At 38.2% G+C, this 144,179-nt stretch overlaps 2 protein-coding genes across 4 annotated transcripts; one reads left to right on the top strand and one right to left on the bottom strand.

Annotated features, from left to right (window-relative positions):
- Nucleotides 1-61,276: 61,276 nt before the first annotated feature.
- Nucleotides 61,277-114,102, bottom strand: UCHL3 (ubiquitin C-terminal hydrolase L3; the record flags this gene model as incomplete). The annotated part of the gene is made up of 9 exons (XM_084234478.1): nt 61,277-61,531; nt 62,142-62,200; nt 71,291-71,366; nt 96,672-96,719; nt 98,494-98,579; nt 98,934-99,090; nt 103,357-103,485; nt 113,938-113,949; nt 114,061-114,102. The coding sequence occupies 9 exons, from the start codon at nt 114,100-114,102 to the stop codon at nt 61,448-61,450; spliced, it is 693 nt and encodes a 230-aa protein (XP_084090604.1). The 3' UTR covers nt 61,277-61,447.
- Nucleotides 114,103-121,104: 7,002 nt separating this feature from the next.
- Nucleotides 121,105-134,083, top strand: COMMD6 (COMM domain containing 6; the record flags this gene model as incomplete). Of its 3 annotated transcripts, none has more annotated exons than XM_084235243.1 (4): nt 121,105-121,146; nt 121,235-121,246; nt 130,664-130,816; nt 134,033-134,083. In XM_084235243.1, 4 exons carry the CDS (start codon nt 121,105-121,107, stop codon nt 134,081-134,083), a joined length of 258 nt encoding a protein of 85 aa, XP_084091369.1. The 3 variants fall into 3 exon arrangements, with proteins under 3 accessions (XP_084091369.1, XP_084091367.1, XP_084091368.1); XM_084235241.1 differs by having other exon boundaries at nt 130,664-130,855; XM_084235242.1 differs by lacking the exon at nt 121,235-121,246.
- Between the last annotated feature and the right edge of the window lie 10,096 nt (nt 134,084-144,179).

Below are 144,179 nucleotides of genomic sequence, written 5' to 3'. Positions count from 1 at the left end.
CTGCCTGTTCTGTTCCCCGCTCTGGCTCTGGTGAATTCTCTCACCCTCCCACGCTTCTGACTGTACCCAGTGCTTGTATAAATATATAAATAAATCTTAAAAAAAAAAAATCTCAAGCCACCATCAGCCTTCCTCACCATGCTTTATTCCAGACAAAATTTAGGCCATTCTCCTTGGTGGGTTGCTTCTATTTACTATGTTAGCAATAAACCTTTTTTCACAACCATTGGTACTTCTGAGTTCCAACACCCGTAAGTTCTTGGGGGAGGTAAGTGAAGGCTGTTGCCACATGTACAGGGATGGATTCTAGGTCCTCAAACACTCAGTCATTAGGAAAGTGCAGATTAAAACCAGCATGTGGTGCTATGGTGTACCTACAACATGCTACTACTGTATTTCTGAATGGCTAAAATTTTGACAACTCCCAAATAGGAAGTGTGGACAGGGATGTAAAAGAACATTCGCACATTGCTGGTAGGAATACAAAATGGTGTGGCCAATGTGGACAGTCTGCCAATTTTTGATATAGTTAAAAACACAGTAAGAGCCAGCAACCCTACTCCTGAGCATTCACTTGGGAATGCACAGGGAAATTAAAAGCCCGTGCATGAATTCATAGTGGCTTCCTAACTGCCAAAAACTAGAAACCACCCATATGTCTTTCAAATGGGAATCTATAAATGGGTATATCCACCCCAGGAATATTACTGAGCTGTAAAAAGAAATGAAGTACTAACACATACCACAACATGGAAAAGTCTGGAATGCATTGAGCTAAGTAAAAGAAGTCAGAATCAAAGCCTATAAATTAACACGATTCCATTTATAAAGCATTCTCAAAGTGACAAAACCACAAGGACCTTTAAGCATGGCAGACACATCAGTGGTTGGTAAGGATGGGAGAGGAGAGAAGGTCACTACAAAATGATACACAGGAAACTGGAGGGAGGTGATGAAACTGCTGTATCTTAAGATGGCAGTTAAACAACTGTATGCATTTGTCAGAATTCAGTAACTAAAGGGGTGAATTTTACTGTAAGTAATACCTCCATAAAAAAGTATTGAGCAATATTAAGCAGTGATCAGAAATACTAATATCTGAGCCAATATTAACAGATTTAGTACAGTAATAAACTTTTACTGAGAAGTAAGAATTACCAAGACAATTTATTATACTTCAGATTCTCCCAGTAGGTCAAGGGTAGGAGCTAGGAATCTATACTTTTTTTAATGTATTTTTTTAAGACCTATTTATTTATCTATATAAGCACTGGGTAAAGTCAGAAGTGCGGGAGGGTGAGAGAATCCATCAGAGCCAGAGCGGGGAGCAGAACAGGCAGAAGGACCGAAGTACACTGCTGAGGGGAGCAGCGGGTGCAGCAGGATGGGTCTGTGTACCATATGGGACCCTCAGTGGGGGCCGGGGATCAAACCGGCGCTGCAGAGGCCATGAGCAGCCTCACAGCCCAGCACTCAACCACTGCGCCACCGGGGAGGCCCTGGGAATCTATACTTTTAACAAGCATTCTAGATTGTTCTGATGCTGATGGCTCAAAGAAATGCCTTGAGACTGTTACACAGCATTATCGTGGCCAAAGGTGACACAAATACCTTTCCACCATTTCTTCATCTGTATAAATCTTATATTTGCCCTGGGCTCAGAACTCTAGCTGCTCAAGGCAGAGAACAATATGTGACAAAGGCAAAAATAGCTGTAAACAGAAGAGAACCTGCAGGAAGTGGAGGCAATAAACATGACCAAATACCAGGGGCTGTACAGGTCTTTCCCAAACTTCCAATTCCAAGAGAACTATGAATTTCAGATAACCATCTGTTCAGTGTCCAAAACAATTTTAGTAAGCTGGAAAGTCAAGAAAGAAATTGAATTCATAGATGAACCTTGAATAACTTGACAACAAAATTTGGTCATGGATCATCTAAACCACTGTTTAAGGCAAATTACAAACAGAAAAAAATAACCATTTTCTTACATTCATCTACTCTATGTACAGACTAGAGTAGAATGCTTATCTTGTAAGAAGCGCTAAGTTGAATTCCCAGGTGTGAACTGTTAAGAGGATAGTTGGCAGAGGGACATGAGAGGAATAAGAAGGAAGGTGCAGAAGATCCAGAATTTCACTTAAAAGCCTTTCACGCTACAAATGGTGTCCCAACCCCATCTCCCAAGGGTCACATGTTAGAGATTAATACACAGCCATCTAGTAGGATACATAAGAAATCTAGCAAATTTTCATAGTAAGATTATCTGCAAGTTCAATAAATGTGGCTAAATTATATAATAAGTTTAAGACTTTTGAGTTATTCTGTCTATGTGTCTGATTTCTTTATTAATATATCCCAAACACCTAGAAAAGTCACTGGCCCATAGTTGGCTGAAAGTCAGAACAGAAAGCAGCTATGCAGAAATCTGATGCCTGCAGATAAACCAACATTTCAGCCTCCACTAAAGACCCAGGAGCCAGTTAAAGAAGCTTTTAACAATAGGTACCTAACCTTTGGGTCTCCACAATGCATTCTTTAGAGTCCAGAAAAATGATTAGCCCCAGCATCTGCCCTCCTCTACATATAGATAACATCAATATTTCTTTAGGTCAAACTAACTTAGGGAATAGAAAGATCTAAACTTATAGAAACCAGAAGCCCCCTGTCAAGAATAAGTATATATATATATATATATATATTTTACAATCAATGATTTACTATTACACATACTATTACACAAATTTACTTCTGTTATACATATGCTACTCTGTAACAAGGTATGTGAACTAAATTCAAACTTGTGATTGTTGGAGGAATTCTCACAGTGAACAATCTGCCCAACTCTCCAAGAGTAAAATCTGTTTATTTTCAGGATTTTCAGCCTCACTTTATCTAATAAACTCTTTGTCTAACTATCTTTTAGACTTTTATTCCAGTTAACATATTTAAATATTTATTGAATAATTAAATCTCTAGGCATAATAAAGCTAAAAAACAATACACAAAACATGCCCAGTTTATTCAAAATCTGATTACAGATACTGAAAGGAATTAAATAACATAGGCTAATGATCAGAAAGAATAATTGCAATTTTAAAAACCCACTAGGTATGTAAGTCTCTAACTAGTCAAAATTATTAGAGAAGATTTTTAGAGAGAGGAATTTCCATGGCCTGTATCTCCTGCCAACAGCCATACATTGCTCCAAATAGGCCAGTCTTTATGAGTACTCGATGTGCTTAGTAATAGCTTTGTCTCTTTTGAATTAAACAAAATGCTGAAAAATGATTCCAGGAAAAAGATATTTGGATTCAGTCTATACCATAAATCAGGTCTTTAAAGTTTTGTTTTCTAAAAAGAAAGTTAAGTCGGTCTTATCTCAGGCACAAAAATAAAGTTGTACTACAAGGATTTGATCCAAAAGTAAAACTTCATAACTTTTACATTAGAAGCTTCAATTATAAGACCAAGTTACAATTTTAAACATTGAATAGGTAAAAAGCCCTTTAAGAAAGTGTGCAATCATCTAAGAATAACCATCTTATTACAGAAAAGTACTACCTCTGAATAGTTGTTTTTGTTTTTAAAATAATGGTGGGGGGAGAAGTATTTACCCAGCACCACTCTTGGTAGCTAAAAGCTTTAATAATGCAGTGCCTTCTCATCTTTGTTAGCTAGTGAAACAAGATTTGAGTTTCACATTCAATTGGTGGCTGCTGTGGAATGCATTAAATAAGGAATGTTTTATCCAGAACAGAACAAACCTAATCTTCAGGTGTGGATTGATACAAAGAGAAAGACATTCACAGAATTCAAAAGAGACTCAACACCTAACAAATTCCTGCTCCCCAGCCCTGGTGTTACATTACCTGCTACAGTGCTTGGGGTTCATTTCCCTCTGTAGTCACAGACACGTAGAAGGCATTCCTGTTAATGTAAATAAGCCAGCTTGGGGTGCTTGGTTTCTTTGTGGATAACTTTGACACTGAAGGGTATGATCTAAAAAATCTTTTTCTATTAGCAATAATTACACTAACAATCACAGAGATGAATGAGCAGCAACAGTCAGTGTGTCATTAAGTCAGTCAAATATCCAGTCTGGAGAAAAATCACTTACATGGAAATTAATATTCTATATCTGACAACATAATTTTATTCATCCACCCAACACTTCCATAGTATCTGCTATGCTCCAGGCAGGATGCTAAGGGCACTATTAACAGGAATGTGCCTACATCTGACAGCACATATATCTCTATTGATGTTGCATATATGATGTCTTTCACAAATTTGTTCAATTTTAGGGGAAACTTTGTAAAGTTTCCCACAAATTCCAGCTATTTATTTTTTCTGAGAGGCACAATTTAAATGACTGTGTGTGTGTGTGTGTGTGTGTGTTTGTGTGCACGCGCACATGCTCCCTTTAAGAAATTTACAAATAGGAAGGCCAATTTATAAAATGTTCATCAATTTTATATTACAAACATCATGTCTCCTTGAACACCTTCTCCAACTAAATTAATAGCTCATTCTTTGTCTGTTTAAAGAATAGCATTCCAGGAATGAATAGTTGGGTAACAATTAGATATAGAGCTCTTGCTCAGAAAGTTCACCTACCACCTCCCAGCTTGTCCCTAGCAACAAAGATGCCCTAAGATGTCTTACTGGTTCAAAATCCCACCAATAGCATAGAGGAGAGAGTATCTTCCACAATATTATGCTTGACTTAATTTTGGAACTGAAAGGAAATCTTGAAATTAGGATGGGGGAAAGGGCTGTATATATGTGGGGGGGGGAGGGAAAGGCCTCATTTCCTACACAAGTTAATTTAAATATTACTCCATGAAAATATTTGTTTTACTAATCAAAGGACCTAGCTTAAATTTGACTTACAGAAGACTTTATAACTGAAAGGAAATATAGGGTATGGATATGTTTAAGCATTCTTCTCATTTAGCCTGAAGATAAAATTATAATTACAGAGAAAGGGTGTATTGCAATTGACTCTGAAACCATAGGTGAACTACAAACTATTTTCAGTTGCTGGCAGATTTAATACAAAATGTCAATCAATTATTACTTCATGTTCTTTACCATTATCTCTTTAGTTTTTATTTATTTCTTTTTAAGAATTTGTCCTTTTTTTTTTAAAGATATTATTTACTTATACAAGCACTGGGTACAGTCAGAAGCGCGGGAGGGTGAGAGAATTCACCAGAGCCAGAGCAGGGAACAGAACAGGCAGACTGACGAAACACACTGCTGAGGGAAGCAGCGGGCGTGGCAGGAGAGGTCTGTCACTCCATGTGGGACCCTCGCTGGTGGCTGGGGATCGAACCGGCAACTGCAGAGGCTGTGGGCAGCTTCACAGCCCAACGCTCAACCACTGCGCCACCAGGGGAGGCCCTCTCTTTAGTTTTTAGAGACTGGCGACTGGCTACTACCTAGCCCCATTACTCTAACCAGGATATTTTCCTTATGCTGAAACCAGACGGATCATTTCTTTTGAGCAAGTTTTCTTTGTCTTTCAAAAACTAAGCTAAAACCCAATGAGATAAAACCAACAATTATGGTTTGAGATGTCATTAAATTTCAGTTTAGTTTTGTGTACTCCCCAATTCTCAAGCACAATTTGGGGAAGGCCGACACATTAGGAATAAAAACTAAGAATTCGGCCTTCCATGTCACTGCATTCTTCCACTGCACTAACACCTCTGTTTTGAGATTGCAGCTATGTGCACAAAGACGCACTGACCTCTGCTGCTGGAGATTGGAACTTTTCCATCAGGGTTTTAACTTCAGTTATGTTTTTCTAGTCGTTCACAGCAGCATGGAAATGTTTCTCTAAGTACAATCCACAATTACTTCCTGGATAGCTCAGAAATGCTGGAAACATGCCCTTCCCCCCTCATTCAAGTAGGAAAAGCAGCAAAGGGCAACTCCCTCTGTAGTAGCAAGGCATGGCCATCCTCAGGTCTCCTGGCCTGCAATCCTCAGCACAAGAGAGTCTTGAGTAGAGAAATCTTTTCATCTGGATGGACTAACATTCTTGTAAATATCAGGCTCAGTTGGTGGAGAGGGAAGAATGGATATTAGCTGGACAGCTTATGTCTGCACAGGTAGATGAAGTTAAAAAAATTTTTTATGGTGAATCCTCTCACAACCCACGCCTCTGGCCTGTACCCCAGTTATTCTATGCATAAATAAATAAATCTTTTTTAAAAATGTTTAAAGGTGAATTCAATAGAATAGCCTTCTGGAGAGACAATGAAATTAGATTTCTAGTTCATGTCTTACATGTAAGTTAATTAGAAGTAGAACAATGGGCCTCCCCTGGTGGCGCAGCAGTTGAGCGCTGGGCTGCAAATCTGCCCACAGCCTCTGCAGCGCTGGTTTGATCCCTGGCCGCTGGCAAGGGTCCCACATGGTGCCCAGAGCTCTCCTGCCCACTGCCGCTCCCCTCAGCAGTGTATTTCCTCGGTCTGCCTGTTCTGTTTCCCGCTCTGGCTCTGGTGAATTCTCTCACCCTCCCGCGCTTCTTTTGACTGTACCCAGTGCTTGCATAAATAAATAAATAAATCTTTAAAAAAAAAAAAAAAGAAGAAGAAGTAGAACAACGATTTGACAGCACAAAAGGGGAATCCATAAAATGACCTAAAGAAACTGGGAGAAATTTTACACTCTAAGAATGAGAAAGGTCTCTGTGACACAAAACTCATGAACCACATGGATTCATAAACTCAACAACAGGCAAAAAATAATTTCTTAACAGAAAAAGGCAATCAAAATACAAGCCAAAACACATCTACTCACATCATAGACAAAGAGGCAATACCCCAAATAAATAAAAAACTCTAACATAAAGGAGGAATATGAAGCGTTAACAGAAAAAAAAACCACAAATTGCTTTTAAACATAGTAAGAGATGATCAATCTCACTTATCAGATAAATACAAAATCAAAATGACAAAACCTTCATGTTTCTGACAAAGAATAAGAGCAGGACTAATAGAGTCTCTCTACATGGCTGGTGGGAGCATAAACTGGCAGGCCCTCTAGAAAGGGAACAATATTCAGCAGCGGGTAGTTATCCTATACCTGTAAATACACAGGCACAAAATAAACTGTGCCCAGTGTTACTCATGGAAGTGTTGGTTATAATTACAAATATCACTGGCGTCTTTTGAAATTTAGAGAAAACTTAAAAGGCTGAATAAATTCAGTTGCTTCGTTCAGTGAAATACAACAATTATAAATATTAGATTTCACAAGTATAAAAAGGGCATTCAACAGATTACTATGTAGATTAGTGTGTATACTTTGATCTATTTGCATATTTTAAAAGTATGCAATGTGTGAATATGCAGGTTAGCTAAAGGATTCCAGTTTCTCAGAAACCATTTGAATTTGTTTCACTTATGACACTCAGCTAAAAGGCATCTCCCATCAAGCAGTGACACCCAAGGTAAAGCAGGGCTTTCCCCCAGAGGTGAGCCTGGCTGCAGGCTGGCCATGGGACCAGAACACCAAAGCTGACTGATATATTTTATTCTTTGGCAAAGAGTCTGAGTAGGGTCAAAAATGTTTTTGTCACAAGTTTAACCAATGACAAATTCATCTTATAACAAGTTTCTCTTCTAATAATTGACTGTTGATGGAGAATTCACTCTCATTTAATCTGTAATCATATGTTTTCACCACTGCCTATATTGTAAGCACACTGACACTCGACAGCTTCACTAGGGCTAGAAGGAATAATAATTTGCACTAAGTGCTCTGGCGCCAATGAAAGGAGAACACTGGGAAACAGAAAAATATCTCCCTCTCTGAGTCAGAACATAAAAGGAATCTAAAAATGAGCCACATTGGCTATTTTGCAAGTTTCCTTTAAATTAAGGATATGGGGATGAATTCATAAAGCTACGATGTCTCAATTTCTGACTTCATCTATTGTTCTGATTCCCTCATTAGTTCAGCCCGTGTCTTCCATCTAATCACGAATCTCTACATTAAGAAAAGAGGACCCAAAGGGCCAAGGAATGGCACATATGCCTTTCATACACCCCTGATTCTTCTGGGTAACATTTTAAGGTTTTTCCCTGCTCGAACGGCTTATAATGGATAAACTTTAAGAAGCCAAGTGTACAGAAAATGGCGATCCCCCCAGGGAACTGATAATTTCCAGATAAGGCTGAGAGGGAAACCTTGCACCAGACATGTTCTCTATACCCTTGGCTCTGGGATCACTGTTTCCACCAGACTGTGGTCCTATCCCATATCCTGAAACCTCTGCCAGTGAGCTACATTAAGTCTTAACTACAATGCGGAGTATAATCAAAGCTACAATAGGAAAAGAATACCCAAAAGTAAGAGGAAAATAAATCCTTGCTGTCATAGAGAGCTCATAACCAACTTGGGATCAAATGCTATGAATGCATGTGTGCCAGCCCACACAAGTAATCTCTAGAGTTTTACAACAGAGTAGCTTTCACAAAAAAAAAAAAAAAAAAGAAAGAAAGAAAGAAATCCTCAGTACATTAGCACAAGAAGGATAGTATGGTAAGTAGGCTGTGACAGATGAGAGATGAGGCCAGGAAGGCGGGCTCTGCTGGACTTTCTTAATCTTATTCCTCTCTATCATGTGATCTCACCTCACCTTATCATCCAGAATTCCTGAAAGAGAATTCTATACCCCCTATCCTTACCTCTGCATCTCCAATTTATTTCTCAGTGTCCTCTAATTTGTCTTCAACCTTCTCTCTGAATTCACTCTCAGTCACTAGTGGGTTCAAAATTTGTAGAGTAAGTAGAACTTTGTCATTTTTTTCCCCGGAACTTTAATTTGGTACTGTTTATTTCTGTGTTTAAATATTTGTAAGTCAAAAATCTTTCTGGAACTCTGATAAATGCTATGAACCCTCTCCCCCCCAAAAATCATACATATACATAAATGCAGAGGGTCCAGAAATGCCCTAAAACTCAATCCTGGACCAACTAAGTCAATAGATCCCAAGTTAAGAACTGCTGAATACTTGCCTGGATGCTATAATAACATTCCCATACATGGCACTCCATTACATTTTCCATTACTTCTTCCCCAGTTCTTCCCAGATTCCTCTTTCTATGCCTCTATCTTAAATATCACTCTCCCCCAGGGTTATGAATTCAGGTCAAACCTCTTGTTGAAAATATTCCTCCTGGTTTTACTTGTGAGCTGCACTGAACCTTTAAAGAGGAACTAATATCTATCCTCTAATACTTCCCAAAAATTACTTAAAAACCTAACAGGATATCCCACCCAAGGATAAGAGAATGAAAACAAATTTAAAAGTATTATGAAGCATTTAGTATAACTCATACCAGCCATTTCCTCAAAAACAAACACTACAAAAAAAAAAAAAAAGATAGTATCATATACACATACCTGCTTCTCATATCACAATGCTAATTTAAGCTATGTAGTACTAAGCATGCTTTTTACCAGTCTTTGAGGCCCTCCAAGATGATTGTATTGAATAAGTCTTGCCGGATTAGCTGCAGAAATACTATCCTATGGGGCCTCCCTGGTGGCACAAGGGTTAAGCATCACACTATGAAGCAATCCACAGCCTCTGCAGCATGAGTTCAATCCCTGGCCTGGCCAGAGAGAAACCCACAGATCTCTCCTGTCTCATCCACTGCTCCCCTCAGCAGTGTGTTTCAGTCAGGCTGCCTGTTCTGTTCTCCGCTCTGTTTCTGGTGAATCCTCTTACCCACCCCCATCTCTGGCCTGTACGCCACCTCTTGTATGCATAAATAAATAAATCATAAAAAAAAGAAACACTATCCTACATTATTCTATATTACAAATGCAGAATGTGTAAAAGATGGGGATTATGAGGTATGGAAATACAGATCCATATAACATATGTCTAAATCTCTGAGTACATCTAGATGGCATTCAAGAGCTAGAAAACTTTTCTTTGCATCTCTGTGATGTGCAAGAAGCGAACCTGAGAGGAAGTCCCATTCCTATGTCTTCTTAGGCAACCAGAAAAGAAAAATGAAATATAGGCAACTTTTGAGTTAAAAAGCAGCATTCATTGGTAGACTTCTTATATTCATCTTCCTCAATCCCATTTACTGAATAGAAAAATTTAAAAAATCTGAGGCACCCCTGGAGAACAGTGAGAAAAATCACAGAAAACAACACCAAAAAAAGAATCTTGGCACAGTAAAGAGCTTCAAGAGAATTTCAAGGAAGAAATTTAGTTTAAAAGAATATCTAGAAGTAGCTATCCTAAAGAATCCTAAAGAATAGATACATGTGTTCGAAGTGGATAAACTATTTTCCACTATCGGTGTGTCTAATGTGGAGAGTACTATTTCATTGTCAATGTATCTAACATGACAAGAATTAAAAGTCATAAATTACTTTTTAGATGTTCATAACAACTAAACACAATTGAGGCACTTGCATGAATTTTTAATTAAAACCAGTATTTTTCAGTTATCAACCTCAACTGTAAAACAATTTTCCAAAATAAATAATAATAGAAACACATATAATATGTCCATTGCCTTGCAAGATACTTAAAAATATTCTTTCAGGGACCAGAACTTATCTAAATTAAAATCAACCTGGTTATTGGATTCCAGATGTATCATACTGAGTTTGTTTTTAAAAAGCCACAATTTTTCATTTGGCAAATGTTAAAGTTCTAGACATGAATACATGAGAACAAAGACATTTAATTTTCCCTAATCACTATGTTACTTGATTTATATAAAAATGCATGAGTATATCTATTTGTGTAAATTTTTCTAAAATTATGAGAAGTGATAGGTGTTTTATATCTTAAATTTTTGACATAAAGATCAGAAGTGACCCCAGAACTAAAATTTACCAGAATTCATCATTATTACTGATACATCACAGGATTTTTTAACTTAAAAGACTTTACTTGAACATTTACAGGTCCTATTTTGATTCTTAAAGACAAAGTAAGCAACGTGCATTGCAATAAATTTCAGGTCACTTTTTCCATTACAACTTAGGAAGGAGAATTGTGTTGTTAGAATTAGCGTGGTACTGGTTTTACCTTTCAATAATGTGCAGTATCTTTATCCCGTGCCTTCAGCATAGCAATTTGTAAATGATTAGCTTAAAGACAATTAAAGGCCTATCCAAAGCCATTTTATCTTAAACCCAATGATGCTAAGACTGGTAGGATTAGAACCACCAAAATATTAACCAAAGGAGATAAATAAAAATATCAACACTATATTTCAGTAAATTCAAGATTACTATATTCACGATTTTAAATTCTGACAGTTTGATACATACTAAACTCCAAATTTCAATTCAAGACTGTACTTTAAAATATACTAAAGATGTAATCTAAAAAGAATAAAAATTATGCCTGAACTTTGAAAAATGTCTGACCCAACATTTTAAATCCAAACTAAAAATATAGATATTGCAGAGAAAATCCATAGCTATCTAAGTCTTCCATTCAGCAAGTAGAACACATTTAGTATATTCACTATGATCAAGTAAATGAGTCTGACAGTCATGACGGGCATTTCAAAAGCTCACTGGCAATCCGAAATAATCTTGTCCCCTACATAAATTAGTCATCTCAGTTCCAGGAAAAGCTAATGAAAATCTCAGTGTTTTGTTCACTGGAAAGACATTGTTTAACCAGAAGATGTTACAAGTGCTCCTTTAAACTTTCAGCATAATCAAAGTCAGAAAACTTCCAAAGGGGGAAAAGGGTTGTGGAGTAATTAAAGTGAAAAAGAGGTGACTCTTTTGAATTGGGTCAAGGGTTGGATTTATCCCCCAAAGTGAGCTGGTTTCTTCACAGGGATTATTTCTTCTTTCTCCTAGGCATATACCAGAATATCAATGACCACTGAGTTAAACTGAATATTAAAAAAAAGGTTAGTTTTTGTAATTAACTATTAGGGCAAGCCAAAGGAAAATAAATTCAATTTATAATGTCATTAGGATTAAAATCAGCAGTCCTCAATTCCATCATTTTGAAATGTATAGAAATCCTTTAAGTGGAGTTTGGTTTCCTCATCCGTAAAATGGGAACTTTTCCTGTCACTCCAAAGGAGAAGGAGGTCAGATGAGAACACTTTATAAGCCTAAAAGAAGTAATAGCAATATGAAATGTGAACCTGGGACAGTTAAATCAACAAATCCTCTTCCAAATATTAATAATTTTCTCCTTACTAGTTAGGTTTACCAGGGAATTATAAATATCAGTGCAATATTTCAAGAATGTAAAGATACACAAAAAACCACAAATTTTTTTAAAAGTTGAATTATTTATAGCCCCTATTACATGATCACTTTCTAAAAATTCCATGAGTACAACATAAAAGAACTTTTAGAACTTCATTTAGTTCAACACATGATTAAGGGTGAGTCAGGGTCAGGCCTGAATTAAAACGAGTCACTATTACTTAACACTAAAAAGGCAATTAAAAATTTAAAAATCTTAAGCTATAAATTCTCTATACAAACCTTTATAATTTATGATTTCTAGCAGCAGAAAAGCACACCCTTTTTTACAGTATTCAACTGTAGAAGTAACTTTAATAATTAGGACAATGTGGGAGATGCTGGAGAGTCTGTACTCAGGCACAGGATTTTACCAGCTATAAAGTATATGGCAATAAAGTTGCTAAAATGTGAAAATCAAACTAAAGCATGGCAGGAGACAGGGAACACCTGCTTCAGTGCAGATGTGCTCAGAATGTCAGCGGTCCTGGTACAGGGACATTCTCCAGCCTCCTGTTTCCTGCCAGCAAGAAAGAGGGAAACTAGAAACAGGGGATGGAAATCTTGTATTAGTCACTGGTCATTCCTTAGTGCACACCCACAGGGTCTTAGCTACCTTTTCTGGAATTTGACCCTTTTCCTTACTTCTGGTGTCCACATCTTCTGCATTCCTTCATTGCTCCAATTAAAACTGCTTTTTACTTGCTGGATCTCATCCTCCAAACTCCATGAAGCAGGTTTTACTACCATTTTGCAATAACAAAACAACGTAGCTAAGTTCAGGAACTCACTCAAGGTCACACGAATTTACAAACATTTATTCTTGTGACTTTTATTCTCGGTTGTCCAATGTCAAGAGGCTACTTTTTCTGTCTAAAATTAGTAGTATTAGTAGTATTAGTACAGTATTTGGTGTAGCGAACCTCAGCCCCATGAAGCTGGACACTTTTACATATTTGCAGGGTGCTGTGTCCCCACCATCTATATTGCCTGGGATACAGTGAGTGCCCAATAAATATTTTTCTCAGAGAATATACAAAGTTTTTTTTTTTACAAGAATATTGTAAACTACTAACTATAATTTAAAAATCTAAATAGAATAGCTAGATTTCTGGAGTCATAAGAAATGCCAACATAAATACAGGGAGAAATGGATTGTTAATCAATCTTAAGCGTTTTTACACATGACAGAATAAGAGAGGAAGCAACACAATTCATTTTTATGAGGCTAATAAAATCTCGGCTGCAAATCTAACGAATGTCCAGAAGGAAAAATACAAGGCTAATTCACTTAAGAATATAAATGAGAAAAATCTTAGAAAAATATGTAACAAAAGCTAACAGCATTTTTAAAATCATTGTTACAAAGAATTTATTCCAAGAAAACAAGAGTAACTTTTATTTTTTAAAAGTTTCAAACATCCTTGTTTATTTTTTTTTCACAATATAGGATTTCTCCCCTCAGGTATGGTCACAATAGTTTTCCCACCACCAAAGCACCCACAGTTCCTCCACCATAGTCCATTATGCTCTGCCCTTCCTCGCCCCCCATCACTTTCTACTTTTCCCTCCTCCCTGCGCCTCCCCTCCTGAATGTCTCAGATCTATGGTCTGCTTTCAAGTGTTGGCCTTATAGTTTGTCTTTGTCTGATCCTGTGTTTGGTTGCTCTAGACACCACACATAAGTGAAACCATCCAGTATTTCTCTTTCTCCTTCTCGCTCACTTCACTTAGAATAATCCCTTCCAGTTCTATCCATGTTGGCATAAATGGCTTGAGTTTATCTTTTTGACTGAGATGAGCCACATCTTCTTGATCCACTCATCTGTTATGGGGCATTTAGGTTATTTCCATATCTTGTCTATTATAAATAGTGCTGCTATAAACATAGAAGTGCAGGTTTCCTTTCTGTTTTTGTGTTCTTTGGATAGATAACTAGAAGTGGTATTGGTGGGTCATATGACAGATCCATTTTAGTCCTTTTGAGGAATCTCCACACTGCTTTCCACAGGGGCTAGACCAGGCCACATTCCCATCACTAGTGTAATAGTGTTCCTTTTTCTCCAAAGAGTAGCTTAGTATTAGAACATTTATTAGTATATTTTAACAAATGGATGGATTAGAAGTGGAGAAATTGGGCCTCCCCGGTGGTGCAGCGGTTGAGCGCTGGGTTGCGAAGTTGCCCGCAGCCTCTGTGACGCCGGTTCGATCCCCGGCTGCTCCCCGGCCACCGGAGGAAGGTCCCACATGGCACGCAGACCTCTCCTGCCGCCCGCTGCTCCCCTCAGCAGTGTACTTCGGTCCTTCTGCCTGCTCTGTTGCCCGCTCTGGCTCTGGTGAATTCTCTCACCCTCCCGCGCTTCTGACTGTACCCAGTGCATGTATAAACAAAACAAACAAAACAAACAAATAAAGAAAGAAAGAAAACATGCCTCTATAAATAAATAAATAAATAAATAAATAAATAAATAGAGATAAAAATACATGCCTCTTTACAAAAAAAAAAAATTAAAAATAGCTAAGTCAATTCTGAAAAACTTGACAAAGAAGAGATTCCCATAGCTGATAACTGACATGCCTCAAAGTGAATAAAAAAGTGATACTGGTGAAGTGATGAACAGACAAATCATTGAGAACTCAAACACAGAACCTTATATCTTTGTATATAACTTTTCAAGGAAGCAAAAAGAAGAAAGACAGATTATTCTATATATAGTGTTAGGAAAACTGGAAGAAAAAAAATTGGGAGAGGTTGGCTACTAACCTCATACCATGTGCAAATAAAATCCAAATGGATTGATTATCTAAATGTGAATAGAAAAGTATAAAGGTATCAGAAGGATATAAAAAAGAATATCTTTAAGGAATCACAAAATTTTAAACTATATAACAAGACTGGATGAATATGACATCAAAGTAAAGAATTTCTGCTCAAGAATGTTTATCACAAAAGAAGAAATTAAAAAATTCTTTGAATTGAATGACAAGGAGGACACCAATTTCCTAAATGTATGGGATGCAGCAAAAGCAGTAATAAGAGGAAAATATATAGCAATAGATGCTCACATCAAGAAACAAGAAAGAACTCAAAGAAACAACCTAATCTCTAAGCTCAAAGATCTAGAAAAAGAACAACAAAAAAACCCCAAAACCAGTACAAGAAAAGAAATAATAAAAACCAAAGCAGAAATAAATGAAATCGAAACTAAAAAAACAATCCAAAAGATCAATGAAACCAAGAGCTGGTTCTTCGAAAAAATAAATAAAATAGATAAACCCTTAGCCAGGCTCACAAGGGCAAAAAGGGAGAAAGCACAAATAAATAGGATAATAAATGAAAGAGGAGAAATCACAACGGACACAGCAGAAATCAAAAGAATAATTAATAACTACTATGAACAGTTATATGGAAACAAGTTCAACAATCTAGAGGAGATGGACAAATTCCTACAACTCTGCAATCACCCAAAGCTAGACAAAGAAGAAATAGAACACCTAAACAGACCAATTACAATTAGCGAAATTGAAATGGTAATCAAAAACCTCCCCAAAAACAAAAGCCCAGGACCTGATGGATTTACAAATGAATTCTACCAAACATTCAGAGACGAATTGGTGCCTATCCTTCACAAACTCTTCCAAAAAATTGAGAAGGAAGGTATAATACCTAACACGTTCTATGAAGCCAACATTACACTAATACCAAAACCGAACAAGGACAACACAAAACAAGAAAACTATAGGCCAATCTCCCTAATGAACACTGATGCAAAAATCCTCAATAAAATTTTAGCTATCAGAATCCAACAGTGTATCCATAAGATAATTCACCACGACCAAGTAGGATTCATTCCAGGGACACAAGGATGGTTCAACATCCGAAAATCAATCAACGTTATCCAACACATCAACAAAAAGAAATATAAAAACGATATGATAATATCAATAGATGCCGAGAAAGCTTTCGACAAAGTGCAACACCCATTCATGATAAAAGCCCTTGAAATTCTTGGGATACAAGGAACATACCTCAACATCATAAAGGCCATCTATGAGAAGCCAACAGCCAGTATCATTCTCAATGGTGAAAAGCTGAAAGCATTTCCATTAAGATCTGGAACAAGACAAGGATGTCCACTCTCACCACTGCTTTTCAATATAATACTGGAAGTCCTAGCCAGAGAAATAAGACAAGAGAAAGACATCCAAGGAATCCAAATAGGAAAAGAAGAAGTCAAACTATCACTATTTGCAGATGATATGATAATATACATAGAGAACCCCAAAAACTCCATAGAAAAACTAATTGAATTCATCAATCAGTTCAGCAAAGTGGCAGGATACAAAATCAACATGCAAAAGTCAGAAGCCTTCCTATACACAAACAATAAATCTGAAGAAGAAGAAATGAAAAAAACCATCCCCTTTATTATCGAAACAAAAAAAAATCAAATACTTGGGAATAAATCTAACAAAAGAGGTAAAGGACCTTTACAAAGAAAACTATAAAACACTGTTAAAAGAAGTAGAAGAAGACACAAAGAAATGGAAAGACATCCCCTGCTCATGGATTGGAAGAATAAACATTATTAAAATGGCCATCCTACCAAAAGCAATATACCGATTCAATGCTATTCCAATAAAAATTTCAATGTTATTCTTCAAAGAAATAGAACAATTATTGATGAAATTCATATGGAATCACCAAAAACCCCGAATAGCCAAAGCTCTCCTGAAAAAAAAAGAAGGGAATGGAGGCATCACACTCCCAGATTTCAGGCTATACTACAAAGCCATAATCATCAAAAGTGCATGGTATTGGAACAAGAACAGACACACAGACCAATGGAATCGAATAGAAAATCCAGAAATAAACCCACAGATTTATGGTCAACTAATCTTTGACAAAGGAGCAAAGAATATGCATTGGAGCAAAGAAAGTCTGTTCAATAAATGGTACTGGGAAAACTGGGTCGCTACATGCAAAAGAATGAAGCTTGACCACTACCTCACACCATACAAAAAAATCAACTCAAAATGGATTAAAGAACTAGACATAAGACCTGAAACCATAAAATACATAGAAGGAAATATAGGTGAAACACTACGGGATATGCACATCAAAGACATCTTTACAGACACATCACCCAAAGCAGTGATAGTGAAGGCAAAGATAAACAGCTGGGACTACATCAAATTAAAGAGCTTCTGCACAGCAAAAGAGACAATAACAAAAACAAAGAGAAACCCCACCAACTGGGAGAACATTTTTGCACCCAACACTAATGATAAAGGACTGATCACAAAAATCTGCAAAGAGCTGATGAGACTCAACAACAACAAAGAAAATAATCCAGTCAAAAAATGGGCAGAAGAGCTAAAAAGAAACTTCTCTGAAGAGGAAATGCAAATGGCCAACAGGCATATGAAACAATGTTCAACATCACTTGTAATCAGGGAAATGCAAATCAAAACTACCATGAGATACCATCTCACACCAGTGAGAATCGCACATATTAAAAAAACTAGCAACAACAAATGTTGGCGAGGGTGTGGAGAAAAAGGAACTCTTCTGCACTGTTGGTGGGAATGCAAACTGGTCCAACCACTATGGAGAGCTGTGTGGAGATTTCTGGACCTACTAAACATAGAGCTTCCATATGATCCAGCAATTCCACTCCTAGGTATTTACCCAAAGGACACAGAAACATCAATTCCAAAGAACACCTGCACCCCTATGTTTATAGCAGCACTGTTTACAATAGCTAAGCTTTGGAAACAACCCAAATGCCCAAAAATAGATGACTGGATCAAGAAGATGTGGTACATATATATCATGGAATATTACTCAGCATTCAAAAAAGATAAACACAGGCAATTTGCAGCAACATGGATGGCGCTGGAAGGGATCATGCTCAGCGAAATAAGCCAGAAAGAAAAAGAAAAATACCGGATGGTCTCACTCATAGCAGGAATCTAGAAAACTTAAATAAGGGACCAGGAAAATGAATAACTATAAGAAAGTGAAAATCAAAATCAACAAAAATCTATGAACCAGAGACACTTTTGGAGGGGTGGGTGGCGGGAGGGGAGGGATTGGGGTCAGAATGGGGGGGTTGAAATTGTATGGGGAATATAAAAATAAAATTTATTATTAAAAAAATAACTTACAGAACTAAACTCTAGCAATTAACAAGTTAAAGTTAATCTGTTAAGGGAAAATATATACACTCCTCAAATCTATTAACTGTCCCTAGATGTTTCAGTTTATAAGATGCTTGTATTCTAGGCGGCCCCCGTTTGGGGGGTTGAATAGAATTTTCTTGGAATGTTTGAGGTTGGAAAGATAGCAGACTAATAAAAAGATGATCGATCCTTGAAAAAAAAAAAAAAGAATGTTTATCACAGAACAAAACAAATAGATGAAGGCCTTAGAGAAGATATTTGGAACATCTACATATAATATGAGATTGTATCTAAAAATATACAAAGAAGGGGCCTCCCCTGGTGGCGCAGGTGGTTGAGCGCCACCCTGTGAAGCTGTCCACAGCCTCTGCAGTGCAGGTTCGATCCTGGCCAACCAGCAAGGGTCCCACATGGCTGGCAGACCTCTCCTGTCTCCCCTGCTGCTCCCCTCACCAGTGTATTTCAGTCAGCCTGCCTGTTCTGTTCCCTGCTCTGTCTCTGGTGAATCCTCTCACCCTCCCACGCATCTGGCCTGTACCCCGGTTCTTGTATAAAATAAATAAATAAATCTTTTTTTTAAAAAATGTACAAAGAGGGCCTCCCCGGTGGCTCAGAGGGTTGAGCGCAGCACTGTGAAGCTGTCCGCAGCCTCTGCAGCGCCGGTTCAATTCCCGGACAGCCAGGGAGAATCCCACATGGCGAGGCAGACCTCTCCTGCCTCGCCCATTGCTCCCCTCAGCAGTGCTTTCGGTCCGTCTGTCTGTTCTGCTCCCCGCTCTGTCTCTGGTGAATCCTCTTACTCTCCCACGACTCTGGCCTGTACCCCAGTGGTTGTATAAATAAAAATAAATCTTTAAAAAATAAATAAATAAATAAATAAAATTTTCAAAGAACTTCTAAATATCAGTAACAATAAAAAAACCCAGTAACCAATGAAAAAATTATGTGAGAAGGCCATTTATTGAAGAGGAAACCCAGTAGGTATAAGAAAAGATGTTTAACCTTACTTTTATTTTATTTTTGGTTTTTTTTAAATTTTTTTTTTATAAGAATTCATTCATTCATACAAGTACTGGGGTCCAGGCCAGAGGCGCGGGAGGCAGAGAGAATTCACGAGAGACAGAGCAGGGAGTAGAACAGGCAGAAGGACTGAAAGCACTGTTGAGGAGAGCAGCAGGCAAGACAGGAGAGGTCTGCCGCTCCATGTGGGAATCTCCCTGGCCTGCTGGGAATCAAACCGGAGCTGCAGAGGCTGCGGACAGCTTCACAGCACCATGCCCAACCTGCTGAGCCTCTGGGGAAGCCCTTACCTTACTTTTAATGAAAGCAATGCATATTAAATCAACATGGGGTAGTGTTTAAGGATTGCTATGTCAACCTTAAGGAAAACCACATTCACTGTGTAGGTTAAAAATTCTTTGCTCTCTTTTACTCAGCAGGAATCTGGATTATAATATCTGAGAATTTTATAATCCAGGTCTTTCAGAGTTTTGTTTCCAATGTTCCTTTGACTGAAAGTATCACCAACACACACATACACCCACACATACACAAAGCTGAAGTTCACTGACCCTTATTTCTAAAGGATATTTAATAAATCAAGGTACACTGTGAGTGATAAAAACTTTGGTAATAATTTCTTTCCCCAATGAGGCATGTCTGGCCTCTACTCAATAGAAGCCAGTAGCACTTTCTGACAATCAAAAAGGTCTCCAGGCATTCCCAAAAGTCACCAAGGGGACAAAATCACTCCTAGTTAAAAACAAATACTTCAGAAGATAAGATATCATTTTTGTTCGAAATTTACAAAGAGCAGTGTTAATAATAAAGAGTGATGCCTTGGACTGTTTTGAGTCAAGAAAAGAAGGGAAAAGCAGGATCCTAAAGTCTAATCTTCACAGGCAGGTCCTCAGAAAGGACCCACTGTGCCAGTCCTTGATGAAGGTTTTTCATAGCCAACAGAATTCACATAACCTTTCCAAGAGCCACATTTTACATCCAAATGAAACTTGCTGGCTAGGATTTCTCTCCACTGACTATAAACATTCTATAGTCTACTAACCACCGGCTAAACACAGCATCTGAGAACCCATAACTATGACAACCCCTGCAGTGTACAAAATATGCCTGCATTTCTTCCCAAGTTAGAATTTAAGAGAAAATATTGCCATTTGGGATGAGAACAGGTAGGGATGTGTCTCCTCCACACTACAGGAAAAGAGCAGAAAGCAAAGTAGGAACAGAGAAGTTTCCTGCTAGTGTCCCAAGAAGGAATAGAGATGAACTGCCCTTCCACACAGACAGTTGAGCACATTCCCATCAGGCAAGGCAGACCAGCCTCTGGACCTGAGCTGCAATAAGGCAGAAATATAGCGAGAATAACCCCATATCTGGGGGGGAGGGGTCCAGCAAATCAAGAAAATAAACAGGAACAATCTTGCTTCCTCCTACTGAATTAGAAAATACTAGAGGACTCAGGAGACGACTTGAGAAAAAAAAACAACTAAAGTTATTTAAGGCATTAACCCCCCAAAATGCCTTTTGAACATATAATATATATAGACATACGTATGTGTGTGTGTATATATATATATATGTATATTTAATACATGAACTAAAATGTATTAGCAGATGAACTGAAGCATCACCACTACCACCATCACAGAGCTCTCAAAGATAAATCAATCACAGGACAAAACTGCAATGAGCTAGAAGTCATGAAAAGACTTTGCGGGGAGCTGTAGGAGACCTAAAACAAAGAGAGTTGCAAAAACATGTGATTATTAAACAAATGCAATAAAATTTGAGTCAGAAAATTTTCCATTTTCCCATTGAAAAAAAATACAAGAAAAAAATGTAACTCGATTCTAGATGAGAACAGGTTACAATCAACTTGTCCTCTCCAACAGTGGAAATGAGAAGACTGAGGGATAATGCTACAACATTTAGAGGAATTAAGTCTTCAGTCTATAAATTCCATGGCCAGACAAGCAATCATTCACATATCGGGTAAGAGAAAGACATTTTCAGATATGCAAGGAATCAGTTTTTAACCCAAAACACAATGTACAGAAAATATTTGAGAATTATATAAAATTAAGCATGTATGAGAGGTTTTGAGATCAAAGATGAAGAAGAAACATTGGCAGACCAAGATTTTGAGTAAAGAGAATGGGATATATAAAAATATTGAATAAGGACTCTTAAGATTCAAGATCCTACAAGGAAAATCCTCAGTCCAGACCTAAAGTTGGACTGCAGGGAAAGAGAGGGTGGGAATAAATGTATTCTAAGCTAGTGAGTTCATCTGCTCTCTCCCCCAACCCCATCTATTCTCTGATTTTCCCCAGATGCACTTACACTCCTCCCTATACCAAAGGAGACTGGCCCCTAAGGACTGCATCATCTTAGCAATTTTGTCAATTAAATTTCAAGTGGGTTTGGCCAATGGATGTGTCTGATGGAGATGAGAAAGAATAACAAGGGAATCAGGATATTTCTTCCCAACCCCTCCTATTGCCTTTCAGGAAAATTCCCAACTAAAATTTCCATCTGTCTGCCCTTCTCCAAGGCATCAGATTTGTTTTACCAGTTTTCAGTAACAGTAGCTCTTTCTCTAACCTCAGTGACTTGGGAAGATGCCTTCCCATGTAGCTAACTTCTGAGACTTGACATGAGAGTTGTGATATTTCTTCTGCAACCTAATATATATTCCAAATTTCTTATTTGTTTGAGGACTGTGTAGCAATCATGAAGACAAGAAGTATGCATTTTGTATGAAAAAAGTCATCCAGTGTTGTCCTATAATTTGTTATATATTCTCCACATAGAACAACTATAGTTGAAAGAGAAAGACAAATCACAATTTTTTTACTAACTTTAAGATCACTGTGAGTAGTACAATCTTACCTAAGTTTAAAGTTGAGTAACATCTCTAATATTTTAATGTCAAATTTGTGAATTATCTATTGACAAATGGTGCCTGACTGCAAGTCTAAAGTAACTAAGATAACAAAAAACATTCATTGTAATTTGACATCAAAGTAGTCTCTCTCTAGCCACAAAATACCAAAACCATTAGAATGTTTCCAGTACTGATGGCTTTGCTGCCCTTACTGAACATTTCTTCCCTCCAGAAACCACAAGTCTAAGTTACTGTGAAGCCTCAACTATGAGGGGGGCTGCTGGATAACCAGATAGTTGGATAACCAGAGATGGGTAGAAAATCCAGGGAGTGGTTAGAGAAGTATCATCAAAAACTTCAAATTTAAAAGAAACCAAAGTCAAAGACAGAACAAAACTTGAAAGAAACAGAGACAATGCAGGAGAAAAAAAAAAAAGGGAAAAAATACAAAAATACAATAAAATATCTTCAGAGATCTAAGCCCCTAGCCTGCAGTCACACCTAAGCAAGCTCTATGAGAAAGGATCAGAAAATAAGTGTGGTCTGACTTCATTGTCAAGACTACATAGTCAAGACTGTCCTCCTTAGTAATAGAACACCCTATTGTTGGAATCAGTAATATACCCTGCTAAAAACATTTCCCAGAACCCCTTGCAGATAAGAATGACCAATGAAAAGTAAGTAGAAATATTTGAGTGGGCTTCCAAGGAAATGACACTATGACACTTAATGACTTTATGACACTAACATATTTCCTTCTGGGTCTTAAACTTGAGATACTTGACAATTTTGAAGTGCCAGATCATGCCAAATGCTGAGGTATAGACATAAACCTCTACCCCAGAATGGCCCAACCAAAATGCAATTTCTCCCCAAAATACTTTAGTTTTATGAAGTATTTTAACATCATGTTGCCCACTATAAGCACAAAGAAGGTTGCTATAATGAAACTAAATAATGAATCCTGAATTCTAAAAGACTTGGTAATAATCAAGGAGCCAGTAACTCATCTGGAATTTATTAAGCCAAGTAGATTCACTTCCTCACACAAAAAAGGATTACTGTAAATTGCAGTATGGCTGTCAAACCACATTCTTTGACTAGAAATAAAGCCAAATTTCAAAAGTATCAGTTATTTGGCAAGGTATACCTTTCAGAACTTACAAGCATTTTCCATGTCTAAATATGTTTTCAAATCGACTGAAAAGCAAGCAGTTGTATAAACTTTATCCTTTGAATAAAAACACCTTTCTTCATGGAAACTACAAAGACCTCTTTTTCCTAAAATAGCTCATTAGGCTCATTTTGAGCGAGGCATCATAAGATGTCCTTGCAAAGCTCTTACAATCGCCTCTTCCAAACTGAATAGGAAAGCTAAATTAATAAGATGACTCAAGGAAACACACATTAAAAAAAACCCAAAATATGAAAATAATTAAATGCATAACTAGATGCACAAGGAAGAAGGCATGTAAGTTATTGGTCATGTATAAATATTTGAGAAAAAAATGTGTGAAGAAACTTACCACAGGGATTCCACATCACCTACTCCCTAATCTGAACCTTCAAATAGTAGCTAGACAGAAGGGAGTAGTGAACTACAAGAACATATGGCAGGGTTTTCAACAGTGCTATAAAAATGGAATTTTTTTCCTTCAATTTAATAGGCCTCCAGCAAGTGAACTAGACTTAGATTTATACTGTAAATCTACTGACAAGAAAGATTCAATAGCAGGGAAGTGCTAAAACAAGCCTGATCCCCAGAGATAAGCAGATGCTAGAAGTCCTATCAGAAGCCAGAACCCTTTACTCTTTAAGCATTTGTTCATTACAACCTTGATTTCTCATAGATAAAAGGATTTTTGTCACAGCCTAAGAACAATATCAAAGGGACTTAACAAAACCCGTTATTTACAAATCAGAGGTCAAAGTCAACAGTAAGCATAAGTCCATTGTGACAGTCACACATACACACACATCCTTAAAAATTAGCCATCTAGGGGCCTCCCTGGTGGCGCAAGGGGTTAAGCACAGCACTAGGAAGCTGTCCCCAGCCTCTGTAGCATGAGTTCGATCCCCAGACAGGGAGCTGCCCACATGGTGCAGCAGACTTCTCATGTCTTGCCCACTGCTCCCTTCAGCAGTGTATTTCAGCCAGTCTGCCTGTTCTGCTCCCCACTCTGTCTCTGGTGAATCCTCTTACCCCCCTCCTCTGGCTTGTACCCCAATTCTTGTATGCATAAATAATCTTTTAAAAAATTAGCAAGTCTAGAAAAGACAAGAAAAAGATACTTAATAATCTCTAATTCCATATGGTCATAAAAAGAATAACAGCAATATTATGGACATTTACCATTTGTTGCTTACCTACATATATTTCACCCTTTTTCTTTTCTAAAACTGTCATTATACCTCACAATCCTCATTTCACAGATATGGGAACCAAGATTAAGGATGCTTGTTTATCCATTCACTGTGCCAGGGATGAGCTATGCTATGCAGTGTCACTCCAAACATTGCCATTCTTGTCACTACACCCTACTAGAACAGGAAAGAATAAAAGACAAACTACACACTTTTATAGCAACTATGTGTATTTCTATGTATAAGTTAGAAATGCTTTATTTCCTTTATTATCATGTTTTCAGATTAATATGGTTTTACACTTCTTTGAGTCACTAAATCAAAATTATTGAAATCCTTTTATTCTAAACATTAAAAACAAAATATCTTCACCAAAGTTTTCTGGTTAAAAACCCTGGGGATGGAAAGACATCTTCCCTGTTTCTGAAAGAAGGAATTAAATTCAGAAGATTAAAGTGACTTCCAGGTGATCTGTAACATATCAAGGTCACAGATTTATAAAACAGAGCAGTGTGCTTCACTCTGAGTGCTTTAAAAAAATGTGTTTATTTATTTATGCATACAAGAACTGGGATACAGGCCAGAGGTGTGGGGGGGCTGCCAGAGACAGACTGGGGAGCAGAACAGGAAGACTGACTGAAATACACTGCTGAGGGGAGCAGCAGACGAGACAGGAGAGGTCGGCTGAGCCACGTGGGTTGCTCCCTGGCCAGGGATCAAACTCATGGTGCAGAGGCAACGGACAGCTTCATAGTGCTATGCTTACCCCCTTGCACCACCAGAGAGGCCCACCCTTGGTGCTTTACATGGCAGATTTGTAGTCCTGGAGCAAACTTCCCTTATATGTGAAGGTTGTAACCTCTGACATATCCAAAAATGTAGGCTGGAGGGAAGGGAGGAGTAGGCGATGATTTTGCCGACACAAATACATAGTGTGTTGGAGAGAAAGCTGATTTTATTTTTTATAGCTCTTCCTACCTCTTCTTGCATGGCATGCCTATCCCCCTATACTAAGAGTTTCCAGAAAGATTTTCTGAAGGTTGGCTTGGCTCCCACACCAACACTCCACAGCAGTCCTTTCAACAAGTGAGACACTACTCTCTTGCCAGTTCAATGGGCTTGTTTCCATTTGGTTCCCTTGGTCACTTCTAGTCTTGAACACTGTGGAAAATCCTCTTCATTTCTGTGTTTCATGGAATCAATGCTTCTTTAGGATCCCTAAGGTAGTCCTAGTTTTCTGTCTGTCTTTTTGACTGCAATCTCCCCTTCCATCTTCTAATCTCTAAAGATATTTCCCAAGACTCAGTGCTGTATTTTTTTTAAGATTTATTTATTTATGCATACAAGAACTGGGGTACAGGCCAGAGGTGTGGGGGTGAGAGGATTCACCACAGATAGAGTGGAGAACAGAACAGGCAGATTGACCGAAACACACTGCTGAGGGGAGCAGCGGGCGAGACAGGAGATGTCTGCTGTGCCATGTGGGTCACCTCCCTGGCTGGGGATCGAACTCATGCTGCAGTGGCTGTGAATAGCTTCACAGGCTGCGTCTTAACCCCTTGCACGATCAGTGAGGCCCACTTTCCTGTGCTTTTTAACTTGGCTCCAATTGTGAAAACTGAAGAACCAAGAGAAACATGGAGCAGCTCAACAGCACAACGAGGTGTGTAGGAGCCTGTCAGCAGGTACAGTTAAAAAAGAGGGAGTGGAATAGAGGAGAGGAATGGATTGAGCTTGAGGTTTTTGTTAGATCTAATTCAAATGTTGGCTCTGCCAGTATGGGCTGTTTGGTATCAGGAAAGAAATTCCTCTATACTTTTCTCATCTGTAAAAAAAATATTTTATAAAATGAACAACATTACTCAGTTCATATGGCAATGAGGGATGGGGGGGGAAGTTTGCATAAAAATAGACAAGGAGTTTCCAGCTTTCTTTTCTCTCATTTTGAACAAAGACCTTTGAAAAGTCTCCACGCCTCAGGTTTTTGGGACATTTCAGAACAATTCTGAAAAAAAAAAAAAAAAAACTTGTATAAAATGCAGCATTTTGAAAGCATGAGGCGGGAGGCCTTGGTTGATTGGAGCAGAAGGGAATAATATTCTTGTTCTCAATTTTTTAATTGCTTTCTCTTAATTATAAACAGGATAAAACTATTTTTTGCTTCTCTGTCTCTCATTTCCTGATCTCATCCATGCAAAAGGTAGAGAACACTGATGAGTGAGTTGGGAGATCTTATTCATGACCTATACCTCCAAATTTCTCGATAACACACTGCCCCCATTGCTGGGCATTCAGCTAAGAAGGTTCATCCCCAAATTTTCATTAACATCTATTTAAACTTACAGTCTTGCTTGCCTTTGGGCATCTTTACAATTGTTTGATCAAAGTCAATATCACATAGCTGCCTTTTTAAAGACATGCTTTGAACTGGCTTGATCTAGATCTGAACTTTCAAAAAATCAAAACAAACCAAAAAAAAAAAAAAAAACCTAATACAACACGCCCAACTTCTCTTGTTGAGTGAAGCACTGTCAGAAAGCCAGTGATGTCACAAAGTTTAAAAGATTTCAAGTATAAAGAATTGACTTTTTTTTTAATTCCTCCATTTATTTACTCAATGACTATCTATTGACTGCCTGCTAAATGCCCAGTACTATTCAAGGGTTTGAAAGCAAATTAAGCCCTGGCCCATAAGACACTTACATTCTAGTGGAAATAGCAACCAAAGCAAAATATCTATATAAGCAAGTGATGATAAGTGCTTTAAATATAAGTGTGGAGTAACAGGAAAGATTGTGAAGAGAAGGAGAGGAGAATGATGAAGCTTCACTTAAGCTGAGCCCTGAATAAGTGAGGGACACATATTCATGCAGAAGAAATGGCAACACAATGCCCTAAAACAAAAACCTTGGTTTCATTTTAGAGGACCAGCAGGAAGACTTTATGATGGCAGCACAGCAAGCAAGATGAAAGCATGAGAACAGAGAGGGAGTGGGCATGCGGCAAACAGATGTTTGGGAGCCCATAGACCATGGTTTCACAATTCATAATTTATTTTAAATGTGATGGATAGCTCTTGGTGGAGGAGCAGGCAGAGTTGAATGTGTAATTCCTGGTTTACATTTTAAACAGGAATCTGGCTATAGCTTTGAAAGCAGAGAGCTAATAGTGGTTATGGCAAGAAGTGACAGATTCTAGATATGTATTGGAAGATTTAATCAAGTGAATTTCTTGAAAGATTGGATGTGGGGTATGATAATAACAAAAGTCAATAATGACTTCAAAGTTAGGGACCTAAGCAACTGGGTAAACAATGGGACCATTTTACTACGATGGGAACATCTCAGAGATCACTGGTTAGGTGGTAGGAAGGGAGGAGCAAGGAGTTTAGTTTTGAAGATAATGTCATGTGCCTATTTCACCTATAACTGGAAATCTTGAGTAGGCAAACAGATATAGAGACAGATATCAATCTAGAAGAAAGTTTAAAGACAGTATCAGGGTAAGGAATATAAATATGAAAGTTATTTGCATGTAGCAGTATATAAAGTTATGGATTTTATAATGTCTAGGGAAAGATGACAGAAAAGAAGACATGTATTGATGAACCAGGGACGCTAACATCGACTGATCAAAATAATTAGGAGGATTCAGCAAAGGGCAGTCAAAAACAATAAGTTAAATGGGAGAAAAATTCGGAGGGCAATTGAAGGAAATGTTTCAAGAAGGAAGGTGGAATCACCTGCATCTGTTGTTGCCAACAGAAGAACAGTATTTTCTTCAAACAACAGAGTAAGTCCGAATGGGTTAGACACAGCCCAAGAAGGCAAAATGTGTGCTTGCCTATTTTCTCCTCCCTTGGATAGAATTAAAGATTTCAGATTCTAAAGAATTCCAGAATCAAAGTTCATAATGAGTTGGCAATGACTGCCCTTCCTTTGACTGTTATGGAAGGGTGGTATAAAAAATAATTCAGATGTTCCCTTGTCAGCTCAGACATCTAGGTCAAATCTCAATTTAGTCAAGAAGGCACAATCATTGATCATGATCTTTGCTTCAGAATTTACAAGTTAAAAATACTAATTAGAAATTATCCTCATCAAAAATATTGCCTATTTCTCTGAACAAGTTTTGGTATGCCAGGACTACGGAAATGTAGGTCATGTAAGCAAGTAAACTGAAACTTTCATAAACTGTCTTATAGAAGAAATTAGTTAGATATAATTATCTCCTACTCTAGTTCAAAGTATAACTTAGTGTCATCTCGTAAATGTTTCCCTTTTGTAATACTTAAGTGGTTTATTCAGCACAAGCCATTCACTTAGATATACCAGAGCATATCAAAATAAAGTCTGCAACTGCTCCAGTATCTACCAGCAATTCTGCAGCTTATGTAATATTTGATTATCATGAGCTCTCCAGGCACTAACATTACGAGCTAGAACCTGTTCTGGAGTGCAGGACTTGTTATGAACAGAAAACAGCTAACTATACAGATTTACCTGGAATAAGGGCTCTTATTCATTCTCTTCCTCATTCATAAATCGTTTACTATGATTTACTGACCAGTATCACTCGCCAGCAGTAGCGTGTAATGACTTAGAGGTGAGGCTGTAGAATCAATTGCCTAGATTGCAAGCCCTGACTACAGGTGACAGGTGAGTGGGGGTGGAGGGGAGCAGTGTTATCTCCAGATAGTGTCCACACTGAGTCAAATGCAGGACACTCAATTGGCATCAGAGAATTGTTTGGTGTTGTGGAAAACCCCTCCACACCCTTGAGATGGACATTCAGAATCTTTCACTCCTTATGACACAGTGTCTAGCACTATGCACCCTCCTCTAAATGTACCCAGGCATCAAACATGGCATCCAGAAATCAGAACCCGTCTCAGAGCACCTATCAGGGAGATTTTACAATCTTTGCAAAGCTGTTTGTGGGCTGTTGTGATCCATACGTAGAATTAACTAATGCCCATCTCCTTAGAGCAAAGTGGCAGGCTGAGTTAAACCTCTGTTTTGAAAGTGGTACATATATGAAAGCAATTATCCTTATTAAGAGCTTTGAGTACATCAAACATGTTTTTAAAGAAACACACCCAATAATTACCTTCGCAAACTAAAGACTAAACACAGGTATGCATAATTTATCATTTCCTCAGGCTCAAATACATTTCTCAGAGTAAGACAGCCTTAAGGAGATCTGCAAACATCAATTAAATAAGCCAACCTTTTAATTGCACACAAAATATCATTCCTTCAACAAGCACTTGGAAATGTTCTTGTCAGGGACCGCAGGACACAGGAACAATATAAACAAGTCCCTCTGCAGATGATAACAGATAAAGAGCTCACCTACAAAGTGTATTTTCTCGGAACTAAAAGAGTTGGGCAAATCTGTTGCTGTTGCTTTGTTTTATTAATTAGCATTCTCAAAGCCAGTGCTTTTCCATAACTCAAATACTGTTATATGGACATAAGTTTAAAAAGGAATGGGGGTGCATGTAAAAGGGGCAAGCTGGTGTCAACAGTAGTTCTTTCCCAGCCCAAGCACCCTTGGGAGGGAGAGGGAGGTGGTAGAAGGGGAGAAGAGAGAGAAAGTGGGAGGACAAGAACCAAACAAGTCTGCACAGTCCCTGCCACACTCAAGACAGAACTCTCAGGAGAAGCTTAAGGATTACCGTGTTTTACCAACGGCTAAAGAAACATCAAGGTACTCTATTACCTCAAAATGGCCAAGTGTTCATTCTTCATCTCCTCATTTTATAGCAAACTCTGTCTCCAAACAACCCCAAAGCAAATGACAACTCAGGAAGACACTTCCTTCATGGTCCTGCCCTGCTTGAGACTTTGGAGGCCCGCCTCACTGGCTTAGGACCACTCTGAGCCTTTTGTGGCTTCACTTAGCAGAGCAGAATCCTTGTTTCAGCATTTATTAAAGGATCAGAATTTCTATTCTCACAAATAATGGGATGATTTCACTCATATGGGCTATAGAGAAGCAAAACAAACCCTAAAAACAGGACTGCGGAATTGTAGCTACTAGAGGAGGAACAATGTTTCAGCTGCATCCTTCCCGCCTAGAGGAAACCCATGAGACTCCTGTTACATAAAGGTCTAACATCATTAGTAATCTGAGAAAAAAGTAGAACATGCACCTTTTACCTTTTTTATTTAAAAGAAAAATACAAATGACAATTTCCAGTTCTGGGCAAAATATGGAGAAGCTGGGGCCCTCAGTCCATGCCCAAGTTTGAAGATAAGCCCAAAACTTTGAGAGAGCAACTTGGTGATGAGCACCAACCAAGAAGCAAAAAGCTTTCATTCCCTTTGGTCAAGTGTGTCCACTTCTCTAATGGTTCGAGAACACTCTGTTTTATTAGAGGTGCACATTCTTGGCATTTGCCTCCACTTTAACAGGAGTTCCATTTCTAGCTTCCCATGCCCATTGGAAGGTTCCCGGATGACTGACACTGTGCTGGAACCCTCCCAGTTCCTCAGGAAATACCCTGACCTATTTGTTTACACTTCCTGAATAAGGTTATTCTAATGGCCTCCCTGCCCTGATTCCTATTTGTGTGAATCACTTCCTTTCCAAGGAAATTTTGTGAACGCCCTCCTCTCATGCCTATAGTAGGGGTGGAGTGCCCTTCTAGAAGGGAACTCTTGAGTGACAAAAATATTCCATAGCTCTTGGTGTATGTGATTAAAAAAAAATCAGTAGCTGCTTTTTTAACTGAGGTAACACTGATTTACAACACGGTATATGATTCAGATCCACACCACACCCATCACCAAAGCACCCCTGGTCCTTTACCCCAGACCACTGTGACCCTCCCCTTCTGTTTCCACCCCTACCATTCTGCCCCTCTAGTAGCTGCAATTCTACAGTCATGTTTTCAGGGTTTGTTTTGTTTCTCTATAGTCCATATGAGTGAAATCATCCCATTATTTGTGAGAATAGAAATTCTGATCCTTAAATAAATGCAGAAGACTTATTATTCAAAACATATTAGGGTAATTTGCTTTTAACTGGTGTGTACACCTGACCATGTAGGATTGCACTGAAGAAAACATTAGTTCAGATGATTAACTCAAACAGTAACCCCACTGATGAGAATCACTGCTTTGGGATATTCTTGTTATCTTATTTGAAATTTCTTTAACTTATGGTTATTCAAGTGCCACTGTTCCATATCCTTGCCAGAGTTTTGATAGTATGAATATCCCCTCTCGGGTACAGTCACCATAGCACTCCCACCACCTAAGCACACACAGTCTTCCACCAAAGTCCACTGTGTGCTCCTCTACTCCCATGCCCACTAGTCACCCTTCCCTCTCCTCCTCTGAAAACCAGCTTTCAGGAGTTAGCTTTACAGTTTGTCTTTGACCCTTTGTTTGTTTTTTTCTTTTTTTTAAGATTATTTATTTATTTGTTTGCTTATTTATTTATTTATACAAGCACTGGGTACAGTCAGAAGCGCGGGAGGGTGAGAGAATTCACCAGAGCCAGAGCAGGGAGCAGAGCAGGCAGAAGGACCGAAGTACACTGCTGAGGGGAGCAGCGGGCAGCAGGAGAGGTCTGCGCGCCATGTGGGACCCTCCTCCGGTGGCCGGGGAGCAGCCAGGGATCGAACCAGTGCTGCAGAGGCTGCGGGCAGCTTTGCAACCCAGCATTCAACCGCTGTGCCACCGGGGAGGCCCCTTTGTTTGCTTTTTCTATACTCCACATATAAGTGAAACCATCCAGTATTCAAATTTCTCTTTCTGGCTTGTTTGACTTAACATAATCCCTTCCAACTCCATCCATGTTGCCACAAATGGCATGAGTTTATCCTTTTTGATCACTGAGTAGTATTCCATTGTGTATATATACTACATCTTCTTGATCTACTCATCTGTTCTGAGACATTTCGGTTGTTTCCCTATCTTGCCTATTGTAAACAATGTTGTTATAAACATAGACGTGCAGGTTTCCTTTCAAATTAGTGTTTTTGTATTGAAGGGGGTAGATATCTATGTAGAATTGCTGGGTCCTATGACAGACCCATTTTCAGTCTTTTGAGAAACCTCCACACTGTTTTCTCTAGGGGCTGGACCAGTCTGCATTCCCACCAAAAGTAAGACAGTTCCTTTTTCTCTCCACACCCTCACCAGCATTTGTTATTTCTGGTCTTTTTGATAATGGGCCATTCTCACATGGGTGAAGTAATGTCTCATTTTGGTTTTGATTTGCATTTCCCTGATAAATGATGATAACCTTTTTTTTTTTTTTTCATATGACTGTTGTCTATCTGCATGGCTTCTTTGGAGAAGTACCTATTTAGCTCTTCTGCCCATTTTTTGAGTAGGTTATTTTTCTTTTTGTTGAGATATATGAGCTCTTTAGAGATCTTTGATATCAGTCCCTTGTCAGATTTATGGTATGCAAGATATTTTCTCTCACTCAGCTTTAGTTACAGTCACTTTTGCTGTGCAGAATCTTTTTAGTTTGATGCATTCACAGTTGTTTAAACTCTTGTTTTTCTTGCTGCTGGAGACAAATCTGCAATGATATCTCTGAAGCTTATGACATGGAGTGTTTTGTCTGTTTTCTTCAATGTATTTTATGTATTCAGGTCTTACATCCAAGTTCTTTGTCAACTTTTAGTTGATTTTTGTGTTTGGTGTGAGACGTGGTCTAATTTCATCTTTTATATGTGACCATCCAACTTTTACCCTATATCTTGACTGGGGTACTGGCTACAGGGGGTATGCATGTTTGACAAAACCCCCTCCGAGTGTAAAATAAAATTCATGCATTTCATTACGTGTGCACATTACCTAAACAAAAATAAACTATTCTAAGCAATGCCTAAAGGTTGTGCTGTATGCAACTTCAAGATCTCACAAGGACTCAAGTCACAATGCCCTAGCCCTGTGCACATATGTGTTAGCCAGAGCCTCGGCTCACCCGCTTCCTCTCTTGTGAGCTGCCCCACCCCTTGGGCACACTCAGGCTGCTCTTCAATGCCACACATGGTGCATTGTGCCAACTTCCACTGCAGCCATTATCTGCAGATGCTGTTGGGTTTCTTTGCATGTCTGTTCTTCAGAGGGTCATGCTTCTGTCTGGAGATCCAGGAAAAAGGCTAAGAATTTGGCAGGTGAAGCATTAAGGTCAGCCAGTACCTCCTGAAACAGAGTAGGTACATAATAGCCACTTTTGGATAACAAAAGGACTGAATGCAAATCCCCCTGAGGGAAGCCATTAATTTGAAAACCAGGTAGGATGGCATGATTCAGGAACAAGGTTGGTGCAGAAGAGGAAATGTTAGATAGAGGAGCAATCACTGTCACCCAAGATGAAGAACATTCTAGTAGTTGGTCCCCACCAAACAACTACCCAACCAAGGACTCAGGGTTACACACTGCAGCAAGTTTCCTCTGGAAGAAGGACGTTATTGTCTTTAAAATCTCATCTTTAAATTTTGTTAGAACTATAGTCTTCAGATAGTACTTTCATTCAAAATGCACTTGCCAAGCACCATGCAATCCTCAGACAAAAGATACTTTTCCTGCCCTCAGTTCATCGTCTAATATGGAAAAATGGCTTAAATTTTACCACAAGTGCAGGAAAAGGAGAGCTACAGGGAGCAATAGAGGAGAGAAAGAAATGGATGGGACTTTGGAAGTTCAGAGACAATTTCACATAAAGGTTGATAGGGTCACAAAAAGGTTAGTCCGAGTACGGAGGAATGAAGTGGAGTAACAGCTATTAGGCAAACAAGGAATAACGAGTATTTCATCCACAACAGCCCAGAGGTGAACAGCACAGCAGTCTGTGCACTGAGAGACACCAGCAATTATATGGGAACACTAATTACTTCATATTCAATCTCTCATTTAACTGGCATAACCACAATGCAAGGGGCAAAGAAGAAAACTGAAACCTACAGAATTTAATTAGCAGAGTCAGGACTTGAACAATTATTTGATTCCAAACTGCTTTATATATATATATATATATATATATATATATATATATATATATATATATTTAAAGATTTATTTATTTATTTATACAAGCACTGGGTATAGTCAAAAGTGCGGGAGGGTGAGAGAATTTGCCAGAGACAGAGGGGGGAACAGAACAGGCAGATTGAAAAGGAAAAAGAAAATGTCCTAAAATAAAGATGTGAGTGTGGATAGTCAGAGAGATAGACAGACAGACACCTGGTTATAGAGGGCTCTGAATGCTGTGCCTCAATGTATTTAGGTATTGTTGCCTTTCAAATCTTTTCAGAACTCTCCACAAAGGAACTAATAAAAATTAGGTTTAGATTTTAGAAAGCTAATTTGGCTTCAACAATTAGCATAAGAATTGCTTTCTAAACATCAAATTCTTAACCAATTTTTATCATCATAGTACTTTCAAGTTAAAAATCTGTTCACTGAAATTATATGCAAATACTGGAAATGCTTCTATGACCAAAGTAACATTTTCAAATGAATGTTCATGTCATTCCACATACACGTGAAAAACAACAGTACAAATCCATGAGAACTTCACTTAGTCTACCGACAAATATTTAATTTTTTATACCTAAGAGTTGCCTGTTTTTGTGTTTGAGTCATTTAAAATCCTTTTAGTAAATAAATGAAATACCAATGAGACTGAAAACTGGATATGACGTTCATTGCATTGGATGGCCACCAGTTTCCAGTTACCAGTTTATAAGTGAACGTGTGCAAAACAACAGTACAAATCCATGAGACCTTCATTTAGTTTACAGATGACACTGGTATGCACCAAGGATTCAAGTGCCCCCAGCAAACCCTTTCAGACCAGAGCACAGCTGTGGAATGATGTATTTTACAGGGAAAGAAGAAACCATTTAGGAGCATTTTACCTAAATCAATGGGGACCCACAGAATGCAATTCTTTAAATATCTAGCACCAACAGTGAACAAAGGTGGTAACCAACATGTCCCTAAGGATAAAATTGAAGCAGGTGGAAAAAAGATCAACTAGCTGGAGGTAACTAAGAAAGGAACCACATTCTGGTGGCTGGTTTGTCAAGGAGCTCAATTTGGCATCCCACTGGTTGTTCTGCAGGGCTATAGTAACACTGAAAAACTTCCACCAAAAGGTAACAGGAAGGGCAGGTGAGCAGGAAGGTGGTGAATTAAGTGAGCCTGTCCTGCTCTGATCACAAAACTACCACTGTACCTAAACGCAACTAGAGAGCAACGTTCACTTACAAACTGGTAACTGGACACTGGTGACCATCCAATGCAATGAACGTTATATCCGTTTTCATTGGTATTTCGTTTATTTACTAAAAGGATTTTAAATGCCCCAAACACAAAAAAAAACAGGCAACTATTAGGTAGAGAAAATTAAAACGTGTTGCATAAAAGGACTAAAATTAGAGGATCCAGGCTGCATTTTCTACCATTACATCACTGACTCCATGACCTTGCTAGAATCAAGCTCCCCCCTGCCTGTGCCTTCAAATCATTACATTATTTGGTTTAAATAAGTGTTTAATCATAAAGCTACACTGCTACATTATTAATATTCATGCAGCATTTGCAAAAAGATCAGAATCTAATATCACCATGGTGAATTGCCTTAAAAGGTAGCATTTCTAGTTGCTTTGAACTGAACTAACGAGAAGTATATATACTCTTTAGTGTCAAAGCACAAGGTGAAGTAAAAATATCTTGAATGATAATAATTGGCAGAATAACAACAACTAGTCCTCATCTCTCCATTCTCTTTCCCTTAACCCTCCCACCCAAAAAATAAAAATCTTTAATTTTTGGTTTGGGAATAATACAGCAGCTCTTTAAAATCACAGATGAAGAATGGAAACAGCAAGGACATATTGACATAGACTCTGTCATCAAAGTTTTACAAGGTCACTGAGTTTCTTGACCTTGAGTTATCTGAAGCTGCAGCTGAAAATAAAGGTAGATTATATTACATATATTATATGTGTCATGTTATATAACACTATACATATACATAGGTGTATGAATGACCTGCCAATGATTCAATATATGTAGAAGAAGTATAATACTTGGGGGAAATGGACCAAGAATATTAATAAGCAGGGAAAAGATTTACATGATCATCTTCCACAATTTTCAAAATATTTATAAAATGCATTTTGAAATCAATATTTTATCTTCAGGGGTTGTCAGAGTTAATCATTTGCAGCATTGAGAGAATCATTCATTCTGCTTCTTTTGGCAAGATTAATTATTTTAAAATATTCACTTTGGTTGTGCATATTTGGTAAAGATAGATTTGGACACTAGCTAGAGAAAATAAACCTTACAGTGAACACACAGCTGTGACTTCAAATACTGAGTGTTCCCAAAGGATATGTGAATATGTAAGTTGTCTTCAATGGTATTCTCCATGGGGCAGCTACAGGGGGAGAAAAATCACCTAATTTCATTAACTATATTAAAATATGGCAATGTCACTAGAAAGACTCAGCACTCTACTAGAATTGAACAAAACAGTTTACAGGGTTGCCAAATCATTGCTGAAAACTCCTTTTAGATGGTGTGGATGGCAGTGGAAAGATGCATATATATATATATCATCATATATATCATATATCAACATATATCAAGCTCTATCATTATATCACAGCCCACCTCCCCTAGGCTTAGTAGATACAAACTCCCTGCCCCAAAGATCTTGCACAATCAAGGAATTTTCAGGTTTCAACAATCTCCATAATAAAAGAGAAAAAGGGTATAGAATCCAACGTAGTCACAGATTTCCTGAAGCAAATCTACAGCAAGGAGACACACACTCCACACAGGAGACCTGTATGACTGAAAGTTGTCCCATTTCTTCCCTTCTTCTTCCCTCTATACCCAAACTCCCTCTCTACAAAAAGGCAACTTTAATTTCTTTTCTAAAATTACACAGAATTAAACATTACCAATGGAAAATTACCTCCAGAAGCCTTCACTTCAAAGTTTATGAATGAGGGAAGTTATTTCTCTTAACCACATTGCTGAGATTTTTCCATTCTCATTTCAATTCAAATATGTGTTTATTCCTCTCTCGACCTCCCTATACACCTAAGTCACCTTCAGACTAGGGCAAAGTTTCAGTTCAAAAATGATACCAAAAGCTAGTTTCTTAGACACCCGCTCCCCACTATCTAGTGGGTAACAATACACTCGTTTCATTCCTTTTAGTGTAAGAACTATAACATTGAAAGTGTATTCTCTATTTTTTCTACGCATAATCATTCATTTCCTTAGGACAAATGAATTCTTTTGAAATGTTTGCTTTGGGATTACTGAATATCTTGTTTTTCCTGTGGAATATCTTTAAACCTAATTTGAATTTTTAAATATGTTGCACGTGACATCAATAGCTTCCAAATGACTGCCAGGCTGCTGCTGGTAACAGTCGTCTGGCAAGCAGTTGTTCCTGTTTCACTTCTGCTGGAAAGACTACTTTTGCCTCATTTTAAAAGTCACTGTAATTTGATTTATAATCATGCACACCGGAAATCTATATAATGTTATAATGCAATATTACTCCGATTTAAAAAAAAAATGATAAGTCATTTTTTCATCCAATAGAACAAAGGCCAGAACTCCTAGTATTAACCTTCTGCAGATAAGTGTAACCCTGAGACGTGGATGAAGACGCCTTTAAGAGAACTTCTTTTCTGTGCCAAGGAAGGGAATGGGAGAAATCCTTTTCTCACTTAGAGCTAGGAAATTAGCAACCCCTCAATGAGACCTTAGTCCGGTGCTTTCGAATAGTACAAACCCTGCCTCCACCCCCGGGGCGGCGGGAAGAGCATCCGTCCTGGTGCCGCAGGTGTCTAACCTCCTCCTCGCGCCCCGCACACCGCGCGCGCTTCCTACGCAGGTACCGGCAGGCACGTGCCGGCATCTGCTGTCCCAGCCGCTGCAAAGAAACGCACCCGAGGACCCGGGGCCAGCTCTGCGCGGCAGAGAGCCATCGCCGGCGTCCCGGTGCCAACGTGGACGGGTCCCCGGAGACACTCGGTCCCGGAACTCGCCAGAGCGAGACCGTCGGGGGAAGGGCCGCGCTAAACTTAACTGGAAAAGACAGGAGAAGCCGAGCTTGCAAAATCCCCCCAGCCCCTGCCCCTGCACTCCCGGGGGAAAAAAAAAAAAAAAAAAAAGCATCAGCAAACCAGACCCCGGCAGCTGCGCAGCCGCCGGGATCTGGAAAACTGGTAGGAGCGCCGAGCGCCGGGGGCCGCTCTCACCGCGCTCCGCCCGCCCCAGGGTGCAAAGTCGTGCGCAGAAGTGGGGGTGCAGGCACTCACCTCCACCCATCGCTGGGCCTCCGCGAAGGCGACGGCGCAGTCGGTCTCTGCCTCCTCCATCCCTTCCAGGTCTAGAGCGAGAGCGGGAGAGAGAGGCGAGTGGCGCGCGGAGGGGCCCGGGGTCCCGCGCGCGTCTCCGCCCGCCGCCCCGGCCTCTGCTCCGGCTGCGAGACGCCGGGGCTCGGGGTCCCTTTGTGGCGCCCTGCAGCTAGGAAGGTTTCGAACCCACGAGGATTGAAGACGCGGCTTTCTTTAAAACTCCTGAAATCCACCCCAGCTCTGCGAGGACCGGCGCAGGGCGGCGCGGCACCCGCCCCACCAACCCAAGACTTCAAAAGTCGCAGCGCGGCCGCCGCCCTCCGGGAGCGGCCCCGCCCCGGCCCACCCCCGCGCCCACCCCCGCGCGCACCCCGGGACCGCAGAGGCGCCGCTTCCGTCCGCCCCCCGCCTCCCGGGGCTCCCGGCCGCCGCCGCCCTGCGGTCGGACTGTCTGGGCCAGGGGATGCCACCGGCCACCACGAGGCCGTGGCCCGCGCCGCGCTCGCGCACCCGCCGCCAGGACCGCGGCCCCGCCGGGAGGGGGTGCGCCCCCGCGCCCGCATCCCGCCCGCCTCCGCCCGCCTGGCCGCCTCCCCTCTCCCGGGGCCCCTGGAAGCGGCGCCCCCCCGGCTGGTGGCCGCCCGGCCCGCCTGACATACCAGGAATAGCTGCACACAATTGCACCTTTCCCGGCCAAGAAACTTCCCCCGCGGGGGAGCGCGGGCGGCGGAGACTCGCGAACGCCGAGCCTGACCAGCCGCGCTCACCTGCGGCCGCAGCGGGCAGCACCGGCTTCTGTTCCCGCCAGCCCGCCCCGCCAGGTGCGCGGCCGCCCCGGCCCACACTCTCCGCCCCCTGCGGCCGCCCGGGCCCTCCTGGCGGCAGGTGAGGGTAGTGGCCTTGGCACGTGCCGCCCAAGGCCCGGCCCGCCCACTCCTGAGTGCGGGGGGTGGTAGGTACCTGCCCCTCCACCCGGTCTCCCCGCAAAGGGTTGGAGCGAAGGAGAGCACAGTTGCTCGCCCTCCTCTCCCTCGTTCCATTCAGTCTGGTCATTTCACCGCGCGCCCCCTTTAGCGTCAGGCTGGCCACCCCTGCTGGTTTGGAGGCACCCAGGCGGCACTGAGATGATCCAGGGTTTGGGGATTATCCATTATCTGCCCTGGGTAGGTGTGCTGGACCCACGGCCGGAAGCTCCTGGGTTGCCTTATTCACACACAAATCAGTTCATCTGCTGAAGTCTACACTCTAGAAGAGTCAATAAATTCCAATCCAGCCTAGGCTCCCTGGGACCTCACTCCAAGACCTGGAAGCTCTAGCCAAGACGCCCATGGCGACACCTTGGAGGAAGATAAACATCGATTCTTACTCCTGTTCGTGAAGTAACCCTCATCTTTCCCCTGATTGACTGTATACGTTGCGTGATGAAAAACTACGTCAAACATGGAGCAGACACTCGTATTATGAATAGTTAAACCCTAGCGCCTAGATTTAATACTTGTTTTTTACATCTTGGTATATTTACTGCAACTTTTCTCCTGAGTTTTAAATATAGATATTATATTTCACTTCTAAATATTACAAATGTACATCTCTTTTTTTTTTAAGATTTATTTATGCGTACAAGAGCTGGGGTACAGGCCAGAAGTGCAGAAGGGGGTGTTGAGAGGATTCACCAGAAGCAGAATGGGGGAACAGAACAGGGACATTGACTGAAACACACTGCTGAGGGGAGCAGCAGGCGAGACAGGAGAGGTCTGCTGTGCCAAGTGGGCTGCTCCCCGGCCGGCGGGGGATCGAACTTGGGCTTCAGAGGCTGCAGACAGCTTCACAGGCTGTGTCTCAACCCCTTGCGCCACCAGAGAGGCCCCATCTCGTTTTAAAAGGGACTTTCCTATATAAGCAGATTACCATTTTCACAAAGCTAATAATAACCTAGTATTAATTTATACTCAATCCAGACTCACCTTCCTCCTACTGATCCGAAAATGTCTTTTCTAGCAGACTTGGGTTCCAAACAATAACCATGCATTGTATTTGCTTACAATTTTAAACCTAAAATAGCAACCTCTCCACCCCTTTCTTCAACGCCATTGTCTTGTTAAAGAAACAGGCCTCCTGGATTTGTCTTGTGGCTTCCTCTTGGTATCTTCAACATATTTCTCTTTTCCCCTGTATTTCTTGATACCTGGAAGTTAGATCCAAAGTGTGAATTAGAATTTATTTACTCTTTTGAGTAAGGACTTCCCCTACTTTTTCCACATTCAAGTGACTCGTAGAGAATGGTTCTTATTTGCTAGACTTACTTCCCTTCATCCCGTTTTTCCACAGCACTGTCTGTAGTCCAGCTCACAGATGTTCCTGCTCAAGTGGAAGGCCACTGACTGGACCATCTCTTTTCCTCCAGGCTACATATGATCAGGCCAAACCCACAATGAGCATAAAAAGATAAAACAGGAGGCTTCCGTGATGGCCAAGAGGTTAAGTCTCAGCACTACCACCGCCTAGGCCTGAGTTTGATCCCCAGCCAGGGAGCTACACACATGGCGCTGTAGACCTCTCCTGTCTTACCCACTACTCCTCTCAGCAGTGTATTCCAATAAATCTGTCTGTTCTGCTCCCTGCTCTGTCTCTGATGAATCCTCTCACCCTTCCTGCTTCTGACTATACCCCAGTTCTTACATGCATAAATAAATAAATAAATAAAATCTTTGAAAAAATAAAAAAAGATAAAAGAAATTGGGACAGTTTTTTTCTCCTTTGGTTATTCAATAGTTCTTAAGTATTTAGTGAGCATAAAGTGTGAGGTATCATAAGTGATACAAAGGAAAAAATATTTCCACAGCCTTCAATATATGGAAATGAATCCCACTTTCCATCCAGTGAAAGCACTGACATTCCCCAAGGTTTATGTGAGTCACAGTGACTATATATGTACATAATATGTTTAAAGGTACAGAAGTGTGAATTGACTTACAGCTTGGGAGACAGCAGCTCAGTAGGGTAAGAAGTTCACAGGCTTGGGAATGTGAATGATTTAGATTACCAAGTTACGAAATTCTGTGCTTCAATTTCTTCATCTGAAAAAATGTAATAATTTTAATTGCTTCAAAGAGTCGTTATAGGAATTAAACATAATCTTGTATGTAAAAACCCAGAGCATTACTTGGCATAGAGTAGGCACTCAATAAATGATCGTTATTTTTCATTAGTCTCTCCCTAACAGTAGTGTGTCAACTATGGATTACTTCTAATAAATGGGAATTTCATTTATTTGCTCAAATACTCAAATGGAAAAAAGCTGTGGGGCATTACAAAACACGTTTCAAGTCAGCTCAGACCATTTCTGTCTCTTTAATTATGTTGCCAATTTGCAACTCTGAGACCAAAGTCCAATTCTTTGCCCCTCAGCGTGTATCATTACTGTTTTAATATTCCAGAGAGATTTATACAGTTCTCTAAAGATAGGTAAACTGCCTTAGGAGCTTACAATTAAATTTTCAAAATGGCAAAACATCAAGAATATTATTTACTTTCAAAAAATTAAGGTACCTTTCAATATTTTAAAAAATTACAATTGCCATGTCCTTAAATACTAGTGATGAGATGAAATGTTGGTGGGAGAAAGTGGTATAATCTTTCAGGAAGGTGATTTGGCAATAAAGATGTGCTGTACTATTTACAATAGCTAAGCTATGGAAACAAACCAAATACCCAAAAATAGATGACTAGATCAAGAAGATGTGGTTCATATACACAATGGAATATTACTCAGCAATCAAAAAGGATGAACTCATGCCATTTGCAGCAACATGGATGGAGATGGAAGGGATTATGCTCAATGAAATAAGCCAGAACGAAAAAAAATATCTGATGGTTTCACTTATAGGAGGAATGTAGAGGAACCAAATAAGGGATGAGGGGGGAAAAAACATAATAAAGTAAAAATCAAAATCAACAGGCAATTATAGACCAGAGACATTCAGGACAAGGGTGGGGGGAGCACAAGGGACTATGGTGATGGTGCAAGGGTGAATAGGTGGTGGGAATTTCATGGGAAATCATATATTGCACAAAAATGAAGGATGATGTAATAAATATATTACAAGTTGCTCCAATTCCAACTTGTAGGAATTTGTCCTATGTATGTGAGCAAAGATAATAACATGAGCATTTGCAGTGGACACAGAGATGTGCTACCGAACTTCCTTTAGAGGAGGGATGTGGTCTGCAGACTGTTGCCAGGTGTTTCTAGCAGTACAGAATCCTGGGAAATAAGGAGTTAACACCACGTATTGTCAACTCTCAGCAAGACAGGATGTACAGCTGATTTATTGATAGCTATATTATTTGACTAATTCATGATAAAGAGACTCCATAAGGGCTGTTCAAGTCCCCATCTGGTTTTCTCAACAACTATAATGTCTCTGACTAAGCCTCCCCCATTTGATTTACGAAATGTCTAACCAAAACAATTAAATTTGATGACCAGGTCTCAACCGTTCCTATCCAATTTGAACTACCCAAAGGGTCACAAAAAATCCAAACCATACATACTTGCTTCCTTTGTGACCTGAAGTTCACATCAGCCTCATTATCATACAGTAAAATCTGCTTAGAGGAGGAGTTGAGTGGCCATTTTCCGAACATTCAATGTACGTGGAATCATGAAATACCTCTGAACAAACTCAGATGACAGCAGGTCCCAGCACCACCCAACACCTCCAACACCTGTCACTAAAAGCCCCTTTGTCTCCTACTTGCCTTCCTTTTCCTTTAAAACCCCTCCCAGGTTCTCCCCTGGTGACGCAGCGGGTTGAGCTTAGCACTGTGAAGCTGTCTGCAGCCTTTGCAGCATGGGTTCAATCCCGGCCAGCTGGCGAGAATCCCACATGGCGTAGCAGACTTCTGTCTTGCCCACTGCTCCCCTCAGCAGTGTATTTCATCAGTCTGCCTGTTCTGTTCTCCACTCTGTCTCTAGTGAATCCTGTCACCCCCCCCACACACACACACACGTCTGACCTGTACCCTAGTTCTTGTATGTATGAATAAATAAATCTTTAAAAAAAAATAAAAATAAAAAATAAATAAAACCCCTCCCAGTCATTACCCTGGGAGGCAGTCTGTGGGAATTTACATTCTGTGCCTCCACTATCTGCACAGGTAATAAGTTTCTCTACCTGTGACAAAACTTGTGTCTGATCTATCGAGGGCATGTGCAAGCAAGGAAACTATTGGGTTCATTAACACCATCTCTATCAACCTCTTTGAGGTTGGCCCCAGCTGCAGAGATAAGCCTCACCTCGGGTCAGGCTCCTTCCACTGTGGCCACCACCTGAAAATTGAATGACTTAATTTTAGAAAAGTTGTTCATTTCCAAGCAAACAGGCACAGCTCTGATGGGCTCTTTCCATATACACAGGGTCAATTGAAACTGCAGGCCTGTGTCACAGCTCAACTTCTGCCTTCCCTGATCTTGTTTCTTTGCTTCTCAGGGGTCAATTCCTAATGAATAGTTTGTACTTCAAATGCCATTTCTGTTAGCTTCTGGACTTGACCTCTGATGACATCAAAATGAGTTTGTTAAAAATGAGAATCCCAATGCAATCTAAACCTCCACTAGGGATGGTGGGGTAAATTATGGTTGTTCAATAGAGTGAGGTAACGCAGTCATTAAAAATGTAAAAGGACATTCACTGATATGGGAAGATGTTTAAAAATATATTGCAAAGGAAAAAAGCAATGTATAAAACACTGTAATTTGTCATTGTATTTTTAAATATGTAATTTTTCTATACAGAACATCTGGGGTGGTATATTTCAACCAAAATTTAATACTGGCTATTTCTACATGAGGACATTATACATCTCTCTTTTGCAGCTTGTTTTTGTACGAGTTATGTATATAATATTACCTTTATAAATGAGAAAATGTATATGATACAAAAATATATTCACATACCTTTTTTGACATTCTTTCTCATCCCACATACATCAACTTTCTCCTGCCTTCACTCACTTGTTCAACGGTACTATGCCTAAAATTGGGGTTCAGGGGAGTTATGCTGGTTTTGTCTCTCAATTCTATGTCCACCCCATTCCCAATCCTGTATATATCTCTCCAATTGGCCCCTCATCTCCATTCCTATTTCCACTAATTTAGGTCAGACCCTCATTCGCTCTAAGCTAGATTTTAGAAATTATATGACGTTAAGTCAAGACCATAGGACTTGACTGGTTGCCAACACACTAGGTGTGTTGATTGACTGGTTGATTGATTAATTGATTGACTGGTTGCCAACACGCTAGGTGGCATCTTCCAGAGTGGCTCTAGTCCACTTCTCTAAGCACATTTTTCTTCACCACCACCCCTTACACCACTTTGACCCTTTCTTCCTGTATCTCCTTTTTAATCTCAAAAGTCTCACTTCATTTTTAGTGTCCACTAGTTTTTATAAGTAATTTGTTTTATTGATTCATCAGCTGTGCATTTGTGCATTATTTGTCTTTGTCATTTTGACTTGTTTTATTGCACCTAATTCTTTCCAACTCCTTCCATTTTGCTGTAAATGGCAACATTTTGTCTTTTTATCACTGAATAATATTCCATTGTGTGGATATTTCTCATCTTCTTCATCCAGTCCTCTATCAGTGGCAATTAGATCGTTTTCATGTCCTAGCTATTGTAAATACTCCTGTAATAAACTTTGTAGAGCATATCATTTTTTTGAGTTGATAGTTTCATCTTCTTCAGACAGATACCCAAGAGCAGGGCTGCCAGGTCATAGAGTATTTCCTTTTTAAATTTTTTAAAATAAATCCAGTTGTCTTTCCAGAATGGATGTACCAGTTTACACTCCCACGATGTAGTAGGGTTCCACTTTCTTCACATCCTCTCTAGCACTTGTGCCTTTTTTTTCTTTTTTTTAAGATTTATTTATTTATGCATATAAGATCTGGGGTACAGGCCAGAGATGCAAGGGGGTGAGAGGATTCACCAGAGACAGAGTGGGGGAACAGAACAGGCAGACTGACTGAAATACACTGCTGAGGGGAGCAGCGGGCAAGACTAGAGAGGTCTACTGTGCCATGTGGGTTGCTCCCTGACCAGCTGAGGATCGAACTCATGCTGCAGAGGCTAAGGATTGCTTCATAGTGTGTTGCTTAACCCCTTGCACCACCAGGGAGCCCCCTGTGCCATTTTTAACCTTTGACATTCTCACAGGTGTGAGGTGATAGCTCATTGTACTTTTGTGTCTCCCTTACTAAAAGTGATGATGAACAATTTTGCACATGTCTATTGGCCTTCTGGATATCTTCTTTGGTGAATTGTCTGTTCAGATATGCTGTCTATTTATTATTATTGAATTGTTAGTTTTTTATTGTTAAATTGAATTTTTTTTGTATATTTAGGATATTAACCCCTTGTTGGTAGTGTAATGTTGAATATTTTCTCCAATTCAGTAGGATGTCTTTTTAGTCTCCTTATATTTCCTTTTGCTATATAAAGGCTTTTTAAATTGAGGTAATCACAATTGTTTATTTTTGCTTTAACTTCCCTTACCTAGGAGTCAAGTCTCCCAAAATAGCTTTATCCCAGCTGTCATGAGATGTATCACCAATGTTTTCTTATATATATTCTATTGTTGCAGGTCTTCTTTCTAAGTCTTTAAACCACTTCCAATTTATTTTGGTGCATGTGGTTAGTGACCCAAATTCATTCTTTCACATTTAGCTGTCCAGTTTTCCCAGCACTAGTTGGTAAAGAGACTGTCCTTACCCCACTGTAGGGTTTTGGGTTGTCTAACCACATTTCTTGACATGTTTTTTCCTTTGTGAAAAATGTGTTCCTTTCCTTCTCTCTGTCTGACTTTCTCCTTCCTATTCTTGCAGGATCAGTTCAGGCCTTTTCTTTCTCAGAATCCTTCACAAAATCTTTGCAGATCATTCCAACTAGTTCAGGTATTTTTTTAATGCAGAGTTCTCTTCACAGGGTAGTTTATTACCTATTCTCTTCATTGAACCATGAGTAACTTAGGAGTGCCTGGCTCGGTGCCTGGCACATTAGGTGATGTTCAACAATTGTTTACTAACTGGAGTGTGTGTGTGTATGTGTGTGTGTGTGTATCAAATGTAACTTGCAGCACAAAATTAATAAAATATTGATAGTAGCAGATTTAGCAGATTAAAATATATCATTGATTATTGCTGCTAATACAAACATGTCTTTGCAGTAAGGTTTCTTAATAGAAGTACTGTTGACAGTTTAGGTCAGATAGGTTTTTTTTTTTTTAAGATTTATTTATTTATACAAGCACTGCGGTATGAGCCAAAAGCTCAGGAGGGTGAGAGAATTCACCAGAAACAGAGCAGGGAGCAGAACAGGCAGAAGGACCGAAATACACTGCTGAGGGGAGCACTGGGCATGACAGGAGAGGTCTGCCATGCCATATGGGAATCTCCCTGGCCAGCTGGGAATCGAACTGGCACTGCAGAGGCTGTACACAGCTTCACAGCACTGCACTCAATGTTTTGTGCCACCGGGGAGGCCCCATATAATTCTTTATTATGGAGGATCACCTTGTGCACTGTGCCGTGTTTAGCAGCATTCCTCGCCTGCAACCAGCCGGTGCTACCTGCCCCCCTGTATAGGTGACAACCAAACTCTTTCCAGATATTGTCAAATGTTCCCCTAGGGGACAGTCTTCAGTTGAGAACCACTGCTCTACAGGGAAGACTGGCCTTGCTATTAATACTTTGGTATGGTAGAAGCAGAACTCTGGCACAAGTTTCTTAAAGCAAGTGAGTAAAGTAGCCTTAGAGGGGAGTTAGGGTTAATTGGAGGTGAAGGGGGGTTATAAAGGGGGAAGAAACAGGAAAGAACTGGATTGAATGATGCCTGGGGCAAATGTTGTAAGAGACAAGGGACCTGTAGCTGAAAAGAATTGTAAGAAGAGACAGGTACAGTGGAAATTCCTCTAATAAAAGACCTAAATTTTACACTGTGGTTAGTTATAGTTGATAAACATATCATCTCTTCTGGGTTCAAAGATAGTCAACATCTGGATTATGTCTGTATTTCTTATTTCTCATACTTACATCATCATTAATAAAAAAGGTCACTCCTAGAAGAATCATGAAAAATATATTAAATATAATGAAAATTGCCTTGTTTGCAAATGATATGATCTTATACAGAGAAGATTCTATTCTTTTCATTCTTTTTTAAAAAACATTTATTTATGCATGCATACAAGAACTGGGGTATAGACCAGATGTGTGGGGGCAGTGGAGTGAGAGGATTCACCACAGAGAGAGGGGAGCAGAACAGGCAGATCTACTGAAATCCACTGCTGAGGGGAGCAGCAGGCAAGACAGGAGAGGTCAGCTGTGCCATGTGGGTTAGCTCCCTGGCTGGAGATCGAACTCCTGCTGCAGTGGTTGGTGACACCTTAATAGCACTGTGTCTTCAACCCCTGCACCACCAGGGAGAATATTCTAAAGATCCCACCAAAAAACTTAGGATAGTGAAGACATAGAAACAACTACAGTGTCAATCAACAGATGAATGGATAATTAAAATGTGATTGGGTGTGTGTGTTTGTGTACATATGATATACAACATTATTTGGCCATAAAAAGGAAGGCAATCCTAACTTTTGAGACAACATGAATGGAACTTGAGTGCATTGTGCTAAATGAAATATGTCAGACAGATTAAGACAAATACTGTACACTGTCATTATATGTGTTATCTTTAAAAACCAAACTTGGGGCCTCCCTGGTGGCGCAAGGGTTAAGATGCAACCTATGTAGCAAACCACAGCCACAGCCTGCCAGGGAGCAACCCACATGGCGCAGCAGACCTCTCCTGACTCACCCACAGCTCCCCTCAGCAGTGTACTTCGGTCATTCTGCCTGTTCTGTTCCCAGCTCTGTCTCTGGTGAATCCTCTCACCCCCCACACCTCTGGCCTGTACCCCAGCTCTTGTATGCATAAATAAATAAATATTTAAAAAAATAAAAACCAAACTTATTTCACAATACATATAAGTATCAAATCATGATGTGGTACACCTTAAATTTACATAATGATATATATAAATCGTATCTCACTAAAGTTAGAAACATTCATATAAATAAAAAATACATACATATAATGAAGTCCTAATTATCCCAACTCTACCCACAAAAACATATACTTTAGTGTTAGTAATTAGCTGATTATAACGTACTTACATAATATCAATGTGTATCAGTACTGACATAATGATATTCAGACAGTGGATACAATTCTATGCTTGGAAATGGAAGTCAGAAAGAAAAAAGGAACCTTATAATTATAATAATTAAGAAATGAAGACAAGGGCCTCCCCTGGTGGCGCAGGCGTTTGAGCGCTGCTCAGTGAAACTCTCCGCAGCCTCTGCAGTGCCAGTTTGATCCTGGCTGACTGGCAAGGGTCCGACATGGCGCAGCAGACCTCTCCTGTTGCACTCACTGCTCCCCTCAGCAGTCTGTCAGTCTGCCTGTTCTGTTCCCAGCTCTGTCTCTGGTGAATCCTCTCACCCTCCCGTGCATCTGGCCTGTACCCCGGTTCTTGTATAAATAAATAAATAAATCTTTAAAAAAAAAAAAAGAAATGAAGATAAGAGGGGGAATACTGATGTGCCAGGAAGCAGAAGAAGAAAATCCAAGATGAATCCGTGTTTTATCAGTCCCCCCAAAGACAGACAAACCTTGAGGTTTTCAGTGCTGCTGTAGGGGAAACATGAGTGCTTTGCCCAGTGGGTGAAGGGAAGGGGCCTAAATTTGTCTCCTGAGTGTGCTGGATGGCAAACTGAGAAGGGACAGACAAGAAGTCTCAGTTCTTATCAACATTCCCCCTGTGTGCACAGACATCTTATTAAGAGATCGACTGAGATGGTAACTTTTGAAACATTGAACCTACCCCATAATTTGAAGGGCAGCTAGTTATTTTCTTCCTACTGCAAAGGTCTTAAAGGCTTAGGGGTTATTGCTTTGGTGGTTGTTGGGTTCCCCCCACCCCCGACATGTAGAAGAGTTTCCTATCATTGAACTCAAATTATTTAACATATTATCTAAGGCTTCTCTTTTTTGTTGTTGTTAAATTCTGCACTCTAGCCAGAATTGCAAAGTCATGCTATAATTCTCTATGTGATAGCAGAGAGATCAAAAGGACTTACCCTAGAATTAGCTTTAAAATAAACTATTGGGGCTTCTGGGAGAGACAGAGAGGATATGTGTTTACTAAATTTCTCTTCCTGAAGCCCAGTGAAAGAAGTAAAATAAACTGTATTCTCCCTAAAAGGATATTTTAGTAACAATAATCAAAGATAAAAATAGTCAAGTCCAGATTTCTCTAAAACATATTTATTTTTCTCATTGTGCTTTAATATTTTGAATAGACAAGTTCTGACCTCTCTCATTAAGTCTACTTGAAAAGAACAACAACATTACTATCTTCAAATTATTCTGCTAAGAAGACAGGAAAAACTGTAGGACAGTGTTTACTGTGTTTTAATAATTATTATGGGCATTTTTGCTTGCATTTTGAAATTGGACCCAGAGAGGAAGCAGCTCAGGCATTACAGAAAACTTTCAAAAGTTCAAACTATGATTTTTTAAATAGCCCCTTCGTTCTCCTTATTCTGTGAATACTGGGTGGATACCGATAATGTATTAGCTTCAAAAAAAAAAAAAGGAGAGGATTCAAGAACTACAGAGTAGACTAGCCTGAGAAACAAGAGAAGCAATTTGCGTTTCTAGGTCTGTGGCCAGCAGTAGTCTGGACATTATAAGATCACAGTGATGTCTAACAGCCTCACGCTCACCTCTGTGCAGTGTGAGGAGTCCTTACAAACAGCTATTCGATGTTTTCGGTGAAGCCCTGCACTGTTCTTCAGAGTTCCAGCCTGGTTGAAAAACCCCAGTCTGCGTGGAGACTGCTCTGGGTCTCCCTTAAGGATTGGAAATAATCACAGAAAAGGCCAGTCTTGGTCAGAAGATTCTGTATGAAAGGAGATAATGGGTTTCCTTGAACATGGGGATCAATTTAGAATGTTCACAAGAAATATGCACAAAAACAGATGATCTCTGAAGTAAACCCTCCCAGTCTCCCAGCAGTTCTTAGAGGAGGAAGTCTCCATCCGTGATTCAACTATGAACTTCTTTGGTCTGTGGATGGAAAGACTAGTCTGGCCAAACCATTTTAACCTCATGTAAATGGAATATTTTCAAAATCCATGACATTGGGGTTTTCATGGGACAAAGAGAGAAGACATCTATTGCTCCATTCCTGCTTTCTAAGACAATTAGGGAAGAAATCCTGCCTAAGACTTTGATATGAATCAAAACCACATACACACACCCCTACAGATTATACACAGGTATATATTTTCTTCTGTTGGAACTTTGAATTTTTAAAGGCAATGATTAGGGCTATGGCTCTGTCATTTGATGAAGTACACTGTACTCCGTTCCATTTTATTTTTGCAGAGATAGGTCGTTGTCTAGATAATTAGAATAGGGGGAGGAAAGGCCTGAAACTCTGTGTAAAATGGAAATAGTTGTTTACCATGGACCTGAAATATTTTTTGCAAGACATAGTGACTTTAGAGAAGTGATCCACCCCGCTTCTTAACCACACCCCACCATTAATATGGACCTAGACTGATCCTGGAGGATAACTGTCTGGCCTTGGGAGATCTTGTGTGTCTGTTTTATCCAAAGGCACTCTGAGGAGACCAAAAGAATCAGGAAGAATAAGAAAGGTCATGTTTATTTATTGGCCCAGAAGCCTCAATCTAGACTTTCTTAAAGTAGGGTAGAGAGTGGCCTTGTGAAATATTTTGAAAGGTGTTCTCTTCAAATAAAAACAGAATGAACCTTGATAGAGGACAGAAAGGCTAAGAGGCTGAATAGATCTACAGAAAGTTTAGCTTTCTTTTCATAATTTTGAAAGAAAAATTCTACTTCCAACAACACCTAAAATAAGTGACCAATTTGGGGCCTCTCTGGTGGCGCAAGGGGTTAAGCACTGCACTATGAAGTAATCCACAGCCTCTGCAGCACGAGTTCGATCCCCAGCTGGCCAGGGAGCAACTCACATAGTGCAGCAGACCTCCTGTCTCGCCTGCTGCTCCCCTCAGCAGTGTATTTCAGTCAGTCTGCCTGTTCTGTTTCCCACTCTGTCTCTGGTGGATCCTCTCATCTCCAGTGTCTCTGGCCTGTACCCCAGCTCTTGTATGCATAAATAAATAGATCTTTAAAAAAAATAAGTGACCAATTCAATTATTAAAAACGCTTTGATTTTTCTGGTTCTTCCTTAGAAATTACAGAAAACATTTACCTTAATGGGAATAGCCCTTCCAGAATTTCTTTTAATCTCCAAATTTACATCTGTGTAATAACTCATGAGTGGGAAAGTTATGGAGAAAAAAATGAAAATTAAATAATAATTATTTATTCAGCACCAACAAATATTTACTGAAAATCAAAGGCACTGTGTTAGTTAACAGAGATACTTAAAGGCTAATTCAAAAAATGTCAACCTGGGTTGGGGGCGGAGGGGGGGGAGCAAACATTGTTTAAAAATGAACAACGAACAATTTAAAAAATTTTAAAAATGTCAAACAGGGCCTCCCTGGGGTTAAGACGCAAACTATGAAGTTATCCACAGCCTCTGCAGTATGAGTTCCATGCCCCGCTGGCCAGGGAGCAACCCACATGGTGCAGCAGACCTCTCCTGTCTCGCCTGCTGCTCCCCTCAGCAGTGTATTTCAGTCAATCTGCCTGTTATGTTCCCCATTCTGTCTCTGGTGAATCCTCCTACCCCCCACACACACACCTCTGGGTTGTACCCCACTATTGTATGCATAGATAAATAAATCAATCTTTTAAAAAAAGTCAAACACAAATTTGTACCTGATAAAATGCTGAGAATACTTTAAGTTCCAATTTCAGAGACACTTAAGATTACTTTTGCTCCTAGTGGTTTGTACCATTTTCAAAATAATTGCAATGTAATATTAATCCTACATTCTAATTTGTCCAACAAATAAGTTTTACAGTAATATTTCATACCAGAAAAAAATATTTGCTGAACAGGTGCTTTTAGCATTAACCCTGGTGGTCAAAGAGTTTATTGGATGCTCACTCAAAAGAACAAGAGTCATTAACTTTCAGATCTGCTTTTAATTAGTATCTTGACATACTCAGCCAACACAGCAGGAGAAAATAAATTATGCATAGCGATATTTTTCAGAATCAAACATTAGTATCCTCTATGTTTATTGCCATATTTGTGGAGTACATCTAATGTCAGGTTAGGACAGTAGTCATAGATCAGCATGACACCCACCATAAGTTTCCATTTCTACTTTGGTCTCTTTGAAAGGAACCCTGGGCTTATAATTCTTAAAGTTTTTAAAGGCATGATTAAAGAAGGAACATGAGTTATAAAAGTAGTACTTACAGACAATTACATGATTTAGGAAAAGAATGAGAAAAACTTTTCAAAGCAGAGTCCCATGAGATCTTAATAATTCTAGGGCCACAAAGCAGAACAAGAACTGGCTTTGAGAAGTCGTTTGCACTTCTGCATGCTCTTCCAGCTTGAAGTGAAATCACCTTATAAAGTAAAACATGCCTTATGCTATTTTAACATCTCCCACCATTCCAAGCATTTGCTACCAGTGCAAGAGATCAACAGTGATTATAAAATTTATAAGAGCTAAATATTTGCCATATTGTGGCTACTGACAATGGAGGTTCGGGTTAAATACGCCTGGGGAGAGAGCACAAACTTGACTCAATTTTATCTCAGTTGCAGTATTTACTTCTTCACCTCCCACTGACCCCCTGTTTTCCATCTGCATGTGTTCCTGAAGAAAGCCAAATGGAGCTATTCTGCCAAATACTTTCAGAGCAACAGTATAGAAGCAGTCAAAGAACTGTTACCTGGTGTGCTGCCAACTCCCTCCCTGAGATACATTTAGCCCACAGATCCCCAGACCAGGGCACTGATTGTCACCTAATTTCCAGAGCTCGGAGGTCTGGTCTCAGCATAGGGAGGAAGTCTAACTGTAAAAAGCAGAAACATTGTATATTATAATTTTCTTTATAGTGGTTGTCATAAAAATTAACATAAGCTGACACCAGAACCATCTATTGAACTTATCTGAACTTGTCTTATCACTCTACTAATACCGTACTGAAATTCATTAAAATTCTAATAGCTCCAAATGAAACATGAAAAGTAATAGTAACTTGAAATGCTGAAATAATTGCTTGTGGTGATTTAGATTCTGTAAACATAGCTACCAAAAAGAATAACAGTTTTCCTGGCCCCTAAGAGAAAAAGATAAAGATAAAAATGTTTTCCAATGAGCAGTATGGTTCTGTATAGTATTATTACAGGAAAGACAAAAATTCCAGTCATCCTTGCTAAATTGCATGTCTGCAAACTTCAGCTATTTTGAGATTTTTTAAGTTAAAACCATTTCTGAGTTACAGAAGAAATATGCAGTTAGCTTGTGCAAGAAAATGAAATGTCATCTATTCATTCCATCCTATTTAAATTCTTTTGACAATTAGGTGAATTTGATGATTCATGAACCAAACTTTTAAATTACTTTCATTACAGTTTATTGCACTCTTGGGTGATTCTTGATTTGTAATTCTCCCAAAGAAACTTCAGAAGTATGGTTACTTTTACTTAAGGTGTTAGTCATTTGCTCAAGACCTCTTCACAGTCAGAACCGTGAGACAAACTAGGTCTAACACCAAAGTCTCAGTTTGACATTCAGATAATTGTTAACAATCTTATGTCTTTTTTTTAATAGAACCATTATATTTTATGCCATAACTTTGGTATCCTGCTAGCAAACAAGCATACTTAAAACACTGAAATTCTATATTATCAAGGCCAGAATTTTCTAGTGAAGCAATTCTCATAAAGTAGCCACTTTGTGGGAAAGGATACTAACTGGACATTGGGGGAAAAAAATCTCTCTTACAAAGTTCCATCAGTGAGGATCTTCACCCTCCCTGTCCAAGTTGTACCTCTTCATCTGGGTTCTAGAATCCCCTCCAAAGCAAGGTCCTCAGACCATATCAGCGTGGGGCTTGTTGGAAATGTACAATCTTGGGCTCCACCCCCATCAGCTAAATCAGAATGTGAATGTTAACAAGATCTGGGCCTTCATATGTTCATTAAAGTTTGAAATGCCCTGCAAAAGTACACAATTCTTATGCCACCTTATATCCCTCAATCATCCCACTTTTTTTCCTGTGTTCTCAACTTCTTGCTGTTTTTTCCTTCATATAGAAACACTCATTTAAAAGTCCTCTATTGCTCCCTTGCCTAGTTAAAACTTCATTTCTCTACTCCTTTCCTCTGAGTACCTTGAAGGGAATGCCTGCACTCCTTAAATCCATACATTCACCTTCTGTTCACTTCTCAACCCATTACTGTACAATTCAATCACCTACTGAATATTCACCAGGAGCTGTCCCAGACTCTCAGGATAAATGGTGTGCAAGAGACATGGTCCATGTCTTCAAAAGACTCTCTCTAAAATTGTTTTGACATACATCACCATTGTTTCTCTCTATTGTCAATTTCAGTAAGCACTTTTCATTCACATTGGAGAGGACAATTCAGCTATCTGCTATAAATCAGACACTGAAGAGATTTTTAAAATGTAAAATAATGTTACTCACTTTTTAAAGAAAACTTATTTTAATGAAACTTATTTATGTTAGTATGTGATGGACTTATATTTATTTTTTTAAAAGATTTATTTATACAAGAGCTGGGGTACAGGCCAGAGGTGTGGGAGACTGAGAGGACTCACCAGAGACAGAGTGGGGAGCAGAACAGGCAGATGGACTGAAAACACTGCTGAGGGGAGCAGTGGGCGAGACAGGCGAGGTCTGCTGCGCCATGTGGGTATCTCCCTGGCTGGCCGGGAATCGAACTGGCATTGCAGAGGCTGCGCCAGCCAGACGGCTTCACAGCACTGCACTCAACCCACTACACCACCAGGGAGGCCTGGACTTTTATTTTTAAATGTCTTAATCTCTAATACTGACAGGTAAACAGATATAATCCCTGTAAAAGCTATCTGAGATAGTCAATGATTTTTAAGAGTGTTAAGGAGCACTTGAAATTGAAAAGTTTAAGAACCACCAAATCCCATTTTAAAACCAAGTTAGCTGTGCAACAAAAATCACTAACATCCACATAGCTAGCAACCAGAAAATTAATATTAAAGGGCTATGAATTGGCCTAAACATTTTTTTCTCCTGTTTTATTAATATAGCTAAAGAAATCACTTTCTCCAGGCATTCCAACCATAGTAAGGAAACAACAGATGATCACTAGCCCTGATAAGCTAAGTCTTCATTGGAATACTTGCAGCAAATGAGGCTCATGCTCTTGTCTTCTGAAAATGGAAAAAAGCCAGGTAAAAACTAAAATAGTAAGGTGAATAGTTGGCTTCAAACATTTTTACTGTGTTTATTTTGCCCATAAGCCACATTTTTTAAATTCTAAAAATAAAATCAGCACTGTTGTGCTCTTATCTTGAATATCCTGCATGTACCTGATTAGTAAACCATACCAGAATATGGCTATGAGGGCAAATATTTTTATCATATTAAAATGTAGAAATATCTAAGGCATTTGCATTTTGTTTATAAAAGAAATCAATTCCTCATAAGAATGAATTTCTTCAATTACAGCCAGACCATGAAAGCATGCTTGGTCTCAATGGCAAAAAATATGAACAATGTAACATTTCCATTAAGTATATATACTATTACTAAGTATATACACTTCTACAGTAGTGACGGAGGAGCTTCTGGCCTCAGCCTTCAAGACAGAATAAAGAAAAATAACTTTCTACTGTCTAACCCTGAAGGAAAATGCAAGTGCAACCTTTTGTTATCTTGTACACAGGTTAACTCTCTCTTTGTTGGCAATGCAACTTTTCAGCAGACAGGTTTTACGACATTTTTAAAGGATAGTTTAATTTATAATTTTTGCATGTGTTTCAAGCCTCTGATGTTTTGAATACAAATAAAGCCTCAAGCAAATTCATTTTCATCATAGGACATGTGTCTGACACAGAGATCTTATCCTTTGCTTCTTAAAAGACACTCTGTTGAAAACAACTGTTAAAATTTAAGTCGTTAACATGCTGGTAAAGGGATAGTTTTGAATCAATGAAAACATGTTATTCATATAATTTTGGTACTTTGAGCATGTGATTTTTATTTTAAATAATTCAATTTATACTCATCTCTGTCTTATAAATTACAAGTTCATTAATATTTAAAGCATTTTTAATTATTTTAAATAATACATTTTTGCAAAATAGCTTTCAGTATAGATTATGTACATCAATGCCTCTAAATCAGGATTCTCAATGCCTCTAAACCTTTTACACACTTTTCAGAGTGGCTTTATTTTAACTTCAGTCAAGGACTTAATTAATACACAGATAATTAATACCCAATTAGCCTTTATTGTCTCTATAACTCCCAGATAACATCTAGGAGTGGACTATGAAATTTCATACTGGGGTCTCTCACCTACCAAGTAGATGGAAGCAACAGACAGGTTTGGAACCTCTATCCTAAACAAAGAAGTCAAGAAAAAGATTTAAAGTAATTTTTATTCAAAAGCAAAGCAAGACAGATACACATGAAACTAAGGAATATTGGGTTAGTCTGATCTACTAGCACCCTTGGCACCCATAAAATAAGTGTCCTTCAAAATGCTGAATTTTCTACATCACGATAGTTTATGCACTTTAGGTCAAATTTTGAAATCAAAAGAAGCAAAGAAAATGGCAAAATTTTTTCCAGCTTTCAGATAACTCAGCATATTCCACACTTGATTTCTAGTAGTAGTAATTTGTTGAGAGCACAGGAACTTCATTTTAAGATCTGACCAGAGAATCTTATAAAAACATTGAACTATTAAACTTTGTGTATAAAGATCCTAAATTAGATCTAAAAACCTTTTACACACTTTTCAGAGTGGCTTTATTTTAACTTCAGTCAAGGACTCAATTAATACACAGATAATTTAAAGCAAAGCTATTTACCTATTCAAGGTATGGATGTGTATGTGTGTGCACATATATACATGTATGTATATATATGTGCATCTACGTATATAGGCAACATATATCTACAGCCTATGTAAGTTTTCCCTAAAAAAAACTGCTTCTATAAATACAACTTTTTAAAAAGTGGTGAAAATATGCCTCTTTCAAATTTTCTTACAAACAGCAATATAAGAGCAGGTAAATGCTTCTTTTGGAAGCTATAGTAGTAGACAAACATAAGTGGCTAAAATATCTGTCTTAAACTGTATTATTTTCATTAAATTAAATAGGCAGGTTGTATGTTATACACAGCTCTACTTAATAAGCCCTGCATACAAATTGAAGATGGAATTAATTTAAATCAAATATTTAAATGTTATACATAATTAAAAATATTTTAAGACATTAAAGTTTGATTCGCCATAGAATACAGATAACTTCTGTTTTAGTCACAAATGAACATGAAAAATAGTAGGGGTTAAATACATGGGGTTCATAAACATTCCTGTGTTATTAATTTAATTTTTTTAAGATTTATTTTTATTTATTTATATAAGAGCTGGGGTACAGGCCAGAGGCACGGGAGGGTGAGAGAATTCACGAGAGACAGAGCGGGGAACAGAACAGGCAGACTGACTGAAATATACGATGAGGGCAGCAGCAGGTGCGACAGGAGAGGTCTGCCGCATCATGTGGGACCCTCGCCAGTCAGCCGGGATCAAACCCGCGCTGCAGAGGTTGCGGACAGCTTCACAGCGCAGCGCTCAACCACCTGCGCCACCAGGGGAGCCCCTGTCTTATTAATTTTAAAGCAAACTGTTACATGGGTGAAAGGTGATATTTAAAGTCCACCAAGCAAACACATTCGAAGTTTCAGTTCTACATTATGGTCATAAGCAGCAATATGTCGGAATGACCCACAACTTGATGAGCCTTAGTATCTCTAAGTTTCCATGCAAAGTAAACCATCATCAAACTTCCGTAAGTGCTAAGTTTCAAGAAAGTGATAATCAAAGTATTATGGGAAATAGAGTTGAAATAGAACCAGAATCCTAGACATAAATTTAGGATGGAAGACAGAAATCTTCAAGCTGTGTATTCCATAAGGGACTGTCACCCTTCAGTGTATATAAAAGAATGCCAGCCTTAAATGTTGCAACAGGAATGTTAACAGAGAATAATTTTCATAACACATATAACTAATTTTTTTAACTTAACTTAAACTCAGTGTTTTCAAGTACTTGTCCATTAACAGTCTGCAAAGTTAGTATTCATCATAGGAAATTTTGAGAAACTAAATTCTCAGTAATATGCCATTAAGAATCTATTATGAAATTATACAGGAGAAATCCAACAAGGCAACAAGCACAAGGCTGCTTAGGAATATTGAACACCTTCAAGATATACAAAGTAGATGTGAGTATAAAATGCAAATAATTTAACAAAAGAGTAGAACGTTGCTTTTATTGGCTGGACAAAAGCATCATCTGCATACACGATTATCAAAATGTTTCAGATTAATTTCCTCATTGCTAATGCCATCATTTCATTCAGGCCCTCTTTACCATAGAATGATGGGAAATTATACTATCATCTAAACTGACCTTCCTCTTTAGAGTCTATTGTTAATCCAGGACTTTCCAAACTTAACGTGCATATGAATAGCTCCAGGATCTTGTTAAAAATGCAGGTTCTAAGAGGTCTTGGGTCACAACTAATAGGTCACACCTGCAATTCTTATTCTCTAACAAGTCCCCAGGTAATGCTGATAGAACCAGACTTTGAGTAACAAAGATCTAATAATCCAGTCTACAAGTCACTATCCTGTTACGCTTCCTAAAATACCACTTATCTCCTGTTGGCAGCCTCAGAAATCTTTAATTCTGTGATTCATGTTTAAGCATCTATAATATTGGTCCTGCTATAATCCAACCCAACTATGTTTTTGCCTTTTTTTTTTTTTGAGGTAAAATGTTTATCAATGAAGTATAGATATTAAATATATAGTTCCATGAGTTTTCACAAATGTATAGACCTGTGTAACTAGTACCCTCCCCAAGAGACCTAGGACTGACTTACACCAACTGTTCTGACCCATCTCTAACAAACACCCTTTCTCCTTTCCACTGCCTCGACTTCCATCTATCAACTGAAGCCCTTCCTTCAAAATACCCCAATTCACATTATTTTATGTAAATTACTACCACTTTTAAGACCAAGCCATCACCATTTCTTGCTGAACTAATGTAGTGGACTCCTCAAGTCTACTTCTGTTCTTCCAACCCTTCCCCAAGTTATCCACGAGTAGTCAGAGTGATTTTCTAAAATTATAAATCGAATCAAGTCACTCTCCTGTATAACCCCGCCCCTCATAGCTTACCATCACACCTGCAATAAATCCAAATGCTTTTTCTATATTCCTGTATCACTAAGCCCACCCCTCCTTCTCTGATGTCATCTCTTGCTACTTTGCCCATATATTTCAGTCATATGAAACATCCTTCTGGTCCTCAAAGCATGGAGATTTTCTCACCTTAAGGACTAGCTATTAGCTATTTAGCATTAGCTATTTCCTCTACTCTTCCCCTCCACCTTTCTGATTGCCTATTTTTGGTATTCAGAATTTAGAGTTACCCCTCATAGGGGTATCTGACTATAAAAGTATCCACTAAGTCACTCTCTAACACAAATTCTATTTTAATTTTCTGCATAGCACTCATCATTGGTATGTGTCTAATTAATGTGCTTGTTATTAGTCTCTTCTCACAAGAACATAAGCTCCATGACTATGGACCTTGTTGACAGTAGTCACTGTTATAATTCCAGCACCTAGAACAACATCCAGTTCATTACAAGTATATACTCAACAAATACTTGCTAAGTAAATGTTACCATATAAAAGATTATATTCATATTATGTACATAGCAATAATGTCTGTATCCAAATACATGATCTCCCATGAAATTTGAAGACAAGAAAGCTATTGCTAATCATCAAACAAGGTAAATCCTCCACAAGAAAGGGAAGGAAAGAACTGCAGTTTTAATTTGAGGCAAAAAAGTAGGAAACACAAATTAAGTCAAAGTTTAATTCACATAAAGTTTAATCAGTCAAGTTAATGAAAATATCAAAAGTTTTGCATTAGTGTATGGCAGCAGAAATTTAATTTTTGTTGCAAATAATACAGTATTTGGTGTTTTCATTATTGACAAGCTATGCTGCAGAAAGAGCAATCGCATTAAATCTTAATTCATCAGGGTCACGTTCCATAAACTTCTTGCAAACTTCTATGGCATCCTACAAGGGGAAAAAAAAGTATAATTTTTCAGTTTATAGGCATGTGTTTTACTTACAAAAGACAATATATATTTTATATTTTTCCAACACATATATACTAGCTTTATACTGAAGACATCTTTAAAATGAAAAATTATTCTAGTACGATCATAAGGATGAATGGTTGATGCAATTTGCTTCATACAAAGGTATATGGGACCATAAGTGTTCTTTCTTAAAATGCTTTTAGGAAACTTTAAACCTGAAACAAATATATTTTATTTGTTCAGAATCAGAATCAAGATATAAATGATAAATGATGGTGTCTTGGAGTCAATGAAATATGGGATATGAAGTAAACTCTTCAATACGACTTGTCTTTTTCAGATTGATTACTTATTCACACAAATACAGAATTCCTAAAACTTCTTTATTTGCTATGGATTTTTTAACACTAATTCAGGGACTTTCATAATTCAAGTTCTTCTTTTTAAATTTTTTTTTTTAAAGAGTAAGGACAAAGAAGCATCTAAATGCAGTGGAAATGTTACAAGAGCAATCTCTGAAGATGTTTTAAAGATAACAAGAACATTAAAAATACTGAAAGTGGGCGCACAAGGGTCACTGTTACCTCTAATAAAGTATCATCACTAGTTTCCCCATGGTTAATTGGAAATGGTTTCCGTCCATCTGTGGAAAGTAGACAAACAGATGAATGCTTAATTGTTAATACAGGATAATGCACTCTCAACTTCCATTTTCCTCTTTCCACAGTGAGGCAAGAAAAGGTAAAAGGTATTTAAAAGAATATATCCTAAAACAATATATTAAATGTGCTAACTACTAATATTTTTTAAAATTAAAAGTTATTATACCCTTGTTTCCATATTTGAAAGTCTAATTTGTTTTCATATACAGAATTTATCCAAAATATTCTTTAATTTTCTAGAAAGAATATACGAAACTGGCAAGAGTCAGCTTTTAAAAAGTTAGGATCCCAGTTTTTACCTTGACAGCTATGAAAAATATCTTTCTTCGGACCTCCCTGGTGTCGCAAGGGGTTAAGACACAGCCTATGAAGCTATCTGCAGCCAATGCAGCACGAGTTCAATCCCTGGCCATGGAGCTACCCACATGGCGCAACAGACCTTTCCTTACTTGCCTGCTGCTCCCCTCAGCAGCGTATTTCAGTCCATCTGCCTGTTCTGTTCCCCACTCTGTCTCTGGTGAATCCTCTCATCCCCCACACCTCTGGCCTGTACCCCAGTTCTTGTATGCATAAAATAAATATTAAAAAAAAATCTTTCTTCACTTTAATAGCTACATCAGAAGGCTCATAAGACTGACAGGTTTACACCAAAGAAAGGAGCCACCATAGATTTAACTGTTCCCACTACTAATTGTGTTCCACCAAAAAGCAGTAATATAGCTAGCATTATTTTACTGACCACAAAAAAGTAATCAGCCACAATTACAATCACATTGTGATTATAAATACTTTCCCAATATTATGGAGAAAAGGAAAATGTCCAGAGTTATATAAACTCACGCTAACCTGGCGTTAACTACTATTTTGCTCTATATCCAATCTATAATCCCAGATGTCTTTTAAATTGTACTTCATCAAGTTCATTCCACAAAACACAACCCTTGGTATCAACACCATGTCTTCCAAACATAATAAAAAGTTTGAAAATATACACATATACACACATACACACAGTGATAGACTTGAACTGGTAAATACTACTTTCAAAGAAAAATATGAGTGAAAATTAACACTCAAAATGTGATGTAAGTTCTATCATCAGAACTTGTGATCCTCATTTTTGTGCTAACATTAAAGATATTTGAAATACTAAATTAATGTGTTTGGGACATAACTCCTAAAGCTCGTAAAAACCATAGAAGAAGTACTTTTCTATTTATAAGGGAACACTTAGTTATTCACATTTCTATGAATTTATATAATTGTTCTAAACTGCAATGTATGTATCTCAATAACATATCATGAAACATAATAATATCCTTTTGTGGAAGATGCTTATCCTTAATAGCTTATTTCATCTACAATCATAAGAGGCTATTAATGTGTTGCCCCGTTTTATATTGTTTTATCTTTCAATTCTCAAATAAAAGCAAAAATTTAAATAAACAATGAAGAGTCCCTTCTTAAGCAAATTCTAAACTAACATATATTTTCTGGTGAACTAATAAGCTCTAATGAGTGATTTTTCTTCATAAGCTGCTGTTGTTTAATGTATTAATTTCAAACAATGTTATTACAGACTAAAGTTATTAAACAATCTTGAAATGTCAACACAATATAAACAAAATGAAATGTATACTATTTTGTTTTAGAAATAGTTCAGAACAATGATTAATTATGATTTTATTGTTATTCTAATACTGAGATAGGCTAATTACAGTTGTTGGTCAAATCCACCCCGGCCTATTTTTTTATCTTGTAAGTTAAGAATGGTTTTTATGATTTTAAAAATGAGAAAGGAGAAAGAAAAAGAAGGGGAAAGGAGGAGAAGCTGGAGGAAGAGAAAAAAGAGGGGGAGGGATGCTAAAGAAAAGTAGGTAGCCCACAAAATTTAAAATATTTAGTACTGGGCCCTTCACCGAAAAACTTTGCCAAGACAACATCTGAACCCTGCCACTGTTCCAACCACAACTACCAGAAAATTGCTATTTCCCAACAGCTTTGGGTTCAATTTAAGTCAATGCACATCCAGAAGAAGACTCTATGCAGCTCAGGAACTGTCATACATGCACCTTCTTAGAGAAGCAGGGGAAAGCTGCGCCTTGCATATGAGCCATGTAACCCTGCATTCCTGGATTAAATGCACCACTTATAATTTGTACAGGAAAGAATACAACATGTTGCCCCTTGGCAGTGTCTAACCAATTCATTCAGAAATTGCCTTTTTCAGGCAGTTTGAGGACAAGACTCCAAGAGACACCACAAATACCACAACACAAAATGCTTTTTGGTAGGGAAAGTCCAGTGTCAAGTATTATCAGATATCTGAGGACAACCTATGACATGATGCTTAAAAAACAGCAATCACAGGGCCTCCCTGGTGGCACAAGGGGTTAAATCTCATCACTATCAAGCTATTGGCAGCCACCAGGGATTGAACTGCAGAGGCTGTGGCTAACTTCACAGTGTTATGCTTAACCCCTTGTGCCACCAGGGAGGCCCTAATGCCATTTTTTAAAAGAACATTATTTTCCATTCTAGAACTGTTATAGGACAGGGAGAGGGGCAGCCCAAACCCCGCAAACCTGCCTATTCTAAATGGGTTTTGCCATCCGCCGCATCAACACAAAACACATGAGACTAATGGGAAGGATCTTTAATAAAACTAGGAAACAATACAAGTAAGGCAAAGAGTCTAGTTTCTAAATGAAGCACCCAAAGTTACCCGTCCCCTCGTGGGTATAAGTCCATCCATATGGGATCGCCCAGAACAGGCCCCAAAGCCTGCTATAAGTCTAAAGCATCTTCCAGTGGGGACCCACAGCAAAGGGTCACAAACAACCGGACAAGCCCGGAAGAAAAAGAGCAAAATCAACATCAAGATAAAAGCTGCCATGGTCACCTCCCCACGGGTCTCACCCACATCTGTGTCACCCAGTCCACGACCAAAAGACAAGCACAGTTTCTTCACGTGTCTCTAGGCTCCATGTGCCTCCTCCAGGCTCCTTCTGGCTCCATCCTGCTTCCTTCCTTAGTCTCTTCTCCAGCTTCTCCTCTTCCTGCTCAGCTCCACCCTCCCTTGGGTGGGGCAGGGAACCTCCCCCTTTCCTGGGGACCACCCTGTTGCAGAACTTAGACACAATCAAGCTTTGTAAGGTCAGATATTGAAGGTGTCAAAAATGGACTGCCCTCCCTTTTTCCCCTTTTAAGAATATACTTAAGGAAATACTGAAAAAATGAGTGAGTAAAGAAGGAATGAAGGAGACATGCATCCAGGAATAGGAGCTTCAACAGAGGAATGAGTCAAAAGGAATCCCCAGGATGATATAACGAAGGAGAGAGCAGCCCACTACGACAAATGTGCACAAGGCCTAGAGCACAACCTACCCGGATGGGAACAGGGAAGATACTGTAACAGGGTGGTCCCCAGGAAAGGGGGAGGTTCCCTGCCCCACCCAAGGGAGGGTGGAGCTGAGCAGGAAGAGGAGAAGCTGAAGAAGAGACTGAGGAAGGAAGCAGGATGGAGCCAGGAGACCTGGAGGAGGCGCATGGAGCCTAGAGACACGTGGAGAAACTGCGCTTGTCTTTTGGTCGTGGACTGGGTGACACAGATGTGGGTGAGACCCGTGGGGAGGTGACCATGGCAGCTTTTATCTTGATGTTGATTTTGCTCTTTTCCTTCTGGGCTTGTCTGATTGTTTCTGACCCTTTGCTGTGGGAACCCACTGGAAGGTGCTTTAGACTCGTGGCAGGCTTTGGGGCCTTGCTCTGGGCCAATCCCATTTGGATGGACTTTTACCCACGAGGGGACGGGTAACTTTGGGTTGTTGATTTAGAAACTAGACTCTTTGTCTTTCCTGTCTTATTTCCTAGTTGTATTAAAGTTCCTTCCCATTAAAGTCTCCTATGTTTTGTGTTGATGCGGCGGATGGCAGAACCCATTTAGAATAGGCAGGTTTGCGGGGTTTGGGCTGCCCCTCTCCCTGTCCTATAACAATACCAGGAGAGAACTCTCCTAGATCAAGTTAACAGAATGCCAGGGGTTCCCATGTATTGAGATATTTAGAAGAGAAAAGAGCCTAGGAGAGGCACAGTGTTAAATACGTTGAAATAATCCTAACAATAATAATAACCAAAAAGCAAAATGGCAATTATTTACTTAGAAAAAATAAAAGTTAAAAAGTACATTAATTATGGTTCAGCTAAGAATGTTTCTGTGGTCATAAGAGTGTAAACAACATCTTCAATGACACTGGAAAAATAGGGGGAAAAAGCATATATTTGGGGATCTGGAGGGAGGGAGAGGAAAAGAGGGTGACAAAGGAAAGCTAAGTCCTTATTTTCACTGTAGGAAGTCAAGAAATAGTACTGAGGCAACTTTCCCCTGGAACCAGGATGTAATAACTGGTATTAGACTAGGCATCCCACTGGAAACAACTAAAGGCCTGGACAAAATATCTGTAACAGTTGTTTTTCGACCTGGGAAATAGGTAGCTCAGAGGTGGAGGTTAACTCAACAATAATACCAGCTTTCAGTCACTGCAGGAAGGCGAACCCCAAGCAAGATTCAACAGGAGGAGAAAAAAGAGAAAGACAACAGCACTCCAGGAGAGCAGAGGGCTAGAGTTTGCATAATACTAGCAAGGTAGCCACTCTCTCTGGAGAGCCTGTACTCTTTACATGAGCCAATGTGCCAGGTGGGGTCAAGGAGCAGGATGTCAGGGACTAAACTTGAGGCTGGTGGGGGGTGGTCAAGAACTTGTTTACATACATGGGCAATGGAGAAGTAAGAAAATACAGCAAGGATAATCAGAGCCAGATTGCTGATACACAGAACAGGGTGTCACGAATTTGGAGAACACTAGAATAAACTGTAGAGTGTTAGGTCAGAGTTAGAAGTGTTGATGTAAACATTGCTTTTTAAATATAGGGATCGCAATAAACAGATATAATCGCATGTGTATATATCCATATTCAAAAGTTTGTGTGTGAGTGCATGTGCATAACGCATACAATGTTTCCCAGACAGCTTAAAAGCAAAGATATCTTTGCAGCAAATGAGCACATCTACCACCCAGATATTGGTTCTAATTAACTTTTTCTAATAAAAGAAGCCAGGTTCCTTGTGTTAGGGGAAAGGATGTCCTGAGCTAATTCCATACAGGCTTTGTGGACTCCACCCCCACTCCAGACCAAAGCCAGAAGACACTAGGAGAGACAAACCCCATCACCACCAAAGGGAAGGTTGCTGGAACCTGAGGGTGGGGTTAAGCAGCCAGGTTTGGCATAAAACCAGACACATGGGCTTTGGGGGCGGTTTCCCTTTTTTGACTCTCCGCCAGCTCGCAGCGCTTGGCCAGCTCTCAGAGTGCCTTCGGGTTTCAGGGTCGGCGGATCGGGTAGGACACTTTAAGACTTTATTTCCCTATTTTCTCCCTGAGTTGTACATTTCCTCATTTCCCTTTCCCTTGTAAATAAACCTTTTATTAACCTTTTTGTTTGTGCCTGCAGTGGAGTATAAATAAGTCCCCTTTAAGCGCAAGGGTGAGGACCCACAGCCAGGCAACCCGTTTTTATATGGGGCTGCGCTGTAACACTTGGAGAAATTGTAGCAGGGTGGTCCCCAGGAAAGGGGGAGGTTCCAGGTTCCCTGAACCACCCAAGGGAGGGTGGAGCTGAGCAGGAAGAGAAGAGGCTGCAGAGGAGACTGAGGAAGGAAGGAAGCAGGATGAAGCCAGAAGGAGACCTGGAGGAGGCACATGGAGCCTAAAGACACGTGAAGAAACTGCGCTTGTCTTTTGGTCGTGGACTGGGTGACACAGATGTGGGTGAGACCTGTGGGGAGGGGACAATGGCAGCTTTTAGCTTGATTTTGATTTTTGCTCTTTTCCTTCCGGGCTTGTCTGGTTGTTTCTGACCCTGTTCTGTGGGTCCCCACTGGAAGATGCTTTAGACTTGTGGCAGGCTTTGGGGCCTTGCTCTGGGCCGATCCCATATGGATGGAGTTTTACCCACGAGGGGACGGGTAACTTTGGGTGCTTCATTTAGAAACTAGACTCTTTGCCTTTCCTGTATTGTTTCCTAGTTTTATTAAAGTTCCTTCCCATTAAAGTCTCATCTTTTGTGTTGATGCGGCGGATGGCAGAACCCATTTAGAATAGGCAGGTTTGCAGGGTTTGGGCTGTAACAAAATGACCAAATAAAATGCTGGAGCAAAGTAAAATATGGGACTGGAACATTTGCTATATCCTGAAAGTATGAAGAATATTCATTTGTTTGGGGAGATAGATCCAGAAGTATTGAAGAATAAAGGGGAATGATGTGTGCTATATATTTCTAAACGGTTCAGAAATATTAACAGAATCTCGGAAATCTGAGTGAATGGTTTATGGGAGTTCCATACACAAGTTTTAAAAATTATTTCAAAGAAAAAATACTTTTAATGTCTTAAAGTATTCCTATTAATTTGGGGCTGGACAATTAATTAGTTAACAATTTTTTACTTTTTTTTTTTAATAGAGGCATGTTTTATTTATTTGTTTGTTTGTTTGTTTTGTTTATACATGCACTGGGTACAATCAGAAGCATGGGAGGGTGAGAGAATTCACCAGAGCCAGAGCGGGGAGCAGAGCAGGCAGAAGAACCGAAGTACACTGCTGAGGGGAGCAGCGGGCGGCAGGAGAGGTCTGCGCGCCATGTGGGACCCTCCTCCGGTGGCCGGGGAGCAGCCGGGGATCGAACCGGCGTCTCAGAGGCTGCAGGTAGCTTCGCAACCCAGCGCTCAACCGCTGTGCCATCGGGGAGGCCCAGTTAACAATTTTTTAAATTGACTTTTCGATCAGTTCTAAATTCACCTCCAAATCCCATCCCTTTAATTTAGCCATAAAGAATAATTATATCTATTTTAAAATATGTACTTCTCCCCCTCTACAAATGCCAGAAACTCCATGAGACCCTAAGGTGACAAAGAAAAGATGAATAGTTCAGAACCTTTCATCAGTTAGCCTTACAATTTAGTATGGAATGAATATATTAAAGACTAACACTAACCTTTTATTAAAATAATTGCTTTATAGACATTAACTTACACCATGTCTACAATTATATAGTTTACTTTTTTAAGAAATAAGGTTACCTTGAAATTACTTCTCCCCTTAAAAACTTTGTGCTGTTCTCTGTTCACTAACTCAAAACTCCTCTTGCTCAACATTCCTTTTAAATTTATTAGAATTTGCATCAGGATTACCACCAATTTTGCTTGCAATGAAATCAGTAACTGCCCATCTTCATTTATCTTGTACTTATCCCTGTTCTCTATGACATCTCAAAGACTGGTTATTCTTTAGAACTCTGAAATTCTTTAAACTCATTTAAAGAATAAAATCCCAAAGGGCTCTAATTCTCTATCTGCCATATTGATCTTGCTAAAGAATACTTAATCCAAACAAGACCTTAGTAGTTCTGCCTTTTCTGATGTTCCTACTTCAAATCAATTTTAAAATCCTTTTGTGTGGATGTTGGCACACTACAAAAGACAACCATTCGTCATGTGTCGTATCCTTGATGTATGTCTTTTCTTCTACTTTCCTTTTAGCTTCTCAGCTCAGAGCTAGCTAACCAGAAAAAATTGAGTTTTTTAAGGCAACTCTTCCCTTCCCATTGAACTGATCTGAGATTTTTTGGGCCTAATTAGCTTTTAGATGTTATTTATTGTTTGCTCTGTAAGTCTCTCATTCTGAAAGTCACCACCACATTTGGTGCCTCTAATTATGAATCTTTATTATTTCTTTGACTTTTCCTCACAACTTTCTTGATGTCAACAGAAAGTATCTGGTTAAGTCTCAGTATTCTCCCTACTTCCACTTACAATTAATTCAAAATTAATTCAGTTATTTATTATTCAAAATTCAGAGTAGAAATTTGGCTTCCAGCAATAAGTCTAACATTTGAAACCACCACTATTACATCTTATCTCAATGTAGATTCTGAAACTGAACAGCACAACTTATCCTCCAAATTGCTCTGCAGATCAGTTATATACTGCCAAAACAAGGACTGCTTTTTATTTTACTTTGATTCCTTCTCAAATCACTCTACTATTTCTAGAAAGACTATGCTCTTTCTTTGTCCCGTTTTTAACAGCCACTTTTTTTTAAATAGTGTTTGAGGCTGCTGCTATGTTCTAAACATAAAATCCATCTAAATTTTATGTGCCACATTTACAGTCACAATCTGAGTCCTTTTGAACTCTTTTGCCTTTAATTAACAAAGATAAAAGTGACAAGTTAATATGTAGACAAGAAATGAGATGAAAGAGACTAAAATCATGGTATCTAAAACTGAAAAGAAACTTACCTATTTTGTTTTTTTATTTGGCCTATTTAAGCCAAGAAGGTCCCAGGGAGAAGAACAAGGACTTATAATTAGTACCAATTATGAAAGAATCATAAGAAGTTTCTTCTATCTGAATGAATCATTTAAAACTCCTCCAATACTCCCTAAAGTAATCCACCTAGAGTTAAACTTAAAAAAAAAAAAAAAGCACAGGCATAGGCCAAATACCAACTAATTAATCACACCTGCCTTAGAGAATCAATACTAGAAAACATAACTCATACAAAGTCCCATAAAAATCCAGATAAAATACAAAAGGATAGTACAAAATCCTGAAAACCAGTAATATTCATTATTGAAGACAAAAAATTAGTCATCATTAATATTCCACTGAGTTTATAACTAGTTTTCCCATCAAGATGGTTTCTCTAAAGTTGATGAGAACTAACTCAATTTAGCAAAGATTGATGAAATGATTTATAGGTATTTACCATAGTGAATTTTACTTTCCTGCTTTGTTAAAATGCAAAGTTGATATACAAACATTCTTGAATTATAAGCAGTTTTAAGATTTAAAAAATCTACTTTTTCTAGTAAAAAAAGTCTTAAAAAATTTTCATTATGCCAACAACGTTACAGTGAAATTCTATTAAATAAAAACAATACATATTAACGGTTCCATTTATCATAAGTACTTTCCCATTTCTCTACCCAGAGAAAGTTAAAATAGTTCTTACCTAATTCATAGAGATGCCCATCTACATGAACTAATGCAATAAAATGAAGATCTACTTTTTCATCTATATTTGGTGCCTGGAATAGGAGGGAAAACACACATATTATATATATTAGTAATCAAACATATTAACCAAGTAAATATAAACACATACAAATAATATCATACAACATGAGAGAACGCTTATCCAATATAATTCAAGGCTGACTCTGATATGGTGGATAAAGAGTAAACACATCTACATTTAGGACAATGTGCTCACCCATCACCAAGGAAAACATGGCTAAAAGCACATCTTCCGTAATTTCAACTGATTTAAAAAAATCTAAAGTCTTGATTACCTTGCAAATCCTAAAACCTGGCACACAATGCCTGGTGCACAGAGACGCACAATGCATACTGAGTGAATGAAATGATGCATGACTGATTCGTCTAGTTTTTGAAGTTTGAAAGAAGAATGGTTAAAAATTTTAATGATAACATAAGAATTAAAGGAACTTTTTTCAAAAGGTTAAATTTTAAGACATCAAGAGAGCTCTTCCCTTAAATACTGGAACTTCATAATTTTATTTTTTGAACAATGCGCTATAGTCTTAAAATAGAATGCCATTACTCATCTTAGATTCAAAAAGTTTAAAAATGAATCAATGCAAGAAAAGAGCATAAAATATTAAAAGGGGGAAGGGATAAGAGCAAATAAAGTACAATTAAGTGCAGCCTACGATTTTTCTCTTGCTTTCTTAGTGAACTACTTCAAATTAAAACTAAGGGTTTTTTAGATTATCAAATCAAATTTGCATGAGAATATCTGCTACATTTTGTAGACATTCAAATAACTTATGCAAAATCAATACTGATTAACTGACACTTTCTATGATACATAGTAACTACATTATTAAAACTAACATTACTGGCTATCTATCAAATCTAAATGGTTTAAATGACCATTTATCATTGTTGTAAGCATGTATAAATTTTAGGGGTGAAACTTTTTAAGAGGGATAAATCAAATCATATCTCATTTAACATCCCATAGATAACACTACAGTATCTTAACAATAGTTTTTTCACCCTCAAGTAATTATATAGTTTTAAGTACTTGCAATATGAAGTTTTTAGATGCAGACATGGAAAGATGCAGAAAAATAATTATTATCCTAGATTTACTAAGTGCCTCTAAAATGTAATTAATAGGGTGAATCATCTCAGCCCATACTCTTCAGAGATTATTTCCCTCAAATTATGAACATGCGAACCTCAACATAAATTGATGTGGCAAACTAGCGGTTCTTAATTTTAACTAAGAACTAAATAAATTTCACAATTGGTAGATATAAAACTTAGTTTTACTGTTGCTTTTGCACTAGGTTCCTGACTACCACAGCCCCACCTTGTGGTAGTCCCTCTAAAAAACAGAGACTTGCCACTTGGTTTGGGGGCTACCATTGCAGAGCTCTCTCTCAGACTGAGGCTGAAATATATGCCCCAGCATCTTAGACAAAGTCTAATACCTCTTGAACATTTCCCTTCAAATACTTTGAGATGGTGACAAGGAGTTTCCTTACTTTTCTGGTCAGAGAATCAAAAAATATATGTGACCCCTCATTTTACTGATGTCCAGAAGAAAATCCAATTTTTCAAGACAAAAGCTAGGTAAGTCTACAAGCTACAAATTCAACCCTATAATGAAAATGCTAGGAAAAAAGTCTTTATCCAACTAAGAATTGTCTTATCACTTAAGACAATTCTCCAACAGGGTTATCAAGCATGTTAAACCTTTTAAGCTACTATGTTTGCAAAAAGTATTAACACCATCTCTTCTTAAAATAACACATTTCATGGTTTCATTTTTTGTTGGTAAATAACTGTTACTAAAGTAGAAGTATTACCTGAGCATATACCCAACCCCTGTGAGCATGGGGTTCCTTATCTGTTTTAAGGTTTAAATAAGATACATGACAGTAGTTTGTCTACTGTTAAGTGCTTGCAATATAAACATTATATACTATTACAACACATGTTATCACAAATGTAAGAAATCACTCCAATTCAGTGACTCAAATTTGAGAGTCACTGTACTTTTTATCCAAAAGTACATACCAAATACATAAAATTTCTAAAGATAGCATAAAATGCCTTCACACTATCATAAAAGTAAAGCTCAAAACTTCTTACCCTTCACAAAACCTGACTATCAGGATCCTTTTCTTTGGTCAACTTCAACTAGTATAAACGTATGAAATCTGCAATTATCCAATCGCTTAAAAATTATTCCAGTAAAAGCAAGAATAATAAAGAAAAGGAAAAAAATTCCAATAAGTATTTTATTTCAAAAACTGGAAATAACTAAGGTAAAAAAACCTACATTTCTACATGCTCTTTTTTCACAAAGTCCCCTATTTAGAATATAACACTTAATATGGGAAAGAATTAAAAAATGATATAATAAATCAATAAGGTAGACATTAAATACTAAATGTAAATTTCACATTATAAAAAATATAGTTTAAATTTAATTTATAATTGTATGGCACTTAATATATACCAGGCATTGTTCTAAGTACTTTATAGGTGTTGGCCAATTAATTGTCATATTTACCCTAAGAGATTGGTAAATACCTACATTCATTTTACTCTCAATAAAACTGAGTCACGGAAGCCTTAACATGTGTAGATCACACATCTTTCAAGTGATGAAATCTGGTTCCAACTCAGGCAGTGTGGTTCTAGAACTCATATTTTTTACTATTAAGGTATGAAAGCTATAAAGCAATGAATTAAATGGAACAAATATCACCACTGAAAATATATAAAATTAGAAATGTCAACGTTTATGACATGTTCATTTATATTTAGGAAAATGCTTTAAATACAAAGGAATTTATTCATATATAGAATTAGATCAATTGTGCGCAGGTCCAGAATTTACAAAACTAAGGTTTTACTCTGATCATCTAATTCACCTTGTATCTCCTACTGTGCCAGAGTATATACAGCACAGTAAGGAAGCAAAATTCAAATGGATGAATGAATAAAAATGATAAATGTATATTATGACCCAATGAGGATAATGAAACAGCATGACAACAGTGTGTTGATTCTCAGCACAAATGAAGTTATTTTGATGACCATACTGATATTTGGTGGCAGCAGATGTTTAAGGAAAAAGTGCCAAGACTCCACTTTACAGTTCAAGTTTAGCTCTGGAAGAGTAAATAAGGGGGAGGAAAGAATGTTTGACATCAATTTTTAAATTTTTTAAAGCATATGTATATGTATATGTAATCAGATTTCCTATGGCCTTGAGTTTGGATTATTTATTAAAGTGTCCATTTTCTTATAAATGTATGCCATATGCCAAATATTTAAGATACAGCATTTCTAGGGAGGCTCTGCCAAACCACATCATTGCCATTCAGTTTCAAACATTTTTTTTTTTTAAAGCTGTAATTGTCTAATCCTGCAATCTATTTTAATTAGGAGAAATATCAGAATTCCATCATCAACCTCAACATTTAAAATAATTAACAAGATTCTTATAAGAATAACTACTTTTAAATCGTTTGCTAACATTATCAACCTAAGAAGGAGAAATCATGAAATTTGTGGGAAACCTACATCAATTCACAAAGAGAAAATCTTCACCTCTTACTTGGAAAAAAAGACCTTTAGAAATTGAATAGGCAGGGAAGATTGGATCAAGATTAAACCAAATACCTGAGCCACCTCAGGGAATAAAATAGCTTAGATGAAACACCCTACACCATGAAGGATTAGATTAAGGAGAGAGTTAGTAAAGTGACCCAGAGCACAACAAGAGCCTAAAGTCATCAGAAACATGAAAAAAATAAAGTAATAGATGGCAAAGAACTCAGAAGGTACACAGCATTTGTTGACCTGAGTCAACTAAATGTAATGGGAAAGATGAAGGATAGGAGAATACACTTTAACATCTGACAGGAACTTAAACATTATCAAAAATGTCAATCAGTACTCATCAAAAGGCAGGCACCTTTATGTTGGCAGGCTATGGAGTGAAAAGATGGATGGTCACCAAAGCACTGTGAGAGTCAAGCTGGACTGCAAAGCGTAGAGGTATATGGCAATCTTACTGGGGGAGAAAAGCTAATGGCTGAGTGAACCAAGAGAAAAGTACTATGAAGACTGAAGAAGTCTAAGGGGAAAAATGGACAGCCCTTGTCACTGGAAGAAGAGATGGAAGATTGACTACACTTACAACAGAATGGAGACCCAAAGATGGTAGGCGTAAGAAGGGTCGCCAGCGACGAAGACGGAGAGATGGACTGGTAGCCTTTGCAGGGCCTACATGGTTACGTTTGACCCAGGGCAGGGATGCATGGTGACACAATGATGAGGGCTTCGTTCTGCAGTGGCTAGAATGAGGCTGTGATGAGGATGGCGAGGACTACATAATTAAAAAAGAGAACATTTTACTTAGACCACGTTACTGGGCGATCATTTATTCTTAAAAGCAACGTATGGTCATACTTGTATTTATATGGTCTAGTACTTTCAATCAGTCATCATCTAGAAAAGGGTTACATATGAATATTGGCTATAAGGGGGTAAAGTAGAAATATATAACCGAGGTATCAGGTTATATGCCATAGTTTCTGTTAAGTGTATATCTAAAATAGTTACAATATCCTCATCTGTATAGCACAGACTCATGGAATGGATTCAAGGTCACTAAAGTGGAATTATTATATCACATTGTTTAAAAAAAGGGAACACATTCAAAACATGTAACACATATAAAACACATAAAGAATAATGTGTAGAGGTGACAGGCACTGACAGAAAGGATTCCTTAGAGGGAGGAATAAGTTCTAACGAAAATAACAAATTTTAATATAAAGAGAAGTGAAATAAACCCCTCTGAGGCTGATGACCTGCATAAACTATGCTATTATTTGGGTTGACAGGCTAATTAAAAGCTGTCATGGCCTATGAGCCATCGTTGAATAAACAATAGCAGTTAAAATATGTTTCACTTATTTTGTGAGCACTTTTAGATTTATCAATTCACTTAATTTCCCAGTAACATGTAACTATAATTATTCCCAGTTTACAAATGAAGAATCAAGAGTATATAAAAGGTTAAGAAACATTAATCAAGGTCATATTGCCAGCAAATGGCACAGCTGAGATTCAAACAAAGGAAATGAGTTTGTACAATCCAATGATCTTAATCACTATAGTGTATAGCCTAAGTAAACAAGAGGAAGATTTTAAAGCTAATTTATTAAATCAGATTCTAATGAGAGGAGTAATCCTCTTAAAATTATACATTTTGAAAGACACCATTTCAAACCTATGACACCACAAAAGTTGAATATGACCCAACAGTTTTCTACAAAATGCACATGTTGGGCCTCCCTGGTAGAACAGGGGTTAAAGTCTCAGCACAGTAGCCACTGCAGCATGAATTCAATCCCTGGCCAGGGAGCTGACCCACATGGCACGGCACACCTCTCCTGTCTCGCCCGCAGTGCTCCCCTCAGCAGTGTATTTCAGTAAATCCACCTGTTCTGCTCCCCACTCTGTCTCTGGTGAATCCTCTCACCCCCTGCACCTCTGGCCTACACCCAAAGTTCTTGTACGCATAGACAGAAATAAATCTTTTAAAAAATCATAATAAAAATGCACATGTTTACAATAACTAACATTGACAGTAATCAAACTGGTGATTTTATAATTGTCACTGTCAATAAATAATACCATACAAGTACAGGAAATAAAAAGTTTAATTTAAAAGAGTATGACAAAATTATAATCATTTATCATGGTAAGAAGAGGCAACAAGAGTTCTAATATAAGTCCTTGATTGTTGATAATAGATTTCACTAAGGATAACCTCTTAGGAAGAAGCTGTTGGTCCAGAATGATTTTTCTAAGACTCTTTCAATCCTGAAAATTCTACGATCCTCTTAGTACTTTCATATTAACCTAAAATAAAACTGTTATTGTGATAGAAATACAAATACATGTTTGTGAACACTTCATCTATTCATAGTAAGAATCAATCATAAATAACATAAGTGACTCCAATACTTGGCTCTGGTTGGGAACAGAGGGGTATGTTCTAGTGTCTGCTTTCACAGACATAGTCTAATCAGAAGTTTGTCATATTCAATCTGATTACATTTAAATAAGAGAGAGGGAAGGGAAGCATGGGGGAAGAGAACAAAGGGAATGGACAAAGAGGAGAAAGAAATGGAGTAAAGGAAGAGAGGGACCGAGAGGTGCCTAAGGAAGTAGTAGTCAAAACAAAAATTTTCTAAGATTCTGGGGAGGAAGAGGTTTAAACCAGAAGTAGACCTGAAGGAGTACACTGGCACAATGGGTAAGGCTGGGGAGGCAAAATGAGAAAGGTATTTCTGGCAGAGAATTAAGTGTGAGAAAAAGAACAAAAGTGGGAATTTGCAGGACACACTCAAAGAACCAAACTATCAGGTGTGGGGTTTGATTTTACCCTCTCTATCTAAAGTTAGCCTGTTACTTATTCATGGGCACTGGCAGAAGACAAGAGACTCAGATCAGAGAGGACTTTACCCCAACAACAGCCGGGAGCATGACCATCAGTATTTTTGTGTCAACTTACACGAGGAGAACACAACTTACACAAGAAGGCACAGAGGGATGGGTCCCTTAAGGAAGAGGAGCACAGAGGTCGGTGAAATGGGTCTTTTATAGCAAGCAGTAAGCAAATCTGCTTAGTTCTGGAGGCAGACATCACCTTATCCCTCAGGGTTGTTTACTTTGTGAGAAAAACAATCTCCATGGTCCAGTATTACAACTCTCTTACGTAGCCATTTTTAGATAATCTTTTTAAAAACTTAAAAAAGACTTACAAAACTTAAAAAGACTTACAAAAACAAAAATAGTAAATACCTACATTTGCCAGTGACATTTTATTTCAATTTACTTATTACCTGCACTTACACACTTCCTACATTTTTTCCCCTGAACCACTGGCAGGTAATTTATAAAATATATGTATCAGGTCCATTTACTTCTAAATACCTCAGTATTTCCTAAGACTAAGACAATCTATTACATAACAGCAGTGTAGTTATCACCTTCATAATTTTAAACTGGTATGTTTTTTATCCTATCTCCCGTCCATATCAGTTGATGTATTCATTAGTATTTTCCCTCAGAATCTAATATGGAAAGGTATTAAATTTGTCATGACTCTTAATCATTTTAGCTGGAACATTTCCAACAGTCTTTGTGTTTTACAACATCAACATTTTAAATATAATCTCCTTAACCCCTTTTTATTAAAAATTTTTCATTAAAAAAAGCCCTCTATGACTAAACATTTCTATTTCTTCCATTCTAACCCATATGGCCTTTACTTCTTTTTTCTTGTCTTACTACATTAACTAGGACTTAGTACAGCAACGAATTTCATTCATGCTTTCTTGGTGAACTGACCTTTTTATGTAATGCCCTTTATTACTAGTAATATTTCTTGTTCTAAAGTTTTATTTCACCTAATGTTAATATAGCTATTCCAGTTTTATGATTGGTAGTTTTGCTGTATATCCTTTCCATTCGTATAATTTTTTATCTTTCCATGTCTTTATATAAAGTGACTTTCTTGTAGACAGCAGATAACTGAGTCTTGCTTTTTCACCAGTGTGATAAGTTTTATATTACTTTGCATTTATAGTTAGACCATTTATATTTTTAATATCAAGTAATTATTAATATGGTTTTATTAAAATCTACCATCTTGCCAGTTGTTTACTTTTTCCATCTATTCTTTTATCATTTTCTGTCTTTGGGGAGGAGATTATTTTTAATTATTGTATTTTATCTGTACTTCTGTCTTATTGTTTATCTTATTTTTAACTTTTTTATCAATTGAGGATTAACACAATATACCTTTAGTCACAGTATGCCTTCAAATAATAATATACCACTTGAAATGTAGTGTAAAGAATTTTACAGTAATATCTCAATTTCTTGCTCCTATCTTTCAGCTCTTGTCATATATTTCATTTACATATATATGCTATTAATGTACAGTAAGTGGTTATTATTTTCTAATTAGACAGCCACTTATCTTTTGGAGCAAGTTTTTAAAAAGAATAATATTTAATATTTACCTTCACTTGTTCCATTTTCAGTGTTCTCCAATTCTTTGTGTAGATCCAAGTTTTAGTGCAGGTAAGACGGTAATGAATTTTCAATTTCTGTTTGTCTCAGAGTCTTTATTTCTCCTTTATTTTGGAAAGATACATTTGTTCCATTGAATTCGTTCAGCATTTTGTAAAAATACAATTTCATTATGTTCTTGCTTGCATAATTTCTGATGAGAAGTCTGCTAAAGTTTTTCTTTGATTCTCTGAATGTAATGTGTCTTTTTTCTCTGGTTGCCTTAAACATTTCCTATTTCTTTCATTTTCAGCATACTGAATCATATCTATATTGGTGTGTGTTTGTTGTATGGGAGGAATATTTGTCCTAGTATTCCCTGACATTCTTGATGATTTTAATCATTATTTTGCAAAACTGATGACCACCTCTTAAAATACTTTTTCTGCCCCAAGTCCCCTGCTTACCCCACCTCTTTTCCTTCTAAAATTCCTCATTCAGATATAGATCATTTGAAATTGCCCTCACCCTCCCCATCCCACCCCAGCTCTTGAATGCTCTATTTTTAATTTTTTTTTTGAGTGCTTCAGTTTGGGTAATTTCTAGTGGTTCCTTCCACTATAAAAATGAGATAAACAAATTCACTGGTCCCTTCCTCAACTTTGTTATGTCTACTGGTGAAACCAGGAAAGTATTCTTTGTCTCTGGTAACATATTTTTAATTATTAGCATTTTCATTTGATTCTTTCTTACAGTTTCTAACTACCTGTTGATATTTCCCCATCTGATAGTATAGGTTATCTACCTTTTCTATTTGAGATTTTTAACATGTTGATTATAGTTATCAGAAATTACATCTGACAGTTCCAACATCCAGTCATATCTGACTTTGATTTTCTTGATTGCTCTATCTCATAACAGTGTTATTATTTTTCTTATTTTTCTTAGTCTCATAACTTTTGATTAAATGCTTCACATCTTGTGTGGTGCACTAAATAATTATATATATAATTATTATATATGTGTGTGTATATACACAAAATGTCTGAAATGGGCATGTTTCTGTTAAGTCTTTAGTGTATTTGAGTCAGCAGTAAAAAGAGTCTACTTGTTTGGGTTTTGCTATGGTGACCCTCAGCAATCCAGTGGCTTAAAATTCATCTAGCAATATTTTATACTTAGGGTAGGAGCTGGATGTTTCTTTTTCAATATTCTTGTTCCATTCACAGTTTTAGGCTTTTGCTTGAACCTTTACATGAGAAGGTCTCTCCTCAATGTTCTTGGTCCGCTCCTACATTTTGACACCTGCATTTTGGTGTCAGGTGCTCTACTGATGGGAAGATGGAGACATTCTTTATTATCTGGTTCCACCTCCATCACAGGTAGGCTGTTTCTCCCTGTATATCAAAGGCAAGCCCTGCTAAAGTATCCTTCCCACCTTCAGTGATTTCTCACATAGGAATTCCTGCCTCTTCCCTGAAGGGGTGGTTTTTTCTGTTCTCCCCATGGAAGGTTTTCAGTCCCAGTGACTTTAACTTTTGTCCTCGAGGGAGAAGAATCCCAGTTTAGTGCCTTTCCCAAAGTAAAAGCTACTAGTACCTCCCAGGCATGGTCCTTGGAGCTCTCTCCTGCCTTGTCCTCAGTGTGTCTTATAAGCACCCAGGGAGGTCTGTAGAAAGTGGTTGTGAGCTCCCTCTCTAGGGCTGCTTACAGGGATTTTCTAGGCTCATGATACCTTAAGCCTGGTCTTTAGCAATATGTTAAAAAAAAAAAATTAGCATTTTATTTTTAAAAAACAAAAAGGGATCATAATATTAATTATGTTTTTCTCATATTGCATATATGTTGGGTATTTATCCATCTATATTAGTTTTCATGCAAACTCTGAGGAATTTAATAAATTATTTTTATATGAAGTAATTGGGTACATACATTCATTTTTAGAGTTTTTTTTTTAAGCATTTTGATTCTGACTTAAATCTCCTGTTACAAAAATAAATAGACACAGAGTGAGCTATGTGGATTGTGCTCATAAGTATGACAGTGTTAGGGTTTATTTTATATTCAGAAGCACAAGGACCTACTTAACTTGCCCAAAACCATAATAAGTGGAGACCATCAAAGCCAGAGGTAGAACCCACAACTCCTGCCTCAAATTTCAGTGTTTCCTGTTATGTACAAAGCTCTGTACCCATCAACTCTCAAATAATTTAGCTGATTCACAGAGGCAAATCTATTACTATCTCTATCTGCATTCCCCAAATGCAATTCAAATCTATCTTCTGTTTTTCAAACTTATAACAACTTTCAACAACAGCAGAAAACAATAAAATATTCAGTCCTAAAAGACTAAATTATTTTCCTTCAGAATTAATGTATATGTCAATTTGAATATGAAAAAAATAAGTCAGTTACTCTATTTAGACTATTTAGTAATATTCAAAATATTAGAAATATCAAAAGGGTCAAAGAGAAAAGATCCAAACCTTTAATGAAAAGGTGAAGGGAGAATATCTGTCTAAAAAGCCAAATTACAGTTAATTTACATGTCTTTCTCTGTATAAAAAAAAAGTGAATATGCTTTAAAACTGTTTAATAATAGCCAAAGAATTAGAAATTGCACAAAGGTCAAGAAGTAATGATACAGACAGGTTGAAAATCTGCCTAAAGGTACTATATTTATTAAGAAATTAAGTTTTGGGCCTCCCCGGTGGCACAGCAGTTGAGCACCGGGTTGCGAAGCTGCCCGCAGCCTCTGCAGCGCAGGTTTGATCCCCAGCTGCTCCTGGCCACCGGAGGAGCGTCCCACATGGTGCGCAGACCTCTCCAGCCGCACCCGCTGCTCCCCTCAGCAGTGTACTTCGGTCCTTCTGCCTGCTCTGCTCCCTGCTCTGGCTCTGGTGAATTCTCTCACCCTCTCGCGCTTCTGACTATACCCAGTGCTTGTATAAATAAATAAATAAATCTTTAAAAAAAAAAAAAAAGAAATTGTTTCATAGGTTATCATATGTGTTTAAATGATTCTAAAATGCTAAAATAAAGTAAGCAGATTTTTGGCTTACTCCCAAAACATTTTTGCATTTAAATGTGTATCCTATTATTAAGAAAAATATCATTATAACCATGTAATTTTCTGAACATGAAGGGATCATTATCTAGTAGATACTTAAGATAATTACTGTTTTCTGAAGTATGCATAACATGATTGCCAAAAGACTATGGTTGGCTTATAGTAAGATTTTATGTTTCATTTACAAAAAAAAAAATCTACACTGACTAAGAGTTAACTTAGATATAAAGGTAGTAAATAACCAACTAGTCAGAATAACTTTAGGAGGTCATTTATAATTCATTACATACTTACATTAAATTATCAGCTGTTTGTAGCTTTGCTTTTACTACCTCCATCTTTTAAATTTTAAATTTAAAAACGCTTGCTTTTTTTTTTTTTTGATTTAGCAGTTTTGATTCATCTATACATTTTGTTGCCTTAAGGGTACAGGAAGTACTTACTGGCTGTGTAACCTTGAACAAATTAATAAATTAGTAACTTTTTAGTTTTACCATTCATAAAGTGGGGGAATATCTATTTTACAGAATTAGAGAATTAGAATAGGGTACATACAGCACATAGTATAATGTGTACCACATAAGACACATTATGTGTACCACATAAAAGGTAACTATCATTATAATAAGATGATAGATACACTTTCAAAAGCATTAGGTGAAGAATTAAGTGAAAATTAAGATGAGACTACTTGGAAAGTGATAAGCACTTCAATTTTCATTGTATAAGTGTCACTGAAAAGTGGTCAAGAAAATTGCATCATTATCACTGTGCCACCCAAAAACAATGCACAGCATTACCAAAAAATCCAGTCATTTTCATTTCATGAGTTGAGGCTTTAATACCGACAGTATTTATAGATCTCTAGTAGAGAATAATGTATCCATTCTTCGTAATACCTTCTTCCCTTCATTGGATAGAAATGATAATAAAATATTGAAAAGAATGAAATTCAAAAATTTAAAGAATTAAAATTAAAACAGAAAACTATTAGCTTCTCATTATATAATTACTAGAAATCACATTTCCTTTTATTTACCTGTTAATTATATATGAACTTGATCATACATAAATTGAACAGTTACTTCCCTGAATGTGTCATGTCCATTCAGACTTTAGAAATACCACTGAGTCTAAAAACTGCACATGGAAATAAAAGAATTAGGAACTTCTCTAAGACTCCAAATGCTATGAAAAGTAAAACTGTAAATGTGCGTGTACACATTTGCAAGAGAACATGTATAAAACTTAAGAAGTTTAAAATCAAAATTCTAAATTCTAAATGGACTTTTATAGATTTTCAAGTAAAGTTCAGTACAATACATTGGATTGCACTAAATTTAAGGTGCAAATTTAAAATAGTAAAGTAAAATCAGGTTCATATGAAAGATGCAAACTTTCCTACAGAGCATTCATGTTCAGTTGGTAAAGAAATCAAGGTGAAACATGGGCTAGATATCAAAATGCCACTATATATACCATGGAAATTTTGAATTATGGCAAATTTCTTCATTTTTCTAAACTAATAAATAGAGATACTCAGAGATTTCAAGATATTCTTAAAAGGTATTTCCCCCATTAAACAATTGTATTTCTCATTTCAGTTACAATTCTCCAAGTCAGAAATCTCTATAAATATAATGACCTATATTTCACATTATATTCAACTCAAGCTTACCATTGTTAACACAGTCCCATTCTTTTGTCTTTGTCTTTGTTTTTTTTATCATTTGAGAGAAGCCCCAAATAAGGTTCTCATTTATTACAAATGAAAAAAATTTTAAATCCTAACATTATCCTGTTTTGGAAAAATGTGGTTTAAAACAAAACAAACTAAAACTTCACCATCTCCAAACAGAACCTCAAAAAAAAAAAAAAACCTCACCATTTCCAAACAGAACCTCAGGTTCTATTTTTATTGCTGAAGACATTTTAGAAGAATTGAATCTAGTCAAATCTGGAAGAAACTGATGAATTCAGTCTAAAATTTCTCCTTTAAAATAAAAAATGGCTTAATACCTCACTTTCAAAACCATGAAACGGGGAGTGGGTGAGGGTGTGAGTGAGGGAAGTGACAAAGAAAAAGGAGAGACTAGATTAGAATAGAAAAACAGGCTAGTTTGATCCATTTAAAGTATGCAGAACAAAGGACAACTGAAAAAGAAAGGTATTAAAGTATAGTGACTTGCTAGGATAGGAGTTTTACAGCATTTTTCCATTTTAGGAAAGTAGATGAAGTGTTCAAATATTTCTGGTTATTATTAAGTATTTCAGGAATGAAATAAAGAAAATGAGGTATAGAAGTAAATTAAAAAAATTAGAAAGAAAATTTTCAGATTTCTTGACTAAACTGGACTTTTAATTCTTTTCATCAGTTTCATGTACTGTTCCTGGCTCTTCCAAAATAATCAAGAACTTAAACTGTACATCATAAAAGAACTAAGTTCCTTACTAATAGCCTCAATTTCTTTCAAAGCCAAAGAAAAAAGAAATCCCTAAAGAATGTAAATAAATGTAAGCATCTTAACTCACTGTAAATTCTAACACAATAAAAATACTTCAGAGTAAAATGATGTCATATAAACTACATTTAAACATCAAATAAAAAAAAAAAAACTTGACACTGTTTTTCCCCATTGACAGCCTGCACAGATTGGGCAGTAACAGACAAATAGAAACACATACATCAATACACACAATTTATCTTCAATTGTGTATACATATATATGAACACATACTTGAATCAGAATTTACACAATGCTTACTCAGTAGTCAAATAAATCTTATCTTATAGAAAGACAATACTAATTAAGATAGATTACATATTTCATAGTAAATTAATTACAATTTAATTTCATAAATTTCTTTTCATAAATCTTTATTAATGATTTTTGAATGACTGTTAGCAATCAAACAAACCAAATTAAAAGTGGAACAATGTCAAGAGTTACTTTAGGGCCTCCCCTGGTGGTGCGGCGGTTGAGCACTGCCTGCAGCCTCTGCAGTGCCGGTTAGATCCCTGGTTCCATCCCCAGCCACCGGCGGGGGTCCCGCATGGCGCGCAGACCTCTCCTGCCGCCCGCTGCTCCCCTCAGCAGAGTATTTCGGTCCATCTGCCTGTTCTGTTCCCCGCTCTGGCTCTGGTGAATTCTCTCGCCCTCCCACGGTTCTGACTGTACCCAGTGCTTGTATAAATAAATAAATAAATAAATAAATCTAAAAAAAAAAAAAAAAATCCCAGCTCATATAAACATATAATTTAAAAAAAAAAAAAGAGTTACTTTATAGGCTGTTATCCTTACTTAGTAAGAGATCCCTGAAGACACAACTATGTCTTACTCATCTTTACAGATATAGCTTTTAGCACAGTGAACATAGTAGGTACTCAAGACAGCTATTTAGCTGATTGAATGGAAAAAGAATTTCATATTAAAGTTATTCATCCCTTTGACTCAGTAATTCTTCCTATAAAATCTTAAAGAAATAACCAAGAATGAATATATGGTTAAACAAAGATGGCACTATGCATATACCTGTTTATTTAAATGAAGGAACATTGTTTTACAATGCTGTATATGATTTAGAAGTTTAGAATCACACCCTTCAGAGTAAGTTAGCATACCACCCCCACTACCAAGGCACCAAAAGTCCTCCTCCACAGCCCACTATGCCCGCTCCCCACTTGACCTCTCCCCTTCCCTGCCCAGACTTCCTGCTCTGGTAGTCGCCTTCTACAGTCAAATTTCTAGGGTTTGTTATTAGTTTGGTTTTTACCTGACCCTTTATATTCTACACAGAAGTGAAAATAAGCAACACTGTCTTTCTCTGAGATTCTGATTCACTTCACTTAGCATTATCCACTCCAATTGCATCCATGTTGTCACAAATGGCAAGTTTATCCTTTTTCTTAACAGAGGAATGGTATTCTAATGCCATATATGCCACATCTTCCTAACTCACTCATCTGCTCTTGGGCACTTAGGTTATTCCCATATCTAGGTTCCGTAAATAGTGCTGTAGTGAACATAGGAGTACATATAGCCCTTTGAATTAGTATCTTTTTTTTTTTTTAATAGAGGCATGTTTTATTTATTTGTTTGTTTGTTTGTTTCTTTGTTTTGTTTATACATGCACTGGGTACAGTCAGAAGCACGGGAGGGTGAGAGAATCCACCAGAGCCAGAGCGGGGAGCAGAGCAGGCAGAAGGACCGAAGTACACTGCTGAGGGGAGCAGCGGGCGGCAGGAGAGGTCTGCGCGCCATGTGGGACCCTCCTCTGGTGGCCGGGGAGCAGCTGGGGATCGAACCGGCGCCACAGAGGCCGCGGGCAGCTTCGCAACCCAGCGCTCAACTGCTGCGCCACCGGGGAGGCCCAGTATCTTTGCATTCTTCAGGTTGATACCTAGGAATAGAATTGCTGGGTTATATGGTAGATCTATTTTTTATATTTGAGAAACATCCATACTATATTCTGTAGGGGATAGACCAGGCTACATTCCCATCAACAATGTAAAAGGGTTCCGTTTTCTCCATGTCCTCACCAACACTTACTCTTCCTGGTCTTTTTTATATCAGCCATTTTCACAGGTTTGAGATGGTATCTAATGGTGGTTTTGATATGCATTTCTCGGATAAGTGATGATGAACTTTTTTTTATGTGCCAGTTGGTGATCTGTATGTCTTCTTTGGAGAAGTGTCTATGTAGCTCTTTTGCCCATTTTTTTTTATTGCGTTGTTTCCTTTTTGTATGCATTGCATGCATTCTTTGTAGATCTTAGATATCAGTCCCATGTTAGACGTACATTATGCAAATACTTCCCCCCATTCAGCAGGGTGTCATCTTGTTTTAGTGAAGTTCTTTTGCTGTGCATAAGCTTTTAGCTGGATGTAGTCTCATTTTTACCTATGTTTTCTTTTACTTTATGGATCAGGTCTTACATCAAGGCTTTCATATATTTTGAGTTAAATTTGTATATGGTGTGGACAATGGACTAGTTTCGTTCTTTTGCATATGGCTGTCCAGTTTTCCCATCACTATTTGTTAAAAAGAATTTCCTTTCTCCAATGTATGTTGTTGGCGCTTTGTCATAAATTAACAGTCCATTGAGGTGTGGGATTGTTTCTCAGTTCTCAATTCTATTCCATTGATCTGTATGTCTGTTTTTGTTTCATTACCATACTGTTTTTGATTGCCATAGCATTGGCATACAGTTTTAAGCCTGAAGTGTGATACCACCATTTTTCTTTATCTTTCTTTCTTTTTTTTCTTTCTGTTGTTAGGATTGCTTAGGTCTCTGGGATTGTTTTGTTGTTGTTTTTATGGTTCCATTGAAATTTCAGTAATGTTTATTCTATTTCTTAAAAAAATAACTGCACTTAATCTGTGCATTGCTTTTGGTAACACAGTTATCTTAACAGCATTCAGTGAACAGGGTGTATCTTTCCAATTCCTTGTGTCTCCTATTTTTTTTTAGCAATCCCATATAGTTTTCATTATACAGGTTCTTCATCTCCTTTGTAAAGTTTACTTGTAGGTATTTAATTTTTGTTATGATTGTAAATGGGGTTGTTTTCTTGATTTCTGTCTCTCAGTTTATTTTTTGCATGTAGGAATGCAACAGAATTTTGTTAATTGATATTATAACATGTCACTTTACTGATTTATTGATTCAGTTAGTTTTTGGTGGATTCTTTTGGGTTTTCTAGTTATATTATCATGTGATCTGCAAATAATGCCGAATTTACTTATTCTATCACAATTTGCATTCCTTTTATAGCTTTCTCTTGCCTAATTGCTCTACCTAGGCCTTCCCATACTATATTGAACAGCAGCAATGAAAGTGGACATCCTCATCTTATACCAGAACTTAGAGGAAAAGCTTTCAGTTTTTCACTTGAGACTAATGCTAGCAGTAGGTCTGTCATATACAGACTTTATTATGATGTAGTATGTTCCTTCTATCTCCATTTTTGAGGATTTTTTGAATGCTGAATCTTTTCAAATGCTTTTGCTGCATCTATTGATATGGTCATATGATTTTTACATTCGTTTTTGTAAATGAAGTGAATTACACTGATATTCAGATTCTGAACCATGCTCTCATCCTGGGATACAGCACACTTGGTGAAGATGTATGATCCTTTTAACACATTGTTAAAATCATTTTGCTAAGATTTTGTTGAGGATTGCCAGATCTATGTTTATCGGAGATACTGATCTGTAATTTTCATTTTTGTGTGCGATGTCTTTGTGTGGTTTTGGTTATCAGAATGATGCTGGCCTCACTGTACAAGGAAGCATTCCCTCTTTCTAAATTTTTTGGAAGAGTGTAAGAATAGCTATTAGTTTATCTTTGAAGGTTTGGTAGTACTCACTAGTAAAACTGCCTATTGTATGGCTTACGATTTCTCTGAAACTTTTATTTATTGGCATGCAAATATTCATAGTAATATCTTGTGATCCTCTGCATTTCTGAGATGTCTGTTGTAACTTATCTTTTGTTTCTGATTCAAATTTATCAACAATTTCTCCCTTTCTTTTTGTGAGCCTAGACAGAGATTTGTCTTAAAGAACCAGTTTTTGACTTCCTTGATCTTTCCAGACTGTCTTTTTGTTGATGTTTTGTTTATTTTTATTCTTGTATTATTTGCTTCCTTCTGTTGACTTTTTGGTTTTGTTTGTTCATCTTTTTCTAATTCCTTAAGATGCATGATAAGATTACTTGAGCTCTTTCTTGCTACTTGATAAGATTACTTGAGCTCTTTCTTGCTGCTTGATGTGGACCTACTTTGCTATCTATTTACTTCTTAATACTGCTTTTGCTGAGTCCCCATGAATTCTGCTATGTTGTGTCCGCATTTTCAATTGTCATGAGGTATTTTTAAATTTCTTCTTCTATTTCCTCATTAATCCAAAAGTCATTCAGTACTGTGTTGTTCAGTTTGCACATACTAGGTTTTTTTCCTGCTTTCTTCTTGTGATTGATTTCTAGTTTGATACCACACAATAGAATATATTTGATAAGATTTCCATCTTCATGAATTTATTGCACTTGTTTTGTGACCTAATACATGGCCTTTCCTAGACAATGTCCCATGTGGACATAAGAAAAATGTTTGTTCAGCTGTTTAGGGGATACAATTTCCGATAAATATACATGAAGCTCACGTGATATAGTTCATTGTTTCAGGCTATTGTTTCCTTGTTTATTTTTTGTTGGTTGACCTGTATGTAATGAAAGTGGTCTGCTGAAGTACCCTATCATTGTTGCTGCAATGTCTGTTTTCAGATAACAGTTGGCTTCAATAGTTTGTTGTGTCTTCTTCTTCTTCTTTTTTTTTTTTTTTTGGTGGGACCTTTGCTGACGGCCAGGGAACGAACCAGTGCTGCAGAGGCTGCGGCCCAGCGCTCAACTGCTGCGCCACCAGGGGAGGCCCTGCCTTCGTTTGTTAAATATATATTGATGCTACGTCATCCTGATGGACATTATGTAATGTCCATCTCTGTCTCTTGTTACTTTTTTCAGTTGTAAGTCTATTGTATCAGATGTAAATGGGTTGTCTTTGCCTCTTTTGGGGGGTCCCATCTGTTTGTAGGATTTTTTCCAACCATTTACTTTGAGCCTGTGTTAACCTCGAGCTCAGATAGGTTTCCTGGAGCAACAACAAAAAACTGGGCTTTGTTTTCTTATCCAATTGGCCACTTTCTACTTTTGATTGGGGAATTCAGTTCTTTTAGAGTGATTATTGATAGATGAGGGTCTATTACAACCATTTTGTCTAAAATTTTCTGATTCTATTTCTTTGTTAAATTTTTTGTGGAAATTTTTCTCTTCTATTTCAATAAAATACTCCTTTCAACATTTGTTGGAGGGGATGTCTAGTGTTGGCAAACTCCTTCAGTTTCTGTTTGTTTGGATAGGAAAGGCTTCATTTCTCCCCCATATGTGAAGAACAGCCTTGCAGGATATTTTGGTTGACAGTTTTTATTTTGAGTATTTTGAATACATCATTTCATCCTTTCCTTGCTCATAGTATTTCCTCAGAGAAGTCAAATGTAAGTCCAAAGGGGGTACCTCTAGAAGTTATCTGCTTTTCTGTCTTAACCATCTTCAAAATTCTTTGTTGGTCTTAAAGTCTTGGAAGATTCACAACTATGTGCATTGGTGTATGTCTCATTAATTAAAGTAATCAGGTGTTCTAGTTTCATAGACTTGTAAATTTAGTTCCTTTCACAGGTTTGGGGAGTTTTCTTCTATTATTTCTTTGAAAAAATTCTCCATTACCTTCTCTCTCTCTGCCCCTTCTGGAATACACATTACTCTTATGTTGCCTTTCCTAATAGTTTCAGATCATTCTCAGAGCTTTTCTTCATTTGTTTTCCTATTTCTCCTTCTACCTGAATTCTTCAAGGTGGATTTTCAAGGTCTTTGAAACATTATCATCTTCTAGATCAGTGGCTCAATTTTTCATTTTGTCTAGTTTGTTTCTATAACTTTCTCCAGAATTTTTTTTATCCCTCTACCAATCTCTTTACATCTGCATCTCCATTATTTTCTCATTTAAAGCTTCAACTTCTATTTTCTGTTGATTATGGATATTTCCTAGGATATTCATTTGTTTTTCTGAGTTTTCTTATATATCTTTGATCAACTTTCCTGTTTTCTGTTTCTTTGAATTTCTTTATCATGGCAATTTGAATTCTGTATCAGGTAGAAAAAAAGTCTTCCACATGTCTGTGGTTAGAACTCTGGAAGTTGTCTTTCCAAAATAATGCTGATTTATTCCTTCGAGGACTCAAGATACGATGTGTTGTATTTTTTTAATCTGCCCATTTTGTTGCTTGGAAGTTTGCTGGTTTGTTTTTTTTTCCCCAAAGATTAATTTACTCATTTTACACAAGAACCAGGGTACAGGCCAGATTCCCAGGAAGGTGAGAGTATTCGCCAGAGACTGAGCAGGGAACAGAACAGGCAGACTGACAAAACACACTGCTGAGGGGAGCAGAGGGCGAGACAGAAGAGGTCTGCTGCACCATGTGGGACCCTCGCCGGCCAGCCAGGATAAAACTGGCGCTGCAGAGGCTGCGGAGAGCCTCACAGCGCGGCGCTCAACCACCTGCACCACCAGAGGAGGCCCTGTTTTTTTTTTTTTTTTTAACGTGTCCTTAGTAGTAACTTAGAGGGTGCAGAACTTCTATTCCATCAGATAGCTGGTGTTTTTGTTTTTGTTTCTTAACTTTTCCTGGCTTTATATGTGTTTATATATTTGGCATATCTGGGTTTCCATTCCTTGTATGTAGGGAAGAACTGATATGCAGCGGTTGAGTCCAGGCTTGGAGAGGGATGTGGAGAGGTCCAGTTGCTGGTGAGTTGGTGGGCAGGGGCTGCCTTATGTTTGTAGTATCGCTGAAAACCCTCCTCTTTGAGGGTTCTAGACCCAGGTTTCTGCAAAAGTCCTAAGGTGGGGGAGGAGGAGCATAGTCCAACACACTATTCTCTTCACAAGGACTCAGCACCCTGGGCACATCCCAGCAACTCATTTGTATCTCCCCTCAGTCAAGGGTGTTCTTTCATATCACACAGATCTCCCCTCCCCAGGACTACTAGCAAGCACAGCTCCAAGATATGTAGACCAGGGTCCCATCCCAGGCTGCAGTCTCAGTCTCCCATCCCAGGCTCCCATCCCAGGCTGCAGTCTCTTCCCCCACCTTCTTTTGTATGGAGTTGTATCTGCAGTGTCCAGTCTGGCAAAGTCCATGCTGGTCTCCATGTCCAAGAGGTGCTCGAGTTTTGCCCCCAGTTATGGGACCCTCTGGGTCCAGTGCTCCTCTGGACAATTTTCAGATTATCCTCTCAGGAGTGAACCAGAAAACTGACACTATTTTGTTACAATCTTTAAAAAAATGACTTGATGTTATATTTTTAATTGGAAACAATCTATGTATCAAAAGTGACAGAAATTGAGAAGAAAATCATGGTGCACTCACATAATGGTATGCAGTCACAAACATTAGAAGAAATTCTAATGAAACCATAAATTGCTCATGATAAAAAGTTAAGAAATCCCACATTTTTGTTTGATCACAATTGTTCTTAAAACTTGAACTAAAAAATGACTGGAGGGGCCTCCCTGGTGGTGCAAGGGGTTAAGACGCAACCTATGAAACTGTCCGCAGCCTCTGCAGGACAAGTTTGATCCCCTGCCCAGCCAGGGAGAAACCCACATGGCACAGCAGACATCTCCTGACTCGCCCGCTGCTCTCCTCAGCAGTGTACTTCAATCAATCTGCCTGTTCTGTTCCCCACTGTCTCTGGTGAATGCTCTCACCTCCCATACCTCTGGTCTGCACCCCAGCTCTTGCACGCATAAATAAATAAATCTTAAAAAAAAAAAAAAAGACTGGAAGTCAATTTAATATAAATGTTAAAAGCCTTTCTTGCTGTATTTTCCAAAACGGCATGCTTATTTAAAAACAACAGTGTCTGGGCCCTCCCTGATGGTGCAAGGGGTTAAGACACACTATGAAGCTATCCACAGCAGCATGAGTTCAATTCCCCAGCCAGGGAGGTGACCCACATGGCACAGCAGACCTCTCCTATCTCGCCTACTGCTCCCCTCAGCAGTGTATTTCAGGAGATCCACCTGTTCTGCTCCCCACTCTGTCTCTGGTGAATCCTCTCACCCCCCTAAACCCCAGCTCTTATATGCATAAATAAATGAATCTTTAAATAAATAAATAAATAAAAATAAAAACAATAGTGTCTTTTCTCTGTTATTTTTCATTATTACCAAAAATATGCATGGGGGGGGTCCTATACAATGCAACAAATTTATTCCTTTTGTAAAAAGTTAACAATAAATCATTAGGTGAGCTCGACTCATCTGGGTTGATTCCTAATATGGAAAAATCACAAACTGTAGAAACTGCTTTGTAGTTAGTATCAGTGAGGTAAAAGTAGAGTCTGTTGGCAAATAAATACTCTCACAGATTTTTTATTTTGGCTTTCACATTTGACTTGTAGATTGCTTCCATTATTGTATCACTGATTTTTGTTAATCACTTAAAAACCAACTTTAATTCAATTTCCTCCTATCCCTTGCTGGCGTTTTTTCTATCTTAAGTGAAAAAGAAAGCAATGATATTCAGTGTAAGTTAATAAAGCATAAGTGAGGTGAGACAACTGTCCAAATTTCTCATGGCAGGCTGGGGAAAAGCATACAAATAAACAGACAATCACTCTATAGCAGCATGCTACAGTCAATCTTCTGAAAAGACTACCACATATTGTTGGCTTATCTTACTGATTTCTCATTTACTCTATAAAAAGGTCTGCATGAACTAAGTCTCCTGCCAGCTCCATTTCTATAAACATGTTCTGACAGACTACCAATGTTCAGTGAAGACTGCTTCTATACCGTAATTACTAGCTCCTCTTCCTCTACCCACTCCTATAACCTTATGACAACACATTTCCCCAGGAATTTATTGTGGTTGACCACTATTCTCCTTCAATAGAATTCTCAGGTTCTAACTATTTGCTACTCATATACAAAAGACTCCAACCATCTCCAAGGAATTTGGGATTCCATCACAACTTCTATACAGATAACTCTTAAACTTACCTTAAACTCAATAACCTGAAACCTACACACATTATGTTTGGTGGCACCCCATAACTTCCAAGTACTTTATATGATTAACTCATTAATCTTCACAGCAATCCCATAAGATAGATGTCATTATCACCATTTTACATTGAGTAAACTATTTTGCCTAAACTCTAAGAAGTCTAGTCAGACTATAAACCTAAATCCTGTAGTCCAAGGTTTATACTATGTAATCTCTCCTAAATGCCTATAGTACCATACTGAGAATTCAGGAATGTGACAAACAAGGCCTACGACCTCATGGGACGTATTTTCTAGTAAATAAATAGAACAGCAAGAAAAAAAAATCAGATTATAAAAGGCCACCAGGTAGAAAACAGGATTTTATGACAACAAATTCAGAGGTGGATCTACTTAACAATGATGCAAGACTCTAGAAAATACTTTTAAAATGAAATCTAAAGGACAAGAAGAAGATGCCAAAATACACAGAGGAGGGGCCTCCCCGGTGGTGCAGTGGCTGAGCGCTGGGCTGCGAAGCTCTGCAGCACCGGTTCGATCCCTGATCCCCGGCCGCCAGGTGAGGGTCCCACATGGTGCGCAGACCTCTCCTGCCGCCCGCTGCTCCCCTCAGCAGTGTACTTCATCACTCTGCCTGTTCTGCTCTCCTCTCTGGCTCTGGTAAATTCTCTCACCCTCCCGCGCTTCTGACTGTACCCAGTGCTTGTATAAATAAATATATAAATGAATAAATCTTAAAAAAAAAAAAAAAGACAGCAAAATACACAGAGGAGGGATACATCCTGAAGAATGCTGGTGTATTGCAAAGATGACGTTATAGATTGAACTATGTTGCCCCAACATTCATATATTAAAGCCCTACTCCTAAATGTGACTATATTTGTACAGAAGGAATTTAAGTAATTAAGATTAAATAAGATCATAAAGATCATAAGATCTTCCCTTACAAGAGAAAATGACACCAGAAATCAATCGATCAATCTCTCTTTCTCTGCTCCCACCCTCCCAAGCATGTGCACAAAGAGGAGAGACCAGTGAAAACACAGTGAGAAGACTCCTGTCTACAGGTCAGGGAGAGAGAGAAGACTCCTGTCTACAGGTCAGGGAATAACCAGAAACCTACCCTGAAAATATCATGGTACCGTGATATTAATTTGATCCTCCAGATTTGTGAGAACTTTCAGTTACCCTGACTGTGGTATTTTGTTATGGCAGCCCAAGCAAATGAATACAAATAGGGAAGACCTGATTGTTTGGTAGGTACTAACAAAAACCAGTGTCCTAATATAGACAGAGCAATGAAGTTAATAATGTATCAAGGCTCTTAAGACCATAGATGATAGATAAACCCAAAATGAGATATTGACGAAATGGCCCTTGGTACAGGGGCCATTTGTGGCTTTTGTTCTCTCTACGAAAATATACAAATTATTTCATATGAAAATAAATATGCAGTATAAAATGCATTTCAGTAATCCCCAACCCGGTATTAAAACTATTTAGACATGCCATATAAATATCTGTTCATGTGTGTAAACTTAGTCAAAAAGCAAGATCCACACCTCTGAAATCAGCACCTCAGGGCAAATAAAAAAGTATAATATAACCAAGAGAATTAATGTTTAAATTCCTAATTGATTTTAGTATAAGCATTCACAGTTATCCAGTTCCATCAAGGAAAACTGTGGCTGTATCATACTATCATATTGTTTTCTCCTTGAAAACATTTTTTGACGGTAGTAGAAATATTTAAGATCAATATTTAAAATAAGTACTATTAATTTTTCCATTATCTTTAGAGCATAAAGGCATTGTCAACTTAAAACACACAAAAAAAACTTGTTTCAAGTCATACCTGAAATAAGAAGAAAATCTAGAATTCTCTGAGGTTAACAGTTAAATGTGTTATAAACACACCAAATGGTCAATTAAATTCTATTCCTCTTGACTAAGAAATTTTCTGACCAACCTCTCCCCAAGTGAGGGAGAGTAAGTATTGGAGGGAAGGAAGAAAAAAATAAGAGGGAAGAACAAGGAGAAATGGAAGGAGAGAATGAGATAAAACAATATAATGAAAAACGATTTAAGAAGAGAGGTGAGGTACTCCAGCTTAAGAATAAGCAAAGTAAAGATAATGAAGGTCATGACATTGCCCCAGATTTATTGAGCAAATATAAAGCAGGCATTGCTAGAAGCAGGGCATGGTTAGGACTCTCAAAAATCATAAAGATTATAGTACAGCTATTTTTCTCAGAATACTTGCAAGTGAAAGAAATCTGACAAAGGAAGATGCAAGCCACTTGTTAGCCAAAACCAACATTAATTACACATGTGCAACCTGTGTAAATTGAACAGATAGCCCATATCAAAATAACATCTTAATGGTTTGTCAAAATAAGTTCTTGTGTTACATTTTGACTATTTTTGCATGAGAAAATTCCCTCAAAGGAAAAAACAATAAATCCAAGTAATTTTCTAAAAGGGCATGTCATACAATAACACTATGGTTTAAATTTAATATGGCAAGAAAAATTCTGAAAAATGTGAAATACCTCAGTCTGACCCTCATGGGCACTGGTCTCATGAGTAACTCGAATAGCCTGTAATAAGAATACAAGGTATTAATAGGAGAAAATAACTATATTCAATTTTTAAAATGAAAAAAAAAAGTAAATTTTAACATCTAAGATACAACAAAATTGGGAGAAATTTAAGAACAGCTTAGTACTAGATATTTAAGAATGATTTCTAAGCAACCAAATTAAGTGCTGTACTTTCCAACCCACAAATCTCTGGACTTAAGAAACTGAGTTATCTGTTTACTTATAATTACTGGGTATAAGTAGGAGTCACTTGTTTGTGAGAACTAATACACAACACTTTATTCAAATGAGACTGGAATAAAGTATGCATCTCACAGATAGAGACTGACGAAGCTTTTCTCATCTGTTTCTCTAGGTTACATGCTCCTCTGCAGCTCTGGCTGTATTTACACTTAATCATGCAGCTTCAGTTGACAATTTAGAAATATGGAGAAAATGCATGCATCCATTGAAAGCTAGAGTTTCCATTTTCTGAACTTAAAAGAAAATAATCTTATAATACCCACTATTAGCAAAGATGAAGAGAAATGGGCAAAGTAGTAAATTACGGGTAAGAGTACAAACTTTATGAATAGCAATTTGGCAATCAAAGCCTTCAGAACATGCAAACTGTTTGATTGAACAATTTATTTTCTAGCTGTCTATTTATTTACATACCACTGTATATAATTATATATAATTAAGGATATTTGTAAATATTTAGGTACAATGATGTGTCTTGTAATATTTTTAAATAGTGAAAAAAAGGAAAAATGACATTTCTGACAATAAATAAAATATCATACAATGGAAAGCTATGCAGCCATTAAATGAAGTCAAATATATACTTACTGTATGTAATAAGTTTGTGATAAGTGAAAAAGCAAGTTATAAAGCACTATTACAACATGACCAAAATTTTGTTTTAAAAAATTGTGTATATACATATATACATATACATGCCCTGTGAAAATTATTAATGGTGACTACCTCTCAATGGTGGGATTACTGGAGAATTTTATGTTGTGTTATTCTTATGTAAAATAAAGATGCTTAATGAGATCAACAGGTTTTTAAAAGAAAAAACAAATTAAAATCATCAAAATATATTATAATGCTAAAACAACATAATCAAATCAATGAAGTGATTGGGCACAAACTCTGTTTAATGTATTTATTCTAACCAATTAATTTGTACTGCTTCTAATTTCAAATAACTTGTAATATATTTAATGTTAATAAATGGTAAAAAGACTTCAAAAGAAAAACAAATTTCCAAAAATGATTAATTTTTAAAACCATTCTGAAACAATTCGACAAAATGATACAATCATTTAAAACTATATTATGTGGCCTGTGTCTTCACACATGCAAAAATATCACACTGATAAAATAGCTAAAGTATAGTCTAACATCTACCTTTAAACCTTTGTTTTTTCCATTGGTCTTCAGCCTTGTTCCAAATTCCCAGTGAAAGACACACAGGGTATTGCCAGGCATATATTTATTATAGGGAGGGAATGGTAAGGAATAGTCAATGATAAGATATTTTATAAATTTGTAAATTAAACTGCTTTATTTTTTCATTCACCTCTAGAAATAGAAGTAGCAATTTATCAACATTTATGGATAGTTCAGATAATGGCACCTGAAAAGTACAAAAGGTCATTTTTAATGAATATGAAAAAACGTTAACTGTTCAAAACTACTTTCAAGACAAACCCCAAAGAGAATCTACATTCCCACAAAAATTTGCCCACATACGAAAACAAGACAGAAAAAAGGTACCGACGTCATAGTTCTCCAGGTATCTGGCTCGTTCTTCAGGGCTCATTGACACAGACTCCTCCAGGAATTTTTTCAAAGTTGATCCTGATTCTGAGAATATTTAAAAAGATAAAACTGAAAGGTTGGCAGTCTCCCAGTGACTGACATGAAAATTCTAGAAGCGTACTATTTTTTTAGGTAAAACCCTTTCACTCGTAAGTTAGAAATACATGTTGAGATAAAGGATAGGGCTGAGGTTATTTATTGAAGTTTTCTTTATCGACAATAAAAAGAATGGGAAGGATTAATATTTCTTCTAACAGTACATACATTCCTATTATAAAAGAAAAAGGGAAGAAACTGCCTTAATACTTTGAAGGGAAGAACTAGAGCACCACCTACTGCTCAATAAGTTAACTTACTAGTTAAGCAGGAAAAAAATAGCAGCAACGAAAAATGATTTACCGAAGTGCATCTTGTCTTTATTGTTGGCAATAGCATGGATCAGTCCGATTGTTCCACAGGCATTGCTGATTGTTTGTTTCATGAAATATACTGAAGACGTAACATCTTGTCCCTGAGATTTTATTTTTTCTTCCTCTTCTGTTCTGAATACTTCATACTAGTAAAAAAACAAATCAAGAGTCTACATGTAAAAGCTAAAACATTGAGACTGAACCATAAATCTGGAAAAATTCTGTCCAGTAACAGGGACTTGGTTTACATATTATGGCATATCTTAAGGAAATACTGTATTTATACTTTAAGGGAAGGGAGTAAGGTAGATTTACATATTTTGACTTAGAAATCTGCTCATGATTATAGAGCATTTATAGTTCAGTATATATTAAGATAACTCTCACTTATAATTTTAAATTATATATTACATATATATTGAAAAGCCTGAAAAGGTTATACAAAAACTAAAGAAAGATTATCTCTGGGACCCAAAACAAAAATCACTGGAGGATTTTTATTTTCTATTTTTATATACCTATTTTGGCTTTATTACTTTGACAAGAGAAAAAAACAAAAAGAAGTTTAATAACAACATGTATTCCTCCTGCATACATGGGAGACCCAGCATGACTAATTCCTAACATTGCTGTATTGTTAAATTATGTCATTTTTAAGAAATTAGAAGCATACAATAGTTATAACAAACATTCACCATTACCTACAATAACTGGTCATAAAAACAACATGATAAAGTAATGAGTATCAAAAGTCTGAACTCTAACTACCTGCCTGAGCCCACCTCCCAGCTCTGCCAGATTAGGTTTGTAATTTGGCAAATTACAGTCTTTGTGCTCATTTTTCTAACTATAAAACAGAGGTTAAATATAAATAAAGTGGCTAAAAAATAGTGAACAGGAGGAGAAAAGTGGAAAGAAAGTTTTAATGTTTTGCTTATTGTTTTCATATCATTTTCAAATTCCAATAGAGCAGGGACAAATGATAAAGTAGTACAATGACAGTCTGCAGGTCAATCTGGCTTATTGCCTATTTTCATGAGTAAGGTTTCATTTATGTATTGACTATTACTGTTTTCACATGGAAAGGCTAAGCTGAGAAGTTGTAACAGAAACTATAAGGCCTGAAAAATCACAAATATTTACAATTTGGCCCCTTACACAATATGTTTGCTGATCCATGTAGTAAAGAAACAAATAATCATTGCAGAAAACCAGTAAGACCCTGCTTCTAACCACAAATGCATCTATGCTTTAAAACATAATCTTGATTAATGTATTACTAAATCAGGTTTTCAGTAGTATTTTCAGAATTCTGAAACATGAATCCATACATATAAGTTCAAATGATAAAAACTGGAAAGGTTCCATTAGGTCTTAAATTGAAATGTTTATAGAGCCCTACAGCTTAGTTTGCTGTTGTTTAAAATCAGTGTTCCTTGCTGACAAAACAAGATGAAATTTTATGGCCTTTTAAGAGTTAATGTTTAAGAAAAAAATCCTAAAATAATATAAAGTACAGGAAAAAAGGAAGAGCAATTATGGTAGACCAAAATGAAAACACACGATCAAGAGACAACATAAATATCAGAGAGAAGTGAATTTATAGCCTCTTCACCTATGATTCATTGGCTGGTAAAGCACACATTTAAAACTACCTAATTGACTTTATTTAAAGGGTAATGAGGTATCCAGGACAGTTCTTTTGCTATTAGTATGCTTAAGTCATTCACAACTTCGCTTCAGTTTCTAAATTAGAAATCAGAAGACTGAAATACTTTCTATCTCCTAAAACACACACTAGGAATTCTTTGTGTGAATTTATGTCACTTATGACCTAAAATGGAGATTTGTTAAATTGGATGTGGTATCAGAAAGTTACAGGTGCCACTCATAGTCTTTATTTATAGAAGTATAAATATTTATTTATATAAATACTATGGAATTGTGTTCTTCCTACCTACAGGAACATTGAGTTTTTTAACACTAATGATCTACTAAATGAAGAAGTCCTATTGATAAAGAAAATCTGCTTTTGTAATATTGATGACCCAGTAAATGAAGAAGATCAAATTCAATTTATCCTTTTTTAAAAAAGGATGTTTTATTTATTTATGCAAAAATGAACTGGGGTATAGGCAACAGATACAGGGGGATGAGAAGGTTCACCAGTGACAGAGTGGGGAGCAAAACAAGAACAGGCAGATTTACTAAAATATACTGCTAAGGGGAGCAGTCGGCAAGATAGGATAGGTCTGCTGCACCATATGTTAGTTAGCATCCTGGCCTAGGATAGAACTCAGGCTACAGTGGTGATAGTGTGATAACACTGAGACTAACCCCTACACCACCAGGGAGGTCCCCAATTTATTCTTTAAAAAAAAAAAAGGTTGATGATAAAAATCAATGGTATGGCAAATTTCTAAATCAGACCAGAAACTCACATTTGTATCACACCAACTAACAAAGTCTAAGCTTTAAGCAGCTGATTTTTTTTTTTTCATCTTTTTACTGTTCCTTACAGTTGGGGTCCTGGGATAGCTATCAATTAGTTTATTTCAGTAATCAAAATAAAATGATAAAAACTGGAAAGGTTCCATTAGGTCTTAAATTGAAATGTTTATAGAGCCCTACAGCTTAGTTTGCTGTTGTTTAAAATCAGTGTTCCTTGCTGACAAAACAAGATGAAATTTTATGGCCTTTTAAGACAAAGGACAAAGAGAGTAATTTAAGTTTTTGTCCTAACTATTCCAAAAATTTCAGAATAAGCACAACTCATCACATAAAAGTAGGAACTAAATTTAATAATGGATAATCACTAAGAGACTTCAATCTCAGGCCTCCCCGGTGGCGCAGCGGTTGAGCCCTGGGCTGCGAGACTGCCCGCAGCCTCTGCAGCACTGGTTCGATCCCCGGCCGCCGGGCAAGGGTCCCACATGGCGCGCAGACCTCTCCTGCCGCAGACCTCTCCTGCCGCGCCCACTGCGCCCCTCAGCAGTGTATTTCAGTCAGTCTGCCTGTTCTGCTCCCCGCTCTGGCTCTGGTGAATTCTCTAACCCTCCCACGCTTCTGACAGTACCCAGTGCTTGTATAAATAAATAAATCAATCTTAAAAAAAAAGATTTCAAACTCAATTTCTAATATTGTAAACAGCAAATATAAATTTTTCAAAATACTATTATATAATTAAATTTGTTTTGTAGAATGCTTAAGTGAAAGAAAATCTTGAACTGAGGCTAATTAGATATGGCAAAAAGTATTCAGGAATTTCCAGGATTTAGCAAAGTCAAATTCTTAATTGTTATGAGATTTGACTCCATTTATTCCTGGAAAATAAGAGGACAGGAAGCATGGACATGCCAAGTCATCTGTACTTCATTTCTCCCACAACTGCTCAAACATTTACTTCTTTTTTCACAATTACTTTCACATTATTTGACCATGACAGTTAATCCCATCATTTCTAAGTTTAAAAATAAAAACCAGAAGAATATAGACTCAAAACTGTTTTAAAATACTTTAAAAGTTCTAGCTCCATGATATATATCAATATGACATAATTCTAGAAGTAGTGAAATATAGAAATTTGAACTCAAATCTAAACCTCTAAGAATAGCTATTAATAATCCCCAATGCATCCTAAGTCTGCCAATTAAATCATATTTAAGCTTAGTGATTCTCACCCAAATCAGGTTTACTCAGAAAATAATGTAATCTGTGTCATTAGGTAAACCTACCTATTATATATATTGAAAAAAAATTACATATGTACTGAAAAATTGAATATTCTTTACTTATCTATTTCCTGGGACAAGTTTAAGACTATTCTAGTATGTAGCATTTCTAAAGGATAAATGCCAATATGCCATGTCAAAACAAAGTTGAGGAAAACTGTATTTTATAAAAGGTGCAAATTACCCATATTTAAAAGATTAACCCAGGACTTGACTATGAATCTAATTATCAAAATCTGAGTATCACCTCTCTAATTACACTAATTTTTTAACATGTACACATTGCCTAAATTTCCTGATTTCGTCTAAGAACTGGTCTTTAAAGAGGGGCAATTTTTTAACTTAACAATAAAAGAGAACTCCGCATTTACTGGAAATTTTATATCTTACTTAACAATTAGGGGCCTCCCTAGTGGCACAAGGGGTTAAGATGCAACCTATAAAGCTATTCACAGCCACTGCAGCACGAGTTCGATCCCCAGCCAGGGAGCTACCCAAATGGCGCAGCAGACCTTTCCTGACTTGCCCGCTGCTCCCCTCAGCAGTGTATTTCAGTCAATCTGCCTGTTCTGCTCCCCACTCTGTCTATGGTGAATCCTCTCACCCCCCACACCTCTGGCCTATACCCCAGTTCTTTTATACATAAATAAATAAATCTTAAAAAAAAAACACAACAATTACCTTTTCTGTGATAGGGAAGAGAAGTAACACTGCACACACTGGCCTTGGTACCATGCTAAGGAGTTCAGGATCCATTCCATATACATCGACGAACTGCCAATTAGGATGCAGACCTAATTGTTTGAGAAACTGGTGAAAGGAGGGTAAAAATAGTATAGTGTTAACAGGGAAATAATCAACATGTATAATACATGTGTATATCTAATACATAAGAGAGAATGTAAGGTACAAATATTACTGATGTTCAATAAGAATGACATAAAGCAGGCATTCCAGGAAAAGGGTGGGAAGAGATAGTAATTCATTTATATAAATTAACAAACACTTAAAATTCATAACATAGTAAGTAAAACTCCTTTTTTCAAAGTCCATTACTTTAGAACTGAATGCAATAAGCCAGGATTTCACAAAATACAGAAAGTTTGGTTTGTGTTTATTTCACCAAACATAGAAAAGTTGGTTTGGTTGATATTAAGCTCATTTCTCGCACTTGATTTTAAAAGGATACACATCTAAGTTCTAGTAAATCATCATTTAAGTAGAGATAAAGATAGCTTATTCCTCTTACCAAAAATGTTGTCTGTAGTTTACAGAGGGACAGGTAGGTATATATTATATTAATGAGCAAAGAGTATATAAGAATACTATATGGCTGATATACATGGCAAACTACTGGATTCCTGACTTTCAGTACATAGTAAAACCTACTTGACTTCATTGCATCTCATATCTGGCAAAAAAACAAAACAAAAAACAACCTGTAATAAAAGATGGTTGTTTTGAAACTCTTAAGATTTCATTGGAAAATAAAATGTGAGAACTCAATTACTGCAGAAAATAGAATACAAGAATGAAAGTATCAATTTCAAAATAAATTTTTAATATTTGGAAGAAATAAAGCTGATGATTTTCAAAGGTACACAATTACAACGTAAGTTTAAGATGAAGATACATGGGGAAGAATTCATCATTACTTTTAACAGGGGAGCTGTAATTCAAAACTATAATGAGCTATCATCTCACACCCGTGAGAAGGGTACATATTCAAAACAAGACAAAACAAATCACCTGAACAGCAAGTGCTAGAGAGGATGCAGAGAAAGAGGAACCCTATTAAATCTTTGGGGAATAAAGTAGTACAACTATTTTGGAAAGTAATCTGGGTTTGCCTTAAAAACTAAAAATGAGAATACTATATGACTCATCAACCCCACTCTTGGGCATCTATTTGAAGAAAATGAAACCATCAACTGAAAAAAGTATCTGCTCTCTAATGTTTATTGCATCACTATTTACAATATAGCTAGGACAAAGATATAATCTAAGTGCTCACTGATACAGGATTGAATTAAGATGTGGTATATCAACAGAATGGAATACTACTCAGCCCTAAGGAATGAAGAAATGTTGCCTTTTACAGCAAAATGTAAAGAGTTTGTCAAAACGAGAACTATTAGACATTCATGTAACAGATGATTAGACAAAGCAAAATACTTATGAAAACCAGTGGACACTAATAAACAAAGTGAGGTCTCTTTAGTTAAGATGTCAGGAAGGTAAAAGGAACAAAGCAGAGGGGTCTCCCTGGTGGCACAGGGGTTAAAGTCAGCACTATCAAGCTATCGGCAGTCACTGCAGCACAAGTTCAATCCCTGGCCAGAGAGCTAACCCACATGCTGACCTCTCCTGTCTCACCCACTGCTCCCCTCAGCAGTGTATTTCAGTAGATACACCTGTTCTGCTCCCCACTCTGTCTCTGGTGAATCCTCTTACCCCCTCCCTGCTGCCCCCAGGGAGCTACCCACATGGTGCAGCAGATCTCTTCTGACTTGCCAGCTGCTTCCCTCATCAGTGTACTTTGGTCAATCTGCCTATTCTGTTCTCCACAATGTCTCTAGTGAATCCTCACACACACACACACCCACACCTCTGGCCTGTACTCCAGCTCTTGTATGCACAAATAAACAAATCTTTAAAAAAATAAAATAAAATAAAACTGTGTCTAAGGTATTTCTCCTGAAGAATGATCACATGTACTTAGATCAAATAAGATCTTGCAAAACCAATGAAAGCCAAGCCACTTTGCTAAAAAGTGTTATTCTTCTCTCACACAGTCAGGTTCTAAAAGACAAGGACTAAACTGATTCAAGGACTAAACTCTTTATACCTCTATTTCTCTGCCTGCAGAAGCCTTTACCTTCGTGATAACATGGTTGGTCAAAATAAGATTCTAAATGTTTAATAAAAGTTTGCTAAATTGGGCCTCCCTAGTGGTGCAGGCAGTTGAGCTCAGCACTGTGAAGCTGTCCACAGCTTCTGTAGTGCCAGTTCAATCCCCGCCAGCCTCGGGGCAACCCACATGGCGAGCAGACCTCTCCTGTCTCGCCCGCTGCTCCCCTCAGCAGTGTATTTCATTGGTCTGCCTGTTCTGTTCCCCGCTCTGTCTCTGGTGAATCCTCTCACCCTCCCATGCATCTAGCTAATACCCTGGCTCTTGTATAAATAAAATAAATCTTAAAAAAAAAAAAAGTTGGCTAAATCATTCCAACTGTTTCCTTCTCCCTTTTTCACTTTCTCCAAGATTCCTAGTCTATACTGTTCTTAAAATCCAATTCTCTCTAGAAACCAAAAAGGACTAAAATTGACTGCAAAGTCAAAGGAAGGGCATGTGTTTTACTCAACTTTTTAATCCCACTGACTAGTTCTATAACTGGCTGAAGTACAGTTATACTTGTTGAATGAACTAAAAGGTTGACTCTATTTTGATAGAAAAATCTAGTCAACTGTATGTCTATTAACTTATATCTATAACAAATATTTAATAAATATTTGTTTTTATTTATGCCAGGTTAGAGAAGTAGAAAAGATACATTTAGCTCCTAATCTAAAACCAGGCACTCATTTAATAAACTCCAAAAACTACCTGCACAGGATCAATTGCCCTAAAAGGTATATTGTCTATATATATATATATATATATATATATGCATACACACACACACACACACACACATATAGAGAGAGAGAGAAAACTAGGGTAAGAAGATTTTAATTTATTTGCCAATTTTATATATCCCTCAAGCCATATTTTTATAAAGTTATAAGATAGTGCCCATTAACAGAGTCATTTCACGTTTGTGCTGCAAACAAACATTTTAGTGAGAAAGGTGTGGGCAAAGTTAAGTTACTATGAAATGAAGGGCCTTCCTTGTAAACTTAGTGTGTGTCAGTCAAAACTAAGAAGTATAAAAAGCATCACGATCCAAAGAAAGCTAGTGAGAGTGATTAGTATCAAAGGGAGGACATAATAACTAAATAGCCGATCAAATATAAAAATGATCACATTTTCACCAGAATCATACTTTTTCTTTTCTAAACACTAAGTAATAAAATAACACAAAATTCTGACTGATTAGGTCTCTAAATTTTCACAATGGCACCAAAGTGTTGGCCAATCAAGAAAAATACTTAGCAAATTAGAAGATGTATTCATAAAAGATTCTCCATCATTTATCCTAATGTCCAAGGATAAATTTTCCACCAAATAAAGTATATTTTACATTAAATATTTTTAAGAGTGCCATGTGGCAGATAGTTTTAAAGTATCTCACCTTTAGGCAAAGTAGGTTTTATTATATTTTCTGAATGTGACAAAGGAGTCTGAGAGTTGATGTGATTTTTCAAAGGACATTGTTAGAAACCACTAGCAAAGCTGCTCATGCTTTAGTCTTTACTTTTCCAGGTTCATCTTTCACTGCTTACAGTACCTTTTTTGTACCTTTTCTATCTTTTGCCACAATGAACTCTTGGAGTCTCAAAGGGCCTACCACCATCTCTAGGTTTTTGTATACAAACTAGATTTCTCGATCTGAAAACTGTTAGCCTCTGACCCCAATTTATAATGCATTCCTCCTCCTCCTCATTCCCCAAATAACAAATAACAAAAACTTTAATTGTATAAATTTTCAAAAATATAAAAATAAAATTTACTTTCCTTCCAAATTTGTTCTAAAGCCACTTTTTCTATATTTATTGCCCTGCTCCAGACAACAATAGATTCTGCCCTGTTACTAATTTATTTATGATTTGGGTTATGAAATTATACTTACTAATTGCTTGATATTGCTACTGACAGAAGCATGCTAGTAACAATAAGTAGATGCAAAACTAGGAGAATAATAGCTAAATCAGAAAATAACAGTTCTAAAAGCCTGGAAGCTAGCAAAATTAATGTTAGTAGATTAATGTCATAAAACAAACAAAAGTGAAATTATTTAAGTACAGAAGGGAACATTTTATTTTACTACTGAAAACATTTTATGCAGGGACTAAGAAAAAGGGGGGTTTACTTAGTTTCAGGGGTTCAATATGGAGTGACTACAAAACTGAAAACAGAAATGATACGCTAGTCTGCTTTTTAAAAGAAGTGTTGTTGAGGATAGTGCAGTGGTGCTCTACATTCAACACAGATTATTCAGAGTGTAATATATCAGTTCTGGGATGCCTATTTTATGAAGGACAATGACAAAGAGAAGCAGGCTTATAGGATGGTGACTAGGAATGGTAAGGTTTAAGAAGACACCAGAGCTGGAGTATCTGGGCCTGTTCACAGAAGACAAATTAACATCAATAAACCCAGATATTTTCAGTAACACCTTGGAAGTGCAATTAGTTTTACTCTATCTGGGTTCAATGGGAGGACTGAAGACATCTGGAGGAAGTTACAGGAAAGCAGATTTTGTTTCAGTGAAAGAAATTTAACTCTTGCATTATTATATAGTTATTATGGTATTTATTAGACTTTCTCTAAAATAACGAGGTGACATTAAAATATAGAAGACAAAAAAGAAATTGCTATTAAACTGAACAGAGTGATTCAGAGAATGGGTTAGGCATTCAAAGAATGCAGCCCAGCATGAATGGAATAAAGGTGGGCAGTCTCCCCTTATGGGTACAGAGTAAAAAGCTTGAATTGTACTCTAAAGACAAGCAGTGAAGGCAAGGCCATTTTGTATTTTGAATAGTTTACGCAAGTGATGTGATTTGCATTTTTATAAAACCACATTGAGTGTGTATGGAGAATGAATTTTAAAAAGGGGAGAAAAGGGCCTCCCTGGTGGCGCAGCAGTTGAGCGCTGGGTTGCAAAGCTGCCTGCGGCCTCTGCAGCGCCGGTTCGATCCCCGGCTGCTCCCCAGCCACCAGAGGAGGGTCCCACATGGCGCGCAGACCTCTCCTGCAGCCGGCTGCTCCCCTCAGCAGTGTACCTCGGTCCTTCTGCCTGCTCTGCTCCCTGCTCTGACTCTGATGAATTCTCTCACCCTCCCGCGATTCTGACTGTACCCAGTGCTTGTATAAATAAATAAATAAATCTTCAAATAAATAAATAAGTGAAAAGGGGAGAAAAAAGCAGAAATATTGGTTATGAGGCTGCTATAGTTGCTCAACTAATGATGGCTGGTTTGGAATAGATTTTGAAAGGGTCTATAAGAGTTGCACATTAGTTGGAGCTGAAGATTTAAAGAAAATTTAAAATAGCTAACATTCACAGAACGCATGCCTTGTTCCACACACTGTCCTACATACTTTATATGCAGTAGTTTATTTAAACCTTATCAGAACGTTGCAAGATTACAAAAAATTAACAAACTGAGGCATAAAGAAGTCAGGTAAGTACCCGTGGTCTCAGAGCAGAGATTCAAACCCCAGAAAATCAAATCAATACACTGCAGCCTGTCTAAATTAGCTCAGTTGTGAAGAAGAATCAGTTACATGAATTTGGGCATTGGCTAGACGGTGGTGCCCTTGGAATGCTGGAAAGAAATGTGTTTGGAAAGGTGAGAGGGTGCATATCCAGACTTCTTTTTCAGCTATTCAGTAAAAAACAAAACAAAAAAAAAAAACAAAACAATTGGGAAGAGAATGCATGTAGAAACGAAAAGGCGTCTAGGACAAAGATCTGAGGAGCTCCAAAGATGCTGGGAGGAAGTTGATGTAGCAAAGGTGAATCTAGAAGGAGCCAGAGCAATAGGAGGGAGGCCAAGAAAAGATGTTTCAAGAAGGAAGGAGTGGGCTACTCCACCAAATGCTGCCAAAAGGTCACGAAACAGTGACAGAAAAGTGGTCCCTGTGTCTAGCACAGTGGTGATTAGTGAACTTGACAAAAGAAGTTATATGAAATGGTAAAGCCAGAGGCAAGATGGAGAAGAGCACATACAGGAAAAAAACAAAGATAAGGAAGTAGCAACACCTCCTAAGGACAATTCTTGATGGGAAATTAACAAAGAAGGAAAACAGAGAATGGCAGTAGTGAGAGAACTGGGGCAACAAAATGTTTCTCCTGAGATGGCATCTACTAACTAGAGGACTTTATGTATGTCTATGGTAATAATCCAATGATGACCTTTAATGCTTTTTTCTAACTCACAGCAGCCAAGTTAAACATAGTAGCTATGTCAAAGTAAATTTATTTTCCTTTGGACATTACTCATTAAAGCAGGAAATATTTTGTCTCCTCAATAAAATCAAAAACAGGAATATTTCTAGGGGTTTTTCAAACCAAAAATGATTGGTCCCAAAACATAACATATAAAATATGCATAATGTTGCTATGCTACATTCAAGTCACAAAATAATTAATATGAATATCTAATATAAACATTTTCTATCAATTAGCTGATTTAATCCTTTTTTTTTTTTTTTTTTGTGGGACCCTCACCGGCCGCCTGAGAACGAACCGGCGCCGCAGAGGTTGCGGGCAGCCTCGCAGCCCAGCACTCAACTGCTGTGCCACCAGGGGAGGCCCATTAGCTGACTTTATTCTAAGTCCTACCTGAAGCATGACAAAATAGTGTTAGAAGGAATTAAAAGCATATAAATCAACTACAGAAACCACTGCTTCCCTGTCTACTGAAGCACATGGTTAGCAGCTGTCTACCAGTTAGTAATGAGATAGAGAGAGAGAGAGATAGAGATAGATAGATAGATAGATAGATAGATAGATAGATAGATAGATAGATAGATAGATAGATAGAGTGAACATGCTGATCATTCTTATACAAAGTAGGCATCATTAGAGAATAAAACATTATTTGCCCAAACTAGGAGTACAGTAACACAAGCAACTACCAAATGATAACAGAGGAAATAAAAAGAAGCAAAAAGTCTGTGAGTCCATAAGCTGAAGAAATAAGAGAGGGTGGGGACAGATTTCTTGTTGGGGTTTTTAATCTGTGCTAAATTTATTAATTCTCAAAATGCTAAGTCAGTTAGTTAAATTTCCATTCGTTTTCTATTCTCATCTCTGCCACTGAAATGTAGAGACTAAAGAAACACTCTCAAAATTTTTGGTGACAACTAATCAATTTCTTAGATAAGTGCCTATTCTCCCACTACAAACACATCTCTTCTCTTTAATAAATTTAAAATAAATTGAACCACATACCACAGCATGCCAAAAATAATATACAATCATATACTAATAACATCTTTCCTCTGCTTATGTCACCTCAGAATGACCTCTTATCATCATCCAACCTATTATGATAGTCTCCATTACAGTACCCTGTTAATTTTTTTCATTGCATGATACCAACTGCTGGTTACTTGTTTGCTTAATTATTTATTGTCTGTCATCCCACTGAATTGATAAAGCAGGAAATAAAAAAAATTTAACCATTAATTACCAGCTCCTCTAAAGTACCTGATATTCGAAAAGGGCCCCCAAAATATTATTTAATTAATGTGTAAGTGAATGTGATTTACAGTTATCAAGACTACTTAGGAACAAAGTTCATTAGCAGCTGAATCAGAGAATTTAACTTTCCAGCTATCTGAGTTTAAATATTACAACAAATAATGTTATCTAAAAGTAGTGTTGTTCTTTAGTCTGCTGATATGGCTTGTTATACTTATCTGCTTCTGAAATACCAGGATAAACTGCTCTTGGTCATGATATATATTATTTTTTATATATGAGTGTATTTTATTTGCTACTATTTTGTGGAAGATTTTTACATCCATGTTCATAACGGATACTAGTCTGCAGTTTTCTTATTATTGCACATCTGGTCATAATGACCATAAAATGAGCTGAGAAGTGTCCCCCTTCCTCTATTAAATTGGTATTTCTTCCAGAAGTAATCTCTCAAGAGATGGTAAAAAGTCACTTATGAAAAATCAACATTTATTCATGATAAAACTCTCAGCAAACTAGGAAAAAGTAACTTCCTTAGCCTGATAAACAGCATCTACCAAAACCCTACATCTAACATATCTCATGATGAAAGATAAAACATTCTCCCCCGAGACCCAGAAAAATCAAAGGATATCCTTGCTCTCTCCACCCTATTCAACTTTGTATTGAAGGTTCCAACCAGTGCACTAAGAAATAAAAGGCATACACATTGAAAGAGAAACAATAAGAGTCTATTCACAGAGAATATGATTGCCTAAGTAGAAAATTCCACAGTACCCACCAAAAAAAACAAACCATATATATAGAATAAGTGATACAATATACAAAGTCAATGTACAAAAATCAATTGTATTTCTATATATAGCAATAGAAAATTAAAAATTGAAATGTCAAAATAGTATCATGTACAAAACCACCAAAAATCATTACTTAGGTCTAACACAAACAAAATATATGCAACATCTACCTACACACTGAAACTACAAAACATTGTTGAAAGAAATTGAAGAACCAAGTAAATGAGACAGATGTACCATCTTCATGGATTACAAGAGTCAATATTGTTAAAACGTTAATTTTCCCAAAAATAATTTGCTTGATATATCAAAATCACAGCAGAACTTTCTGTAGACATTGAAACGTTGACTCTAAACGTTCTATGAAAATACTAAGTAAATAAAATAGCCTAAGTGATTTGAAAAAGGAACAAAATTGTAGGATTCATACTATTTGATTTCACAACTAAATACACAAATATCATTATCAAAGCAGTATAGTACTCGTGAAAGAGCAGACATTTAAATCAATGGAAACAGAGATACATGACAAACTGATTTCTCGCAGAGAGCATAAAAACAGTTTTGGATTAAATCTGAGAGAAACATGCTTCTTTCCTATGACACTAAATTGGAAGCTGCAAATACTGATTTTCTCAGTGTAAAGATTTGTCAAGAGTCAAAATGTGTTAGGAGAAAATATGAAAAACAAATTTCAGAAAGGGGAAAACTAAAAAGAATTAAGAGCAGTAGAAAGCATCGTCGTAAGAATTATATAAAAGATATGGTTTGAATGTTAAGCTTTGTGCATTTCTAAATTACAAAGATATAATTACTGAGTCCATAACAGTCATTTCAAAAACATACAATACATCTGAAAAAGAAAACAAAAAAGGATTCGATGCAAACATTAAGATAAAGTATTTCTATCTACTTTTTTTGAAATAAAAACTCAACAGGCTTTGAAAACCAAAACCAATTAAGTTCAGTACACCATGATTTGTTATTCCTTGGTGATAAGAAGGGATATTATAGGAAGCAACAGTATCTTATGATAACCTAAGAGAGCAGTGAACAATAAATGACTTATTAAGAATGAAAAACAGGGCCTCCCCGGTGGCTCAGCAGGTTGAGCACAGAGCTGTGAAGCTGTCCACAGCCTCTGCAGCGCAGGTTTGAGTCCCCCGGCTGACCAGGGAGCTACCCACATGGCAGGGCAGACCTCTCCTGATTCGCCCGCTGCTCCCCTCAGCAGTGTATTTCAGTAGATCTGCCTGATCTGTTTCCCACGGTCTCTGGTGAACCCTCTCACCCTCCTGCACCTCTGGCCTGTACCCCAGCTCTTATATAAATAAAAATAAATCTTTAAAAAAAAAATCATATTCTTAAAAAAAAAAGAAAAACAAACAGGCTAAGACCAAAACAGAAAAAACCCACCTAAACAAAAGTTTTCAGTTGGTAGCACTTATTGTTTTCATGGAGTGACTGAGACATGTCCTCTTCTCTGTCCCCAAACCCAACCCTCCAATAGCCATTAGAACTTTCAAGACTGTAGGTGGCAAAGAATGGCGTGGGTCCCATCACACTGAATTTTTTATGGCATAAACTAAATTCCAGTTTGAAGAGACTGGAAGAGAAAGGGGGCGTGGCAGGGAAGAGAAGTGACTGGATGGGGCAGGAGAAGATGATTGGAAGATGATTTCATAGCGCAGGCGGTGGATGAAATTACCAGGACTGGGTGGGCGAGTTTACAAAGCTTGGAGTCAGGTAGTGTAGGCAAATTAGTCACCCACAAGGCACAGGGGTGAGAAATTTATGGAATCGGCACCAGCAGGAGGCAAAGCGATCAGGGAAGACGAGCAGGAATAAAGGGTGACCGCCCCTCAAACCTCAGACCCCAGGACGCGTGATGACCAGGGATGGGGACCCCAGAAAGGGCTGAGGCAGCTCCAGCAGCCAGGTAGGCGGGAGATGGCCGTGCTGGGGGCACAGCCTCCTGAAGCCGAGTAAAAGGGGCCTCCGCGGGATGAAATCCCAGCCGCCCGGGGCGCGCAGAGGTGGAGGCGAGCTGTGATGGCTCTGGGGTCCCGGGCGAAAGACACCTCACTCACCTGGTTGGTGACCTGAAAAGAAAACACAAAACACAATTTAGAGGCTGCCTCGGGAGCAGCAGCGGCAGCCCGGGTCCCTCCGCCCGGCCTGCAGCGTCAGGCCAAGAGAGGCGCCGCGCTAACCTCGGGATTGGCCTCCAGCGGCAGCCAGCGCTGACCCTCCATCGCCGCTCCGCCCGGCCCCGCTCCAGCACTGACAGCCGGCGCTTCCGCCCCCACGCGCCCTGACCTGGGACCGTCCAACTCACAGGGGTGGGGGGGGGAGACTGAAGGAAGCAGGCAAGCTTGACAACACCCTAGCCTCTTTACCATTCTCCTCAGAGTCACATAATAAATGACACATTAAGACGCGATCTAAGAGGAAAGGATAGGAGGCACTTCTCTAGTGAACGAGGAAAAATAATCTGAATCCACAGGCGGCTCCCCTCCCGCTTGGACTCTTCCCTTCCCAGCCGAGCTCTGGTGTACGACGCATGCGCCCCGAGCTGGTCCTTGACCGCGTGCTCGCTGGCGCCCTCCAGTTCCTGCAGGAGCAGCGCGAGGCGCTAGGGGGCGCGTCAGCCGGGCCAAGTCTGCGAGGTTGTAACTGGGTCCCTGCCCATCTGGGGGCCCTAAGGCCGTCTGGGAGTCGTGCCCCAGAAGCGATGTGTACATAAATGCTGTGCTAGCCTTACGGAGTGGGGTGCATTTCTAGCTACCTACACAATTCCGCTGGACAAAAAAATGTCAAGTGCTGTTGTGAATCAGACACTGTAAGTGCTGGGTACACAAAACCGAGCTCGCTAGTGCAGAAAAAGCGGGGGCAGAAGAAAGATCACAATAAAGGGTGATGCATTATGTGAAGGAGGTAGCTGATATGTAAACTGCAAAGAAGAGCAGTTCAAGAGGAGAGGGAGTATCCATAAGGATCCCCAAAAAGGGGGTCAACTGGACTGCACCCATAAGAAATAATAGAGTTAGCCAGGCAGAGAGGAGACTGCTCTAAAAAGGGAAAGTGTGCATTGTGGCTACAAAAATTGCAGAATTGAAAGGCAGTGGTTAGAGGGATATTGGAGAGATAAGCAGGGACAGGTGGGGTCAAGACATCCGGGTTTCATACTAAAAATAGCAGGAAATCATTGAAGGATTTTACACAGGGTTTTCATTGCTGTCATCCGCCAGACTTTAAACTCAAAGAGGAATGCAGCAATGCCTTTTTTTTTCCCCACGTTTCCCCAAGGCCTAACCTAGTACCTGATACATAGTTTATGCTCAATAAATATTTGAGGAATGAATGGAATAATCAGATATACGGAAACACCATTTGTAAATAATGTGGACGATTTGCAAGAGCAAAATAGTGAGATTTCATTAAAGCAGTAGCCATGGAGATATAGGGGCAGTCCCAGATTAAAGAAATATTGTTTTAAGGGAATGTCCTTGAGGGCTGGGGGAATGGACAAATCAGGTAAACAGGACCAATTTTATGGGGTGGATAGAAACTAGACTTTTGGTGGGATAGCCAAATTATAATGCTGTACACCTGAAACCTACATAACATAAGCCAATGTTATTTCCATGAAAATCTTTCAAAAAAAACAAATGGCAAAAAAAGTAAAGTGAAAAAAAGGGAGGGAGAGGTTTATTCCTCTGATGAGCAGGAATTGTCAATAATGACTCCAGGCATTTGACCTGGGTAGCAGCATATATTACTACTCCACCTTATAAAGAGCATTCAGGAAAAAGAAGAGTTGTCAAGTGAGAAAAGATATTTTTATTACACTGAGCTTGCCTTTCTTGGTGAATTTCCTAGTCTTTCACCGGGATATTCTGGCCACTGAATTTCAGCCTCCAAGGGACTTCCAGTCTCTTAGCTCCTTTTTCTCCTTACACAAATGACAGACTGTTGCTATATCCACCCAACTATGACTTGATAAATCTGAAATGTCCAGCTATGATGTGAGGTTGTACTTGTGTAATCACCTGAGTTCCATGTGGGCCTTTCAGTGGCAAGACACGGGCTGCTTTTCAGATGACTTGCTGTCAGAGGAATGGTCTTGCTCCAGAACCCTGAGGTTCTGTACTGTGACTCTCTTGTTAGAACTTGCCCGAAGACACCACATAGCATCCTTGTCCATCATGGACATCTCTAGCACCACTAGATTTGCTAAGACATAGAGCCAAACAGCAAGGTGACTTGCACTCCAGTTTGGACTTGCTGCAGAGCACAATTCTCCTGAGGCACTTACTCAAACTTGCTGCCTTGCATGTCACCCAGTAAATGCGTCACAACTATATTCCCAAGTGTGGCATAAGCTGCCTCTAAGAGACAAAGAAACCCACTGTGTAATCTGCCTCTTCCCTATTAATTGGAATTGCAAGCTCATAACACCTTTCACTTTAGAGAGGTTCTCCTAGCATGTGCCAGACCTTTGGACCCATAAAAACTACATTTATGTAGGAACTATCTAATGTTTACAGGATTTAACCTCCACCCTCTGGCACAGATATACCTAGGGTCATATCAAGGGCAGCCATACTCAAACTTGAATGGCCATGCAAACACCTGGGGAATCAGAAATGCAGATTTTGATTCAGTAAGTCTGAAACGGGACCCACTATTTTACATCATTGATCCCAGTGTTTTAATTCTCCCTTTATCCATATCCTTTGCCAAATAAGAATGAAGTATTTCTCCAAAAAAGGGACAAATAGTGTCAATCCTCATTATTCAAGAATTCTGTATTTTTAATTCACTCACTTGCTAAAATTGATTTGCAATCTCCAAATTCATACTCTTGCGGTACTTTTGTAGTCATTCACAGGCACATACAGAGTGGCAAAAAAAAAAAAAAAAAGAATTCCCATTTGAGTTTGAACAAGTCATTGCTCTGCTTTCTGGTAGCAGCTCTCATACTAGAAACAAGTGTCAGTTTTTGTAGCTTATTTAGTGCCATATTTCTCTGTTCTTTGTCAGTGATTTTGGTGTATTAAATGACTTAAAGCATTGTGCTTTCTTGTTGTTAATTTTATTTATTGTGCATATAAAAACTGGGGCTTAGGCCAGAGGTGCAGGGGCGCAGGAGTGTAGGGTGTGTGTGTGTGTGTGTGTGTGTGTGTGTGTGTGTGTGTGTCTGTATTCACCAGAGACAGAGTGGGGAGCAGAACAGGCGGATATACTGAAATACACGGCTGAGGGGAACAGCAGGAGAGACATGGGTCTGCTGTGCCATATCGGCCAGCAACCTGGCCGGGATCAAACTCAAGCTGCAATGGCTGGTGATAGCTTAACAGCGCTGAGACTTTAACCTCTGCACCACCAGGAAGGCCCCCAATTGTGCTTTCATATGTTCCAAAGCACAAAAAGGCTGTGTTGTGCCTTACAGAGAAGATGTTGAATAAGTTTCTTGAAGCAGGAGTGACAGTGCTGCTGGCCTTGAGTTCAATATCAATAAATCAGCTCTATATATTGAGTGAGATGTCTTTAAACAAAAACAGCAGTAAAACAAGGTTATATATCAATCTATTGATGAAAATGTGACCAGAGGCTTATAGGAACCCAGCGGGCGTTTCCCCTAGGAGCAGTGGTCATGTATTTACTAATTAAGTGTCGGTAGTGATTTTATCCCCCGTAACTTCTACGAATGATGAAAATTAACTGGGTACTTCCCCAGTTCTCCACACTGACTTGTCTTTGTCCTCTCATTCAAAGACTTCTCTCTCATCCTTATAAATATCTTTCTTGTATTCTGAAGGATTTGGTGATTTCTCCAACCTCAAACTGAAACAATCTTTTTATCTATTCAAGACCATCCACACTGCTGGGTCTCCCTGGTGGTGCAGTGGGTAAAGCGCAGCACTTTGAAGCTGTCCACAGCCTCTGCAGCGCGGGTGCGATTCCCGGCTGGCCAGGGAGATAACTACATGGCGTGGAAGACCTCTCCTGCCTTGCCCACTGCTCCCCTCAGCAGTGTCTTCGGTCCATCTGCCTGTTCTGCTCCCCGCTCTCTCTGGTGAATTCTCTCACCCTCCAGCACCTCTGACCTGTACGCCAGTTCTTGTATAAATGAATAAAAATCTTCAAAAAAAAAAAAAAGACCATCCACACTGCTGAAGTATCCACCTTTTAAATGTAAAACAAAGCTTTGTTTGGGTGTTTTGTAAGAAAATAAGGAATTTTGGTCATTTTTTTAAAGATTTATCCATTTATGATTACAAGGACTGGGGTACAGGTCAGAGGTGTGGGAGGTGAGAGGATTCACCAGAGACAGAGTGGGGAACAGAACAGGCAGACTGACTGAAATACACTGCTGAGGGGAGCAGCAGGCAAGTCAGGAGAGGTCTGCTGTTCTGTGTGGGTAGCTTGCTGGCCAGGGATAGAACTCATGCTGCAGAGGCTGCAGACAGCCTCACAGGGCTGCACTCAACTCCTTGGCCTCCAGGGAGGCCCAAATTTTGGTCATTCTTTCAATAATTTATGTTTGCCTTATGGATACAACTTTACAACCCACTGTTCTCACTCCTTGCCAACTTCCCCACCTGGTAACATTGTATTATGCCAAATCACAGCTTACGCTTTTAAAGACATTTTAAATGGCAGTTAAACATTGTAAGTATACAGTCAACAATTCCGTAGAAGTGTTGGACAGCTATGACCAAGTTCATGTGTGTACCTGAGTCACCATTGCTGCCTGGCTCCCTGTATGTCAGAAGTCATCTGATGTCATGTACAGGATAATTTCTGAGATGTTACAGATGGAATTAAAAATAGAATCTAATGTGACAGAATTTTTACATAAGGCTGTCATCACAGTTGCAACCAGCCAGGTTTGCATTTTTGCTTATGCTGCTCATCGATTATCACCACTATCCACCTCCCTTCCCCCATGCACATACATCCTTGAATATCTGCAGTACAACTAGAACATTCAATTAGCACAAGGCAACTAGAAAAGATTTCATTAGGTACACTGCGATTTCTGAACCCCTCGGGAGTTCTCTGAAATTATATTATAAGACTAAATTAAAACCAGAGTTTAAAGTTTTACTTATTAGCTAAGTGATCTTGCTTAGCATTCCTGAACTTCAGTATTTTCATCTTGACAGTGGAGGTAATGTATGATCTAGAGAGCTCTGAGGATTGACTATCATAATGATGATAACAGGATTTGGCATTTATCGAGTACTTACTATGTGAAGGAGCTTTGATTTACATACTGACCTCTTTCCCCCTCTAATAAAAACCCTGGGGCACAAATATTAATAGTCTCATTTTTACAGCCTAGAAAGCTGATGTTCAGAAAGGCTATCTATACTGACATCACACAGCTGAGTGATTAAAAGAGGATTTAGATTTTGACTTGTGTGATTCCAAAGATTCTAGCACATCGTGCAATCTTCCAGTCCCGTAGTTTTCTGTTGGTGCTAGAACAAATTTCCACACACTTAGTAGCTCAAAACAACACAAATCTATTACGTTACAGTCTGAAGGTCAGAAACTGTAATGGGTTACTGAGCTAAAATCAAGGTGTTGGTAAGAGAATCTATTGTTTTGTTTGTTTGTTTGTTTGTTTTTTTTTCCTTTTCCATCTTCTAGAGGCCTGTAGGCTCTTGGCCACCCCTTCCATCTTCAAAGCCAATGATTGGCTGGTCTTTCTTACATCCTATCTCTGACACCTGCTTTCTGAGTCTAACTCCCCTGCCACCATCTTCCACAATGAAGAATCCTGGGGATTACATTAAGTCCACCTAGGAATCCAGACACATTTTATTATAAGAGCCACTGATTAACAAACTTAATTCCATCTGTAATCTTAATCCTCCCTCGCCATGTAACATAATATATTCACAATTCTGGAGGTTTAGATATTGATATCTGCTAAATTAACTAAAGAAGCCACTACTGTCTGGTGGCCTGTATAAGCAAATCCAAATCGATGCCTATAAATGCCTCAAGTTACGAAATCAAAACAGTAAGAAAAGCCGATAACAACCCGTCAGTCAGGCGTTAAATTATAGCCAATAAATAATTTCCTTACTTTACTTCCATAAACTCTTAATACTTTTAATATGTCTCAGTTTATCTTTTAACACATCGTTGGTGAGTCATTTTTCTGTTTACCGCATCCATGGATAGGACAGGATGGACTAAATGGTCCCCTAAACTTATGGAGATGGAAAGTAAGAAATGATTACTAAACGCACGGGTGGTTTCTTACTAGATTTTGGTGGTGACTAAGGCAGAGAACAGTTTTTGAAAATATTGTGGGGACATGGGGGGGGCTGGAGGAGGGGTTAATTTGGCCCATGTGTTAGAACAATAGTATCTGATCAATGGTAAATACCCTTGTTCTTATACATGCTCAAGTCCACAGAGACGAAGTGTTGTCATTACTGTGTAACTAAAGGTAAAACAAATCTGGAAAATAGTCAGTTGGTGAATCTAGATAAAGACTACAGAGATGTTTGGTGGATTGTTTTTGCGACTTTTCTGGGAAAAAAAATGAAGTTTTTAAAAATAAAAAGTTGGCGGGGTCAGGGGGAGGGGATTATTTTGGATGCTGTCTAGAATGGTTTTGAGATGAACAGGATGGAAGCGGGAAGACCAGACTGAAGGTATTGCTGTCACCAAGTTGAGGGTTGGAATTGGACAGGGGCAACCCAGAGAAAGAAAAAGCATCCCTCTACCACACCCAGCTGTCAGTGAAGTAAACCCGAGTGTCGGAAACTACTCTTACAACTGGAATTCCAACAGCCTCCACCCTTGCAGAACGAAATTCCCCCGGGAAGAGGGTGCGGGAGGCCAGGACGCTCCCAAGGTGTGTTCGGCTAATTACTCGTGCAGCGCGCTCGCGCCCCGGCAGGGGGCGCTGTGGGCCCGCGGCTGGGAAGAGTCCACGTCCACCGCGTTGGGGGGGGGCGGCAGTCTGGAGCTAATGTGAGCGCCTCTGGACAAAGCAGCTTCCAAGTCTTTGGACATTTTTCCATACAAACATTTTGTACTGCTGAGGAAATAATTAAAGTTGATTTTTAGAGAGTGCCGAGGACGAGTTACACAAAGCTGAACACTTCCGCCTCCCCCGCGTCCGCTGCGTGCGCCCGGCCGCCAGGGGCCGCGAGAGGAAGCGGAAGTGCCGGCGGCCCGCGGAGCGTCCACCTGGCGGGCTGCGCCCCCCCCGGGTGGTCGCCATGGAGGGCTCCCCCGAGCCGCTGCTGGATGCCAAGTCCAAGGTGAGTCCCCCTTGGAAGGAGCCGGAGCGGCGGAGCTGTGAAGCCAGAGCGATCTTGCCCTAAATTGTGTTTTCTGCTCCCGTTTCAGGTCACCAACCAGGTGAGTGAGTGGCCGCGACCGCCGCTGATCCAGGGGCGGGCGGCGACACCTGCCCTGTCTCCGGCCACCCGTGGATGCTGCTCGCCTGAGCCTTGGCCAGATCCCCCCGCAGGCCCAGGCCCAGGCCCAGGCCCAGGCCCAGGCCCAGGCCCAGGCCCAGGCCCAGGCCGCGGGCCGCTGCCTGGCTTCGCCACTCTGCGTTGCTCCTTCCCGTTTGCATCCCACAGGGTAGCCGCTGCCCTGGTGGTTGCACCTCCCCACCCACCCCAGCCCCAGAACTACAAACTGTGTTGTTCTTCCTTCATAAGGGGCTTGTTTTTCCAAGTTTGGCATGCATTATTTTAGGAATGTGGTATGGAGAACAAAGAAATTAACATTTACGGAAATAGCGCCGCAGTTTCTTAGTCTTCAGAATTATTTACAGGATAGAGTAGACTGAACCTTTCTGTATTTTGCACGCCGGGAATAAGAATTTAAATTTTTATGTGTGTTTTAGCCCTCTTGTTCCAAGTGTTCCAGCCCTGTTTCAGCTAATTATCTATTATTTAGACAAATAACAATGCATACTTATCCAAATAGTAGTACTAAAACTACAGTGTTGCAGGTCAGGAGTTACCCAGGTCTGTACAGAATATAAGGAAGGGCTGCGGTAAGAGAAAAGAATACAGGGGATGAAGTATGTGCATTGACTTCTCGTCTCCAGCTGATCTTGCTGTTGCTTTTGAGGATTCTGGGAGGGAAGAAGAAGTCAATTAGTAAGTTAACTGCACTTTCAATCTCATAAATCATTTTATCCATTCCCTTACGCTAAAGCATGTGTTTTATGATAGCCGGAAATTAAATTATGCTAGATTATAGGATTTAAAAAATCAAACTTTTGACTGGGGAGAGTTGTTTAAAACAACACAACTGTATTATTTTTTTTCTTTCAAAGATTTATTTATTTATGCGTACAAGAGCAGGGTACAGGCCAGAGGTGTGGGGGATGAGAGGCCTCACCAGAGACAGAGTGGGGAACAGAAGAGGCTGACTGACCCAAGTACACTGCTGAGGGGAGCAGCAGGCAAGTCAGGAGAAGTCTGCTGTGCCATGTGGGTTGCTCCCTGGTCGGGCAGGGGATCAAACTCGCACTGCAGAGACTGTGGACAGCTTCATAGATTGGGTCCCAACCCCTAGTGCCACCAGGGAGGCCCACAAATGTATTATCTTTCAGTCTTGGAGATTTGAAGTCCAAAATTAATCTGGAACTAAAATCAAGGTGTTGGCAGGGCTGTGTTCCTTCTGGAGGCTTTAGGAGAGAATCTGTTTCCTGTTCTTTTCTAGCTGGGAGAGGCTAGAAAAGAGAGACCTCTATTTCCATCTGCAAAGCATATCATAACAATCTCTGCTTTTGTTTTCACTCTCTCTCTTTGCTACCATCATCATATTGCCTTCTCTGACTGTCCCTCTAATATCTGTCTTAGAACGGTCCTTGTGAATACACAGGGACCACCTGGGTAATCCAGGAAAATCTTCCCACCTTCAAGATACTTAATTCAGTCATGTCTGCAAGGTCTGATTTGTCATGTAAAACAACATAGTCACAGGTTTCAAAGATTTCAAAGATTGGAATGTGGACATCTTTGGGGGGCCATTATTCAGCCTGCCACATATCCAATCCATGTAGTTTACAAACAAAATTAATATATGAGCTTAGAAAGGTGATAAGCTGTTGAAAAGTACTTTTTAAAAGATGTCCTTGACAACACTAGGTAATTCATAAAGTACCTTTCAATAAATTGAACGAAAGATGTTTGAAACCTTCATAAAGAAAAATCGCAAAAAGTGTTTTAACTTCCAGTTTCCGGCCTGGCATGTAAGAAGCTTGAAGTCAAGTACCCTATCCTAAAAACAAAGTAAAAAGCTAAACTTAAGTCAACTTTTTTTGGATCTATCAGAGAGGTGAGGTCACAGGACAAACTACTGCCCCATAAACTGGAGTGACAGATAAATACCAAAAAAAATCACAGCAGAACAGAAACCTCAGTGTTGGAGTAGGAGAACCTAAAGTGTAACTGACAAATTGTTGGAGGTTCACTGTGGAGAAATTAAAGATTTAAGATCTCAGAAACCAGGTCAACTCAGGAGCCTACACGTTTATGATTGTTACCTCTAGGGACTCCTAAATTGAACATTTTTATTCATAGCTCATGCTCTTTTTTTTATTAAAAGATTTATTTATTTATGCATACAAGAGCTGGGGTACAGGCCAGAGATGGGGGGGTGAGAGGATTCACCAGAGACAGAGTGGGAAACAGAACAGGCAGATTGACTGAAATACACTGCTGAGGGGAGCAGTGGGCAAGACAGGAGAGGTCTGCTGCACCATGTGGGTATCTCCCTGGCCAGCCGGGGATCGAACTCATGCTGCAGAGGCTGTGGATTGCTTCATAGTGCATTGCTTAACCCCTTCCGCCACCAGCGAGGCCCTCATGCTCTTGTAATATATGCTAAACAAAGTGATTATGTATATTCAAAAAGTTTATGACATTCAACTATATTTCATTTCTGTTTGTATTGTATGTTTTTTTAAAAAATGTACCAGATATAACTAATATTTAGGGCCAATAGTTTGAAATTTTTGAGCTCTCATACCTCCCTGTCTTGAAATAGGTCTCACCCGTATATGAATTAGGGAGTTCAGTTGTGACCACTCCACAGAGTTCACAGCTCCATACAACTTGTCAGCGTACTATTTTCTCTACCTTTAGGCTCTAAATTCACCTTTCCTTGAATCCAAGCCACTATCCTCTCGCCCAACTGGGACTCCTTGCTTTCCTATACTTAATGTCCTATCCCAATGAGTTGGTTTTATTTTTAAAGACTTATTTATGCATAAAAGAACTGGGGTATAGGCCAGGGGTGCCGGGGTCAGGGGGGGATAGTGGGGAGGAGGTGTGTGTGAGAGGATTCACCAAAGACAGTGGGGAGCAGAACAGGCAGATCTACTGAAATACACTGCTGAGGGGAGCAGCAGGTGAGACAGGAGAGGTCTGCTGTGCTATATGTGGGTTAGTTCCCTGGCCAGGGATTGAACTCAGGTCTCAGTGGTGATCATGCTGAGACTTAACCCCCTAGGCCACCAGGGAGGCCCAGTCCTGGTAAGTTTTTTGCAGTCTAAGTTAGACCAGGTTCCTCCCCTGCCCAAAGCCTTTCAAGAGATTCTGTAACTCTAGTAAAAAGTCTTAAATATTTACCTTGGCCTACAGGACCCTTCAAAAACTTCTCTTCCTGTTCTAGTTCATGCCACTCCAGCCACATGGGCCTCATTGGTTCTGCACTTACTCAGCAGGCCCTTTGTTCAGAAATTTGTCTTCAGATACCCCTGTGGCTTTTTTCTTCACTTTTTTTTACGTCTCTTTCTACTTAAAACAATTCCTCAAAGAAGTCTCTCCCACGCTCTGTCTAAATGCCTTCCCAACTCTCATGTGTTTAATGGGAAATACTTCATTCTTCCGTGTTGTTTTTACTGGCACTATGGACATCTCAGGGGTAACTGAGTAAGCAAATCTAAAATGCTTTTTTGTTATTTATGTTTGCTAAAATTCCTATAAACAAATAGTTGAGATTATGTAGTTAGGAGAATACATTTTCGATAAGTCATTTATCAACTTAAGTTTATTGACAAAGTTATTTGCAGTTTGTTTCCCTGCTTTAATTATTTATTGCTGCCTTACAAACCACCCAAAACTTAATGATGGAAAACAACTGTTTAATTATCTCTTGTGATTCTGTGCATTAGCTAGGCTAAGCTGGGTGGTGGTTTCTACTCCCCATCACGTCAGCTGGGGCTCCAGTCATCTGGGTGCTTAATTGGGACACAAATCTAGAGGGCTCACTTGTGATTAGTGATGACTTAGGCTGTGACCTCTGCTACAGCTGATAATTAGAAGGACTTGGTTCTCCTTCAATGGCTGCTCACATCATGGTGGCTGGTTTCCAAGAGGGAGAGTCCCTAAAGCCAGCATTCTATGGCAGAGGCGGACACTTGCCATCCTAAGGAGCAGGCTGGAAGATGCCAGCGAACCTCCTCTAGCATATTCTGCTGGCCAAGGCAATCACAGGGACCACTCAGTTTCATGCAGAGGAAAAATTAAACACCACTTCTTAATCTGAGGGGCAAAATGTAGACAGGGAGGAGTGTGATGTTGAAAGCTATCTTTGGAGACCAATTGCCACTTACTGCAGAAGTTGTAAACAGTTCAGTAAATACTTGTTGGAACAACAACTTTCCACCAGCTATTGTTCCAGTAGATTCACTGATTACCTAGATTAGCAGTGTTCCTGCTTTCATGGAGTTTGCATTTTCTTGAGGTGAAAGGTACTAAATAAACATTTCAGATACAAAGAAAATAAAAGTATGCATGAAGCTGTCATTAAATGAGAAAAGGCTAGTGTCTTAGCAAACTCAGGCTAGAGCAAATATGACTCCCCAAGTAGAAATTTGATAATACTCATGCTTCAATCAATTTCCACATATAAAGGTACTGAGAACACACATCACTGTCCAGTAGAGCTTTGTGTGATGTTAATTTTCTGCTTTGACTCTGTCCAGTATGGCACATGTAGCTGTTGAGCTCTTTATATGTGTCTAGTGCAACTGAGGAATTGGGGTTTTTATTTTTTATTAATGTAAATGGTCACATTTGTCTAGTGATAAATATTATTGGTATTGGACAGCATGTAGAAGATGCTGAACTCCAGTATGTAGAAGATACTGAACATTCTTGCCCCATCCCAGTCTTATCTACTTTTTCTTTTGAAAGATTTATTTATTCATACAAGAACTGGGATACAGGCCAGATGTATGGGAGAGTGAGAGGATTCACTAGAGACAGAGTGGGAGCAGAACAGGCAGACTGACTGAAATACACTGCTGGGGGGAGCAGCAGGTGAGACAGGTCTTTTGTGCTATGTGGGTAGCTCCCTGGCTGGGGATTGAACTCGTGCTGCAGAGGCTGCGCACAGCCTCATAAGTTGCGTCTTAACCCCTTGCATCACCAGGGAGGCCCTTATCTACTTTCTTGACCTACTAGAACATAGTTCAATTCCAATTAGTAATCATACTCTAGGTATAAGAGGAGTTGGAATCAGATAAATTTGGGTTTCAACACCAGCTGGACTTGTTTTGTAACTTTGGATACATTATTTAATCAGTTTTCTCATAGCCTTTTTGGAAAGATCAGTGTGTACAGAACACAACATTCTTCCCATTTGAAAACTTATTTAAAAGCCTCAAAGTGTGTATTTTGTGATTATAAAAAAATAGAGATACAGACTAGAATGGGGACATAGGAATATGAAAATAGTTTATACTATGGTAGAGTTGTGCATGATTACTTTTGTAATTTTATGATTTTTAAAAAATAAAAATAAATATAAAATGAGTCTTTCTTTATAGTCTTTATAGTAGCATTTTTATCTTACTGATGACTATATATGGATGTTTACCACTGGATTTTTTTCTTTGCAGTTTTTCTTTTGAAATCATTTCCTTCATACCATAAAAATTTTTCTTCATACCATAAGAATTTTGAGGCTACATTATTTCATTCCTAATATTCTCTACAGTGGCAAGTTTGTTCTGTTCTGAGGTTTTCTTTCTCTTTTAAAATCTGTAAAGTTATTTTCTATTTAAGCCTAAAGCACATTTATTTGATTTCATTTGCATTTACATGTTCAGTTTAGAATTTGGGAGAGCCTGAAGTCATAAACTAATCCCAGCTTTCTTTTACCAACATTGGACAAAAAGTGCCTTGCTGACAGCTCTCCCTGTTTCCTCCACATGCCAGTTTCTCTGTAACAATGGTCAGTGGATTTCAAAATTGAGTTCCATAATTACTTTTCTGCTAAATGTTCTAGATAATTCTATTTTACTTCAGACTTTCAGGATCAAATAAGCAGTCATACTCTTAGCAGCTTACTGTGGACAGTAAAAAAGGACTTCTTGCATGAAGAAGTTATAGAGGCTGAGTACATTTTAAGTAGTGTCAGTTAAATTTTTGGATATCATCATTGAACTGATTTAAATGACGATAATGCTAATCATGGCTTCCTTAGAATACTGTTCTTGGATTTTTAACCTGTGATTGAACATTCCTATATCGGTATTTCCTATCACCTCCTGCTTAATAGCTTTGGATTTAAACTATATAAAGTTCTCACTGATATATGATATCATCATTCTCCCAGTCACCTGGACTCAAATTTTTATAGATGTCTTTGATACCACTCAAGACCTAGTGATTCTTTATAGCATCAACTTAATCCTACTTGTCACCACCATTCCTGGAATACTGTGTTTAGCTTTGAAGAGATGAATGTTTTTTAAACAATACTTTCTTGTTCCTTTTACTCAATTTAGTGAATCCTTGTTGCCTACAGGAAAAGTTTAAATGAGGTATTTTCCATAGTTAAAGTATACGAGAGTACTTTGAAAACCTTTGAAATCTCAATTTACAAAGAATTATTGGATGACTGATCACTTGTCAGCTTTATTTTCTTGTGTTTTCCTTACAAGAGCCAGATAAATGCTCTATTCCATAACCAGATACTATTTTCATCTTTAGTTGGTTCAGCTCAAATTTATTAAGCACTTGTATTTATGGAATATTTGTCCCATATTCCTCTTACTTTCAGTTCATTCAAAATTGAATTCCAAGCTTAGCCCCTCTGTAAAACTTATCTTGGATCATAATAAAATTTTCCTTTCAACCAGAAATGTGAAATTCACTGACTTATATCTTCTCTCACACACTGGGTATATGTACAAGATAAAATATATACCAAAAAGTGTGTAACACATGGAAAGTTTAGTGAATTTTTTTTTCAGTTTTCTTAAGCTGTAATTATCCTACAGTTTTGTATAAGTTTAAGGTATACTGCTTAATAGCATACGTTGCAAAATGATTACCACAATAAATTTAATTAACCATCTCATAATAGTTAACCAAAAAAAAAGTTATTTAAAAGTGATCATCTGTAACGCCAATCAAAATTCAAGAAAAGGACAAGTATCCCAGAAACTCACCACATGCCCTCCCCAGTCAAACCAGTGTCTTCCCTCCTCCCTATAGGTTATGATTTTCCTTTCGTGATGTCCTATCATTACTTCTCAAGTTTAAGTGAATGGAATCAAAACTTTTACTTTTCCAGGGCCTCCCTGATGGCACAGTGGGTTGAGCACAGCGCTGTGAAGCTGTCCACAGCCTCTGCAGCACTGGTTCGATTCCCGGCCAGCCCTGGAGATACCCACATGGCGTAGCAGACCTCGCCTGCCTTGCCTGCTGCTCCCCTCAGCAGTGTTTTCAGTCCGTCTGCCTGTTCTGCTCCCTGCTCTGTCTCTGGTGAATCCTCTCACCCCCCACACCTCTGACCTAGACCCAGTTCTTGTATAAGCAAATAAATCTTAAAAAAAAAAAAAAAAAACACTTTTACTTTTTCCCCAACATTTTGGTGTTAGTGTTTCTAAGTTCATTTTCATTGCTGTGCAGAATTTCATTTATCATTTTCATTTATCAATGAAGATTTTAATTGTTTACAGTTAGGGTCTATTAGGAATATATTACTAAAAACATTCTCGTGTATTCTATATGCATGTTTTTCTACATTATTTCCCTAGTAGTTGAATAACTCCAGTTTTATTGCAATGGAGATGAATAATTCCACTTTTACTAGATAAAGCCAGTTTTCAAAAAAGATTGGCCCAATTTAGACTTCATCAACAGCACGGGACACATCCTACCTGCCAATATTGGGATTGTGCCATTTGGGTCAGTTTGTACCAGTAGCTCCTTGTGGTTTAAATTTGCATTTCCCTGTTACTTGGTGATAGGTAAGCACTTTTCCGTGTGTTTATTAACCACCTTGAGTTATTTTTAAAATGTATCCTTTATTCTTGTGTAGAAAATTTCCATTTAAAATGTACCTTATGCAATCTTTTCACTTACTAAAGGTACTAACTTTTTATCAGCACCATCCTGGTGTTCATGCTGTAGCTGATTGGTCCAAAGACCGTATGAGATAGAGGAAATTTTGGTTCTCTTGCCAATTCCACCAAAATGTAATTTATCAACAAGCAAGGCCTTTTTTGGCCTAATTAGCACTAACTTGGTAGCAATTATTGTGAGTGGCTATTTTTTTTTTTTTAATATTTTATTTATTTATTTATTTATTTATACAAGCACTGGGTACAGTCAGAAGCGCGGGAGGGTGAGAGAATGCACCAGAGCCAGAGCGGGGAGCAGAGCAGGCAGAAGGACCGAAGTACACTGCTGAGGGGAGCAGCGGGCGGCAGGAGAGGTCTGCGCGCCATGTGGGACCCTCCTCCGGTGGCCGGGGATCGAACCAGCATTGCAGAGGCTGCAGGCAGCTTCCCAACCCAGCGCTCAACCACTGCGCCACTGGGGAGGCCCGTGAGTGGCTATTTTTTATGAGTACCTCTGCTAAGTGCTCTACACCTGTCAGCCTGGTATCAAGACACAAAATCCTTCACTCATGAGCTTAGTTTTAGAGTCAATATTAACGACTGCATTTATCCAAGCCTGTTTTATGCCATGCAACACTGAACAATCATTGACAGGAATTAGATAAAAAGTATTGAGGCAGCCAGTAGTCAATAAGCATGTAATCTTTGGAGTCAAACAGACCTAGCTTTCAGTTCTCATTCCAGAGATGTGTGACCGCACAAGTTGTCTAATTGCTCTGAAATTCACTTTTGTCATGTGCAAAATGGAAATAATACCGTCCAATGTTATGATGGTTCAGTGAGGTAATTAATACATGTGAACTGCACAGTCCATCACCTGGCAGGTGTCCATCATCAACAGTAATGAAATCTGAAACCACCTTCTCAGCCAGTCTCCAGGCTACATAATGTTTGAGGTTGAGCACTGTGGGAAGGAAAGACATTGGAATGGCTCCCATGTGTGCCTTGATCAACTCTGAAGATGGTACATAATTTAGCTTCCATTTTTGGACTTCTGGGTTGTGGAATGAGGGAAAAGTTTTTGTGGAATAGGAAAATGATGTAAGAGATGTTTTAAAGCATTTGAAGTCCCCCTAAGTGCAGAAGCAAAATAAAAGGAAAACTAGTATTGCCACATCTTCCTTCTACGGCCATTACACATGTGCTGGAGATCTTTGTGTTTTCTCTTTTGTGATTATGACTGTTGTTTTCTAACTCTGTTTATATGCCTTAACTGCCTCTCCATTTTCATTTCATTATTGTTCCCCGAGTGATATTAAAATGAAGGTATTTTCCTTTACTGTGATTGGCATTGAAACTAAAAGTTAAATGGGAGAACAGTAAAATTCAGTGACTACCTATATTCAGGGTGATGTTATTACCCATGTGTTGTTTGTACTGTTTCATTACAGCTTGTGGATTTTCAGTGGAAATTGGGGATGGCTGTGAGCTCCAACAATTGCAGATCGCTTAAGTATCCTTACGTGGCAGTGATGCTTAAAGTGGCTGATCAGTCAGGGCAAGTAAAGAACAAGTCCTTTGAAATGACAATTCCACAGTTTCAGGTTTGTGATTTGACTCATTCAATTTTAGCTCATTGTTCTGTAATTGCTGCGTTTAAAAAGATGTTCAAGATCTTTCTTAGAGGGAAATTTTAATCACCATTTATTTGCATTTGTTTTCATGTGCTTTCCATTTGTTAGTACACACAAAAGATCTAAATTTGTTCCCTTTGGGAATTTCATGAATTATTTTCCATTTACAATGTTGAATGTGTCTATTGTTGCTCTCACTTTTACAGTTTTCTATTAATGTATTTGAGAAAATGTCATCTCTGGCAGGACATTTACTCTGCATTTAACTGTTTTATTCTTCTTGTGCTTAGTGGTCAAGAATGTTAAGCTAAATGAATCTTCTCTTTGAGCAGTGATGACCCTAAATTTTCTGACTAATTATGTTTACAGGGGGCAAGTCAGAGCACCAGAACTTGATGACTAGTCTTACAGAGATTTGAGTAACTCAGTAGTCTATATTTACAGTCACATTATTCCTATTATCATTCTACCTCTTCTGTGAATGAAGAAGAAAAAGGGGGAGTGGTTGAGAAATCAAATATACTTTTTTTTAAAAAGATTCATTTATCTATGCGTGCAAGAGCCGAGGTACAGGCCAGAAGCATGGTGGGTGAGAGGATTCACCAGAGACAGAGTGGGGAACAGAACAGGCAGATTGACTGAAGTACACTGCTGAGGGGAGCAGCGGGTGAGTCAGGAGAGGTCTGCTGCGCCATGTGGGTAGCTCCCTGGCCAGGCAGGGGATCAAACTCATGCTGCAGAGGCTGCGGACAGCTTCATAGGTTGCATCCCAACCCCCTGTGCCACCAGGGAGGCCCCTCAAATATACTTTTAAGTGTTCAAACATGAAAGTATCACCTGCCATTGACTAATTTAACTCACCTTAGAGTTTTGCTTTTGTTTCATTGTCTTGTTCCCTTTGGTGAGTGAATAGGTCAGAAGCCCTGCAGCAGAAAAAGCAACCATACTGAATAAAGTGGAAATGGGATGAGAATTCTTTATAAAATTTATGGAAAATATCGATTCCCGGCTGGCCAGGGAGATTCCCATATGGCGTGGCAGACCTCTCCTGTTGCGCCCGCTGCTCCCCTCAGCAGTGCTTTCAGTCTGTCTGCCTGTTCTGCTCCCTGCTCTGTCTCTTGTGAATCCTCTCACCTCTGCACCTCTGGCCTGTACCCCAGCTATTGTATAAATAAAAAATAAATCTTTTAAAAAATAATAAAGAAAAGCTTTGTAAATGCCATTTTAGGAGGCTTTGGATTTTTTCTTCATAAATTATGGTTTTCCCTCAATCTGATTTAAGTGTAATTGACAAAATTGTATCAATATGTAGTTAAGGTGTACAATGTGCTGTTTTGGTACATATATACATTGTGAAATGATTACCATAATCAAGCTAATTAACATATCTATCACCTGACATACTTAACCTGTGTATATGTGTGATGAGAACACTTCAGATCTATTTTCTTATCAGATTTCAAATATAAAAATATATTAACAATATTAACAGTATTCACAATACTACACTCTAGGTCTCCAAAACTTACCTCATATGATGACCGAACATTTCTACCTTTTGACCAGCATCATCCATTTCCCCCACCCTAGCCCCTGGTGATCTCCATCTACTCTCTGTTACTTTGAGTTTCACTTTTTTAGATTCCACACTTATGTATTATAATGTATTTGTCTTTTCGGTGTCTGGTTTATTTCACCAAAAGTAATGTCCTCCAGGTTCCTCTATGTTGTCAAAAATAGCAGGGTTTCCTTCTTTATAGAGGTTGATTAGTATTCTCTATATAGCACATATTCTTATTCATTCATCTGCAAATAGATACATACCTTGTTATTTCTATATCTTGGCTACTGTAAATAACATTGTAGTGAAAAGGGAGTGCAGGTATCTCTTTGAGGTAATGATTTTATTTCTTTTGATATTTACCTAGAAGTGGAATCACTGGATCATACCATAGTGATATTTTATAAATTATATTTTAAGTGTTTTCTTTCCCTTTGATTTCCTTTAAAATCGATATCTCTGCATTAGAACAAAAAATAATGGTTATAGAATCAGCATTAGTAATTCTAAATTGGTGTCTTGGAAGGAAGTAGGACTTGATGAAAAGGAAATGAATGTGGTGAATTGTACTATGTGAGTAGCCTTCAGTTGAATAGAAGGACCAAATCAATTTCAAAAGAGAATATAGGTTTAATCTTTCTTATAATTCACAATCCTGGCCTAGTTTTTACTTTTCTGCATAGCACTCATCTCTGACTCTACCTTTAAAATGTTTTTCTCATAGGAAAAAAAGTAACACAAGTGAGGCAACTCTTCCAAAGGTAGTTTTTACATGATTTAAAGTTAACCAGGCAATCATAGCACACTAGTCAAATTATAGGACTGAAAACTCTCATTGAATTTTTAACTCACATCTTTCTGGTACCTGAAATTTTAAGGATCAGTTTATACAGTTTATATCTTCAAAGAAGTTACATTCTGCTTCATTCTATAATGAATGCACATAAATGAAAACAAAATACATATATTCTTAAGCAGCAAATTAGAGAATTAAGACCCAAAAAGAAGGGAAATACAAATAAAGAAATCATTAGAAGGCATCCTAATTTTTGAAGTGAAGTTTCCCTGTTTACCTCTCCTGGCAGGTAGAGGAGAAAGGAAAAGAGATTTTGTTCAATATCTTTCTTACCTGAGTTAACAAAGATGACTTCTACAGAACCACCATCACAGCTTAATTTTTAAATGAAAAAGAAATAAGCTTCTACCATATAAACTATTGTTAATGTTGCATCACTTACTGTACCCGAATCCATATCTTAAAAAGGACAGTTCCTCTCACCCTGAAATGCAATGTGATTTGAAGCCTGTGAACTGTCCTGTCTTTTTGTTCTTATCTTCAGTGACTACAACAGTGCTGGGCATTTAATAAATCTTTCTGGTGTGGTCTCAAAAGTACTTTCTCATGCTTTTTAAAAACTTCAGTCATGTGCTAATTATCTAATTCTATAGTATTATTTTTCTTGCGGTACCAGAAAAATTGCACCTGTATATTTCTAATGGTAACCTTCAATAATAATAAAGAATGCAAACAATATGTGACATAGCCTCTGGTGGTCAAATATAATTAAAAGTAGTACCTTAATGTCATCTGAAGGCAAAATTAATCTTTTTCTTTTTCTTTTCAGAATTTCTACAAACAGTTTAAGGAAATTGCTGCAGTTATTGAAACTGTGTGAAACTGACTTGGCTGATAGATTACTCTCATCCTTCCAAAATCATGGACTTCACTTTCTGTAACAAAATTGCATAAGAATCAAATTATATTTATTGAATAAAAAAATTACACTTTTGTTTTTCTATTTTTTTAATAAAAAATCAGACAAGCAGGAATTATTGGTAATTAATGGATAACTTTGTGAATGTACCAAAATCCACTAAATTGAATACTTTTAAAGGGTGAACTCTGGTGTGTTAATTATATCTCAATAAAAAAAAATCAAACAATTGGATGATTGATATTGAAGACACAATTTATATGTTAGACCAGTAGTTTTAAAACTTACAGGTACTGGTACTAATTTTATAAACAAAATCTTATATGAATGAAAAATTAGTATTTGATAAAGATAAAGTTACTTTATAATTCCATTTTATAATATTCACTTAATATAACAACAGTCAATGAGAAAGGTGAGACAGCTGCTCTCAAAACATTTGGAATCAGGTTAGAATTGACCATTACTTCCTTATGTTAGCCAATCATTAATTGTTATTAGTATTTAAAGAAATTTCAAATACATGCAGAGATAGAAAAATAAATTTTATTCTGACTTCTATATACAACTGGCTTACCCAGGTAGTACAACATATTGTGTTAGATGATCTCAGTCGAATTTAAATTTGTGTACTCTAGTTGTTGTTTTTTTTAAATATTTATTTTATAGAAGAACTGGGGTGTAGGCCAGAGGTACAAGGGAGTGGGGGTGAGAAGAATCACCAGAGACAGAGTGTGGAGCAGAACAGGCAGATCTTCTGAAATATACTGCTGAGGAGAGCAGTGGGTGAGACAGGAGAGGTCTGTCGTGCCATGTGGGTTAGCTCCCTGACCGGGAATCAAACTCAGACCTTAGAGGTGATAGCACTGAGACTTAATCCCTAGGCTACCAGGGAGGACCCTAGTTGTTAGAATACTTTATAAAATCACAGCAAAACTATATAGCAGTGCTTACAAACAAATTAGTCACTGGAATAGATTGGGTAGTCTAGAATTAGATCAAAATATTTTGGACAGGGCCTCCCGGGTGGCGCAGCAGGTTGAGCACAGTGCTGTGAAGCTGTGTGCAGCCTCTGCAGCACCAGTTCAATTCCCTGCCAGCCAGGGAGCAACCCACATGGCACGGCAGACCTCTCCTATCTCACCCGCTTCTCCCCTCATCAGTGTTTTCAGTCCGTCTGCCTGTTCTGCTCCCTGCTCTGTCTCTGGTGAATTCTCTCACCCGTGCCTCTGGCCTGTACCCAGTGCTAGTATAAATAAATGAATCTTTAAAAATATATATATATATATATATCTTGGACAATGATGGTATTTTAATTGAGTGGGAAAATATAATTTATATACTAAATAGTGCAGTCATGGACAAATATCAATTCAAGATGGATTAATGATAAATAAATACAAAGGATAAAAATTAGATGTCTAAAGAATATTATATTAATATAGGTGGGGAACAGCAACCCCGCAGATATAATATAAAACTGTTGGAAAAAAAATCAGAAAAGTGTAAGTATATATAAAATGAAATATGTGGGGAAAAAATAGGCAATCAGACAAAAGAAGTGCTAGGTGGTTGTGTAAGTTCTTGATCTGGAAAACAAATTGCTTTAAATATTTCAAGTAGGAAGATAATTTATACAAGAAATTGTTCATTAATCTGTCAGAAAAATTGAAGGAACAATTCAGGAGAAATCTTTGCTGGCTTTTAGAAAATCCAGGGGTACAGAAATTTCAGGGAAAGCCACTGCTAATAGTCTTCAAAAGGCAGAAGTTCACCTGGAGCCACTGTACTGACCCTTTCTGCCACCTGTCAGCATGCTTAATGAAGCAGGCTACTTTCTTTCTTCACCCTTTTCTTCATAATGAGGGTCCTTCTCATTGATGGAAGTTAAATCAGGACTCAGTGGACACATGAACCTAGTCAATTGAGTCTCCAGTTTTCAGTGCCTATAGAAGGGAGATTTGAAAGAATACGAATGATGCTGAGAATTCTTACTTTGTTGACAGAATATGGTCTTTCTGCAAGTCATTGAAGGCTACAGGCTCATTTGTAGATAACAAGCCATTCTGAACTTGGGTTCCATCTGTGACACATGGCAGGTCCAATTTCCATCATGTCTACATACCAAGCAGCAGAAGAGGGAAAGGGACAGGCATACTCATCCATGTAAACGTATCTCCTAGGTGTTAGCTCATTCCACTCACACCCCATGGCCAGAACCTACTCATGCAGCCACATCTAACTGCAGAGGAAACTAGAAACAGTCTGTAGCTGGGTAGCTGTGCACCCAGTTAAAATTTTACTGCTATATTATGAGTGAAAAATAGATTCTAAGGAAAACTAGCAACGACTGGAACAGTATTCCTCTTTGCTCACCAACTATAGGCATCCTTCTTTGTGCTTGCAGAACATGTTCATCTTCACAAGGAAGACAATTCTAAAGTCCCAGCCAGTTTCTGCACCCAGATACAGACAGCCTCCTTCCAAAGCTGTGTTCCCTCTACCTCTGCACATAAACCTTGCCTGAGAACTCTGACAAATGTGGCACGAAGGGGGCTATACACCAGCGTTCTGACATTTTCTTTCTAATTCCTCTGGTGCAGTGGTTCTTCTCAGGGGGCAGACCAGTTCCAACTTCTTTTCTGGTTATTCCAAAGACTGTGACAAATACATTCAAACAGAGATTTTGGCATTTCCATAGAAAATGGGCATTTTCTAGGAAATTATCATTTTAAGGAAAGCAAGAAGTTAAAAGAATACCCATGGGAACTCATATATTGTTGAAGGAAGCAAATATTGATCCAATCACTTTTGAAAATGATTTGAATTATCTAATAAAGTTGAATTATGTATGTCCTATGCCTCAGCAATTCTACTGCTAGAATCCTTACCCATTTATCTTCATGAATGTCCTTAGCTTCTTGTTCACAATAGGGAAGCACTTGACAACCCAAATGACCACGGACAGGAGAGCTAATAATAGTGGTATGTTTTCCACAGTATATTATTGTATTGAGGGAAAATTTACAAGCCAAAAATACAACACTATAGGTGGAGATTAGTCACATAATGTTGAATATGTGTGTGTGTAAAAATTTGTAAAAAAATAAGTAAGGGCCTCCCTGGTGGTGCAAAGAGTTAAGTCTCAGCATTGTGAAGCTATCAGCATCCCCTGAAGCATGAGTTTGATCCCCACATGGTTCAGGAGACCTCTCCTGTCTGACCTGCTGCTCCCCTCTGCAGTGTATTTCTGTCAATCTGCCTGTTCTGCTCTCCACTCTGTCTCTGGTGAATCCTCTCACCCCCAACACCTCTGGCTCACACCCCAGCTCTTGTATGTATAAATAAATAAGTAAAAAAATGAAAAGCAAAATAGAGGTAGTAGTTACTTTCGGACCATAATGTAGGGAGAAGTCAGGGGCAGAACAGAAGAGGAAACCATAACATGAGATTATTGGTAACGTTCAGTTCTTTAGGTTGGGTGATAAGTTCATGGCATTTATTATATCATTAGCATACATAAAATAAGAGAGCTATGTTTAGACCAATGGCAAAAGTATGTCACAAACTAAGGACCATGATGAAATGATTAATCCAGTATTTAAGTATGTGCCTCTGAAGTGAAAACAAACAAGTAATAAGTCTCTGATGCACAGCATTTTGCTATGGATGATGGAAATGAGTCTATGGACCAGCATCTAGAGCTTTGAAAGTCAAACTCAATCAGGCCAGTGAGCTAACCTTAGGAGGACTGGTTCATGCTGACCAAATTCACTGAATGCCATTATAGAGATTAAAACCCATACTTACTAATTTATATTGAAAAATGTAAGGGAAGAGGGGACTGTAATGGTTTTGATACTCATTCACTCAACACATATTTATTGAACATACCTGATGTGCTAATCACTTGGGGTACAGCAGCAAAAAGACAGCTTTCAGAGGGCTTCTGACCTATTGGGGAAGGGAAGTAATACAATCAATAACACATAACAAAAATCAACTGGTTAGTTTACTATAGAATGTGGGAGAGCAGATTTATCCATTTTGCACAATGAATGAACATGACATTGGGTCGGGGGGGGGGGGTCTTCAACATGGCTGCTGGCAAGATTTCATTCTGTCTGGACCAGTGAATGCCCCGTCTTCCATTTGTCTCTTTTCTTGGGGGAGGCTTTTATTACCCTGTGCTCGGTCCACCAGTTCATATAAGGTGTGTAGGGGGTGAGCAGGGGGTGAGTAGACATGTTGACTCAAAAATTCTGAGATTGCTATGCTACATAGATGCTTATGATGGAGACAATGATGCATCAAATGGAGACCCTGCTCTTTGATAAAAGCTTTAGTGTTTTAAAAGTGTAGGAAAAGAGGTGTCAGTGACTATTTTGAGACCAGAGGGGCAGCCCCAGGTAGAAATGGTAGTTATTTCTTCAGCTGTAAAACAGGGATAACAGCCCTTAGGGTTGCTGCGAAAATTAAGCACCACTTTTGAAACACGGTAAACACTGAAAACATTAACACCCCTTGAGGAATGCAAATCAGAAGGATGCTCAGTGACATGAAGACAGAAAAAAGGGAATTATAGAAGCCATCTATGATTCACTGGTAAGATGTCTCTGTCCAGCAGGCTCAGGCACAGCAGACAGCTGGACACTGTAATGTACCCCCCATAGTGCTTAGTGGTATATTGACTTATTCTGTCTTTGCCTCTCATTTTCTGTATTAATGGTGTATATTTTCTCACCATTCTTGTTGCAGATGTGCAATAGATTTAGCACTTCTTTTCTTCCTTCCTATGTGGCTTTATCTGAAAATTTCCTTGCTTCAGCCCTCACGGGAAAGTTTTGAAATGTCTGACCATAACACATACAGGAAGAGAAGTAAAAGATGTCAAGCAAGGTAATTACATGTAAAAATAAGAGGAAAAAATTGCAATCAGTGCTGAGCAATGTCGTGCATAGGTTATCATCCTGTACAGTAGTGTAGACTGGGTTACAATTTAACTATTAGTTTTCTAAAGTTAAAATTAGGAAAGAAACCCCCCCAAAAAAACCCTCTCAAGCACTCATTAGAATGACTGCAAGATAAAAGCAAAACATACAGTTTAGTCAAGAGATGCAAATGGGTCCTGCCTAGTAAAAAGAGCACTTCACAGATCAGCTATCATTTTACACTAACAACATCTATTGATAGACCCCAGTTAAAAGAGATTTTTATCAATTGTTCCTAACACTGGTTATAGCATCGCAAGGGACATCATAGCAAATTATAGTTAGAATCAATTGTTGTAGATTTCTTGAATTATAATGCATAGGGATCCCTAAATTTTCATTAGTAGTGAATTTAAAAACTATTTCTTATGTTGGCATGCAAACTACAAATTCTCAATTTAAGGATTCTTTTAAAAGTAGATTAGGGGGCCTCCCTAGTACGCAATGGGTTGAACACTGCACTATGAAGCAGTCCACAGCCCCTGCAGCACTAGTTCAATCCCTGGCCAGGGAGAGACCCACATGGCGTAGCAGACCTCTCCTGTCTCACCCGCTGCTCCCCTCAGCAATGTATTTCAGTCAATCTGCCTGTTCTGTCCCCCACTCTCTCTGGTGAATCCTCACACCACCACCCCCAGCATCTCTGGCCTGTACCCCTGCTCTTATATGCATAAATAAAAAATAAGTAGATTGGGGGTTGGGTTTGGGGTCATTAAGACAACCCTTAGTTTTTTATTTCTTTTTTAAGATTTATTTATTTATGCATACAAGAACTGGGGTACAGGCCAGAGGTGTGGGGGTTGAGAGGATTCACCAGAGAAAGAGTGGGGAACAGAACAGGCAGGTTGACCGAAGTACACTGCTGAGGGGAGCAGCGGGTGTCAGGAGAGGTCTGCTGTGCCGTGTGGGTTGCTCCCTGGCTGGGGATTGAACTTGTGCTGCAGTGGCTCGGATTGCTTCATAGGTTGTGTTTCAACCCCTTGCACCACCAGGGAGGCCCCAACCCTTAGTTTTTTTAATTAGAAGAACTCAGCATATGGTCATATAGTGAAAAGATGTGAAGCAGGACCTCCCTGGTGGCCTAGGGTTTAAGTCTCAGTGCTACAACTGCAATGGCTTGAATTCAATCCCTGGCCAGGGAGCTAATCCACATGGCACAGCAGACCTCTCTTGTCCAGCCTGCTGCTGCCCTCAGCAGTGTATTTCAGTGTATTAATCTGCCTGTTCTGCAACCCACTCTATCTCTTGTGAATCTTCTCAACCCCACATCTCTGGCCTGCACCCCAGTTCTTCTACACAAAAGTAAATAAAATTAACAACAACAACAAAAAGGTGTGAAGCAGAATCAGCAAAGAGAAGGCATGTGAGGATAAACCCAGGGTAAAGCAGATGAAAGTTTTCAAGATTCCTCTTCCGATGAAGTCACATATAATTCCTCAAGCAACAAGTTGTGACAAATTATGGGAAATGTTGCCAAGCAGAGATGCTCATTAGAGGCTCTCAACAGGGAAGGATTTTATTGGGACTGAACATATAGGCACCGCTGCCTGGCACTCACACAAATTTTAGACTCCCAGAAGGAATGCAGGGGTTTGCATAAATTATATTGTTTGTTCAAATAGTTTAGACACATTCATATCAGTTAATGATGGGAACTCTCCTGATATTCAAGTTCCCAGATGCCAGCCAAGGGCATCCTTGTAAGCAGGGGTTTTGAAGTATGAGCACTTAGGACTGCTACATTAACTCTTTTCTGCACGGGAGCAATTAAACGCATTTAACATTCTGGTGGTAACTTGCTATATAGCTTTTTATATATATATTGCCTAAAGAAATAATCTACCTCCTTTTGTGCTACTTCACATTTCATTAACTCTTAGGAAATGAATGCTGTTAGGATAAATCTACACTATACACTCTGCTATACTGATCAAGAATTTCAGAATTAAATATTTAAAAATCTTCAAATTTGAATAAGAAATTTCTTAGGTAGGCCATTAGTTATATGGAATTTTACTATTTTATGTCATTTGCAAAGGAGTGCTGATTTTACTAAGGCCTGTATTTAATAAGGGGAATATTCCACTATTGATTTAACCACCATTTCTCAGCACACAGAAATATTAAGTATAATGGATTGCACAGCTTGATGAACTTGATCTTGATTTATGTTCTTTTCAATAACAGTGCCCTGGGCAAAAGTAGCTATTAATCTTCAGCTACTCTTAGCATATGAAGAACATTTGTTAAAGAAATGCACTTATGGGAGGGGGAAAATAAAAATAAAGAAAAGCACTCACATGCCATACTGCATTTCACATTTCTATGGCAAATGAAAGGACAAAAGAATATTTAAGATGTGCCATTTCAGAACTGTTATTATCATGAAAACACAGCACGAAGGGAGACTTCAGAGTGTAAGCTGTGGTGATTCTGGCAACAGGTTTGAGGGAGTCACATATAAATTAATATTCTGGCCTATAGAAGTTTCCAAAGGAATGGTAGGACAAATGCTTTTAGAGACAAAGACTGTCATGGTCTCCTTCCAATATCTGCAAATCCCTTCAAACTATAAAAGCAGCTTAATTTGAAGGATGGGGCTTCCTGCAGTGAAGGTCTATAGCAACGAGTATAAACCCTGGGGGACCAGTGTTTCCAGTGTGTGGTTATATCTATTATCATTTTGGCGAATGTCTGAATTGCTTCACTTAGGTTTGTAATAAGTTCATTTCTGGCCCAGAGGACTTTGAATTTGCTTGATTCATCAAGTTGGACACCCGAATTTCCTTCTGCTGTACAATATGATTTCTTTCTTTTCATAATATTCTATAATATTCAGTCTTTTTGTACAAGACCACCTTTCTTAAGGCTTTGTGTTTCCCGTGCCTCTATTTCTTCTGTTTTTTTGCTGGCTGGAAAGCCATGTGCTTCACCTGCTACTTCATATCAGTTTATTAGTTTATTTTTAAATATTAGATTTTTTTTTTTTTAAAGAGGCATGTGTTTTTATTTATTTATTCGTTTGTTTTTGTTTACACGTGCACTGGGTACAGTCAGAAGCGCGGGAGGGTAAGAGAATTCACCAGAGCCAGAGCGGGGAGCAAAGCAGGCAGAAGGACCGAAGTACACTGCTGAGGGGAGCAGCCGGCAGCAGGAGAGGTCTGCGCCCATGTGGGACCCTCCTCCGGTGGCCGGGGAGCAGCCGGGGAACGAACCGGCGCCTCAGAGGCTGCGGGCAGCTTTGCAACCCAGCGCTCAACCGGGGAGGCCCTAAATATTAGATTTTATAGGTTCATCATCTGTTGTCATGTGTTCTTGAAGCATTTTTTATTATGGTTTGTTGGGGTTTTTTATCCTTTATTCTACTTTTTCATGTAATAATTTTACATGAAACTTGGCTTAAGTTTTATTAAATTAATTCTTTTATTGAGGTTTACAACACAGCATATGATTTAGGCATATAACTTCATACCTCTTCAGATGTATGTCATCACACCAACACCATCACCAAAGCACCACCATCCTCTGCCACCACCCATTGAGGCCCCGGCCTGCTCTGCTCCACCCCCAGCTTCCTCTTCTGGTCGTCTTAGTTCTGCAGTTGTATTTCTTTTTTTTTTCCAATTTTTTTTTATATTCCCCATACAATTGCACCCCCCTTATTTTGACCCCATCCCTTCCTTTCCCCACCCCCTCCCCCATAGTGTGTCTCTGGTTTATAGTTGTTTGTTGATTTTGATTTTTTCTTTCTTACAGTTATTCTTTTTCCCGGTCCCTTATTCAGTTTTTCTAGATTCTCTGCAATTGTATTTCAAAGGTTTTTTTTGTGTGTTCCTTTTCTTTGTTTCCTTAAATTCTACATATAAGTGACAGCCAGTACTTGTTTTTCTCCTCCTGACTTATTACACTTAGCATAATCCTCTCCAGTGCTATCCATGTTGTCCCAAATGGCAATTTTGCATGAAATTTGACTGAATTCTTTTCTATTGCTTGTTTTGAAAATGAAATGAGTTGTCCCATACTTTATAATGGTGAGGTCCAATAAAAAAGATTTTCTAGCTTCTCTGTTTCAGGTCTCCTTCTTCTGTTGCTATTGCAAAATTCAAAAAAAAAAAAAAATAGCTTCTTTCAGAGACTGCCTCTCACTGCTGTTTTTTTTATTTTTTATTTTTATTTTTAGAAAATTGGGCCTCCCTGGTGGTGCAGGGGTTAAAGTCTCAGTGATATCCACAGCTACTGCAACATGAGTTTGATCCCTGGCCAGGGAGCTGACTCACATGGCCCAGCAGACCTCTCCTATCTCGCCTGCTGCTCCCCTCAGCAGTGTGTTTCAGTAGATCTGCCTGTTGTGCTCCCCATTCTGTCTCTGGTGAATCTTCTCACCCCCAGCACCTATGGCCTACACCCCAGTTCTTATACATAAATTAAAAAAAAAATAGAAAATCAATAGATTGCTTACCAAGGGAGAATTACTTTAAAACAGAGAATATCAAAATGTACAGCAAAGAGAGAAGTGAAAATTTAATCAAAAGCATGTAATATGTTTAATGATCTAAAACAGAATAATGATTTTCTAGAGATATAGCCACAACCATAAAATATTACCTGATTTAAATAACTTTTCTCATGTACATTAGAGCAAAGTGATGAGATAATTTAGTAACTATAAAATCCAGAGGCAGATCCAGTGCTTCTTGGAATGTTTTTAATTCCTTAATTATCATTTTGACTCCTTCCCTGCCCCTAATCTACTGGCTTAAAGATAAATTTCCTAGGTCAACTTTTGCAGTGTTTTCTTTTAAGTAATCTCACCATTAGATAATCAATTATTTTGGCAAAGTTCCCTGTGAAGCTACATGTGTTATTCAAGAGTTTGTGTTGCAGCCTCTGAAATTTTGATGAGAAGTAATTTAAAAAGTCCTAGAGTTTGTAAATAATGCTTTATATATATACATCATTTGTTGGTTAGGTAATGACTAGCATCAACATATCATTTATTAATTTTTCTGTTCGATTTTCATGTTGGGTTGTAATATTTAACCTTGTTTGTCAAATTTGTCAGTTTC

Source organism: Talpa europaea (genome assembly GCF_964194135.1).
Source record: "Talpa europaea genome assembly, chromosome: 6".
In the NCBI taxonomy this organism is placed as follows: Eukaryota; Metazoa; Chordata; class Mammalia; order Eulipotyphla; family Talpidae; genus Talpa; species Talpa europaea.
The sequence above is the reverse complement of the archived record's forward strand: the minus strand, read 5'-3'. Positions and strand labels throughout refer to the sequence as shown.